The sequence below is a fragment of the Oncorhynchus clarkii genome, chromosome 14 (genome assembly GCF_045791955.1).
Source record: "Oncorhynchus clarkii lewisi isolate Uvic-CL-2024 chromosome 14, UVic_Ocla_1.0, whole genome shotgun sequence".
Lineage (NCBI taxonomy): Eukaryota > Metazoa > Chordata > Actinopteri > Salmoniformes > Salmonidae > Oncorhynchus > Oncorhynchus clarkii.
In genome coordinates, this window is record NC_092160.1 from 34,199,215 (window position 1) to 34,343,393 (window position 144,179).

The 144,179-nt window shown below is 43.2% G+C and overlaps 7 protein-coding genes across 15 annotated transcripts in view; 5 read left to right on the forward strand and 2 right to left on the reverse strand.

Annotated features, from left to right (window-relative positions):
* Nucleotides 1-12,241, forward strand: part of LOC139366553 (protocadherin Fat 2-like) — a 73,530-nt gene extending 61,289 nt beyond the window's left edge. The window contains exons 22-28 of the mRNA XM_071104173.1: nucleotides 1-326; nucleotides 1,054-1,211; nucleotides 7,487-7,991; nucleotides 8,558-8,711; nucleotides 9,166-9,265; nucleotides 9,414-9,849; nucleotides 10,419-12,241. The exon at nucleotides 1-326 is cut by the window's left edge and continues 515 nt beyond it. Of these exons, the coding sequence (XP_070960274.1) occupies nucleotides 1-326; nucleotides 1,054-1,211; nucleotides 7,487-7,991; nucleotides 8,558-8,711; nucleotides 9,166-9,265; nucleotides 9,414-9,849; nucleotides 10,419-10,939 (2,200 nt within the window). The 3' untranslated portion in view covers nucleotides 10,940-12,241. The remainder of the gene's footprint in view (nucleotides 327-1,053; nucleotides 1,212-7,486; nucleotides 7,992-8,557; nucleotides 8,712-9,165; nucleotides 9,266-9,413; nucleotides 9,850-10,418) is intronic.
* A 10,483-nt stretch (nucleotides 12,242-22,724) lies between these two features.
* LOC139366554 (solute carrier family 36 member 1) lies at nucleotides 22,725-60,008 on the reverse strand. 2 transcript variants are annotated; one of them, XM_071104175.1, is made up of 15 exons: nucleotides 59,792-59,970; nucleotides 50,373-50,461; nucleotides 47,853-47,949; nucleotides 46,769-46,895; nucleotides 46,394-46,484; nucleotides 44,399-44,487; nucleotides 43,176-43,265; nucleotides 42,719-42,803; nucleotides 41,927-42,145; nucleotides 38,833-38,931; nucleotides 38,496-38,662; nucleotides 29,264-29,433; nucleotides 26,060-27,802; nucleotides 24,577-25,780; nucleotides 22,725-23,250 (listed from the first exon to the last, which is right to left on the reverse strand). In XM_071104175.1, exons 3-13 carry the CDS (start codon nucleotides 47,881-47,883, stop codon nucleotides 27,528-27,530), a joined length of 1,443 nt encoding a protein of 480 aa, XP_070960276.1. In that variant the 5' UTR covers nucleotides 47,884-47,949; nucleotides 50,373-50,461; nucleotides 59,792-59,970; the 3' UTR covers nucleotides 22,725-23,250; nucleotides 24,577-25,780; nucleotides 26,060-27,527. The 2 variants fall into 2 exon arrangements, with proteins under 2 accessions (XP_070960276.1, XP_070960275.1); XM_071104174.1 differs by lacking the exon at nucleotides 50,373-50,461 and having other exon boundaries at nucleotides 22,791-23,250; nucleotides 59,792-60,008.
* On the forward strand, nucleotides 59,994-65,671 carry LOC139366555 (antioxidant 1 copper chaperone). The gene is made up of 4 exons (XM_071104176.1): nucleotides 59,994-60,751; nucleotides 64,406-64,478; nucleotides 64,792-64,948; nucleotides 65,080-65,671. The coding sequence occupies exons 1-3, from the start codon at nucleotides 60,743-60,745 to the stop codon at nucleotides 64,917-64,919; spliced, it is 210 nt and encodes a 69-aa protein (XP_070960277.1). The 5' UTR covers nucleotides 59,994-60,742; the 3' UTR covers nucleotides 64,920-64,948; nucleotides 65,080-65,671.
* Nucleotides 65,672-65,939: 268 nt separating this feature from the next.
* On the forward strand, nucleotides 65,940-69,010 carry LOC139365883 (clumping factor A-like). Its single transcript, XM_071102939.1, has 2 exons — nucleotides 65,940-65,956; nucleotides 67,768-69,010. Exons 1-2 carry the CDS (start codon nucleotides 65,940-65,942, stop codon nucleotides 69,008-69,010), a joined length of 1,260 nt encoding a protein of 419 aa, XP_070959040.1.
* A 17,345-nt stretch (nucleotides 69,011-86,355) lies between these two features.
* LOC139366556 (SPARC-like) lies at nucleotides 86,356-109,380 on the forward strand. Its single transcript, XM_071104177.1, has 10 exons — nucleotides 86,356-86,497; nucleotides 101,522-101,589; nucleotides 101,699-101,737; nucleotides 102,889-102,985; nucleotides 105,255-105,376; nucleotides 105,582-105,702; nucleotides 106,916-107,049; nucleotides 107,392-107,540; nucleotides 108,033-108,181; nucleotides 108,501-109,380. The coding sequence occupies exons 2-10, from the start codon at nucleotides 101,530-101,532 to the stop codon at nucleotides 108,527-108,529; spliced, it is 900 nt and encodes a 299-aa protein (XP_070960278.1). The 5' UTR covers nucleotides 86,356-86,497; nucleotides 101,522-101,529; the 3' UTR covers nucleotides 108,530-109,380.
* A 13,603-nt stretch (nucleotides 109,381-122,983) lies between these two features.
* Nucleotides 122,984-132,217, forward strand: LOC139366557 (GTPase activating protein (SH3 domain) binding protein 1). 2 transcript variants are annotated; one of them, XM_071104178.1, is made up of 12 exons: nucleotides 122,984-123,176; nucleotides 124,236-124,352; nucleotides 124,926-125,007; nucleotides 125,243-125,416; nucleotides 125,542-125,632; nucleotides 125,912-126,002; nucleotides 128,676-128,931; nucleotides 129,499-129,600; nucleotides 129,953-130,067; nucleotides 130,443-130,571; nucleotides 130,913-131,022; nucleotides 131,408-132,217. In XM_071104178.1, exons 2-12 carry the CDS (start codon nucleotides 124,258-124,260, stop codon nucleotides 131,648-131,650), a joined length of 1,488 nt encoding a protein of 495 aa, XP_070960279.1. In that variant the 5' UTR covers nucleotides 122,984-123,176; nucleotides 124,236-124,257; the 3' UTR covers nucleotides 131,651-132,217. The 2 variants fall into 2 exon arrangements, with proteins under 2 accessions (XP_070960279.1, XP_070960280.1); XM_071104179.1 differs by lacking the exons at nucleotides 122,984-123,176; nucleotides 124,236-124,352 and adding an exon at nucleotides 124,753-124,787.
* Nucleotides 132,218-140,279: 8,062 nt separating this feature from the next.
* LOC139366558 (glycine receptor, alpha 1) overlaps nucleotides 140,280-144,179 on the reverse strand; it is a 96,633-nt gene continuing 92,733 nt past the window's right edge. For 4 of the 7 annotated variants that reach the window (XM_071104183.1, XM_071104184.1, XM_071104180.1 and 1 more), the window contains one exon: nucleotides 140,372-144,179. This exon is cut by the window's right edge and continues 604 nt beyond it. The gene's annotated coding sequence lies outside the window, so the exon portion shown is untranslated. The other 3 variants (XM_071104186.1, XM_071104185.1, XM_071104182.1) reach the window with 1 other exon arrangement.

Below are 144,179 nucleotides of genomic sequence, written 5' to 3' on the forward strand. Positions count from 1 at the left end.
AACCAGGCAAGACCTCCACCTGGTGAGCCTACAGCAGCAACCCAACTCCCTGGTCCTGGAGGTTCTGCTGCTATGGAGGCCGCATGGTGGAAATGTAGAACCGTTACCAACCAACCGGCTGGCAGGGATCATCGCTGACATAGAAGACTCGTTGGGACTGAGTGTTCTCAAGGTGCATCATAATGGGTGTCTAGGGACAGAATGCCCTCGTAGAGGATGCAGGAACTCAGTCCAGATGAGAGGGGAGAGGCTGAGCCACTACGCCACAGCCAGGGCTGGCTTCATCACCCCACAACACACCTGGGAGAGTGTCTGCCCCTGCAACGGTAGGTGTAACTGAGGTGGTTTGGTAGCTAGACAAGGTTACTTATCAAGCTTGTATGAGATGTGCCTGAGACGTGAAGAATTGCAGAATTAGCTCACTAAGTCAATACCTAGGCTTTGGATTACTTGGCTAACACTTACTTTGAGCACACAGTAGACCTGGGATTGAACCCTATCAGTCAAATAGTCTCCTACCTTCTCTATGATCACAGTAGGAGCCTGAAGTCACCCCCTTCATGATCTAACTCACTTCACATTCAAATGGGGATTAGCTGGGTGCAGCTGGGAGCTAGGGGCCTCCAGGATAGTGCTAGTGATTATCTGCTTGTTGTGGGTCTTCTTAGTTACTGTTGTCCCCCTGGCAGACATATTTAGTGGAGGTATTCCGTTGAGGTTACCACCTCTTTAGTTAGACTGTTTTGGCTAAACCCAAAGCCTAAAAAAAAACAAATATCTCTAGGAAAGCGATGTGGAAGATCTGAGCCTGAAACAAAATACGTGAGGGGATTTTTTATTTGTATGATCTTTGAAAGATTCTCACATGAAAGTCTGTTTGATCAAGCAGATTTCATTATGAGAACACATTTGAGTGACTATTCCTAATTTGACGGACAGATAGTCATCCAAAATTAGTGTTTTTAAATATTAGTCACTACATGTTAATTAGACATGTTTTTGATGAAATAATACAAATTGCATTTAACATTTGCACCGTTTTTACAACTTCAGAGTCTGCTGTGAGTTTTGACGGGAAGGGCTATCTGAAATACCTGTATCAGACTGAGGCGGAGGAGAATCAGAACTTCCGTCTCTCTCTGCGCATCAAGACCTTCCAGCAACAAGGCGTTGTCATGAGTACCAATGCAACCAACTGGGGGAGCTTGAAGGTATTGTAAAGCTCACATGCATTCATTATTATCAGAGATGGAAAAAACACACGTCGTTATTTGCTTTTGCAGTATCTCGTAGCTCATTCAATCAGTTAAATTAGATTTACAGCCCATTTTACATCAGTGTTTTACAGTATCATGTATTGCACTACATTATTATCAGAGATCATAAAAGCATCATATTCCTTTTCCTTGGCAGTCCCTCCTGTACTGTAGCAGACATTCTAAATGCCTGATTGCATATCAGAGGGCTGTGATTATACGGAAGTGAACATTTCAGTGTGGATTCCTGGCTCAATCATACTGATCTCTTATCCTATTATTCCCTCTCTGCTGGCTTTGTCTGTGTCAGTTGATCAATGGGACTTTGAACTGATCCAACCACGTTGTGGTGAGGACTGTCTCTATCTTCATGTCCCCATTTCCATCAGTTCTTTCATAGCCTAGTCCCAGATCTGTGTGCTGCCTTGACAAACTCAATACTCTGAGTTGAAAAAAAAAAGGGCCATCACATCCTTCAGACACTTCTGGAATTGAAATTTAGTTCAAGACTGGGGGGGGGGGGGTGGGGGGGGGACTCCCCCTGGGCTGGCGGTTGAGCTAACATAGGCTAATGCGATTAGCATGAGGTTGTAAGTATCAAGAGCATTTCCCAGGACATAGACATATCTGATATTGGCAGAAAGCTTAAATTCTTGTTAATCTAACTGCACTGTCCAATTTACAGTAGCTATTACAGTGAAAGAATACCATGCTATTGTTTTAGGAGAGTACACAGTTATGAACTTGTATGTATTAATAAACCAATTAGGCACATTTGGGCTGCCTCGATACAAAATGTTGAACCATAATGGTTCATTGGATCAGTCTAAAACTTTGCACATACACTGCTGCCATCTAGTGGCCAAAATCTAAATTGCGCCTGGGCTGGACTAATACATTATGGCCATTCTCTTACATTTCAAAATTATGGTGCAAAAAAAAAAAAAAAAAAAAAAAACACATGATTTTTTTCACTTCACAGCGGCTTTGTCAGAAAATATTACACAATTGATGTGTTTCCCTTGAGAGTTAGGCTTCACCGCAACATATTCTTATCAATTCCCAAATCTCATCAATATTTTGACCCAAAATAAAAATGGGAGTAGTAGTCACATCCATCCTTTAGAAATTTCTGGAATGGAAATTCAGTTTAGGACCTACTCACCGATCACCGGCTAAAGGTTTTTCATGTATTCCTCACATTTTTTACACTAAATTGCTTTTTGAAGTGGAAATGATTTAGCCCATTTGAACAATAGCGCCCGTGACAAGCCTGTGGAGAAAGAGGAAAAGGTGACTTGTCGGTTAAAACCACTGTGAGTATAACAGAACTCATATGGCAGGCAAAAACCTGAGAAAAAATCCAACCAGGAAGTGGGAAATCTGAGGTTGGTCGATTTTCAACTCAGCCCCTATTGAAGTTACAGTGGGATATTGGTCATGTTGCACTTCCTAAGGCTTCCATGAGATGTCAACTGTCTTTAGAAACTTGTTTGAGGCTTCTACTATGAAGGGGGACTGAATGAGAGGGGAATGAGTCAGACATCTGCCAGCAGTCACACACTGGTCACGTGCATTTCACATGAGAGGTATCTTCCGTTCCTTTGCTTTTCTGAAGACAAAGGAATTCTCAAGTTGGAATATTATTGAAGACTTATGTTAAAACATCCTAAAGATTGATTCCATACATCGTTTGATATGTTTCTACGGACTGTAACAAAACTTTTTGACATTTCGTCTGCAACTTGTTTACCAAACACGCTAACAAAAGTAGCTATTTGGACATAAATGATGGACATTATCGAACAAATCAAACATTTATTTTGGAACTGGGATTCCTGGGACTGCATTCTGATGAAGATCATCAAAAGTAAGTGAATATTTATAATGTTATTTCTGACTTCTGTTGACTCCAACATGGCGGATATATGTATTTGTTTGTCTGAGCGCCGTACTCAGATTATTGCATGGTTTGCTTTTTCCGTAAAGCTTTTTAAAAACCGGACACAGCGGTTGCCTTAAGGAGAAGTGTATCTAAAGTTCCATGCATAATACTTGTATTTTCATCAACATTTATAATGAGTATTTCTGTAAATTGATGTGGCTCTCTGCAAAATCACTGGATGTTTTTGGATCTACTGAACATAACGCGCCAATGTATATTGAGATTTTTTTATATAAATATGAACTTTATCAAACAAAACATACATGTATTGTGTAACATGAAGTCCTATGAGTGTCATCTGATGAAGATCATCAAAGGTTAGTGATTCATTTTATCTCTATTTCTGCTTTTTGTGACTCCTCTCTTTGGCTGGAAAAATGGCTGTGTTTTTCTGTGGCTTGGCTCTGACCTAACATAATCGTTTGTGGTGCTTTCGCTGTAAAGCCTATTTGAAGTCGGACACTGTGGTGGGATTAACAACAAGATTACCTTTAAAATGGTATACGATACTTGTATGTTTGAGGAATTTTAATTATGAGATTTCTGTTGTTTTGAATTTGGCGCCCTGCACTTTCACTGGCTGTTGTCATATCGATCCCGTTAACGGGATTTCAGCCCTAAGAAGTTTTTAACAATAGTGACAGCTTGGATCTATTATTATCAAGGAGATGCATGCTAGAGAAGGAGAAGCATGCTAGAGAAGGAGAAGCATGCTAGAGAAGGAGAAGCATGCTAGAGAGACACTGTAAAGAAGCAGATAGTCTTAATGCTACTAGTCACAGTGGCTGTACAGGACACCCTCTGATCATAAACATCTCCCACGGGGAGCTAGTAGTGCACTACCCCATAGGGCTCTGGTAAAAAGTAGTGCACTACCCCATTAGGGGAGCTAGTAGTGCACTACCCCATTAGGGGAGCTAGTAGTGCACTAACCCATTAGGGCTCTGGTAAAAAGTAGTGCACTACCCCATTAGGGGAGCTAGTAGTGCACTACCCCATTAGGGAGCTGGCCCACCTCCAGGGTCCATAGAGCTCTGGGTCAACAGTAGTGCACTACCCCATTAGGGGAGCTAGCCCACCTCCAGGGCCCATAGAGCTCCGGTCAACAGTAGTGCACTACCCCATTAGGGGAGCTAGCCCACCTCCAGGTCCCATAGAGCTCCGGTCAACAGTAGTGCACTACCCCATTAGGGGAGCTAGCCCACCTCCAGGGCCCATAGAGCTCCGGTCAACAGTAGTGCACTACCCCATTAGGGGAGCTAGCCCACCTTCAGGGCCCATAGAGCTCCGGTCAACAGTAGTGCACTACCCCATTAGGGGAGCTAGCCCACCTCCAGGGCCCATAGAGCTCCGGTCAACAGTAGTGCACTACCCCATAGGGCCCTGGTAAAAAGTAGTGCACTAAATAGGGAATAGGGTTCCATTTGGGACGCAAGTGGTATACACACTGAACACAGTAATTCAATTTTCCCTGACTGGAGTTGGTCCATCTGGTAGCATCTGTATGTCAGGCAGTCTGAAGTATCGTAGCTCCTCTCACCAAAAACAAATTAGAGGGACGTGGATCCTTTTATTCCCACGTTAGCTCCATACTGAAGCATCAGCCGAATCAATTTTTTCACTTACGGCAGGTGCGATGTTTAACTTTCATGCCATGTAGATTTACATCATGGTAAACAAGTAGTTTAATTTGCTCCACTTGTATCGTTTAGAGCAAACTCGTGTGTTTATTTAAAGATATATATATATATATATATATATATTTATTTAACTAAGCAAGTCAGTTAAGCACACATTCTTAGATCAGAGAGTGAGAGGTATATTTAACATTATGATCTGTCCTGTGTGGCTTTGGTTTGGTACCAGAATTGGGTGGAATACATATGTGAAATTACTTTCAAATACTTTGCTGTGATTTTTTTACCCGGTAGGCCTACAACTGAACCAATGGAAAAGTCACAAAAGCAAAGCTAACTCTGAACTAAATCAAGCACTTCTCAAATACATGTACAGTATAACTGTTTGACATAGCTTATGTATTTGACTCCGGACAGGCCTGGTTGGTACAGGGTTAAGTTAGCGTGGTGAGTCAGTCAATACTGTAGCAGTATCAGCGGGGTGTGACATTTGACGGTGTTTGACACTACAATCGTACAATCCACTTCAACAAGTAGAGGACATTTCATTCCTGGGATAAGTTTCTTCTGGCGCACAGCTTCAGGATAGTCCTCTTTAACTAAGATGTACGTTCCTCTCAAATTCTTGTCTCTTTTCAGAACAGCTATCTTACATAACTGATGTCCTCTCTCAATGACTTACAGATTGTTCTCATCTTGCCGTTCTCCTGTTTAAACTCATCAAGCTGACCCTGGGAGAACTGCAAACTGTTCTTCAGGTCCTGGACCTCTCTGGTCAGACCGTCCATTCTTTTATTAGGTGACTCCACCAGTATTTGGACAAAACACTTGAAGCTATTTTCTTGTTGTTGTAACAACTGTTTGTAGAACTATTTTTGTTAGTTTGAAAGATCCTTCATCTGTGTTAAAGAGACACCACTGTCCTCAACGGTACTCCCACCGGCTTTGGTCTTTGTTATGGTAGCAACGTAGGCTTTGCTGTTGCTCCGCGCAGTTCCAGGCAGGGCAGGTCGCAGGCCAGATGGAAACAGCAACAAACACCAGGGATTCAAACAGTCACACTCCGGGAGACAATCTGTGGTACTAGCCTCAAGGGCTGTGGGCTATGTACAAGTTGCTAAGGAAACCTGGCTAGCTCGATAGCTAGCTAAAGTTAGTTAGAAGCTAGGCTAGCATCTGTGCCAACGAGGGAACAATGAGCTACTTCTCTGGAGCAAAATAGACTTGCTATTGTTCCTTGACATTGTACATTGATCTTCCCACACCTTAATGTGATGTTATATATTATCAATGTTTTTTGACAATGCATGCCACCGGAACTGTTGGAGATAATGTCGGGTTGTAAGAGCTGAGATGATGATAATGTCAGGTTGGAACAGCTTAGATGGTGATAATGTCGATTTGGACCAGTTGAGCTGGTGATAATGTCGGGTTGGAACAGCTGAGATGGTGATAATGTTGTGTTGCATAAGCTGAGATGGTGATAATGTTGTGTTGCATAAGCTGAGATGGTGATAATGTTGTGCTGGAACAGCTGAGATGGTGATAATGTTGGGTTGGAACAGCTGAGATGGTGATAATGTTGTGTTGGAACAGCTGCAATGGTGATAATGTTGTTTTGGATGATGCCGTGGATGGTCTTGATGTTTGAAATGACCTAACAAGCTGCCTGTCTTCATAAACTACAGGCCAATAAATAAAGCAACCGCTAAAATCAAATGTGGTGTTCAACAGGGATAGAGTCTTGGACCTCTATTATTTCCAGTTTATACTAATGATCTGACTAATGTATCAAACTACAATTTAAAAATTGGATGTAATAAATGTCTCACTAGTCACTTTAAGCAATGCCACTTTATATAATGTTTACATACCCTACATTACTCATCTCATATGTATATACTGTACTCTATACCATCTACTGCATCTTGCCTATGCCGTTCGGCCATCGCTCATCCATTTATTTTTATGAACATATTCTTATTAATTCCTTTACACTTGTGTGTATAAGGTAGTTGTTGTGAAATTGTTAGGTTATATTACTTGTTAGATATTACTGCACGGTCGGAACTAGAAGCACAAGCATTTCGCTACACTCACATTAACATCTGCTAACCAGGTGTATGTGACCAATAAAAATGTATTTGGTTTGATTTGATGGATGTGTTGTTCTCTTCCACTGTTTCTACTTCAGACTGGTGGGGACTCTGATGAATAAAAGTTTACCAACAGTGAACACTGTTATATTATCTTTCACAGCTGATGGACAGTTGTATCAGTGTGTATAGAAGCAGAGTTCTACAATCTTCCACAGCTGATGGACAGTTGTATCAGTGTGTATATAAGCAGAGTTCGACAATCTTCTGATGGGCAGGACGTTTGGTATTTTCCATTTTATAAGGATCCCCATTAGCTGTTGAAAAAGCAGTAGCTACTCTTCCTGGGGTCCCACACAAACCCTGAAACATGACATAATACAGAACATTAATAGACAAGAACAGATCAAGAACAACCTTTTTTAAAGATTCATGTAAAGTAAAGTTGATGTTCATGTAAAGTATATACTGTCTTAGGTGTGTCTACAGTGTTAGGATGAGCCGTGTTCTGTACGTTTGTGCTTATGTGTTCTCTTCTGCTGTCTTCCACAGCTGATAGGTGGAGAGTTGAGGTTCATGTACCTCTGTGGCAACACGCTCCCCGGTTCCCTGCGTGTCCACGCAGCCCCAGCGGTGTCGGACGGACGGTGGCACCACGTCCTTCTGGAGGTCAACAGCACCATCCTCAGACTCACCCTGGACCACGTTTACTCAGCCCAGGTTGTCCTCTCTGAACCCTGCCATCTGATGCAGCCCCATGGGACTCTGATCTTCGCTGGCTCCCCTAGTCCTGGTTCTTCTCCCACCACCACCACCACCACCTCTACAGAGACCCAGGCCAGGGCCCAGACACAGGCACATGGCTTGGTGGGCTGCCTGGAGGGTATGGAGCTGAATGGAGAGCCTATCAGGACAGAGGAGGATAAGGAGTGGAATGGGCCTGGGAGGAGGAGGGTGTTTGGGGTCTACCAGTGCTGTGTCAACCAGGTCAGGATGAACAGCTGTGACAGTAACCCCTGTCTGAATGGAGGAATCTGTGAGGAGGAATCAAGTGGAGGTCAGTTTCTTAACCTTGGCATACTGTATCACTCCCCAATAGTGTCAACCTCTACAAACAACACAAATAGCATACTGTACGCCTCTACCCACAATATTCAAGGTAGCAACAAAGCCTACAGGTTTAGAGAAAACATACCTGTTGTTTATGGATATTAATTCTGAGATGTAACTACACTTACGGCATATTGTCTAGTATCCCTTCAACAACATCTGATTAGTCCATCTGTGAGGGTGGACATTCAATCACCACTATGAAAATAGATTGTTGAACAAACTAGTGTTTGAACAGATTGGAGGAGTCATCTAGTTTATAAAATAGTATCATACTTGTTCTACAAGGAAGTTGAAACTAGAGTAGTGAGGTGCAAACTGAATAACCAGACCTCACGACAACTGGATGGAACCAAACTGTCTACCCTGTATTCCACTTTTTGAAAGAGTTGTTATCCTATCCTTCCTTAGAATCCCTCGGATGTTCCTGAGGGAGTAAGAGAACTGTCATGGTGTTCTAGAACTTCAGTAGGCTGATCTCTCTTCCTGTTTATATGTTGGTTTACCCTCAAGGCTTCCACTGCAGCTGTCCAGAGTCATCCCATGGCCCTCGCTGTGAGCTGGACAGCAACCCCTGTGCCTCCCAGCCCTGTGCCCACGGTGGGGTGTGTGTGCCAAAGAGTCAAGGTTACATCTGCAACTGCCAACTCAATATGGCTGGAAACAGGTATATCTATCTCTCACATAGCTATCCCTCCCATCCCTACAGCCTTGGTATAAACACAATGTTAGTTTTTCCCCCCCCACACTTTACTCTGATGACGTCAATAAATCAACTTCATTTACAATGGAATTAGTGTTCACATGTCAAGGACAAAAAGGCCCATACACTATTATGCTTCTAATACCACATTTTATTAAATGACAAATAGTGTTCACATTTCTCTCATCTTTAAGACCTTTCTACCTACCAAGTAGTACAGTTGTTCTGATTCTTTTTGGTTAGTCATGGAAAATGTTACCCATGGTATGCTCCCCTAGTTTCATTGGCTCGGGGGATGATTAAGCCTAATTCTGTGGTTTGTCCTCTTTCCTTCCTTGGAAAAGGAACTAAAAGCAAAATGCCTCATTTTTGTTCTCTGCAAGATAATGGACAATAAAGTATTCTTCTTCTTCTTTAGGTGTCAGAGCCTTATCGACAGATGCTCTCCCAACCCGTGTCAAGGAGGGTATGACTGTACCTTCTCTGGGGGCTCCATCCACTGCAACGCCCTGCCCCAGGTATTGTACCAAGCTAAACTACAGTATTTTAAACTACAGTGATTTTAGTAGGTGAAGTTAGGGTGAAGTAGGGTGAAGTTGCCCTAGACCAGTGGTCCGGCCCTGACTAAATCTAACCAAAAGGTGTCCCATCTTCTCATCAATACAGCTGTCTGCCGGGCTGGGCTACATCGAGATCGTGGAGATCTGCGCCAGCCTGACAGGGGTTTTCTTCCTGGTCGGTGTTTTTATCTGTGTCCGTAAACGCTACGTCCAACAGAAGAAGAAGAAGCCTCTCTGTGTTCAGGACTCCAACGGTTACTTCCAACCCAGTCTGGCCAAATCCATGATGGCCAACACTCCAGAGATAGAGATGAGCACGCTGATAGGTTCTGGTAACGACCTGGATAACAGTCCCTTCAGATCTCTGAAGCCTCGCAGCCAGATGGACCTGGGGCTGGGGTCCCAGGTAAGCCTAAGGGCCGGGAAGCAGAAGCCTCAGGGGCCCGTGGTGTGTAGTGTGGCCCCCAACCTCCCTCCTACACCTTCATCCATCTCTGACAATGAGTCCATCAGGAAACACCACTGGGATCAGGACTATGAAGGTGAGTTCAATTAATAATTAGAGTAGATAATAGCTGTCTGAGTTTTTAATTTATTGATGACTGTGGTAGTAGCTTACCCGACATGCCGTGCCGGTCATCACTTTATTCAAATAAATAAGTGACAGCATTTAATTGACTTGACAGATGAGCCACCCAAAAGGACAAGTGTCTGAAGGTGAATGATCTGGAGAGGAGGACATAACAAAGCATTATTCATATTATACTCCTTCTCACTTTGTCCTTCAGATCAAAACAATGGAGGTTACTCATCCATACATGAATGTAATCCACTATCAGTTTTGATACATACAGAGCTTGTGGCTGTGAGCAATAGTCTGGTCAGGCAGGCATTTCCTGCAGAGGATAAGTTACTAAGGTGTTGGATTTGAATAGGTTTTTCCATCACTCAGCGGTTAGAATACCTTACCTACTGTATAACGAGTTTAAGGACTTTTATAACGAAAAGGACACTTTTAACATTGGTGTGAAAATCATCTGAAAACAAAGACGTTTTTACTGAAGGACTATGGTGAATGATAATGTATTATTCTCTTCTCCCTGCCGTTCAGTCTACCCTGCTGATCCTGACTACTACGGTCGACCCAACCCTGCGGTCCAAGAGTACCCCCAGGTCCAGGAGTTTCCCCAGTTCGACATTGTGGAGGACACCTACGGCTCAGTGACCGCATCAAAAGACTCACGTAGAAACTCTCGCTACAGCGGATTCCCGTTTCCCCTGGAGCGCTCTGACCGCCGCGCTCCCTTACCCCCCTGTTATAGTAACCAGAACCTGGATGACTTCCTGGGGCCTGACGGTCTTCCCTTACCCAGCTCCCAGTGCCCCAACGAGTACACTGCCATCAGTTACTATCCGACGCAACATGCACAGAGCGTGGACAATGTGTCGTCAGGCTACCGGCGCCTCAGCATGCGCCTCAGCGTTGCCATGCCGTCCTACGCTGAGTGTAACTCTCCTCCTCCTCTCCCTGCAACACAACAGGCTGGGCATGCAGGACGGAACTCTCGCTGCTACAACGGGTCTGACGTGGTGGGGAGCGACTACGGAAGCTGTGAGGAGGTCATGTTTTAGAATGTTTTAGAGTGTTCTAGTCTAGAACCCAGTGGAACTAAGTGAGAGTTGCAGATACAGTGCTCTCTAACAGAGGTCTCTTTAAGGGAGAAACTGCAGCGTTCTATGAAAGATTTGAGTCTTGAACATTCTATGATGTGAATTAATTAAATTCTCTCCAGTCAATTCTTAGAATGTCTCCATAGAATGTGATTCTAAGTGGACTTGACATTCGGTAGAGTAAATGTAAGAGACCCTCACATTTTCTTCCTCAGGGTTAAACAGTATTACGGGATGTTTATCTGAAACTATCACAACAAGGTCTCGCAAAAAAAGATGTGCTGTACTAAACGCTGCAGCAATATCAAACGCTCACTCATCTAGACCCCTCTCTGAAGGAGAGAGACTGGTTTTGTATAAAACCCAATTCCTATCAAGAATGAATATGTCTACATGTCGTGCAGAAAATAGCTACATTTCGTACAATAATAACCATATAACCAAAACGATGTTGCATACGTATGTATGACCTCACCATTCAGTACAGTATGTATGTAGTCATATGGATTGCGTCTGAAATGGCACCCTGTTCCCTATAGGCCCTGGTCAAAAGGAGGGCACTACATAGGGAATAGGGTACGATTTGAGACGTAGACATAAGTGACAAAATAATGAAGGGGACTGGATCCTAACAGTAAGAAGAAATCCATCTTTAAATGAATAAATGGATCATAAATATACATAAATATGACGTGTGTTTGTCATCAAACAGATTGTCTGTTCAATATAACTTTTATCACTGATATGGCCAATTGTGTAAATAGTGCATAGTGTGGAAGTACCCCCCCCCCCCCCCAAAAAAAAAAATGTTTTTATCGGAGTTGTAAAGGTTGGTGGTATTCTTTTGTAATAAGTACTTTGATGCCCCCCCCCCCCCACCAGGTTGGTGGTATTCTTTTGTAATAAGTACTTTGATGCCCCCCCCCCCACCAGGTTGGTGGTATTCTTTTGTAATAAGTATTTTGAGTCCGAACACGTCAATGGTATCTAATCTGGAAAACCAGGGAATTATGGGAAAATTACTGAATTCAAAGTTATCATGATACCCCAATGTGTTTATACGTGCTGTGTATGTGTGTGCTAGTCCAATGAGTTCACATGAATGTGATTTTGTGTGTATTATTTTTGTATCAATGTGAGGTGTATGAACCCCATGTTTTGAAGTTGTTTCTCTGTGAGAGATTTTAAGTCGTATTGCCAATTTGTTTTCAGCACTGGAAAGACGCCATGAATAAAATATGATCTTATATTATTAACAAAGTATATGTTGTCAGTATTTATTGTAATACTTGTATGTGTAACGCACTGAGGCTGCTGGATTGACGTCTATAACGGCTATAACATGTACATGCAATACCAGCGGTGACCACAAGGAGACACAATTTGATCACATTGGTAGAATTAAACTCCCTTGCCATTTACACACGTCTCATTTTATAAAACAATTTCCCTTTGTGAAGACCAGATATTTTTCCAACATTAAGCCTACTCAGAGTAACAGCTCCATGGTGATGTCACTCTCTAGGAAAATGCATGACATCGTTTAGATAGTTGACTGATGATTGAGATGTCTCCCATGTTCTGTACAAGGGACAAGGGGGGGGGGGGGGGGGCTCATAAGTTAATACTTCTCATCAGACATGTCTGTGGATCCTGGCTACTAAACTAATGGATGTACATCATGAGAAAAGGGTCAGAGAGAGAAAGATGAACAAAGATTATTAAGAGAGAGATAGATGTGCACTACCCGGGGAGTGAATGAGTTGTGAGTCAGCTCCAACTGAAGCAGTAGAAATCAAATCAAATTTATTTATATAGCCCTTTGTACATCAGCTGATATCTCAAAGTGCTGTACAGAAACCCAGCCTAAAACCCCAAACAGCAAGCAATGCAGGTGTAGAAGCACGGTGGCTAGGAAAAACTCCCTAGAAAGGCCAAAACCTAGGAAGAAACCTAGAGAGGAACCAGGCTATGTGGGGTGGCCAGTCCCCTTCTGGCTGTGCCGGGTGGAGATTATAACAGAACATGGCCAAGATGTTCAAATGTTCATAAATGACCAGCATGGTCGAATAATAATAAGGTAGAACAGTTGAAACTGGAGCAGCAGCACGGCCAGGTGGACTGGGGACAGCAAGGAGTCATCATGTCAGGTAGTCCTGGGGCATGGTCCTAGGGCTCAGGTCCTCAGAGAGAGAGAAAGAAAGAAGGAGAGAATTAGAGAACGCACACTTAGATTCACACAGGACACCGATTAGGACAGGAGAAGTACTCCAGATATAACAAACTGACCCCAGCCCCCCGACACATAAACTACTGCAGCATAAATACTGGAGGCTGAGACAGGAGGGGTCAGGAGACACTGTGGCCCCATCCGAGGACACCCCCGGACAGGGCCAAACAGGAAGGATATAACCCCACCCACTTTGCCAAAGCACAGCCCCCACACCACTAGAGGGATATCTTCAACAACCAACTTACCATCCTGAGACAAGGCTGAGTATAGCCCACAAAGATCTCCGCCATGGCACAACCCAAGGGGGGGCGCCAACCCAGACAGGATGACCACATCAGTGAATCAACTCACTCAGGTGACGCACCGCATCCATCTCATCACCAGCCTTAGCCTTGTCAGTTGCACCAACCAGTCAGATGAATGCTCTTATGACATTCTGATGAGTATTCATTTCCTACCTAAGGGCTGTAGGATTTCCTTAGTGAGCATGCATAGATAAGGGTGTCCCCATGATTAAGGCTAGGTCATTCAGAATCAAGACATCACTCCACTTCACCTTCTCTCTACTGCAGACTGAAACACGCTGCATAGCCTGTGTTACAGATGGTATGTTCATTACGCATTACAGAATCAAACAACGCATACCAGCCTGGTCTCAAGAACGAGACGTAACATAGTAAAGTGACAACCAAATGAGTATGATGTGTTACATTTGGTATGGTTACATAAAATCAGAAGGTTACTTAAGGTATAAAATGAAAGTAGGGTGGTTGGAAAGGGGTGGGCATATATAACGTAAACGTCAGGCAACCCAAAGGTTTCGTGTTTGAATCTTATCACGGACAACTTGAGCATGGTAGCTAATTATCCACCTTGCAACTAATTACTACTTAGCATGCTAACTAACCATTCCCTTAACCCTTTAACCTAACTCCTAACCCTAACCCTTAGCCTAGCTAACGTTGGCTACAACAAATTGGAATTCATAATATATATGTTAAGCAAATTCATAACATATCGTACAAATTGTAATTAGTAACATATCATACGAAATAGATGGGCACCCACAAATGAATACATACCATATGAAACATAACATATCATACTAAATCAGGGCGGCAGGTAGCCCAGTGGTTAGAGCATTGGGCCAGTAACAGAAAGGTTGCTAGAGCGAATCCCCGAGCTAAAAAGGTACAACTCTGTCGTTCTGCCCCTGAACAAGGCAGTTAACCCACTGTTCCCCTGAACAAGGCAGTTAACCCACTGTTCCCCTAAACAAGGCCCACTGTTCCGAGGCCGTCATTGTAAATAAGAATTTGTTCTTAACTGACATGCCTAGTTAAAAACAAAAATGGAGTGTCCAGGATTGACATTTACTATGTTACGTCTACCCCTGAGTCTAGGTTGCGCATACAGAACTAAATAACCAACGGCCCTCTTTATCTCACACACACATGTAAGTGTGATAAATCCCAATTACCTACTGTCCAGTCTGTCCATAGTGATTACAGTGAGAGGTATCCCTACTGTCCAGTCTGTCCATAGTGATTACAGTGAGAGGTATCCCTACTGTCCAGTCTGTCCATAGTGATTACAGTGAGAGGTATCCCTACTGTCCAGTCTGTCCATAGTGATTACAGTGAGAGGTATCTCTACTGTCCAGTCTGTCTATAGTGATTACAGTGAGAGGTATCTCTACTGTCCAGTCTGTCCATAGTGATTACAGCGAGAGGTATCTCTACTGTCTGTCCATAGTGATTACAGCGAGAGGTATCTCTACTGTCTGTCCATAGTGATTACAGTGAGAGGTATCTCTACTGTCCAATCTGTCCATAGTGATTACAGCGAGAGGTATCCCTACTGTCCAGTCTGTCCATAGTGATTACAGTGAGAGGTATCCCTACTGTCCAGTCTGTCTATAGTGATTACAGTGAGAGGTATCCCTACTGTCCAGTCTGTCTATAGTGATTACAGCGAGAGGTATCCCTACTGTCCAGTCTGTCCATAGTGATTACAGTGAGAGGTATCCCTACTGTCCAGTCTGTCTATAGTGATTACAGCGAGAGGTATCTCTACTGTCCAGTCTGTCCATAGTGATTACAGTGAGAGGTATCCCTACTGTCCAGTCTGTCCATAGTGATTACAGTGAGAGGTATCCCTACTGTCCAGTCTGTCCATAGTGATTACAGTGAGAGGTATCCCTACTGTCCAGTCTGTCCATAGTGATTACAGTGAGAGGTATCCCTACTGTCCAGTCTGTCTATAGTGATTACAGCGAGAGGTATCCCTACTGTCCAGTCTGTCCATAGTGATTACAGTGACAGGTATCCCTACTGTCCAGTCTGTCCATAGTGATTACAGCGAGAGGTATCTCTACTGTCCAGTCTGTCCATAGTGATTACAGTGAGAGGTATCCCTACTGTCCAGTCTGTCTATAGTGATTACAGCGAGAGGTATCTCTACTGTCCAGTCTGTCCATAGTGATTACAGCGAGAGGTATTTTGGTTTGTGTCCTAGCACTATGTGTCCTCTCATCTAAGGCTACAGGGGGAAAGATCTCTGCACAGTGCCCTCAAGCTGGGCGTTTACCCGTTCACATACCACAACGTTGGCTTGATTGCTTTCCACCAGTCTACGCATGTGAAAGGACATGAAGCTGTCTCAGTGTGACAGGGACTACACTGGAATATTTATGACTCTAGCATGGACTGGGAACACAAATCGAGCCAAGCATTTCTAACACAACGGTCCATTTTGTTCCTCGAGGCCACCATTAATAGCTAAATAATTATCATTTTGCCCACATGTGCGTATCCTCAAGCCCAGAGCTACTGGGCTAAAGATGGACCACCAAACCATCTGGCATTCACCAGAATAGCCCTATGGCCATTCTGTCTCTGCTCTAGCATGTGGACCTGGATGCCATGACCTGTGAAAGGTGACAGTAGAGAGTGATGTATGTGTAAATACTAGCGGAAGGTCAAGGGTTATGGGTCAACAACTTACTTCATTATTAGGTCAAGTGGCATCACCAGATAAACAAAACACTCCAGGGATAGCTTAGGTCTGCAACCCAAATGGCACCCTATTCCCTACACAGTGAACTACTTTTGAGCAAAGGGTGCCATTTGGGATGCATGTTTGATTACACCAGGGGTTACACCAGGGCAGCATCATTTACAAGGACATACAGGGGATTTTCAAGTAATGCGTGAACAAAGTAAATTGTAAATGAGCTGGTGTGCACTGTAAAGAGAGGGATGTATACAGTATACACACCCTACCTACCTGCCTGCCTGCCTGGACACATCCAAGGATTCAGATGTATTGATGAATGCCTGCAGTAACTGCACTGGTTAAAGTGTCATAACTACACTGAACAAAAATATAAAATATACATTTCAAAGATTTTTACTGAGCTACAATTCATATAAGGAAATCAGTTAATTGAAACAAGTTCATTAGAACCCTAATGTATGGATTTTACATGACTGGGAATACAGATATGCATCTGTTTGTCACAGATACGTAAAAAAAAAAAGCAGAGATCAGAAAACCAGTCAGTATTTGGTGTGCACCATTTACCTCATTCAGCACGACACATCTCCTTCACATAGAGCTGACCAGGTTGTTGATTGTGGCCTGTGAAATGGTGTCCCACTCATCTTCAATGGCTGTGAAATGGTGTCCCACTCATCTTCAATGGCTGTGAAATGGTGTCCCACTCATCTTCAATGGCTGTGAAATGGTGTCCCACTCATCTTCAATGGCTGTGAAATGGTGTCCCACTCATCTTCAATGGCTGTGAAATGGTGTCCCACTCATCTTCAATGGCTGTGAAATGGTGTCCCACTCATCTTCAATGGCTGTGAAATGGTGTCCCACTCATCTTCAATGGCTGTGAAATGGTGTCCCACTCATCTTCAATGGCTGTGAAATGGTGTCCCACTCATCTTCAATGGCTGTGAAATGGTGTCCCACTCATCTTCAATGGCTGTGAAATGGTGTCCCACTCATCTTCAATGGCTGTGAAATGGTGTCCCACTCATCTTCAATGGCTGTGCGAAGTTTCTGGATTTTGGCGGGAACTGCAACACGTTGTCATACATGTGGATCCAGAGCATCAGGATCGTCAAGGTCTCTCTGTGCATTCACATTGCCATCGCTAAAATGCAATTGTGTTCGTTGTCTGTAGACTATACCTGGCCATACTATAACCCCACCGCCACCATGGGGCACAATGTTGACATCAGCAAACCGCTCACCCACACAACGTCATACACGTGGTCTGCGGTTGTGATGTCGTTGAGGCGTACTGCCAAATTCTCTAAAACGACATCGAGGCGGCCTATGGTAAAAAAAAAAAAAACTTTTCTTCAAGTGCAGTCGCAAAAACCATCAAGCGCTATGTTGAAACTGGCTGTCATGAGGACCGCCACAGGAAAGGAAGACCCAGAGTTCTCTGCTGCAGAGCATAAGTTAATTAGAGTTACCAGCCTCAGGAATTGCAGCCCAAATAGATTCTTCACAGAGTAACAGACAGGTCTCAACATCAGCTGTTCAGAGGAGACTGTTAATCAGGCCTTCATGGTTGAATTGCTGCAAAGAGACCACTACTAAAGGACACCAATAATAAGAAGAGACTTGCTAAAATAATACAAGGAGTACCAGTACCGAGTCAACGTGTGGGGGTACGAGGTGGTTGAGGTAATACCTAGACTTTATACAAGGAGTACCAGTACCGAGTCAACGTGTGGGGGTACGAGGTGGTTGAGGTAATACCTAGACTTTATACAAGGAGTACCAGTACCGAGTCAACGTGTGGGGGTACGAGGTGGTTGAGGTAATACCTAGACTTTATACAAGGAGTACCAGTACCGAGTCAACGTGTGGGGGTACGAGGTGGTTGAGGTAATACCTAGACTTTATACAAGGAGTACCAGTACCGAGTCAACGTGTGGGGGTACGAGGTGGTTGAGGTAATACCTAGACTTTATACAAGGAGTACCAGTACCGAGTCAACGTGTGGGGGTACGAGGTGGTTGAGGTAATACCTAGACTTTATACAAGGAGTACCAGTACCGAGTCAACGTGTGGGGGTACGAGGTGGTTGAGGTAACACCTAGACTTTATACAAGGAGTACCAGTACCGAGTCAACGTGTGGGGGTACGAGGTGGTTGAGGTAACACCTAGACTTTATACAAGGAGTACCAGTACCGAGTCAACGTGTCGGGGTACGAGGTGGTTGAGGTAATACCTAGACTTTATACAAGGAGTACCAGTACCGAGTCAACGTGTGGGGGTACGAGGTGGTTGAGGTAACACCTAGACTTTATACAAGGAGTACCAGTACCGAGTCAACGTGTGGGGGTACGAGGTGGTTGAGGTAATACCTAGACTTTATACAAGGAGTACCAGTACCGAGTCAACGTGTCGGGGTACGAGGTGGTTGAGGTAATACCTAGACTTTATACAAGGAGTACCAGTACCGAGTCAACGTGTCGGGGTACGAGGTAGTTGAGGTAACACCTAGACTTTATACAAGGAGTACCAGTACCGAGTCAACGTGTGGGGGTACGAGGTAGTTGAGGTAATACCTAGACTTTATACAAGGAGTACCAGTACCGAGTCAACGTGTCGGGGTACGAGGTAGTTGAGGTAATACCTAGACTTTATACAAGGAGTACCAGTACCGAGTCAACGTGTGGGGGTACGAGGTAGTTGAGGTAATACCTAGACTTTATACAAGGAGTACCAGTACCGAGTCAACGTGTGGGGGTACGAGGTGGTTGAGGTAATACCTAGACTTTATACAAGGAGTACCAGTACCGAGTCAACGTGTCGGGGTACGAGGTGGTTGAGGTAATACCTAGCCTTTATACAAGGAGTACCAGTACCGAGTCAACGTGTGGGGGTACGAGGTAGTTGAGGTAATACCTAGACTTTATACAAGGAGTACCAGTACCGAGTCAACGTGTGGGGGTACGAGGTGGTTGAGGTAATACCTAGACTTTATACAAGGAGTACCAGTACCGAGTCAACGTGTGGGGGTACGAGGTGGTTGAGGTAATACCTAGACTTTATACAAGGAGTACCAGTACCGAGTCAACGTGTGGGGGTACGAGGTAGTTGAGGTAATACCTAGACTTTATACAAGGAGTACCAGTACCGAGTCAACGTGTCGGGGTACGAGGTAGTTGAGGTAATACCTAGACTTTATACAAGGAGTACCAGTACCGAGTCAACGTGTGGGGGTACGAGGTGGTTGAGGTAATACCTAGACTTTATACAAGGAGTACCAGTACCGAGTCAACGTGTGGGGGTACGAGGTGGTTGAGGTAATACCTAGACTTTATACAAGGAGTACCAGTACCGAGTCAACGTGTGGGGGTACGAGGTGGTTGAGGTAACATGAGATAAAAGTGACTAGGCAGTCAGGATAGATAAAAACACAGTAGCAGCAGTGTATGTGAAGAGTGTAAAAGTGTGTCTGTGTGTCTGTGGGTTTAGTGTGTGAGCGTATGTAGTGTGTGTGTGCGTGTGTCGGTGTAGTATGTGCAAGTGTGTGGGTAGAGTTCAGTAAGAGTGCATGAGTGTCAATGTAAATAGTTTGGGTGACCATTTGATGAACTGTTCAGTAGTATTATGACTTGGGGGGGTAGAAGCTGTTCAGGAGCCTTTTGGTCCTCGACTTGGCGTTCTGGTATCGCTTGCCGTGCGGTAGCAGAGAGAACAGTTTATGACTTGGGTGGCCAGAGTCTTTCAAAAGTTTTAGGGCCTTCCTCTGACACCGCCTGGTATAGAGGTTCTTGATGGTAGAGAGCTCGGCCCCAGTGATGTACTGGGTCGTACGCACTACCCTCTGTGAAAAATATGATGATTATGACAAAATGCCAGTTTGCTGTCATGTGCTTTTTTTAAATGGAAAAAAACCTGATATATACTGTACAACGGCCGTGTTCGAGAGAATCAAATCTATGATGCATTGTGGGTAAATGGTGACTGATCTACAAAATAATAGGCCGTGTTCGAGACCATCAAAATCTTGATGTATCATGGTTCAATTGTAACTGACTGATTTACAAATAATTAACTGATCTGCAAATCACCTTGCATCATAAATAACTATTCTGTCTCGACACGCCTTTCAAGTTGGCTGCAATGTGAAACGTACCCATAATGAAGTAGCCAGTTGTATACGATGCAAAATGTGTCATTCCGTCTGTTTTTCTGCCTACTTGAACGGCTAATAGCTCAGATACACGTGAAAACATGAAATGACCCCGGGAATCGATAGAACATTGCTCAGACTTGCACAAATACAATATAACATTTTTTTTTTTAAATGGGTGAATGTTTTCTTTCAGTGTAGAGCAGGGATCATCAAAGGGGGCCAGGAACATACAGTTGAAAGTGAGAAGTTTACATACACTTAGGTTGGAGTCATTAAAACTTGTTTTTCAGCCACTCCCCAAATTTCTTGTTAACAAACTATAGTTTTGGCAAGTCGGTTAGGACATCTACTTTGTGCATGACAAGTAATTTTTCCAACAATTGTTTACAGACAGATTATTTCACTGTATCACAATTCCAGTGGGTCAGAAGTTTACATACACTAAGTTGACTGTGCCTTTAAACAGCTTGGAAAATTCCAGAAAATGTCATGGCTTTGGAAGCTTCTGATAGGCTAATTGACATCATTTGAGTCAGTTGGAGGTGTACCTGTGGATGTATTTCAAGGACCACCTTTGAACTCAGTGCCTCTTTGCTTGACATCATGGGAAAATCAAAAGAAATCAGCCAAGACCTCGGAAACAAAATTGTAGACCACCACAAGTCTGATTCATCCTTGGGAGCAATTTCCAAACGCCTGAAGGTACCACGTTCATCTGTACAAACAATAGTACACAAGTATAAACACCAAGGGACCACGCTCAGGAAGGAGACGCCTTCTGTCGCCTAGAGATGAACGTACTTTAGTGCGAAAAGTGCAAATCAATCCCAGAACAACAGCAAAGGACCTTGTGAAGATGCTGGAGGAAACAGGTACAAAAGTATCTATATCCACAGTAAAACAAGTCCTATATCGACATTTCCTGAAAGGCCCCTCAGCAAGGAAGAAGCCACTGCTCAAGCCAGACTAGTTTGCAACTGCACATTTTTTTGAAAAATGTCTTCTGGTCTGATGAAACAAAAATAGAAATGTTTGGCCATAATGACTATCGTTATGTTTGGAGGAAAAAGGGGGAGGCTTGCAAGCCAAAGTACACCATCCCAATCGTGAAGCACGAGGGTTGCAGCATCATGTTGTGGGGGTGCTTTGCTGCAGAAGGGACTGGTGCACTTCACAAAATAGATGGCAGCATGAGGATGGAAAATTATGTGGATATATTGAAGCAACATCTCAAGACATCAGTCAGGAAGTTAAGCTTGAACACAAATGGGTCTTCCAAATGGACAATGACCCAACTTTTGGAAGCATACTTCCAAAGTTGTGGCAAAATGGCTTAAAAACAGAGTCAAGGTACTGGAGTGGCCATCACAAAGCCCTGACCTCAATCCCACAGAGAAATTGTGGGCAGAACTGAAAAAGCATGTGCGAGTAAGGAGGCCTACAAACCTGACTCAGTTACACCAGCTCTGCCAGGAGGAATGGGTCAAAATTCACCCAACTTATTGTGGGTAGCGTGTGGAAGGCTACCAGAAACTTTTGACTCAAGTTAAACAATTTAAAGGCAATGCCACCAAATACTAATTGAGTGTATGTAAACTTCTGACCCACTGGGAATGTGATGAAATAAATAAAAGCTGAAATAAATCATTCTCTCTACTATTATTCTGACATTTCACATTCTTAAAATAAAGTGGTGATCCTAACTGACCTAAGACAATTTTTACTAGGATTAAATGTATTTGGCTAAGGTGTATGTAAACTTCCGACTTCAACTGTAATTACAAAATAATTTGTAGACTGCAAATTGACCGCAAGAAGCCCAAACACGTTTGACTAAAACAAAATAATTTCAAACTTACATTTGTATACAATCACGTATCGCTCTATTATGCATGGGAATACTTGAACACATTTCTTCAAAATAACGTGGAGACGATTTCCAACAAGGAAAAAGTAAAAAAATAAAAGTAACATTTTTGCTCCGAAAACTTTGGGGGCCAAATAAAACCACCTGCCAGTTGGGGAACCCTGGTGGGAACCCTGGTGGGAACACTGGGGGAACCCTGGGGGGGAACACTGGGTGGAACACTGGGTGAACCCTGGTGGGAACCCTGAGGGGAACACTAGGGGGAACCCTGGTGGGAACCCTGGTGTAGCTCCTATAGAGAAGTTAAAGACGTCACCCCAAACCACTCTCTCCATGGCACTCAACAGCTCAGTAAAAACAGGACAATTAAACAGAAAGCATACAAGGAAGTCCAAACAACTTAAGTGGAGAGCATTTCAGATAGTGGAGAGCATTTCAGATAGCGGAGAGCATTTCAGATAGCGGAGAGCATTTCAGATAGCGGAGAGCATTTCAGTTAGCGGAGAGCATTTCAGATAGTGAGGAAATATGCTCATCTTTTATTATATACGCACTCGTTTTTATTTTTGCTGAAATTACAGTACATTCAGTGACTCAAAATGTACAATATTACTCTGGCTTAACATACATCTGTAAAAACCCCAAGACAAGCTGTGATGATAGTTGAGGTATTCATGATATGCAAATATTTATTTCCATTAAAAGACATAAAAATAAAAAAAATGATAATAAACATGTACCTTTATTTAACTAGGCAAGTCACTTAAGAACAAATTCTTATTTACAATGACGGCCACCGGGGAACAGTTTGTTAACTGCGTTGTTCAGGGGCAGAATGACAGATTTTTACCTTGACAGTTCGGGGATTCAATCCAGCAACCTTTCGGTTACTATCCCAACGCCCTAACCACTAGGCTACCTGTTGGTTACTGGCCCAACACTCTAACCACTAGGCTACCTGCTGGTTACTGGCCCAACACTCTAACCACTAGGCTACCTGTTGGTTACTGGCCCAACGCTCTAACCACTAGGCTACCTGCGGGTTACTATCCCAACGCCCTAACCACTAGGCTACCTGTTGGTTACTGGCCCAACACTCTAACCACTAGGCTACCTGCTGGTTACTGGCCCAACACTCTAACCACTAGGCTACCTGTTGGTTACTGGCCCAACGCTCTAACCACTAGGCTACCTGCGGGTTACTGGCCCAACACTCTAACCACTAGGCTACCTGTTGGTTACTGGCCCAACACTCTAACCACTAGGCTACCTGCTGGTTACTGGCCCAACACTCTAACCACTAGGCTACCTGTTGGTTACTGGCCCAACGCTCTAACCACTAGGCTACCTGCTGGTTACTGGCCCAACACTCTAACCACTAGGCTACCTGTTGGTTACTGGCCCAACACTCTAACCACTAGGCTACCTGCTGGTTACTGGCCCAACACTCTAACCACTAGGCTACCTGTTGGTTACTGGCCCAACACTCTAACCACTAGGCTACCTGCTGGTTACTGGCCCAACACTCTAACCACTAGGCTACCTGTTGGTTACTGGCCCAACACTCTAACCACTAGGCTACCTGCTGGTTACTGGCCCAACACTCTAACCACTAGGCTACCTGTTGGTTACTGGCCCAACGCTCTAACCACTAGGCTACCTGCTGGTTACTGGCCCAACACTCTAACCACTAGGCTACCTGTTGGTTACTGGCCCAACACTCTAACCACTAGGCTACCTGTTGGTTACTGGCCCAACACTCTAACCACTAGGCTACCTGTTGGTTACTGGCCCAACACTCTAACCACTAGGCTACCTGCTGGTTACTGGCCCAACGCTCTAACCACTAGGCTACCTGCTGGTTACTGGCCCAACGCTCTAACCACTAGGCTACCTGTTGGTTACTGGCCCACCGCTCTAACCACTAGGCTACCTGCTGGTTACTGGCCCAACACTCTAACCACTAGGCTACCTGTTGGTTACTGGCCCAACACTCTAACCACTAGGCTACCTGCTGGTTACTGGCCCAACACTCTAACCACTAGGCTACCTGTTGGTTACTGGCCCAACACTCTAACCACTAGGCTACCTGCTGGTTACTGGCCCAACGCTCTAACCACTAGGCTACCTGTTGGTTACTAGTCCAACGCCCTAACCACTAGGCTACCTGTTGGTTACTAGTCCAACGCCCTAACCACTAGGCTACCTGTTGGTTACTAGTCCAACGCCCTAACCACTAGGCTACCTGTTGGTTACTAGTCCAACGCCCTAACCACTAGGCTACCTGTTGGTTACTAGTCCAACGCCCTAACCACTAGGCTACCTGCTGGTTACTGGCCCAACGCTCTAACCACTAGGCTACCTGCTGGTTACTGGCCCAACGCCCTAACCACTAGGCTACCTGCCCCCTCAACTACTGACATGCTCCGGTACTTTGGCAAATAGTACTTTACTCCCGCTTTGGGCTGGATGTGTCAATGTGTAGTTCATACATGCATCATCTATGAGCAGAAGTACTGTTTTATCTCTATTCAAAATAAAATCCGTAGCTTGAAAGCGGCTGTTTTCTGGAACCTATACAGCGCCCTTTTCCCTACATTTACCCCCACGTGGGCCAGCCCCCGTAGCAATTAAGAGCTTCAGCACCTCGCCATTTGAGTCACAACTATCAAGACACACACAGTAGAGTGAGGGAGCGAGAGCTATGATGTGGTGGGACATACGCCGTAGTACACCACTGTCGGAGGCCTACTTTTGTCCAGAACTTCTGGCTAACAAGTACGCAAAAGTACCTGGAGAGGATCTTTCAGTTCTATGATGGGTAACCTCCAAGTCATCCCCTTGTAGCTAATGTCCAGAGAGACATCAGACTAGTGAACGAGATTGCCTACATCCCAAATGCCACCCAATTCCCTATTATAGTGCACTACATTTGACAAGGGCCAATAGGACTCTGCTCAACAGTAGTGCACTATGAAGGGAATAGGCTGCAATTTGGGACGTTACCTATATGATGAGTAACAATTTTAAGGGGATGTAAACATCAGAATTCCCGTCAACACCACAACAAGCAACAAACATGCTTAAGTATAATTTCCAGAAGTGTGAACTTATTTCATTTAAGTTGTAATGAAATAAAATTTAAAAAATGATTAAAAAATAAAAAATGACATGTTCATGAATACTATATTTGATTTAAAATAAAGTGCAAAAAACCTGCCATTATTCAAAGCTAGTGTAATTTCCAGAATAGTGAACTTTTTCCCTTTTGGACTGTAATGAAATAAAAACCTATTTTCTTTTTACATGTTCAAGATCACGAAAAAAAGACCCCTTATAAAATGTTCAGCAGTATTCTCTCACGGGAAATTCAGAATACTATATTTCAGCAACAATAAAGTGCAAACTCAACAATAGTTCAAACCTGCCATTATTCAAGGCTAGTCGAAGAGACCAACTATCAGTTAAATTCTCCCAATGCCATGTGACATCACCATGATATCCAACCCAGTCTAATCTGGGCCCGCCTCGGTCCAACCCAGTCTAATCTGGGCCCGCCTCGGTCCAACCCAGTCTAATCTGGGCCCGCCTCGGTCCAACCCAGTCTAATCTGGGCCCGCCTCGGTCCAACCCAGTCTAATCTGGGCCCGCCTCGGTCCAACCCAGTCTAATCTGGGCCCGCCTCGGTCCAACCCAGTCTAATCTGGGCCCGCCTCGGTCCAACCCAGTCTAATCTGGGCCTGCCTCGGTCCAACCCAGTCTAATCTGGGCCCGCCTCGGTCCAACCCAGTCTAATCTGGGCCCACCTCGGTCCAACCCAGTCTAATCTGGGCCCGCCTCGGTCCAACCCAGTCTAATCTGGGCCCGCCTCGGTCCAACCCAGTCTAATCTGGGCCCACCTCAGTCTAAAAACTCAAACCGTTGGTACAAGTGATAAAACAAATGAAATAGCCGTAGTGATAACTGGAAGATTAGTAACATGAATAAATCCAGTGCCCAACCTGAGACAAATGTAAGAAATGAAAATGTCAACATAAATAACATCAACTGAGAAATAACACAAATGGTATTAGCTCTACAATAACACACATTGTTTTGTATTTTCTCTTTACAGTCCCTTCATCAGTATTACAGTAGGTGATCTAGTCAGCTTGCCTTAAATTTAAATGAAGCTTCACCTTTTAAAAACAAAACAAAAAAGTGAACTTTCAACTATTACATCTTGTCTCTAAATGTAGCCAATCAGTAAACGGTATTCAACGGTCATCGTCATAGCTACATGTACAGCAGTATTGACGATGGTGATCAACAGACTACAGGTTGTTGTGTTCTGATCATCTTATTAAACACGGTCAGTCATTTACCATTCTATTGGAAATAGTCTAGTCACGCTGTGGTTAAAAACATACAGCTTCCTCTTTGTAAGGTCTGTAGAATGAAGATATCATTCAAAATGGCACTTAACTTATTTAAATGATATTAACTCGGGCGGTTCGAGCTCTGAATGCTGATTGGTTGAAAGCCGTGGTATACCACGGGTATGACAAAACATGTATTTTTACTGCTCTAATTACATTGGTAACCCGTTTATAATAATTAATTTGATCACTTAAAACAACTTTAACCACTCCCAGGATGTTTTAACAATAATAATAAAATGTTACGAGAATGCGATTGCTCAATATTCAATGATTTGGTTAAATGATTCAATGTAAAATAATAAAACATGTAAGATAGAAGGTGCGCTTGCGGCACAGCAGAGTTTAAAATATAAAAGTATGTCATAAAAATTAAGAAGTTAAAAACATCGAAGGACATGAGGCACAGAGAGAATGACGCTCGTGTCAGAAGAACACGTTCTCTACTTGGCTATACAGCTAGTGTAGAAAATAGTAGATTTAACACTTATATTTCATTAAATAATTGTTCCACAGCGACCAATAACCACAACAGTAAGCAGACTCACAATATCAATACATGTGTAATCAAATGGACAATAACCACAACAGTAAGCAGACTCACAATATCAATAAATGTGTAATCAAATGGAGACAATGGAGCAAGTGAGAAAAACAAAAAAACATGGCTGTAGCCAGGGTGAGGACTTCTGGGTTTGATTGTTTAACAGCAGTGGAGGCTGGTGTCACCTTAAATCGGAGGAAGGTACCATCCATTCTAGAACGAACCTGTCCTCAGATTTTATCCACCCACCAGCCTCCACTGTTTGCCAGACCAACCACTGTCAAGATATCCTCCTCTTCCTCACTAAATCTCTCACTGGACCTGGAAGAAGGTCACATCCAGATTGTCATGTCTGCCGTTGCGTTTGATGATCTCTGTGATGGATATATAGGTGCCGGTGATGAAGCCGATGAAGCCGATGACAGAGATAAGGGTGTTCTTGACGATGACCCAGGGAGACAGACCTTCGTTGTGGTAGGTGAGGATCTGGAGGAGTGGAGGGAAGATGAGAGCCAGGAAACTGCTGCTGATGGACCCCACTAAAGAGATGACCAGGTCCAGCTGGGGGATCAATATGGCCAGGACACCTGGGGAGAGAGGTTGGAATAATAGTATGTGAAATGTATGTGAAAATATATGTATGTATGTGTATGTGAAATGTATGTGAAAATGATAATGCCCCTTTTAGTGTAAAAGCTGTTTGAAAAGACCACCTGAAATTTCAGTCTGTTTTGGTTGGATGGAGTTTTGGGCTTCCATGGTGACATCACCATTCAGTGAATTAGTTAGACGAATGAGAAAGAGTTCCAAATCGCTCTGCCAATAACAGCTCATTTTTAGTTTTCCCCTCCCTCTTTAAACCACTCCCAGACAGTCCTAGCAATATTCTTGCTTGAGAAATTGCTCTTTGCTAATAAGCTATTTTTGTTTATTTTCAACCATTTTAATTTAAACAAATCACAGTAAGGTACTTAATTATTTCCCACAAATGATTTGATGTTGAGATAAAACTGCTGCATTGGACCTTTAAAGTCTGTTGTATAAGAAGGGACTTGAGGGCTGCAGTACAGCGCCACCAGAGGCTCTGGGTTCGCGCCCAGGCTCTGTCGTAACCGGCCGCGTCCGTGGGGCGACGCACAATTGGCCTAGCGTCGTCCGGGTTAGGGAGGGTTTGGCCGGTAGGGATATCCTTGTCTCATTGCGCACCAGCGACTCCTGTGGCGGGCACTGCGCGCTAACAACCCCTTTCCGATTGTTTGGGGATTCCGGAAAAAAGCTTGTCCGGAGAAGACAAGGTGAGCGCTACCATCAGTCCTGTGTCATGCCAACAGTAACGCATCCTGAGACCATTCATATGTGGGGTTGCTTCTCAGCAAAGGGAGTGGGCTCACTCACAAGTTTGCCTAAGAACACAACCATGAATAAAGAATGGTACCAACACATCCTCTGAGAGCAACTTCTCCCATCCAGGAACAGTTTGGTGACGAACAATGCCTTTTCCAGCATGATGGAGCACCTTGCCATAAGGCAAAAGTGATAACTAAGTGGCTCGGGGAACAAAACATCTGTATTTTTGGTCCATGGCCAGGAAACTCCCCAGACCTTAATCCCATTGGGAATTTGTGGTCAATCCTCAAGAGGCGGGTGGACAAACAAAAACCCACAAATTCTGACAAACTCCAAGCATTGATTATGCAAGAATGGGCTGCCATCAGTCAGGATGTGGCCCTGAAGTTAATTGACAGCATGCCAGGGTGGATTGCAGAGGTCTTGAAAAATAAGGGTCAACACTGCAAATATTGACTCTTTGCATCAACTTCATGTAATTGTCAATAAAAGCCTTTGACACTTATGAAAGGCTTGTAATTATACTTCAGTATTCCATATTAACATCTGACAAAAATATCTAAAGACACTGAAGCAGCAAACGTTGTGGAAATTAATATGTGTCATTCACAAAACCTTTGGCCACGACTATACACACTGAGGTGTTGGGGATGGTAGACTGCCCTGGGGGCGTCAGACAGAAAGACAGACGTCATACTCACAGGTAAAAACAACGAGCGCAGCGCGGATCAGAAGATCTACCGTCAGTTTCCATCTCTCGGAGACACGGGACACCACCGGAGGAATCAGGATCTCAGCTGGCACGTAGAACTGAAGGGCAAAGGTGATGTAGATACCGAAACAGTAGAGCAGCTTTACAATCTGATACATCCTAGATAGAGAGAGAGAGACAGAGAGACCGAGAGAGAAAGAGAGCGCAAGAGAGAGAAAGAAAGAGATAGAAAGAAAGAGCAACAGAGAGCAACAGAGAGTGACAGAGAGAGAGAGACAGAGAGAGAGCGACAGAGAGAGAGCGACAGTGAGAGAGAGAGAGAGAGAAAAAGAAGAGACAGAAAAAGAGAGAGACAGACACAGAGGTTAATGTCAAAGGCAGACACAGCCACCATGGTTGTGAGCCATAATTTTTCCAATGTTATTTTTATTTTTTTTACAATACAAAAACATACACATACAAATGACAACATCACACCTTCTCAGACCCACCTGCTTACACCTCCATCTCTCTCCGGCCACATGGCCTCAAACTGCACCATTTTGTTTCTGTCCGTCGCCCCACACACTTTCAACATTTACATAATAAAGCATTTGACCTTTCCATTGTGTTAAAGATGGAGAATTGGTTGATATCCAGTTCAAGAATATGTTTTTCAAGATGACTGACAGGAAGAGTATCATCCAAACCATCGATTTCACCCTCATATGCCACGTCTTGAAATATGCAGACAGATTAAAATGACCTTTCCATTTTAATACTTCTGACAGCCAACTTCCTAACTCCGCCCATAAAATGTTGGACTTCATAACATTCCCAGAAGGCTATGGGTTACTACAAACAAATGAAAAATGGTCATTTAAATTTTCTACGGGCCTAAGAAGAATGTTTTTATATTTCTATATGATCAACCCATAAATAACCTAGACCAACAGGATCTCATAAATCAGGGCTGCCCAACCCTCTTCCTGGAGATCTACCGTCCTGTAGGTTCTCAGCCCAACCCTCTTCCTGGAGATCTACCATCCTGTAGGTTCTCAGCCCAACCCTCTTCCTGGAGATCTACCGTCCTGTGGGTTCTCAGTCCAACCCTCTTCCTGGAGATCTACCGTCCTGTGGGTTCTCAGCCCAACCCTCTTACTGGAGATCTACCGTCCTGTGGGTTCTCAGCCCAACCCTCTTCCTGGAGATCTACCGTCCTGTAGGTTCTCAGCCCAACCCTCTTCCTGGAGATCTACCGTCCTGTAGGTTCTCAGCCCAACCCTCTTCCTGGAGATCTACCGTCCTGTAGGTTCTCAGCCCAACCCTCTTCCTGGAGATCTACCGTCCTGTAGGTTCTCAGCCCAACCCTCTTCCTGGAGATCTACCGTCCTGTAGGTTCTCAGCCCAACCCTCTTCCTGGAGATCTACCGTCCTGTAGGTTCTCAGCCCAACCCTCTTCCTGGAGATCTACCGTCCTGTAGGTTCTCAGCCCAACCCTCTTCCTGGAGATCTACCATCCTGTAGGTTCTCAGCCCAACCCTCTTCCTGGAGATCTACCGTCCTGTAGGTTCTCAGCCCAACCCTCTTACTGGAGATCTACCGTCCTGTGGGTTCTCAGCCCAACCCTCTTCCTGGAGATCTACCTGGAGATCTACCGTCCTGTGGGTTTTCAGTCCAACCCTAAGTTAACCCATCTGATTCTACTAATTAGCTGCTCAACAAGAGCTTAACTAGCTGAATCAGATATGCTAAATTAGGGTTGGACTGAAAACCTACAGGACAGTAGATCTCCAGGAAGAGGGTTGGGCAGCCCCGTCTTAAAAAAATCTAGACCAACGGGATGTGATAAATAATCTAATCTAGACCAACGGGATGTGATAAATAATCTAATCTAGACCAACAGGATGTGATAAATAATCTAGACCAACAGGATGTGATAAATAATCTAGACCAATAGCTTTTGACAATGATTTTACATGAGGCCTAATTCACATGATATACCTAACATACTCCACATCCATACATACATACATATTCCATCCACTAGGCTAATAAATAAATCTCATGTTCCTTTTGATCATTTAACTAACCTCTATATCATGTTATTTCAAGTTACCCATTTGAAGGGCATGCAAAAGCAATTTAGGAGTTGTTGAACGAGAACGTTGCTATAACGGTCATATTAAATCAAAACTCCTCTTTCAACCAGCATAATACTGTATGATTCAGTGTAATGTCTACCAGCATAATACTGTATGATTCAGTGTAATGTCTACCACATAATACTGTATGACCACATAATACTGCATGATTCAGTGTAATGTCTACCACATAATACTGTATGACCACATACTACTGTATGATTCAGTGTAATGTCTACCACATAATACTGTATGATTCAGTGTAATGTCTACCACATAATACTGTATGATTCAGTGTAATGTCTACCACATAATACTGTATGACCACATAATACTGTATGATTCAGTGTAATGTCTACCACATAATACTGTATGACCACATAATACTGTATGATTCAGTGTAATGTCTACCACATAATACTGTATGATTCAGTGCAATGTCTACCACATAATACTGTATGACCACATAATACTGTATGACCACATAATACTGTATGATTCAGTGTAATGTCTACCACATAATACTGTATGATTCAGTGCAATGTCTACCACATAATACTGTATGATTCAGTGCAATGTCTACCACAGAATACTGTATGATTCAGTGTAATGTCTACCACATAATACTGTATGACCACATAATACTGTATGATTCAGTGTAATGTCTACCAGCATAATACTGTATGATTCAGTGTAATGTCTACCACATAATACTGTATGACCACATAATACTGTATGATTCAGTGCAATGTCTACCACATAATACTGTATGATTCAGTGTAATGTCTACCACATAATACTGTATGATTCAGTGTAATGTCTACCAGCATAATACTGTATGATTCAGTGCAATGTCTACCACATAATACTGTATGACCACATAATACTGTATGACCACATAATACTGTATGATTCAGTGCAATGTCTACCACATAATACTGTATGACCACATAATACTGCATGATTCAGTGTAATGTCTACCACATAATACTGTATGACCACATACTACTGTATGATTCAGTGTAATGTCTACCACATAATACTGTATGATTCAGTGTAATGTCTACCACATAATACTGTATGATTCAGTGTAATGTCTACCACATAATACTGTATGACCACATAATACTGTATGATTCAGTGTAATGTGTACCACATTATACTGTATGATTCAGTGCAATGTCTACCACATAATACTGTATGACCACATAATACTGTATGACCACATAATACTGTATGATTCAGTGTAATGTCTACCACATAATACTGTATGATTCAGTGCAATGTCTACCACATAATACTGTATGATTCAGTGCAATGTCTACCACAGAATACTGTATGATTCAGTGTAATGTCTACCACATAATACTGTATGACCACATAATACTGTATGATTCAGTGTAATGTCTACCAGCATAATACTGTATGATTCAGTGTAATGTCTACCACATAATACTGTATGACCACATAATACTGTATGATTCAGTGCAATGTCTACCACATAATACTGTATGATTCAGTGTAATGTCTACCACATAATACTGTATGATTCAGTGTAATGTCTACCACATAATACTGTATGATTCAGTGTAATGTCTACCACATAATACTGTATGATTCAGTGCAATGTCTACCACATAATACTGTATGATTCAGTGTAATGTCTACCACATAATACTGTATGATTCAGTGTAATATCTACCACATAATACTGTATGACCACATAATACTATATGATTCAGTGTAATGTCTACCACATAACTGTATGATTCAGTGTAATGTCTACCACATAATACTGTATGATTCAGTGTAATGTCTACCACATAATACTGTATGATTCAGTGTAATGTCTACCACATAATACTGTATGATTCAGTGTAATATCTACCACATAATACTGTATGACCACATAATACTATATGATTCAGTGTAATGTCTACCACATAACTGTATGATTCAGTGTAATGTCTACCACATAATACTGTATGATTCAGTGTAATGTCTCCCACATAATACTGTATGATTCAGTGCAATGTCTACCACATAATACTGTATGATTCAGTGTAATGTCTACCACATAATACTGTATGATTCAGTGTAATGTCTACCACATAATACTGTATGATTCAGTGCCATGTCTACCACATAATACTGTATGATTCAGTGTAATGTCTACCACATAACTGTATGATTCAGTGTAATGTCTACCACATAATACTGTATGATTCAGTGTAATGTCTACCACATAATACTGTATGATTCAGTGTAATGTCTACCACATAATACTGTATGATTCAGTGTAATGTCTACCACATAATACTGTATGATTCAGTGTAATGTCTACCACATAATACTGTATGATTCAGTGCAATGTCTACCACATAATACTGTATGATTCAGTGTAATGTCTACCACATAATACTGTATGATTCAGTGTAATGTCTACCACATAATACTGTATGATTCAGTGCCATGTCTACCACATAATACTGTATGATTCAGTGCAATGTCTACCACAATACTGTATGACCACATAATACTGTATGATTCAGTGTAATGTCTCACATAATACTGTATGATTCAGTGCAATGTCTACCACATAATACTGTATGATTCAGTGTAATGTCTACCACATAATACTGTATGACCACATAATACTGTATGATTCAGTGTAATGTCTATCACATAATACTGTATGATTCAGTGTAATGTCTACCACATAATACTGTATGATTCAGTGTAATGTCTACCACATAATACTGTATGATTCAGTGTAATGTCTACCACACCATTCAAAAACCCAGCATGTGTTAAATAAAGGCTATGCATGCCAACATATAAACGCAAGTATTAAATAGGAGGCTGAAGTTATCGTGTCAGGTGAAAATTATAGCCATCAAAATGTTTTACCGTAGCAACATTTGACGTACAGTCACATTCACCTGGGTTGTCTGAAACATGCTGTAGAGGTCACCGCTGGCGAGGCCTCATCTGCGGGCCAGGTGTAAATCATTCTGCAGCCTAACCCATTGTTGGAATACAAAGAGACGCCATCCACCCTTGATGGGCTATCAGCAGGACAATAGACTTGCTGAGTTGATTTATATTTTTGGGGGGGGGGGGGGGGGGGCTTGAAATGTATGTTTGAGGTGTAACCAGGTCTGGAATTTCAGGGCAAGGCCATTTGCCCTTCAAGAGGTGCCCAATCTGCCAGGGCATCAGGGCCAATTGTAGCCAAACTTTAATGACACTTAATTACAAACACACACACACACAATGATCCTACATTATATTTGACAAATATAATGTAGGATTATTTATTAATATCTAAAAAAGGCTTGATTCTGTTGACATATTGAGTCACTGTTCATTCCCATATTAACAACCCATATTAACAACCCATATTAACACATGATCGTTGTGGCATCTTTAGATCTTCCCTCCCTACATGTCTGAATGATATGTTCATCCCTGTCATATGTAAGGGCTCTCATTTGCACTTTAGAGAACGGTGTTTTCCCCCTCTAATTGCATTTAGAACCATTTGTGCTTAAAGCCTACTGCAGTGTGTGTATTGCTGCGCTTATAATGTTAAGAAATAGCCTCATGGTTTATTAACATTTTAAGCTAAACGTTGTGATCTGTTGCATCAGCCTGATTGCTTTCAAAACGTTTATTTTTATTTGGGATCTATCGCCTCCCACAACTGTCCCAGAGTCTGCTTGGAATATTTATTTCTGGCACAGAAGAACAAGTTGACCAATAGAATAGGTCAACTGTTGTACTATGGAGGGATAGTAGATTGACGTAGGCTAGTGCTTTTGCTGTTCATTAGGCCCCTACTCATCTTGTTGGCAGACTAAAAGTAAAACGTGGACAGTTCTTCCAACGTCTTCAATTATGCGCCTTGGAATAGGAACGTGCACCATTCCATCCGTCTGTCTTCACGTCTAGATCGGAGCTGCGATGCCTGAGAGAAGGACCCGATCACGTGACGGGAATTGGCGATTAAGAATTGGTAAAAAAAAAAAAGATTTAAAAAAAACGTCCGCATGCATTTGTGATTACAATTGCTTTAGCCAACATGTTGCTGTTAATTTATTGTTTAATTATTCAAGAATCCCGTAGTTACTTATTTTTATGTAACTAAAATGCTTGAACTGATTTTTAATTTAGACCACCAGATGACAACATTTCATCAGACAAGAATAAAGTTAGACATTTATAACTCAATATAACAACCCTGATTTGCCCTGACGAAAATGCATCAACCCTCAACAAATAAGTTAATTTATTATAATCCACATAATAATCAAAAACAACCTGACAAAGCCGCCCTCTAGTGTTTCAAAGGAGCATTAAAAACAGCAAGCTCTGTAAGCTCTCAGCAAGTATGACTGGGCTTTAAAATAAGGAACCACCTTTAGTAATAGTTAACACCCACAGCATTTTGTCAATGATACATCACGCAGACCGACAAACAGACAGTGGACCGCTGCAACTAAAGTTGGGAGTGAACCCGATTAACACTAATGTAGTCTGATAGGAATGAACCCCTGAATAACACTAATGTAGTCTGATATGAACCCCTGATTAACACTAATGTAGTCTGATATGGATGAACCCCTGAATAACACTAATGTAGTCTGATATGGATGAACCCCTGAATAACACTAATGTAGTCTGATATGAATGAACCCCTGATTAACACTAATGTAGTCTGATAGGAATGAACCCCTGAATAACACTAATGTAGTCTGATATGGATGAACCCCTGAATAACACTAATGTAGTCTGATATGAATGAACCCCTGAATAACACTAATGTAGTCTGATATGAATGAACCCCTGAATAACACTAATGTAGTCTGATATGAATGAACCCCTGAATAACACTAATGTAGTCTGATATGAATGAACCCCTGATTAACACTAATGTAGTCTGATATGAATGAACCCCTGAATAACACTAATGTAGTCTGATATGAATGAACCCCTGAATAACACTAATGTAGTCTGATATGAATGAACCCCTGAATAACACTAATGTAGTCTGATATGAATGAACCCCTGAATAACACTAATGTAGTCTGATATGAATGAACCCCTGATTAACACTAATGTAGTCTGATATGAATGAACCCCTGAATAACACTAATGTAGTCTGATATGAATGAACCCCTGAATAACACTAATGTAGTCTGATATGAATGGCCACAAGTCAGTGATTGAGGAAACAAATGCTGCAGCTATTTTCCTATCAAGTGTGGTTTGCATGAGGCTAAACAAACGGCTCATCATCGTCTGCCACTTTCCTACAGGCTCATAACCTGCTGACCTGGCTAGATCTATTTAACATCCAATCAATTCCACTGATCAGTCAGCTCACTGAAAAACAGGGGTCAGAAAAAGGTACCGAAACTCTCATTGTTTCTCTCTCTCGCATTGTTTTCCCAGAATATTGAGTCTTGCTTTACATCATGACAAGGTAAAGAGAGTCTCCCATCAGTCTATAGATGGTCAGAACAGAAGGTGTCCATCAACATCAGTCTATATATAGTCAGAACAGGTGGTGTCCAGGTCTATAGATGGTCAGAACAGAAGGTATCCAGGTCTATAGATGGTCAGAACAGAAGGTATCCAGGTCTATAGGTGTCCAGGTCTATAGATGGTCAGAACAGAAGGTGTCCAGGTCTATAGATGGTCAGAACAGAAGGTGTCCAGGTCTATAGATGGTCAGAACAGAAGGTATCCAGGTCTATAGATGGTCAGAACAGAAGGTATCCAGGTCTATAGATGGTCAGAACAGAAGGTATCCAGGTCTATAGATGGTCAGAACAGAAGGTATCCAGGTCTATAGATGGTCAGAACAGAAGGTGTCCAGGTCTATAGATGGTCAGAACAGAAGGTGTCCAGGTCTATAGATGGTCAGAACAGAAGGTGTCCAGGTCTATAGATGGTCAGAACAGAAGGTGTCCAGGTCTATAGATGGTCAGAACAGAAGGTGTCCAGGTCTATAGATGGTCAGAACAGAAGGTGTCCAGGTCTATAGATGGTCAGAACAGAAGGTGTCCAGGTCTATAGATGGTCAGAACAGAAGGTGTCCAGGTCTATAGATGGTCAGAACAGAAGGTGTCCAGGTCTATAGATGGTCAGAACAGAAGGTGTCCAGGTCTATAGATGGTCAGAACAGAAGGTGTCCAGGTCTATAGATGGTCAGAACAGAAGGTGTCCAGGTCTATAGATGGTCAGAACAGAAGGTGTCCAGGTCTATAGATGGTCAGAACAGAAGGTGTCCAGGTCTATAGATGGTCAGAACAGAAGGTGTCCAGGTCTATAGATGGTCAGAACAGAAGGTATCCAGGTCTAGATGTCCAGGTGGATGAAGCAGAGTGGTTGTTGGCATATCTTCCTGTCATTTGAGCCAGGCAGTCAGTGTGTTTGTGTGGGGAGTGTGTAGGTGTTTGGCCCCTATCCTATCCTGCAATGCTGGACCTATTGACAGCTGAGAGCAGCTCCGAGAGCACAGTGGACTTGGTCGTGAGCCACACCTCCTCACTGGTCTCTATCATGCTGCCTCCCTCTGACTTATTCAATCGGTTCCCCCCACCTCTACCCGACTGACTGTGACCGGTTCCCCCCGCCTCTACCCGACTGACTGTGACCTAGGGCCACAGCAGAGAGAGAGAGGGGATCCTATTTAGGGCCACAGCAGAGAGAGAGAGGGGATCCTATTTAGGGCCACAGCAGAGAGAGAGAGGGGATCCTATCTAGGGCCACAGCAGAGAGAGAGAGAGAGAGAGAGGATCCTATCTAGGGCCACAGCAGAGAGAGAGAGAGAGAGGATCCTATCTTGGTGAAATAAGTGTTATTTTCTCTCCTAAATAAGACACCATTCCTAAATCTGCGAGATAACACATTCTTCAGGCAATCTAAAAATGACCAAAACCTATCGATGAATACAATTATTACCAGTGGTACATAATGGTGCTTTGTGATTCTATACAGCACCATGTGATTCTATACAGCACCATCTCTTCAGTATCTATGTGATTCTATAGAGCACCATCTCTTCAGGACATTGTAAGAAGAACTCACCAGCAGTTGGGTAAGTTAAGGGTGATACTTCCCCCTATGGCCTCTCCAAAGGTGATGTACCCTATGGTCCCCAAGCTGATATAGAGGAAGGTGACGATGCCCATTCCCAGATATAGAACCATATTGAAACGCTGAGGCTTCTGCATCTTGTTCTCCAGGGGCAGGACCTGAGACATGGAGAGGAACAACGTTAGGTGACACCTCACCTTAAGTTGCCATTATACCTATGAAACTACACAGTTCTAACTGTAGTAGTATGTTGTAATAACATGTAATGTTAACATGTACACAGTAATATTTTTGCGGCATATGTTGAACATGAACAGTAATACGTTACCACTCCTATCCCCTCGAAAGCAAAGATGGCCGTTCCAAAGAAGAGAGGATAGTCTTTGGCATGACCCACCTTCGGCAGGCTGATACGATTTGGTATGTTCTGGAAATCACAGGGGAAAAAAAGGATACAAACAGTCAGGCAATCGAAAAAAAATGCATAACAGTTAACATAATTAGCAGTTCACATAATAGGGCTCTCCAGAAGAGCTTCAATGCGCCTTGGCGTAGATTCTACAAGTGTCTAGGACTCTGTTGGAGGGATGTGACACCATTATTTCACACAAAATTCCATCATTTGATGTTTTGTTGATGCGGTGGTAACCCTGGCAAAGCACACAGCCCCACGGCAGAGGGCCCCCTACTGCTGTAGTTTTTTTTGTTGTATATTTATTTCTTTTTATTATAGGAAATTAGCTATAAAACTGCAACGTTGTGTCTTTCAGCCAGAAACGCACCCGTGTGGAAGCGTCTGCTTTCAATATACTTTGCATCCCTCATTTACTCTAGTATTTTGTCAGTTACTCTCCATTTGCCCTCAGCATGCATTTTTCTTTCTCACCATTCTGAATGTCTTTTGCGTTAAAATAATGGGAACTTATCATGAAGTAGCTCACAGGTCTGCACCTACATCCATACCTCCCACATGTGGTCAGAGACAACCCTAGCCTTTTAGGGGCCCGAACCAACATTTTGTTGGGGCAATTCTACTAATTTTGCCATTGACAGAGAATTTTTTTGTGCAATTTTACAGCAAATTTCTTGCAATTCTACACATTTTGAGGTAGGGTGGAGACACATTTTTGCAGTTTTTAATATATTTGATGATCAATGAGGGCCCCCGGTCGGTAGACCTTGATAACTATAAGTTTAGATAGCTGGCTGCTAGACTAACTACAAAGTGTTAGGGCTAGCATTTGTTTATTAGGCTACTGTGCAGTCTGGCAAGTAAACATAGCCTACAATACACACTGTAGTAAACATGGGAAAGTGCCTAATTCCTCACATAAGAGAGAGCAGGCTATCTCCAGACTTTCTCCTTGACCTCAAGTACCTTCAATAATGGCTGTACTAGAAAATGCGGGAACGCGGGAGACCGGGGGTTCAATTCACCGACATGGAGGACGGAGTAGGCGGTCCTTGTCAATAAGAATTTGTGATTGATTCCATATGTGTTATTTCATAGTTGTGATGTCTTCGTTATTATTCTACAATGTAGGAAATAGTCAAAATAAAGAAAGATCCTGGAATGAATAGGTGTGTCAAAACTTTTGATTGGTACTTGCATAATTCATTTGATTAATATTATCATATTTCTATTCCATAAAAAAAAAAACTCTGGGTTTCCGTTAGGATAGAATGGAAAATATGGCGCTGTACAACCTGCCGGTCGGCAGCACAGTACTGTGCTGTGCTATTTAGCTAAAGAATCCCCTTGTGCGTGCAGGAGACCGGGATTCAATTCCCGGATGGGTAGGACAGAGTAGACTGTCCTTGTAAATAAGAATTTGTTCTGAACTGACTTGCCTAGTTGAATAAAGATTACATTAAGAGCGTAACATTTTTTTGATTCTAGTCTAACCAATACCCAAACAGAGATTAAGTGAAAATAAAATTCTAATTGATTTATCAAGACCAGTCCCCATTCTTGTCTCAGAGCAGCGCAAAACGATGCTAAAAGTTGTAGGCTTTTGCTTCGAACTTCAATATGCTCTTAAATAAATAAACACCTACACCACTTTTAACAGCACATTACTCAACATGAGTGAGACTCATGTCGCCTACGATAGGCCTACACTACATCGAAAAATATGACGACACTTCGCCAATAATTACATATAGAGGATTGAAGGATTCTAAATTAAAAACAAAAGCCTCCTTGTGGGTTTCCCGGTGGCGGCCGACACGGGTATCAAACCTGCATCTGTAGCAACACATTTTGCACTGTGGGAGCCCCCATCCACTCTGGAGTCCCATCCACAAAGTATCAAAATACAGAGAGGTGTTGGTAAAGGTTTATTGTCCTGCTAATAGCCCATAATGGGCTATTATAATACTGTACATGGTGTCCAGGTCAGGATAACCAAAACATTTCTTTATTAAAGACTATCAGAAAGAATGTTAGTACTTATTTATTTTGATCCAAAGTCATGAATGAGTGAGTCACTCAGCTTTGTGTAGGTGCCGCTATATGACGGTGTCATCAACTTGATAATATATAACGATATTTAAGGTTATTTTGTTTGAAGAAAAAAAAAACGAAAGAGCGATTGAAATCTGAATAAAGGCCAAAACATGTATTTCTGTTTGAGGGAGAGAAGCTCTGAGCCAATTGTGCGCCGCCCATGAAGGCCAATATATAGCCCTGCTAATAGCCATAATGACGCTGTACAACGTGACCATGTGTGTTTAAAAGCATATTTTCCAGTAAGCAACCATTTGTTTTACCTTCATTAGACTACTTTGTTCCAATATTTCTTTAATTCACTGACATTTATTCCAATAGTAATTCGTTATGGATTCATAACTAAATAAACATCAACATTTTGAAAGAATGTTTTTATTTTATTAACGAAAACAAAGATGTTGATGAAATTCTGTACTGCTGTTTTGAGTTAGAAATGTAACACTTCAGAGTACTTAAGCATCATGTTAGTCCCTCCCCAAGAAGACAGTATGTACCGTGAAGCAGAAGACAGTCCTGCAGTACGTACCGTGAAGCAGAAGACAGTCCTGCACTACGTACCGTGAAGCAGAAGACAGTCCTGCACTACGTACCGTGAAGCAGAAGACAGTCCTGCAGTACCTACCGTGAAGCAGAAGACAGTCCTGCAGTGCGTACCGTGAAGCAGAAGACAGTCCTGCAGTACCTACCGTGAAGCAGAAGACAGTCCTGCACTACGTACCGTGAAGCAGAAGACAGTCCTGCAGTACGTACCGTGAAGCAGAAGACAGTCCTGCAGTACGTACCGTGAAGCAGAAGACAGTCCTGCAGTACGTACCGTGAAGCAGAAGACAGTCCTGCAGTGCGTACCGTGAAGCAGAAGACAGTCCTGCAGTACGTACCGTGAAGCAGAAGACAGTCCTGCAGTACGTACCGTGAAGCAGAAGAAGTAGATGAGGACCAGGCTAGTACACATGGCCAGGTTGGCAACCAGAGAGAGGGGGGCCAGGTACTTCAGGTTGCGGGTGAACACCAAGAGTATAACAGCTGGCAGGAAACACAACATGTAGAGACGGGAGTCAAAGCTGGGGACGGTGATAGCCGTCTGGTTGTTGTGGCAGTTCATGGTTGTCCCGTTAGAAGCTTCCACCACCTTAAAGAAAGCCACAAAACAATGAACACCAGTTAGGGTATCCTTTTCACACTATCGTGGCAACCTAAATTGTATCTAGCATTTTCTTCACATTACCCTTCCCAGCAAAGCTCAAGCAACTGTGATGACAGGACCGGACAGAGGGCCGGACAGAGGGCATAGTATAGCTGAATAACAGCATGAGGAGAAGATCACTCCAAGCAGTGATGATAACATCCACATTGCTGGTACCTATATAGGAGTGATAATAACATCCAAACTGCTGGTATCGTGTCCTCTCCACACAGTGATGATAACATCCACACTGCTGGTACTGCTGGTATCTTGTCCACTCCAGTGATGATAACATCCAAACTGCTGGTATCGTGTCCTCTCCACACAGTGATGATAACATCTAAACTGCTGGTATCTTGTCCACTCCAGTGATGATAACATACACACTGCTGGTATCTTGTCCACTCCAGTGATGATAACATCTAAACTGCTGTTACTGCTCAGGAAGAAGTAAACACCACCACCTTTTGGCTAGTACTGTTTCTCACCACATATGAACATGACACCATGTCCCCCTACCTGTTTGATATTGTCACTGAGGAAGACGAAGTAGACACAGCAGAAACCCAGCTGGGTGATGATCAAAAACACGTTCACTATCCGCCTGAAGGAAAACAGGAAGAAAGGACCCAAATCAACCTCCGTTCTACACAGAGGGGACTGAAAACACAAGATATTAAAGGACCCAAATCAACCTCTGTTCTACACATTAGAAGGGACCCCCCACCCCAAACACTGAGGAGTGTTTATTGAATTGAACTCTTATTGAATAAAGGTCAAATCACAAGTCATAATATATAAGAATAAAGGGAGTTTGACTTGTTATTAAAGAATACATTTCATGATTATCACCTTCCTTTAGACACATGCTACTGTAGACGCATGCTACTGTAGACGCATGCTACTGTAGAGGCAATGCTACTGTAGACACATGCTACTGTAGACACATGCTACTGTAGACGCGTTCTATATTTACCTCCCCCATATTGAGTGCCTTCTCAGCCACGAGACATTCTCCATACCATACTGCACAGCATCGCCATAGTCCAGAAAGGGCTTGTTCAACCTAGAACAGAGGGACCATCACTCAGGGTAAAAGTGCTGACCTGGGATCAGGTCTACCCTGTCCATGGAACCTGAGCTGGGATCAGGTCTACCCTGTCCATGGAACCTGAGCTGGGATCAGGTCTACCCTGTCCATGGAACCTGAGCTGGGATCAGGTCTACCCTGTCCATGGAACCTGAGCTGGGATCAGGTCTACCCTGTCCATGGAACCTGAGCTGGGATCAGGTCTACCCTGTCCATGGAACCTGAGCTGGGATCAGGTCTACCCTGTCCATGGAACCTGAGCTGGGATCAGGTCTACCCTGTCCATGGAACCTGAGCTGGGATCAGGTCTACCCTGTCCATGGAACCTGATCTGGGATCAGGTCTACCCTGTCCATGGAACCTGAATCATTATGGTCTAAAAGGCTAAACTGAATAATGGGCCCAGAATTCAACGACCATCTAAACACAAAAACAAAAATGACCATACACAGTGTTGACCCCATGTTCACTAAACGTGACAGTGTTACTTCAGCTGGGGGCCTGGTACCTGGTCACTAGCGTGAGGAATCTGACAGTGGTATTAATATAGGTTAATCATGTGTGTAATCGTCTAATAGAGAACAGGGTTGTGAACAATGGATGTAGAATATTCTACAGAAATGAGAAGTACAGTGCATTCACACACCGTGCTCATTACGGTTTGGTTTGCTTGTATTACAAAATACAATGGTTTTCACTTCTCCTATAAAGGAAACTAACCGCACCAGATCAACAACATACCTTGCAGTCTGAACACACCCATAAGGGTGTGAACACAGTGGACCTATGACTGGCTTGGTTCGCTTCATTAAAAATCCTGCTTTATCCAATACTAGGCTTAAATGGCATAGATGCATTTAGGTGACTTTGACTTACGCTAATCTATGAACTGAACACATTTCACCATTCCAGTTTCCAGGACAACGTGAGAGATTTCCTCATAGACGTCAAACTCAAAAAAGAGGAAGTGCACAATGTGAAAGTACTGTACTTCTCTTCTTGATGCTCGACTCAAACTAGTTGCACAACAGTATCCACCACAATAGAATCCGTTTATTGAACAACTGAGGTGCACTGCAGGCAGAAGGTGTGAGAAAGGCTCCACTTACTTTACACTGAGGTGGTGGGAACAGATTACAAGCAGGTTCATACAGTGGACTGCTATTATCCCCATGGCAAACAGACTCAGAGGTCCTAACTGGAAAGGAAGAGAGAAGATAAGTGTCATTAGGTGTTGTCCCATTGGGATTCTGTCATTAGGTGTTGTCCCATTGGGATTCTGTCATTAGGTGTTGTCCCATTGGGATTCTGTCATTAGGTGTTGTCCCGTTGGGATTCTGTCATTAGGTGTTGTCCCATTGGGATTCTGTCATTAGCTGTTGTCCCGTTGGGATTCTGTCATTAGGTGTTGTCCCGTTGGGATTCTGTCATTAGGTGTTGTCCCGTTGGGATTCTGTCATTAGGTGTTGTCCCGTTGGGATTCTGTCATTAGGTGTTGTCCCGTTGGGATTCTGTCATTAGCTGTTGTCCCATTGGGATTCTGTCATTAGGTGTTGTCCCGTTGGGATTCTGTCATTAGGTGTTGTCCCGTTGGGATTCTGTCATTAGGTGTTGTCCCGTTGGGATTCTGTCATTAGGTGTTGTCCCATTGGGATTCTGTCATTAGGTGTTGTCCCATTGGGATTCTGTCATTCCCTCACACTGCACTTGCAGAATAAATGTATTAGCAATGGACATCTACTAAGGAGCTCTAGAATAGATCAAAGTAAGATTATCATTATTTAAACAAAGGTTTTGAACAAATAAAAGAGAACACAAATAAAGTCTGGTAGAACAGGCAGGGTGACCGTTCTAAGCCTGAGTCTGGTAGAACAGGCAGGGTGACCGTTCTAAGCCTGAGTCTGGTAGAACAGGCAGGGTGACCGTTCTAAGCCTGAGTCTGGTAGAACAGGCAGGGTGACCGTTCTAAGCCTGAGTCTGGTAGAACAGGCAGGGTGACCGTTCTAAGCCTGAGTCTGGTAGAACAGGCAGGGTGACCGTTCTAAGCCTGAGTCTGGTAGAACAGGCAGGGTGACCGTTCTAAGCCTGAGTCTGGTAGAACAGGCAGGGTGACCGTTCTAAGCCTGAGTCTGGTAGAACAGGCAGGGTGACCGTTCTAAGCCCGAGTCTGGTAGAACAGGCAGGGTGACCGTTCTAAGCCCGAGTCTGGTAGAACAGGCAGGGTGACCGTTCTACGCCCGAGTCTGGTAGAACAGGCAGGGTGACCGTTCTACGCCCGAGTCTGGTAGAACAGGCAGGGTGACCGTTCTACGCCCGAGTCTGGTAGAACAGGCAGGGTGACCGTTCTACGCTTGAGTCTGGTAGAACAGGCAGGGTGACCGTTCTACGCCCGAGTCTGGTAGAACAGGCAGGGTGACCGTTCTACGCCCGAGTCTGGTAGAACAGGCAGGGTGACCGTTCTACGCCCGAGTCTGGTAGAACAGGCAGGGTGACCGTTCTACGCCCGAGTCTGGTAGAACAGGCAGGGTGACCGTTCTACGCCCGAGTCTGGTAGAACAGGCAGGGTGACCGTTCTACGCCCGAGTCTGGTAGAACAGGCAGGGTGACCGTTCTAAGCTTGAGTCTGGTAGAACAGGCAGGGTGACCGTTCTAAGCTTGAGTCTGGTAGAACAGGCAGGGTGACCGTTCTACGCCCGAGTCTGGTAGAACAGGCAGGGTGACCGTTCTAAGCTTGAGTCTGGTAGAACAGGCAGGGTGACCGTTCTAAGCTTGAGTCTGGTAGAACAGGCAGGGTGACCGTTCTAAGCTTGAGTCTGGTAGAACAGGCAGGGTGACCGTTCTAAGCCTGAGTCTGGTAGAACAGGCAGGGTGACCGTTCTAAGCCTGAGTCTGGTAGAACAGGCAGGGTGACCGTTCTAAGCCTGAGTCTGGTAGAACAGGCAGGGTGACCGTTCTAAGCCTGAGTCTGGTAGAACAGGCAGGGTGACCGTTCTAAGCCTGAGTCTGGTAGAACAGGCAGGGTGACCGTTCTACGCCCGAGTCTGGTAGAACGGGTATTTGGTTATCAGGAATTATTATTACTTCATTGTTAACTGTTTGCTTACCACAAGGCCTGCGTTCCTGACAGCCAGAGGTAGACCTAGCAGCCCTGTACCAATGTTCCCCTTCAGGAGGTGGATCAGGGTCTGTAAAAACCTACAACATAACAAATAAAACATGATCAGTGTCAAATCACATCACACAACACAATAATGGAACCAAACAATTATGAATGCAGGCTCTCTCACACGCTCTCATATAAAATCAGCTCTTTGTATGGGGCCTGAGGAAGGTCTCAGGATGGAAACTGTGCTGCTAAGGACTTTTACTTTGGAAATAAAAAAAGTGACAGTTTCAATACAATCGAGTTGCGCTTTGTAACGACCAAGATCTGGAATTTAAAAAAATACATCTTTGCATGTAACATAACCATTACTTACGAAGCCCCTGTTTGGCCTCCGATTCTCTCATATTGAGAATCAGGTCCTGGGGGGAGAGGTGGAGTAGGACAGAGAACATCCTCCTCAGAGGTGCTCGCTGATATCCTGGAGAGAACTGGACCTGGGCCTGCAATACGGGGACACACAGTCCGTCTACATTAAGTTGCTATGTAGCTACAATGTTGTTACATATATGGGTAGAAGGGGAAACTTCAAATAAATACTTAATTCAACTCCCTCAGTCAGGAGAACGTCTTAATTCAACTCCCTCAGTCAGGAGAACGTCTTAATTCAACTCCCTCAGTCAGGAGAACGTCTTAATTCAAGTCCCTCAGTCAGGAGAACGTCTTAATTCAACTCCCTCAGTCAGGAGAACGTCTTAATTCAACTCCCTCAGTCAGGAGAACGTCTTAATTCTGTCGCTGAGATGACATGACTTCATACTGTCGATAGCAGGATTCTACTACACAGAATCCCCACAGAAGGACCAGAGTTCTAGCCATAAAATCGGTCCGCGAGACTAGGCCCTGGCTTGTTGACGCAAACAGCGGGTTATTGCTGTAAGCTAATGATCTCATGACGGGCCACTAACAAGACACTTTAGGCTACTTCTCATCTAAAAGAAGAATCACTGAATGGAAAGTATTGAAATCGAGATATATCCTGCGTGTGTGGAAAAATGTGTGTTCCTACTCAATCACAGGGTACATGAGTTCCCTGGATATGTTCACTAGGCAAACGCTGTAGGTAGAAATGTCATGAATAGACCGGATCTCATTCCTTCTTCCACGTGTCAGAGAATCATGTTTGTCCTATTGGGATTCTTTGTCCAGATTGCCATCTGCACATTCCACAAGGTTGTGCCCTGTTGAACGCAGCCCAGGGCTCATAATTCTAAAACTTCTCAGAGTAGGAGTACTAATTTAGCATCAGATCGCCTCCTGTCCATATAAACGTATTCCTTAGGATAAAAAAAAAAAAAAGGACTGGATCAGCACTCCTACTCATATAGAGACACTGATACCAGACGAGCAGTCCTACTTTTTATGAATACAGGCCCTGTTCTGGGTTTCAAAATAAATACCGTCTTGACGATTGTCAGTGTTGGAGGTCATGGTTGGTCCGCTGGCGCTGGGTGGATCCTCCTGCTGCCTTAGTCTCAGATTCCTCCTCCAGAGCCACTGTGGTAAGGACAATGTAACAGAAGTGAATTCCATGTTATACTAGCTTACCAGATCTCAAAGAATCAGCAGTGTTCTTATCTGGAGAAACATAGAACTGCTGGAGTTGAGGCTTGTTCTATGCTATTACCGCACAGTCAGAAATGCTGACAGCAACTAGTTAAGCGTTATTACTGCACAGTAGTGTCGTCACGATATCAAGATTTTATACTAAACTAAAATATAAAGTGTTGGTCCCATTGTTTCATGAGCTGAAATGAAAATATCCCAGAAATGTTCCATATGCACAAAAAACTTCTCGCTCAAATTGTGTGCACATCTTTGTTTACATCCCTAGTGAGCATTTCTCCTTTGCCAAGATAATCCATCCACCTGAGAGGTGTGGCATAACTAGAAGCTGATTAACCAGAATGATCATTACATAGGTGCATCTTGTGCTGGGGACAATAAAAGGCCACTCTAAAATAAGCAGTTTTGTCCCACAGCGCCACAGATGTCTCAAGTTGAGAGAGCATGCAATTGGCATGCTGACAACCGGAATGTCCAATAGAGCCCTTGGCAGATAATTTAATGTTAATTTCTCTACCATAAGCCGGCTCCAACGTCATTTTAGAGAATTTGGCAGTACGTCCAACCGCACCAGCTGCTGAAACTCGGGGTTTGTACAACCAAAGAATTTCTGCACAAACTGTCAGAAGCCGTCTCATGGAAGCTCATCTGCGTGCTCGTCACCCTCACCTGGGTCTTGACCTGACTGCAGTTCAGTGTCGTAACCGACGTCAGTGGGCAACTGCTCACCTGTGATGGCCACTGGCACGCTGGAGAAGTGTGGTCTTCACAAATGAATCCCAGGTTTCAACTGTACCGGGCAGATAGCAGACGTCGTGTGGGAGAGCGGTTTGCTGATGTCAACGTTGTTAACAGAGAATCCCATTGGTGGGGTTATGGTACGGGTCAGGCATAAGCTACGAACAATGAACACAAATGCATTTTATCTATGGTAATTTGAATGCACAGAGATACCGTGATGAGATCCTGAGGCCATTTTCAGGCCATTCATCTGCCGCCATCACCTCACGTTTCAGCATGATAATGCACGGCCCCAAGTCGCAAGATGCTGTACACAATTCCTGGAAGCTGAAATGTCTTCGTTCCTCCATGGCCTGCATACTCACGAGACATGGTCACCCATTGTGCATGTTTGGGATGCTCTGGATCGATGTGTACAACAGCGTGTTCCAGTTCCCCCCCCCAATATCCAGAAACTTCGCACAGCCATTGAAGAGGAGTGGGACACCATTTCACAGTCCACAATCAACAGCCTGATCAACTCTGTGAAGGAGATGTGTCACACTGCATGGGGCAAAATGGTGGTCACCCCAGATACTGACTGGCTTTCTGATCCCCGCCCATACTTTTTTTTTTTTTAAGGTATCTGTGACCAGGTGCATATCTGTATTCCCAGTGATGTGAAATCTGTACATTAGGGCCTAATGAATGTATTTAAATTGACTGATTTCCTTCTATGAACTGTAACTCAATAAAATCTCTGAAATTGTTGCATGTTGGGTTTTATATTTGTGTTCAGTGTACTAACGATACCAGGCCAAGTATCACGATACCAGGCCAAGTATCACGATACCAGGCCAAGTATCACGATACCGGTCAAGGAAATTCACACTTTTACTCAATGCAACACATTGAATTTAACTTCACACTGGTCAGTGGATAATAGAATCCTACATTGAATGGCTGATTGGCTCAGTCTACTCAGACTGGTCAGTGGATAATAGACTCCTACATAGAATGGCTGATTGGCTCAGTCTACTCAGACTGGTCTGTGCAATTGGTTATAACAGGCGATGATACAAATGTATCAACGTTGCTGAAATGAGACAAATGTATCAACGTTGCTGAAATGAGACAAATGTATCAACGTTGCTGAAATGAGACAAATGTATCAACGTTGCTGAAATGAGACAAATGTATCAACGTTGCTAAAATGAGACACATGTATCAACGTTGCTAAAATGAGACACATGTATCAACGTTGCTAAAATGAGACACATGTATCAACGTTGCTGAAATGATACACATGTATCAACGTTGCTGAAATGATACACATGTATCAACGTTGCTGAAATGATACACATGTATCAACGTTGCTCACTCTGAAAGCTGCTCCAATGTAACAAAACAGTTTAAAACAGAAGACTCATCAGGGTCTGCATCCCAGCTCCCACGTAAACACTGATGCACCTCACTCTTATATAATGAAAAGCAATTTAAAAAATGCAATAAATTACTATTATTATAATTATTCTGCCTAATGCGAGTGATATTTGATATTTCAATATTTAAAAAAAAACATGAAATATTTTTAAGTGTGCAGATTAGTACAAAAATAATTAAGAACTTCTTACCCTGGTCTTTGGGAGTTGAATGTGGATTAACCAAAATAAGTGGTGTGTCTCTCCAGTCAGATGATGATATTGATGTTATGATGAATATGCTATAAGAGATCAAAAAGAGATCTCCTTGTTACCCTGGAAACTTGTCTTTTAATAGTCCAGATACTAGGCTTCATCATCATCATCATCATCATCATCTCATTTCCTTATTTGGGTATGAAACTTTACCTGATATCCAAAAGTAGATCTGTTCACAGTCTAAGATGACCACCACCAACCACTGTCTCGGTTTACCTACAACTGTTTTCAAAAACCTCTCGTGTGTGCGTGTGTGTGTGTGTGTGTGTGTGCGAGAACCACCTTTACAGAAACCATCTCTCATAGGCCATATCTGATTTACTTTTTTTTTCTCCTCTCCAACCCCTGACAAAAGTATGCGATTGTAAACCAGATATGGCCTATGAGAGATGGTTTCTGGGGGTTTATGTTGTGTAGACTGGAGAGAGACACAGACACGTTCTTTTCGGCACAAGGGTCGTTCCACAAACAGATTGTTTTGCGTCCCTTTGCTATTTTAAGTAGAGGCAAGCAGTTCTCTTTGCTGTAAAGCTGCCTGAGTGAGGGCTGGTAGGGAATGTGGCTGCCTGAGTGAGGGCTGGTAGGGAATGTGGCTGCCTGAGTGAGGGCTGGTAGGGAATGTGGCTGCCTGAGTGAGGGCTGGTAGGGAATGTGGCTGCCTGCTGGATGAGTACAGCTGCCACACGTGATAGAAGCACGAAAGGGAATTGGTTATTATTGGACCGGCACATACAAGAGACTAGAGGCTGTTTCTGAAATCCAACTGAATGTATAAACCGAACTGACTTTAATAACATATTATACCAGGCGTCAGCAGGTTCTTTAGATCGGTGAGGCTGAAAAAGTTAGTAGTATCATACGAAACGGGACTACGGTATTCTAAAATGTTTGGTATCATGATATTACCATTGTAGTGGTATACCATGCAACACTACTACAAATTCAGATGCTGACAGCAACTAGATCAATGATATTACTGAACAGTCAGAGATGCTGAAAGCAACTAGTTCAATGATATTACTGAACAGTCAGATGCTGACTGATTCTGCTGAACAACCTTGAAATGACCATCGCTGTTCTAAAAAAAGGCAACGAGGCAGGCTACATTCTGTTCTCCTGTTCTGAAAAAGGCAACGAGGCAGGCTACATTCTGTTCTCCTGTTCTGAAAAAGGCAACGAGGCTGGCTACATTCTGTTCCCCTAAAAAAAGTGTGACTTCTGATATTTTGTTGTCTCTCGGTTTTCACTTCCAATTTCTTTGTCAACATATGTAGGCCTATGTACATACGTACCAATCCATCAGATCTCTCCCTCAGGGGAGTGATGGACAAATCAAATTTTATTTGTCACATACACATGGTTAGCAGATGTTAATGCGAGTGTAGCGAAATGCTTGTGTAGCGAAATGCTTGTAACAGTAAGTTATTAGCAGCACAACGTGCTACCATGTGTGATGAAGAATAACTTAGACAAGTAGTAAGTAGTCAAGTGAGTTTTTAAAAATGGCTATTAAACCTAATCAATATTTATTATTTTTAGACAATCAAGTACAGTTCTTTTTCTTTTTGTTCCTTGTCAGAGGAGGAACATAGAAAATGATCTTGCATTGAAGATACATAGCTAGGAGATGATACCCTTCTTAACTAGGAGACTATATTCATAGATCCAAACTTTTGACCTCTAACCTGTCGGCGTCATGAAGCAATACAATTTGCTGAATGTTGTCAGTATGTATTTACTTTGTTCCAGGTTATGATGAAATGCAAATAAGAAAATCCCTTCTGACATGGAAAATGCACAGTTCTACAGATGATGCAATATTAACACAGAACTGGACCTTATAGACTCAGTTATACAGACAGTTTAGAGGTTCAGCTCTGGGCTAGGCTCAACATATACACAAAAGTATGTGAACACCCCTTCAAATTAGTGGATTCGGCCATTTCAGCAACATCCTTTGCTGACGGGTGCATAAAATCGAGCACACCGCCATGCAATCTCAATAGACAAACATTGGCAGTAGAATGGCCTAACTGAAGAGCTCGGTAACGTTCAACGAGGCACTGTCATATGATGCCACCTTCCCAACGTCTAGGAGCAACAATGGCTCAGCCGCGAAGTGGCAGGCCACACAAGTTCACAGAACAGGACCGCCGAGTGCTGAAGTGTGTAGCTTGTATAAATCGTCTGTCCTCGGTTGCAACACTCACTCCCGAGTTCCAAGCTGCCTCTGGAAGTAATGTTAGCACAAGAACTGTTCGTCGGGAGCTTCATGAAATGGGTTTCCATGGCCGAGCAGCAGCACACAAGCCTAAGATCACCATGTGCAATGCCAAGCGTCGGCTGGACTGGTATAAAGCTCGCCGCCATTGGACTCTGGAGCAGTAGTAATGTGTTCTCTTGCGTGATGAATCACACTTCACCATCTGGCAGACGACGGACGAATCTGGGTTTGGTGGGTGCCAGGAGAACACTACCCGCACCAATGCATAGTAGTGCCAACCATAAAGTTTGGTGGAAGATAAATAATGGTCTGGTGCTGTTTTTCATGGTTTGGGCCCCTTATTTCAAGTGAAGGGAACGCTATAGTATAGAATGACATTCTGGACAATTCTGTGCTTCCAACTTTGTGGCAATAGTTTGAGGAAGGCCCTTTCCTGTTTCAGCATGACAATGCCACCGTGCACAAAGCGAGGCCCACACAGAAATGGTTTGTCGAGATCAGTGTGGAAGAACTTGACTGGCCTGCACAGAGCCCTGACTTCAACACCATCGAACACCTTTGGGATAAAATGGAATGCCAAATAACGCCCAACGTCAGCGCCTTACCTCACTAATGTGCTAGTGGTAGAATGGAAGCTGTGGTAGAATGGAAGTCCCCACAGCAATGTTCCAACATCTAGTGGAAATCCTTCACAGAAGAGTGGAGGCTGTTATAGCAGCAAAAGGGGGGGGGGGACCAACTCCATATTAATGCCCATCATTTTGGAATGAGATGTTCAACGAGCAGGTGTATTTTGGACAGATTTAGACGAGAGTAAAACCTCTTGCTTTGCCTCTTCTCTGATAATATGCATGCCTACAAGTAAGACATTTTTCATTAAGAGCTTAAAGGAAACATGCAACAATGACAAGCCTATTGTCTGACAGTTCAAAAGGCTATATCCTGTTATCAGTCAGCAAACCAAAAGGCATATCCTGTTATCAGCCAGCAAACCAAAAGGCATATCCTGTTATCAGCCAGCAAACCAAAAGGCATATCCTGTTATCAGCCAGCAAACCAAAAGGCATATCCTGTTATCAGCCAGCAAACCAAAAGGCATATCCTGTTATCAGCCAGCAAACCAAAAGGCATATCCTGTTATCAGCCAGCAAACCAAAAGGCATATCCTGTTATCAGCCAGCAAACCAAAAGGCATATCCTGTTATCAGCCAGCAAACCAAAAGGCATATCCTGTTATCAGCCAGCAAACCAAAAGGCATATCCTGTTATCAGCCAGCAAACCAAAAGGCATATCCTGTTATCAGCCAGCAAACCAAAAGGCATATCTTGTTATCAGCCAGCAAACCAAAAGGCATATCTTGTTATCAGCCAGCAAACCAAAAGGCATATCCTGTTATCAGTCAGCAAACCAAAAGGCATATCCTGTTATCAGTCAGCAAACCAAAAGGCTATATCCTGTTATTGAACATGCAACTCCTGTAATAAAGCCGCTAATAAAACTTCATTTTCATACATTTACCAAAATGTAATTCTCGGAAAAACACCCTTCTTAACCTAATGCGAGCAGTTGTGATAGAGATGAAAATCTCTGTTAGAATTTTAGAAAGAGGGGTAATATAATAGCAACAGCTAGCAGGGGTTGCTAATATGACTAGGATTGAGCCTTTGGCTTCTGGACAACGAAAGAACAGTATAAACCAGATAAGTAAAAAATAAAAGTGACAAATAATTAAAGAGCTTCAGTAAAATAACAACAGCGAGGCTATATACAGGGGGTACCGGTAGAGAGTCAATGTGGAGGCTATATACAGGGGGTACCGGTACAGAGTCAATGTGAGGGTGTACCGGTACAGAGTCAATGTGGAGGCTGTATACAGGGGGTACCGGTACAGAGTCAATGTGGAGGCTATATACAGGGGGTACCGGTACAGAGTCAATGTGGAGGCTATATACAGGGGGTACCGGTACAGAGTCAATGTGGAGGCTATATACAGGGGGTACCGGTACAGAGTGAATGTGGAGGCTATATACAGGGGGTACCGGTACAGAGTCAATGTGGAGGCTATATACAGGGGGTACCGGTACAGAGTCAATGTGGAGGCTATATACAGGGGGTACCGGTACAGAGTCAATGTGGAGGCTATATACAGGGGGTACTGGTACAGAGTCAATGTGCAGGGGCACCGGTTAGTCGAGGTAATATGTACAGTTGATGTCGGAAGTTAACATACACCTTAGCCAAATACATTTAAACTCAGTTTCATAATTCCTGACATTTAATCCTAGTAAAAAATCTCTGTCTTAGGTCAGTTAGGATCACCACTTTATTTTAAGAATGTGAAATGTCAGAATAATAGTAGAGTCAATGATTTATTTCAGCTTTTATTTATTTCATCACATTCCCAGTGGGTCAGAAGTTTACATACACTCAATTAGTATTTTGTAGCATTGCCTTTACAATGTTTAACTTGAGTCAAACGTATCGGGTAGCCTTCCACAAGCTACCCACAATAAGTTGGGTGAATTTTGGCCCATTCCTCCTGACAGAGCTGGTGTAACCGAGTCAGGTTTGTAGGCCTCCTTGATAGCACACGCTTTTTCAGTTCTGCCCACACATTTTCCATAGGATTGAGGTCAGGGCTTCGTGATGGCCACTCCAATACCTTGACTTTGTTGTACTTAAGCCATTTTGCCACAACTTTGGAAGTATGCTTGGGGTCATTGTCCATTTGGAAGACCCATTTGCGACCAAGCGTTAACTTCCTGACTGATGCTTTGAGATGTTGCTTCAATATATCCACATAATTTTCCATCCTCATGCTGCCATCTATTTTGTGAAGTGCACCAGTCCCTCCTGCAGCAAAGCAGCCCCACAACATGATGCTGCCACCCCCGTGCTTCACGGTTGGGATGGTGTTCTTCGGCTTGCAAGCCTCCCCCTTTTCCCTCCAAATATAACAATGGTCATTATAGCCAAACAGTTATTTTTTTGTTTCATCAGACCAGAGGACATTTCTCAAAAAATTACTATCTTTGTCCCCATGTGCAGTTGCAAACCATAGTCTGGCTTTTTTATGGCGGTTTTGGAGCAGTGGCTTCTTGCTGAGAGGCCTTTCAGGTTATGTCGATATCGGACTCGTTTTACTGTGGATATAGATACTTTTGTACCCGTTTCCTCCAGCATCTTCACAAGGTCTTTCCTGCTGTTCTGGGATTGATTTGCACTATTCACACCACTATTCACACTCTAGGAGACAACGTGTCTCCTTCCTGAGCGGTATGACGTCTGCCTGGTCCCATGGTGTTTATACTTGCGTACTATTGTTTGTACAGATGAGCGTGGTACCTTCGGGCGTTTGGAAATTGCTCCCAAGGATGAACCAGACTTGTGGTGGTCTACGATTTTCCCATGATGTCAAGCAAAGAGGCACTGAGTTTGAAGGTAGGCCTTGAAATACATCCAGAGGTACACCTCAAATTGACTCAAATTATGTCAATTAGCCTATCAGAAGCTTCTAAAGCCATGACATCATTTTCGAGAATTTTCCAAGCTGTTGAAAGGCACAGTCAAATTAGTGTATGTAAACTTTTGAGCCACTGGAATTGTGATACAGTGAAATAATCTGTCTGTAAATAATTGTTGGAACAATTACTTATGTCATGCACAAAGTAGATGTTCTAACTGACTTACCAAAACTATAGTTTGTTTTAACGAGAAATTTGTGGAGTGGTTTAAAAACGAGTTAATGACTCCAACCTAAGTGCATTTAAACTTCGGACTTCAACTGTAGGTAGAATTAAAGTGACAAACATAATAAACAGAGAGTAGAAGTTGCATAAAGAGGGGGGTGGAATGCAAATAGTCTGGGTAGATATTTGATTAGCTGTAATAGGAGTCTTATGGCTTGGGGGGTTGAAGCTGTTAAGAAGTCTTTTTGACCTAGACTTGGCACGCCGGTACTGTTGTTGTGCGGTAGCAGAGAGAACAGTTTATGACTACAAGTTTAACCAACTTGGATCTATTTGCTAGTTAACAATGCTGAACAGTTGAAGTATGGCCACCTTTCTGTCTATCTCTGACTGTTTGAACAGCATACTAGACTGTCCACTTTGTTCAGATGTTGAAATCAAGTGGCCTACCACATTTCTCACAATGAGAACGAGTTGCCATATCCTTATATAAAACTGTGTTTTATGCTTTTTGCACATTTATAAAAATAGACTAGACAGCTAGTATAACAGTCTTTGGCTAAAATGCTGCTAGCGGTATGTGTTACCTCAATGCTGTGCTCGACAAACTGAGGATTCATGTCCCAAAAATCAATGTTCATGGATACTCCCGTTGTAGTAGTGTTTACTCTGCACGTAATTTGAGGAGTTGAGACATAAAAAGGCTATCAGTAGAAAGGTCAACTTCTCCTCCATTACCGTAAAATTATTTCTCAAGGGTGGGACTAAAAATAAAATAAATAATAAAAGAACTCATGTAAAAATGTATACAGGTTCAGAACCTTTTTGAAACATCACAGTTGACAAATATAAATCAAAACTGGATGGTCTTCAGAGATAAGATGGGAGGGGTTGAGGGAGGCTGAAGGCTGGGACTGGATGGTCTTCAGAGATAAGATGGGAGGGGTTGAGGGAGGCTGAATGCTGGGACTGGATGGTCTTCAGAGATAAGATGGGAGGGGTTGAGGGAGGCTGAAGGCTGGGACTGGATGGTCTTCAGAGATAAGATGGGAGGGGTTGAGGGAGGCTGAAGGCTGGGACTGGATGGTCTTCAGAGATAAGATGGGAGGGGTTGAGGGAGGCTGAAGGCTGGGACTGGATGGTCTTCAGAGATAAGATGGGAGGGGTTGAGGGAGGCTGAAGGCTGGGACTGGATGGTCTTCAGAGATAAGATGGGAGGGGTTGAGGGAGGCTGAAGGCTGGGACTGGATGGTCTTCAGAGATAAGATGGGAGGGGTTGAGGGAGGCTGAAGGCTGGGACTGGATGGTCTTCAGAGATAAGATGGGAGGGGTTGAGGGAGGCTGAAGGCTGGGACTGGATGGTCTTCAGAGATAAGATGGGAGGGGTTGAGGGAGGCTGAAGGCTGGGACTGGATGGTCTTCAGAGATAAGATGGGAGGGGTTGAGGGAGGCTGAATGCTGGGACTGGATGGTCTTCAGAGATAAGACAGGAGGGGTTGAGGAAGGCTGAATGCTGGGACTGGATGGTCTTCAGAGATAAGATGGGAGGGGTTGAGGGAGGCTGAATGAATGGGCCTAAAAACAAACAAACGATAACTATTGGAAAATAGACTGTGTCCTTAAAATGTATATAGTATGTATAAGCTGGAACTAAAAGCCTAAAAGTTGTTGTCCATTAGTTTACTCCAATTAGGGGAGGGGTGGTTAGGGGAATATTATATATATATATATATCTTTAATCCGGGGGATTGGAAATGATGCAGACAATTACATTGATAGAAGCCACAATCTGCAATATTAAAGCTGATCTACCCCCTAAAAAGTTTTTTTTTTTTTAAAGGCTCAATGCAACACAGTCATGAAGAGGCCATGAAAATGCCTCTTCCCCCACAGGAGGCTGAAAAGATTCAGCATGGGCCTATAGATAATTATTAATAAATTAGTTAACCAATAGCTACTCGGACTATCTGTGTTGACCATTTTTGCAATACCTCTTGAAATCATCAACATACGCTACTGTTTATTATCTATCCTGTTGCCTAGTCACTTTATCCCTACCTATATGTACATATCTACCTCAATGACCTAGTACCCCTGCACATGGACTCGGTACTGGCACCCTGTGTATACGGCCAAGTTATTATGGACTCTGTACTGGTACCCTGTGTATACGGCCAAGTAATTATGGACTCGGTACTGGTACCCTGTGTATACGGCCAAGTAATTATGGACTCGGTACTGGTACCCTGTGTATATAGACAAGTTATCTTTACTCATTGTGGATTTATTCCTATTATTTTTTTTCCTGTGTTTACCTTTAACTCTGCACTGTTGGAAAAGGACCAGTATGTAAGAGTTTCACTGTTAGTCTACACACCTGTTGTTGACGAGGCATGTGGCCAATAAAATTTGATTTGATTTTGTGAGTGGCAGGGGGAGGGGCTTGATGAGTGCGTGTGTAAACAGAGAGAAAGAGGCCAAAAGCTCTCAAAAGAAGCATAATGCTTTTCTATGGGCTTGTCATCTACCCTCCCGCCTTCGGTACAATGACTCCCATTGTTAGGGTGCAGACGTGAACATCATTATATCCAGATCTCTGGTGTAAATGAGAAGGTGCACACAACACAGGAGTGAAGGAGACGAGACCAAAAACACAACATGAGAACAAGCGGACAAACACTCATTAAAAAAAACATCAAAAGAACTTGATTCTTGCGATACAGGCATTTGGAATATTGTACAAAACATTAATTTGAAATCGCCCAGCCCTAGCTGAGATCTGGTGACAGGAACACACCTATATTTTAGCACTTGCCAGTACATTGTTTGAAAACTGCATGGACATGCCATTAGCCCTTGCTTTACATCTGAATATAAACATGCCTGGATTAGCCTAAAATGCCCAGTATTTCGTCAGACGTCATTACTCATTTATCTGGACATAATGAGGACATTCATTGATCAGTTAATTAACAGAAGTACCTACGAAAGGGCTTTGGCACAGTAGCTGTCAGTTAGCTACTTACCCACAACGACCCACTTAATTTACTAGCTGACAACAACAAAAAGCTATAGGTATAACGTTAGCTAGGTACGGCACTTTAGATCCACTTACCCCCTAAAAATTACATTCTGCAATTACTGCGTCCAAAATACCACAGTCGACTGCAGTTATTACACTTTTACTGCAGTTTCAAAACAGAGATCATTTTTTTGCAATGTCTCAAAGCCATCATTAGAAACCGTTTGGTTTGGAGCTGTATTTGTTAGCCAAGCTAGTCTATATCAACATCATTGTTTGATCACATATTACAGCTACATCACCTCCAGCTGGTTAACGTTAGTAGACAAAACATCAATCAGTTTGTTTTGCATGCTCCAATCGTGTCTAAGTAACGTTAGTTAGCAAGTTATATACGATTCATTCACGATAACTCACCTGTAAAGCAGTGATTCCAGCCTCGGTAGTGTTACATCAAAGGAGTTCGCTAGAGGGGCATCTCTTGGCAGAGCAGTATTTTTTTCCTACTATGCACGTCGATATTGTACTTGATGTGAGAGGAAAAGGCGATCTCTGTAGAAATACAAGTGAACTGCTAATGCTAGCTTTTTGAAGACCACTACCGGTACAAAGGTCGTTTGGTCACATGGTTTGGAAGAGGGTGCATGTCAGCTGACCAAATGTTGGATACTTAATTTTGTAGCTTGCTAGCTGTCTTGTTACGCAAACTATCTATTTCCATCAAAACTAGCTAAGTCAATTATCGTTAGTCTGAAATGATGCCGATTGTTTGGTGTGAAACATCACCACAAACATTTAATTGGCCAAGTTGATACAAGCGTAAGCGCTGCGTGTTCGCCCATAGAGAAGACTGGGCTAGTCTTTATTTTTTTTTGTTTATCTGAAAAATTTAAATCCGCGCCAGAATCTATCGATATTGTGACACCATGTGTCACTTTTTCGCGAACTCGGCCATTGTTTCATATTTGGTTAAATTGTAGCTGATTCCTAAAAAAAGAATTCCAAAACGTTCCAGAATGATAAAACAACTTCCGCATTCCGGTGTGACATTTAAGGGATCTGGATAAGTTACCTGCAGCAATGTAGCTATGTGAAAAAAATGACTTCTCCCAAAATAATTTCATTGTAAAGTGTTCTGGAAAAAAAATGATATTAGTCAGTACATTTGTGCTCTCATCCCACTAACGTTATACATGTGAATTTTGCCTCAAAAATGCCAAGTTACTTTCACCAATATCTAGCAAAGTGTTGATGGTCCCTAACTTTGATGTCGCTAGCCCCGCAGCAACACATTCACTACCTAGTTAGTCGTGCAAGCTTTGAAAGAGGCGAACGTCAATTGATCTTGAACTCAACCACAACAGCAACATGACGACCGTAAGATGTGTTATTGTTACATTGTTAAGTAGCTAGCTGGTGCTGAGATTGCAGTGCTTTGGTACATATACAGCCTGAAACTAATGCCTGCAAAATCGTGTAAATGTTCCTTACAGGCCAGAACGTTTAATACAATTATATTTACACGTAGTCTACCGGTTGTCTGTGCGGTTTGTCCTGGAGACAAAATATCCACAGGAAACGAACTAGTTTACCTGTAGCGAAATGCTTGTGCTTATAGTTCCGACAGTGCAGCAATATCTAATAAGTAATCTAACAATTACACAACATATACCCAAACCACACAAATCTAAGTAAGGAATGGGTCTAAGGCACTGCATCTCAGTGTTTGAGGCGTCACTATAGACACACTGGTTCGATTCCAGGCTGTATCACAACCGGCCGTGATTGGGACCCCCTAGGGCAGCGGACAGCGTCATCCTGGGTTTGGCCGGTGTAGGCCGTAATTGTAAATAAGAATTTGTTCTTAATTGACTTGCCTAGTTAAATAAAGGTTAAAATAAATAAATAAAATATATATGTATATGTGGAGGAGCAATGTCAGAGCAGCATAGACTAAGATACAGTAGAATAGAATACAGTATATACATATGATATATGTCATTATTAATTAAACACTTTATTAATTATTAATTAAACATTATTAAAGTGACTAGTGTTCCATTTATTAAAGTGGCCAATGATTTCAAGTCTGTGTATGTAGGCTGCAGCCTCTGTGCTAGTGATGGCTATTTTAAATGTCTGATGGCCTTGAGATAGAAGCTGTTTTTCAGTCTCTCGGTCCCCGCTTTGATGCACCTGTACTGACCTCGCCTTCTGGAAGATAGCGCGGTGAACAGGCAGTGGCTCGGGTGGTGGTTGTCCTTGATGATTTTTTTGGCCTTCCTGCGACATTGGGTGCTGTAGGTGTCATGGAGGGCAGGTAATTTGCCCCCTGTGATGCGTTGTTGCGCCTCCTTCACCACACTGTCTGTGTCGGTGGACCATTTCAGTTTGTCAGTGATGTGTACACCGAGGAACTTAACTTTCTACCTTCTCCACCGCTGTCCCGTCGATGTGGATGGGGGGATGCTCCCTCTGCTGTTTCCTGAAGTCCATGATTGTCTTTGTTTTGTTGATGTTGAGTGAGAGGTTGTTTTCGCGGCACCACACTCCCGTAACCCTCATCTCCTCCCTGTAGGCTGTCTAGTTGTTGGTAATCAAGCCTACCACTGTAGTGTTGTCTGCAAACTTGATGATTGAATTGCAGGCGTGCGTGGCCACGCAGTCATGGGTGAACGGAATACAGAAGGGGCCTGAGCATGCACCCTTGTGGGGCCCCAGTGTTGAGGATCAGCGAAGTGGATGTGTTGTTTCCTACTTTCACCACCTGGGGGCGGTCCATCAGGAAGTCCAGGACCCAATTGCACAGGGTGGGGTTCAGACCCAGGGCCTCAAGCTTAATGATGAGCTTTGAGGGTACTATGGTGTTGAATGCTAAGCTATAGTCAATGAACAGCATTCTTACATAGGTATTCCTCTTGTCCACATGGGATAGGGCAGTGTGATGGCGATTGCATCGTCTGTGGACCTATTGGGGCAGTAAGCAAATTTAAGTGGGTGGCAGGGTGGCAGGTAAGATGGAGGTGAATTGATCCTTGACTAGTCTCTCAAAGCACTTCATGATGACAGAGTTGAGTGCTACAGGGCAATAGTCATTTAGTTAATTTAGTTCAGTTTTGCATTCTTGGGTACAGGAACAATTGTGGCCGTTTTGAAGCATGTAGGGACAGCAGACTGGAATTGGGAGAGATTGAATATGTCCGTAAACACACCAACCAGCTGGTCTTGGTCTGTGCATGCTCTGAGGACGTGGCTAGGGATGCCGTCTGGACCAGCAGCCTTGCGAGGGTTAACACATTTAAATGTCTTACTCACATCGGCCACAGAGAAGGAGAGCCCACAGTCCTTGGTAGCGGGCCGGCGTCGGTGGAGCTGTGTTATCCCCAAAGTGGGTGAAGAAGCTGTTTAGCTTGTCCAGGAGCAAGACGTTAGTGTCCGCGACATGGCTAATTTTCCTTTTGTAGTTCGTGATTGTCTTTAGACCCTGCCACATACATCTCGTGTCTGAGACGTTTTTCAGCGACAGGGTCTGGGAGACTAGTCAGGATCGAGGGAAAGATGAACGAAGCAAAGTACAGAGAGATCCTTGATGAAAACCTGCTCCATAGGTCTCAGGATCTCAGACTGGGGCGAAGGTTCACCTTCCAATAGGACAACGACCCTAAGCACACAACCAAGACAACACAAGAGTAGCTTCGGGACCAGTCTCTAAATGACCTTGAGTGGCCCAGCCAGTGACCGGACTTGAACCCGATCGAACACCTGAAAATAGCTGTGCAGCGACGTTCCCCATCCAACCTGACAGAGCTTGAGAAGATCTGCAGAGAAGAATGGGAGAAATTCCCCAAATACAGGTGTAACCAGCTTGTAGCGTCATACCCAAGAAGACTCGAGGCTGTTTATCACTGCCAAAGGTGCTTCAACAAAGTACTGAGGAAAGGCTCTGAATATTTCAGTCTTTTTATTTGTAATACATTTGCCAAAAAGTTATATAAACCTGTTTTTGCTTTGTCATTATGGGTTATTGTGTTTTAGATTGATGAGGGGGAAATAAATATTTAATCAATTTTAGAATAAGTCGGTAACGTAACAAAATATGGCAAAAGTCCAGGGGTCGGAATACCTTCCGAATGCACTGTATAAACTACAGAGTCAAAGCATTTATCCCAAGACCAATGCAGTGTGATCACTGTGAAGCATTTGGTTATGTAGCAAGTGTTTGCAGAAGGGAGAAGACAAGATGTCCAAGTTGTGGGAAAGATCATGTCATGTGTTATAAAAGTGATGAAAATGCAACTGTGGAGGGAACCATGAAGCCACGTCTCTGGAATGCCCCACAAGAAGGAAAGACAACGAGGTGCCCAAAGACAGGGCTGTCCAGAGCATTTCATATGCAACAGATGTTAAAAGGGTTGAGGGTTTGAATGGTGCTCCTGGAGAGTCCATGGTGGTGGACACTTTCACTGCAGAGCCGAATATATTGATCAAAGTCACCTTGTCCGAGAGAGATTTACATGGGTATCAAAATGTCACTCCAGGGTAAGCCTACACGAAACACAGCCCTTATTTAAGTGTTTCTAAAATCCCTTATGGGGAAAATTAATGTTGGAAAAAACGATTGGAACCATTTCCCTGTTTGACCGCTAGATTTTATGGGTATTATGACATCACCACTGTGGGGCTCTATAGGTTAACAATACTTTCCTGTGGATATTTTGTCTCAAATTTCAAGCAGCTGAAGAACAAATTAAACCGCACTGACAACCGATGTAGAGTACATTTAAATGTAATTTTATTCAACATTCTGGCTTGTAAGGAACATTTTACATGATTTTTCAGGCATTAGTTTAAGGCTGTATATGCCAATTAATTGTGTATTACAGCCTGATTTTATTCCAGCCTGATTTAATCAAACGAATACATAGCTAGCTTAGCTAGTCATTGCTTGCTAACTGGTTAGCTGTCCCATACTAGCATGAGAATGACACACAACCCCTGGAATATGAATCATTTTGTGAATTATTCCCACAGAAGCACGAATTCTTTGTGGACATGACATGTGAGGGATGCTCTGGGGCAGTCACCCGAGTCCTCAATAAACTGGGTGAGTAGCTAAATGTCACCCGAGTCCTCAATAAACTGGGTGAGTAGCTAAATGTCACCCGAGTCCTCAATAAACTGGGTGAGTCGCTAAATGTCACCCGAGTCCTCAATAAACTGGGTGAGTCGCTAAATGTCACAGCAAATCCAGCTTCCTGGAACATCTCTTAAACAACACACACACAGGCTCACACACTTTGTTGAGAATGGTGTGCTGTGGTTTAGCTAAATTCAGCAAATATAGATTACTTGTGTCATATTGACTGGCTTGCTAAAATTGTTTTATTTTTTCTTTCTGTCTTATTTGTTGGCGTAAGGTGGTGTCCAATTTGAGATCGACCTCCCCAACAAGAAGGTTTTCATTGAGTCTGACAAGGACACGGACGTGCTTCTGGAAACACTTAAGAAGACTGGAAAGGCGGCTAACTACATCGGCCCCAAGTGACGAATCATCCTCTTTTCTCTATAGAACAGGTGAACTCTAAATATATTAAGTGACAGTCAATTCAATATCGAACAAACTTCCCATCCATCCCTACAGCTCCTTCCTCTTCTCACCATCGCAACCTGTTTAGCCTTATCGTGTCCTTGTTTCTGTGTGTTAGCTGTTGGTTGGTGCTGATATGAAGGATGATCATGAGAAGAAAGAACCCTGGCTGACATGTCTTCGTGGACCACTGGAATGAGCTTGCACTGCCAAGCTGTCCACTTTCAGTAATTTAAGCACTATTATTGATGTGTCCCAAATGCCACTATAAAGGCCCAGGTCCAAAGTAGGGCACTGTATATGGAATAGAGTACCCTTTTGGGACGAATCCACTGTGAATATCCAGTGTGATTGATGCGCAGGATAAAATATATCATGTTATCTAAATGGGTTAACTTTACCGCAGGGAAATGAAAGGATGTAAAGATCGCTGTCTCTGCTTTGTCTTAATGAAAGCACCTATTGTAATTCGCATTGATTTGGGGGGAACGGCAACCATCCTGTATTACGTTTTCCTTTCTCTGTCTGAATATTGTTCATGTTTACCCACATGTCAAATAAAAAAGAACGGTGATTCTAGACACCTGTCCTCTTATTTTTTATTTTCACACATGGTCAAACCTTCTGCGGAAGTCCTAAAGAGCTGTTTGTTATCCCAAGAAAATACTGCTAATTTGCATAAGCAATAATAAAAACAAAATTGGTCCGCATACAAGTTCTGACGAGTAACATATTATTTTAGTTTGGAGATGTCTTGCCAGGTTGTATGATGTGACTGCCACTAGGTGGTAGTGTTGGTTCTTGGTTTAATTTGACAGGAGGATCCCGCCCCTTTTTCATCGATTGCGTGGAATTCGACTTCAGTTTCTTGCGCAATGTCATGTACCTTCAGCCGTGCAAATGCCAACATCAGCCGTTTTCGTCAAAGATATATGATTGAGCTGCAATTAGTAGATTTGTAAATCATATAGCTTTTTCATGCTTATTCTGAAGGGGTAAGAGCGTTATGTAGTTTATTAGAAAAAAGTACATTTTTAAGAAGACATGGTATGAGACACGATATACTATCTCTGAGACAATTTGCGATTGAGTCCACGGTGCTATGACAGGCGAACCATCCCTTACCCCTATGTTAGTTGGTACAATCCGAACAGGACCTTCCACAAGTCCCAGGACAACGGCCACTACCAATTCATAAAAGAGGGTGGCACAGCAGATGTAGAAAGACCACCCAAGATATCTGAACATCAGTGATGACTGCTCTTCGATGGACACCAGGAAGAGGATTACAGTACTGGTACACAGGACCACTTGGAGGGATAGAACAAAAAAACAATGAAAACTTTATAATATTTTGACAGAGAGGAAAATCAAAATAGAATTGCATTTGTCACGTGTGCCGAATACAAGTGTAGACCCTACAGTGAAATGCTTACTGACAGGCCTTTAACTAACAACGCGTTAAGACGTTTTAAGAAGAAAAACAGTTTTTTAGGTAAAAACAAAATAGAAAATAAAAGTAACAAATAATTAAACAGCAGCAGTAATACAATGCAGAATTATTATTTTATAACATGAAGATATAAACACCTTCCAAGTAACAAATACATTTGGCGTATAAAGTATAAAAGCTGATCTTGCATCCCGATCACATACAAATTCCCACCAAGCATGTATTGCAGCCAACAGAAATCAGCATGCATATAAACTAGCAAGTATTTTTTGACATCCTGGGCATTATGTAACCTGGAATACAAACTGATACTCCATTTAACCATACGGAGTATATCTGTTTGGATTCATATCAATCTGGATTCCACACCATGTCATAATGCTCTAATGTAGTGACAAATCCTTAAGCGTGCACAAACACCTACCTGAGACATGTTTCATAGCCTACCTGAGATAATATTTCATAGCCTACCTGAGATAATATTTCATAGCCTACCTGAGATAATATTTCATAGCCTACCTGAGATAATATTTCATTGCCTACCTGAGATAATATTTCATAGCCTACCTGAGATAATATTTCATTGCCTACCTGAGATAATATTTCATTGCCTACCTGAGATAATATTTCATTGCCTACCTGAGATAATATTTCATTGCCTACCTGAGATAATATTTCATTGCCTACCTGAGATAATATTTCATTGCCTACCTGAGATAATATTTCATAGCCTACCTGAGATAATATTTCATAGCCTACCTGAGATAATATTTCATTGCCTACCTGAGATAATATTTCATTGCCTACCTGAGATAATATTTCATTGCCTACCTGAGATAATATTTCATTGCCTACCTGAGATAATATTTCATAGCCTACCTGAGATAATATTTCATAGCCTACCTGAGATAATATTTCATTGCCTACCTGAGATAATATTTCATAGCCTACCTGAGATAATATTTCATTGCCTACCTGAGATAATATTTCATTGCCTACCTGAGATAATATTTCATTGCCTACCTGAGATAATATTTCATTGCCTACCTGAGATAATATTTCATTGCCTACCTGAGATAATATTTCATTGCCTACCTGAGATAATATTTCATAGCCTACCTGAGATAATATTTCATAGCCTACCTGAGATAATATTTCATTGCCTACCTGAGATAATATTTCATTGCCTACCTGAGATAATATTTCATTGCCTACCTGAGATAATATTTCATTGCCTACCTGAGATAATATTTCATAGCCTACCTGAGATAATATTTCATAGCCTACCTGAGATAATATCGAGGAGTAGTGCAGCACTGACTCTCCTACCACTGTCGAGAGCTGGTCTGATAGTGAAGAGAGCAGCAATGACTCTCCTACCACTGTCGAGAGCTGGTCTGATAGTGAAGAGAGCAGCAATGACTCTCCTACCACTGTCGAGAGCTGGTCTGATAGTGAAGAGAGCAGCAATGACTCTCCTACCACTGTCGAGAGCTGGTCTGATAGTGAAGAGAGCAGCAATGACTCTCCTACCACTGTCGAGAGCTGGTCTGATAGTGAAGAGAGCAGCAATGACTCTCCTACCACTGTCGAGAGCTGGTCTGATAGTGAAGAGAGCAGCAATGACTCTCCTTCCACTGTCGAGAGCTGGTCTGATAGTGAAGAGAGCAGCAATGACTCTCCTACCACTGTCGAGAGCTGGTCTGATAGTGAAGAGAGCAGCAATGACTCTCCTACCACTGTCGAGAGCTGGTCTGATAGTGAAGAGAGCAGCAATGACTCTCCTTCCACTGTCGAGAGCTGGTCTGATAGTGAAGAGAGCAGCAATGACTCTTCTACCACTGTCGAGAGCTGGTCTGATAGTGAAGAGAGCAGCAATGACTCTCCTACCACTGTCGAGAGCTGGTCTGATAGTGAAGAGAGCAGCAATGACTCTCCTACCACTGTCGAGAGCTGGTCTGATAGTGAAGAGAGCAGCAATGACTCTCCTACCACTGTCGAGAGCTGGTCTGATAGTGAAGAGAGCAGCAATGACTCTCCTACCACTGTCGAGAGCTGGTCTGATAGTGAAGAGAGCAGCAATGACTCTCCTACCACTGTCGAGAGCTGGTCTGATAGTGAAGAGAGCAGCAATGACTCTCCTTCCACTGTCGAGAGCTGGTCTGATAGTGAAGAGAGCAGCAATGACTCTCCTACCACTGTCGAGAGCTGGTCTGATAGTGAAGAGAGCAGCAATGACTCTCCTACCACTGTCGAGAGCTGGTCTGATAGTGAAGAGAGCAGCAATGACTCTCCTTCCACTGTCGAGAGCTGGTCTGATAGTGAAGAGAGCAGCAATGACTCTTCTACCACTGTCGAGAGCTGGTCTGATAGTGAAGAGAGCAGCAATGACTCTCCTACCACTGTCGAGAGCTGGTCTGATAGTGAAGAGAGCAGCAATGACTCTCCTACCACTGTCGAGAGCTGGTCTGATAGTGAAGAGAGCAGCAATGACTCTCCTTCCACTGTCGAGAGCTGGTCTGATAGTGAAGAGAGCAGCAAAGGAGAGAGCACTGGAGCCAGAGAGGAATATCCAAGACAAACTATATGTACCTGATAATGAATCAAATAGGTACTTATAAGGTATCTGACGTTCATGCCATCAACTTAGCCTATGTTGACAATTGTATACATAGTAGTAGGCAGACAGTCAGCCATTTCAGGTACATGTTTGTGTTATTTAGAGAGACCATTTTAAAAAGAGACTAGGCCTCAAGTTATAATATGCTGTAATTGTAGTTATATACTGCAATTGAAGTTATATACTTTAATTGTAGTGCTACATTGACCTGTTCTCGTTCTCTTGAATAAAACAAATGTGTACGTCAAGGTAGCCCAGTTTAATGAATAGCCCACATTCATCACATCTTGTGAGTGGGAGACTGCTGCCTGACAAAATGTGCTTACCCTGAAGAAAGAGCCTGATGTCATAACGCTTTGAGTTTGATGACAGTATGTCACACATACACTACTACCAACATACTGTCACAGTGGCCCAATTGTTCTCTTGTACAGTGGTTTGGAATAGCACTGCGTGCATCCCAAATGGCACCCTTATTCCCCCCCGATAGCGTAGCGCTCTATAGGCCTCCGGTCAAAAGTAGTGCACTATAATGGGAATATGGTGCGATTAGGGATGTAGTCGCTCTCCCTCCACAAAAGGACAACATGTAACGGCAACGCTGTTCACCCGTCCATGCTGGGAACACGGTGCAACTGGAGAAGCCTTCGTAGCTGTTGCAAAGCCTAAAACAAGGCATTGTCGTCGTCCCCCCTCCCCCCGCACATTGACTCTGTACCGGTACCCCCCCTGTATATAGTCTCACTATTGTTATTTTACTGCTGCTCTTTAATTACTTGTTCATTTTATTTCTTATTCTTGTTCATGTTCTTTATTCTTATTATTATTTTTGTATTCATGTTTGTATGGGTAGCCTAGTGGTTAGAGTGTTGGGCTAGTAACTGGAAGGTTGCAAGTTCAAATCCCCGAGCTGACAAGGTACATATCTGTCATTCTGCCCCTGAACAGGCAGTTAACCCACTGTTCCTAGGCAGTCATTGAAAATAATAATTTGTTCTTAACTGACTTGCCTGGTTAAATAAAGGTAAAAATATAAAAATGGCAAACAGGCACTCGCTGGTCTCCTCCGGTTGGACCAGCCACCGTGGGGGCACACAGGCACGTTGTGTACAGCCTAAACTCCACAGACACCATGGCTGTCATCACGGTTACTGGGCTCCTCATGCCACTCGTTATTGTCTTTCTCTGTTCCTCAGATGTTCTTGAAAATGTCCTCTTTCAAGCAGCTCAGTCAGATGAATTCATTACTGGAAGATCAGGGACAGCCTTTGAGTTTACACGTTATAGCCTGATCTGATTGAAATGGTTAGGCTTCTTTGGTTCAGAAATGGTTGTGTCCAATGACAGCCTTGGATCTTTGTGTTCCTGCATTCAGAATGTGATGTGTATTCTGTTCTATCAATGATATCACGTTTATTCTATCACAAATGATACTGGCTTAGCTAGACGGTCACAAATACAGTCTATTTGCTTTTGTGATTTTGCCAAACGTTGTCCATAAGGCAGGTATATCTGGGAACACATGCTTATTAAATACTTTGTTATTGTAAAATATAATCTGTATTGCTTTCATCCACAAAATAATGAAGGCTATCTAGTGACAATTATAGCGCTTCACTCAACTTATTCATTGCAGAAGGAGATCTATGGAAACAGGGAGACGTATTTTTGTAATTCATACAATTATTTTTTTTTATATTTCTAAATAAAAAAAATAAAAGTAATAATAATCATTTATAAATAAATACATTTGCGACTGAATGAATCAAACAGTAATTAAACACGATATTAGGTAATAGATAACTTACTGTAGGTGTTGTGAGAATGTACATTAAAATATGTGTCACTTTTTGGAATTCCTGCAACCCAAGACTGTTGCTTGTTTAATATAGAGACTGATTGATGAACTACGATTGAATAATTGGCTGTTCAATCAAGTGTCTCAACAGCTTAGATAGGAAATCCCAGGGAGGTACAGTAAATTCACCCTCCTCTCACTACCCTGTCTGACTCTTTCCTGAGTTGACCAGAGAGGCCGTCCTCCCGAGGGGAGGGAAACGCTCCTGTTAGATCCTGTGGTCCCTGCCAAAGGAAACAGAAATCTGACTTATCGAGAATTGAGTTAAATGTGCATATGGAGTGCTGAGAGTAAATATGCAACAGTGGGCATACAGACATGGTTGGATTGGCTGAAATAGTATTTATTTTCTGCACTGCCCACGTCATTAGATTTAATTCAAATCTAAATCAAATCACATGTTATTATTCACATGCGCGAATACAACTGGTGTCGACCTTACAGTGAAATGCTGAATACAACTGGTGTCGACCTTACAGTGAAATGCTGAATACAACAGGTGTAGTAGACCTTATAGTGAAATGCTGAATACAACAGGTGTAGTAGACCTTATAGTGAAATGCTGAATACAACTGGTGTCGACCTTACAGTGAAATGCTGAATACAACTGGTGTCGACCTTACAGTGAAATGCTGAATACAACTGGTGTCGACCTTACAGTGAAATGCTGAATACAACTGGTGTCGACCTTACAGTGAAATGCTGAATACAACTGGTGTCGACCTTACAGTGAAATGCTGAATACAACAGGTGTAGTAGACCTTACAGTGAAATGCTGAATACAACTGGTGTCGACCTTACAGTGAAATGCTGAATACAACAGGTGTAGTAGACCTTACAGTGAAATGCTGAATACAACTGGTGTAAACCTTACAGTGAAATGCTTACTTACGAGCCCCTAACCAACAATGCAGTTTAAAAAGAATACAAACATTAACACAAAAATAATAATAAGAATAAAGAATATGAACAAGAATAAGAAATAAAATGAACAAGTAATTAAAGAGCAGCAGTAAAATAACAATAGTGAGACTATATACAGGGGGGGTACCGGTACAGAGTCAATGTGCGGGGGCACCGGTTAGTCGAGGTAATTGAGGTAATATGTACATGTAGGTAGAGTTATTAAAATGACTATGCATAGATGATAACAACAGAGAGTAGCAGTGGTGTAAAAGAGGGGTCTAAACTCTGACTTTACACAGCCGACAATGGAACGCAATGAAGCCGGATATTAAAGCCACAATCTATAATTAGTTTACCAGCCAAACAGCAGCCTTGCCTCTTTAAATACCATTTCGTAGTATGATTGAAGGTGCACAAAATAAAGCAAATTAATACTTAGTGATACTTTTTAGACAACATAAATCCAGTCCCAGCTGCTGCTGATGGATACTGTGAGGCCTGTCTTTTCAAACAAATACCAAGAATCAAACAGCATTTATTGTGTAGCTGCTGCAATGATGGACATCAGAACACCTTGGGCTTGTTCTGACGAGCTCACAGCAGTGATTTTCATTGCATTCCAACGTTGAATGTCTCCTCTGGCCAGGAAGGCTGATAGTGCTGCTGATAACATGGAGCAGGTAGACTGATCTCAGATCAGTGGTTTGTTTAGACTTCCTCCTCTTCTAAAATCATGGCTCCATCTATAAAAATGGCAGCTGCAGACATGACACAGAGACATTTAGAGACATTTAGAGACACAGAGACATTTAGAGACACAGAGACATTTAGAGACATTTAGAGACACAGAGACATTTAGAGACATTTAGAGACACAGAGACATTTAGAGACATTTAGAGACACAGAGACATTTAGAGACATTTAGAGACACAGAGACATTTAGAGACACAGAGACATTTAGAGACATTTAGAGACACAGAGACATTTAGAGACACAGAGACATTTAGAGACACAGAGACATTTAGAGACACAGAGACATTTAGAGACACAGAGACATTTAGAGACACAGAGACATTTAGAGACAGAGACATTTAGAGACACAGAGACATTTAGAGACATTTAGAGACACAGAGACATTTAGAGACATTTAGAGACACAGAGACATTTAGAGACACAGAGACATTTAGAGACATTTAGAGACACAGAGACATTTAGAGACACAGAGACATTTAGAGACATTTAGAGACACAGAGACATTTAGAGACACAGAGACATTTAGAGACATTTAGAGACACAGAGACATTTAGACACATTTAGAGACACAGAGACATTTAGAGACATTTAGAGACACAGAGACATTTAGAGACATTTAGAGACACGGAGACATTTTGAGACACAGACATTCAGACACATTTCGAGACACAGAGACAATTACAGACAAAGAGACATTTAGAGACACAGAGACATTTAGAGACACAGAGACATTTAGAGACATTTAGAGACACAGAGACATTTTGAGACACAGACATTCAGACACATTTAGAGACACGGAGACATTTAGACACATTTAGAGACACAGAGACATTTAGAGACATTTAGAGACACAGAGACATTTTGAGACACAGACATTCAGACACATTTCGAGACACAGAGACAATTACAGACAAAGAGACATTTAGAGACAGAGAAAATTAGAGAAAGATACATTTAGAGACCCAGAGACATAGAGACATTTAGAGACATTTAGAGACACAGAGACATTTTGAGACACAGACATTCAGACACATTTAGAGACACGGAGACATTTAGACACATTTAGAGACACAGAGACATTTAGAGACAATTAGAGACACAGAGACATTTAGAGACACAGAGACATTTAGAGACATTTAGAGACACAGAGACATTTTGAGACACAGACATTCAGACACATTTAGAGACACGGAGACATTTAGACACATTTAGAGACACAGAGACATTTAGAGACAATTAGAGACACAGAGACATTTTGAGACACAGACATTCAGACACATTTCGAGACACAGAGACAATTACAGACAAAGAGACATTTAGAGACAGAGAAAATTAGAGAAAGATACATTTAGAGACCCAGAGACATAGAGACATTTAGAGACATGGACATTTAGAGACATAGAGACATTTATAGACAGAGACATTTAGAGACATTTAGAGACATAGAGACATTTATAGACAGAGACATTTAGAGACATAGAGACATTTGTAGACAGAGACATTTAGAGATACAGAGACATTTAGTGACAGAGACATTTAGCAACATATAGATGGAGACATTTAGAGACAGAGACATTTAGAGACAGAGACATTTATAGACAGAGACATTTAGAGACATAGAGACATTTATAGACAGAGACATTTAGAGACAGAGACATTTAGAGACATAGAGACATTTATAGACAGAGACATTTAGAGACATAGAGACATTTAGACACATAGAGGCATTTAGAGACATAGAGACATTTATAGACAGAGACATTTAGAGACATAGAGACATTTATAGACAGAGACATTTAGAGACAGAGACATAGAGACATTTAGAGACATAGAGACATTTAGACACATATTTTATTTATTTATATGGACATTTAGAGATACAGAGACATTTAGAGATACAGAGACATTTAGAGATACAGAGACATTTAGAGATACAGAGACATTTAGAGACACAGAGACATTTAGAGACATAGAGACATTTAGAGACAGAGACATTTAGAGATACAGAGACATTTAGAGACATAGAGACATTTAGAGACAGAGACATTTAGAGACATAGAGACATTTAGAGACAGAGCCATTTAGAGACATAGAGACATTTAGAGACAGAGACATTTTGAGACACAGAGATGTTTAGAGATACAGAGACATTTAGATACATAGAGACATTTAGACACACAGAGACATTTAGAGACATTTAGAGACACATAGATATTTAGAGACATTTAGAGACACAGTGATATTTAGAGACACAGAGACATTTAGAGACATTTAGAGACACAGAGATATTTAGAGACACAGAGTCATTTAGATACACAGAGATATTTGGAGACACAGAGACATTTAGAGACATTCTGAGACACAGAGATATTTGGAGACACAGAGACATTTAGAGACATAGAGACATTTTGAGACACAGAGACATTTAGAGACACAGAGACATTTAGAGACATAGAGACATTTAGACACACAGAGATATTTGGAGACATAGAGACATTCTGAGACACAGAGACATTTAGAGACATTTAGAGACAGAGACATTTAGAGACACAGAGACATTTAGAGACACAGAGACATTTAGAAACATAGAAACAGAGACATTTATAGACACAGACATTTGGAGACATAGAGACATTTAGAGACACAGAACACAGAGAAATTAGGAGACAGAGACATTTAGAGACATAGAGACACAGAGACAGACTGCTCTACTGCTCAAACAGAAGACAATAACAGACTCATCCTCTATCCGAGCCTCATAGAAAAAGACACCTTCAGACACAAGACAACTCCAGACACAGATTATCCTCTCATGCTCATGCAGACACTAACATAACACACACATAACCCCTATCAGAACTTCAAATAGAAAAAGACTAGCCTCTAGGAAGAACCCAAAATGGACGATATGTTTATTTGAGAGAGTTGAAGCCACATGTTCTGTGACTGAAAGACATTGGAGTCATCCTAAAAATGGAATTAAGAACACTGCACCCTTTAATTTGTTAACAATAAACAGACCGGTTTATGCTCAAATTTACAAAGTCATTTTTAAGATTTAGTGAAAGTTTCAGTAAAGTAACTTTTCTGTGGAATCTCAAATGAATGACCAATGTCCTTAATTCCTCTGTACGGCCTGAACACCCTGTTTTATCTCCTCTGTTCAGCTGGGCAGGACGTGAGCCAAAGTGCCTGGCCAGACCAGAACACCCTGTTTCATCTCCTCTGTCCAGCTGGGCAGGACGTGAGCCAAAGTGCCTGGCCAGACCAGAACACCCTGTTTTATCTCCTCTGTTCAGCTGGGCAGGACGTGAGCCAAAGTGCCTGGCCAGACCAGAACACCCTGTTTCATCTCCTCTGTCCAGCTGGGCAGGACGTGAGCCAAAGTGCTTGGCCAGACCAGAACACCAAGCACAGGCTGTGATTCAGTACTCTCATACACCACGTCATCAGAGTTTTAAACAGTGGGCTACATCTGCAGACATTTCACTACTCAGAGGGACTAGTCGGCTGCCATGCTGGCAGCTAATCCTCAGTTATAGCCTGTTGAAAGGTCTCTTCACCTGTTGGACTGTAGTAAAAGATACTGTCCTATTTCAAGAATGGATAATGACTACTATTAGCTATATTAATGTAGCTAGAAGATCTGTCAGACAGTCTATAGGGCTTCACTGTTCTGCACTGTTCTTCACTGTCCTTGATAGTCATTTTAAGTCATCAATTCATTCTAGCTATTATCCCAGTCAGTTAATGGGAGAATGAAATAACTGCAAAAATAGGTCTCCTTCTCTGCATCCTGCAAAAAATAGGTCTTCTTCTCTGCATCCTGTCAAAATAGGTCTTCTTCTCTGCATCCTGCAAAAATAGGTCTTCTTCTCTGCATCCTGCCAAAATAGGTCTTCTTCTCTGCATCCTGCCAAAATAGGTCTTCTTCTCTGCATCTTGCCAAAATAGGTCTTCTTCTCTGCATCCTGCCAAAATAGGTCTTATTCTCTGCATCCTGCCAAAATAGGTCCTTTTATTTCAAGATAATCAAATACACTTTCTCTCTCAATATTAACAATTTGACATCTGTAGGCTAGTGAAGCCTAAAACACATCATGGATAGGCCTAAAAACTGCTCCACACGATGACATCGCCGTCAGCGTCACCTGGTGTCCTCTGTGTGTCTCTGTGTAATTACAGAGAGTACAACTAACTGCCAATCAGTATAAGTCTCCAGGGTTACTATGTGGTCAGACAGACAGTTACGATAGCATGGCCTCAGAGTTGTTTGTGCGAGACATCACACACAGATATGGGACCAGGTTGGGGCAACAGAGCAAGAACAAAGAACATATTAGGGTGAGGGAAAAAACATTCTGCATAACAACATTCATGCATTTGATTGGATTAGTTTTGATATATTAGGATCCTCATTGGCCGATGCAAATAGCGACAGCTAGTCTTACTGGGGTCTGACACATAACACAAAATTACATTACCGACAAAAGAGTTTACAATTGACACATATTTAAAACATTGACATATAGTTTGTGTGTGTGTGTGTGTGTATGTGTGTGTGTGTGTGTGTGTGTGTGTGTGGTGTGTGTGTGTGTGTGTGTGTGTGTGTGTGTGTAGGTGTGTGTGTGTGTGTGTGTGTGTGTGTGTCTGTGTCACGTTCTGACCTTTATTCCTTTGTTTTGTATTTATTTAGTATGGTCAGGGCGTGAGTTGGGGTGGGCAGTCTATGTTAGTTTTTCTATATTTTCAGTCTTTGTGTGTCTGCACCAGATAGAACTGTTTCGGTTGTCACTTTGTTGTTTTGTAATTTTGAAGTGTTCAGTTGTTTATTAAAAAGATGAACACTTTGGTCCTCTCCTTCTTCCACCGACGACAACCCTTACAGAACCACCCACCAAAAAAGGACCAAGCAGCATGGTAACAGGCAGCATCAGCAAGAGAAGCGCTATAAGGAGGAATGGACTTGGGAGGAGATTCTGGACGGCAAGGGTTGCTACACATGGGAGGAGATCCTGGCTGGACGGATCGCCTCCCATGGGAACAGGTGGAGGCAGCCAGGAGAGCGGAGGCAGTAGGTAAAGGGAGCCAGCGCTTTGAGGGAACACGGCTGGCAAGGAAGCCCGAGAGGCAGCCCCAGAAACTTCTTGGGGGGGACACACGGGGAGTGTGGCGAGTTCAGGTAGGGGACCTGCGCCAACTTCCCGTGCTTACCGGAGAGCGAGAGGGACCGGGCAGGCACCGTGTTATGCGGTGGAGCGCACGGTGTCCCCGGTGCGTGTGCATGGCCCAGTGGGGTACATTCCAGCTCCTCGTATCGGCCGGGCTAGAGTGGGCATCGAGCCAGGTGCCATGAAGCCGGCTCTATGCATCTGGTCTCCAGTGCGTCTCCTCGGGCCGGCGTACATGGCACCAGCCTTACGCATGGTGTCCCCGGTTCGCCAGCATAGCCCAGTGCGGGCTATTCCACCTCGCCGCACTGGCCTGGCTAGGAAGAGCATTCAACCAGGTAAGGTTGGGCAGGCTCGGTGCTCAAGAGCTCCAGTGCGCCTGCACGGTCCAGTCTACCCAGTGCCACCTCCACGCACCAGCCCTCCGGTGGCAGCCCCCTGCACCATGCTGTCTCTCCGTCTTCTCCCTAGAGGTGCTCCCGCCTGTCCAGCGCTGCCAGATCCTTCCTCCTGCCCAGAGCCGCCAGAGTCTCCCGTCTGTCCTGAGCCGCCAGAGTCTCCCGTCTGTCCTGAGCCGCCAGAGTCGCCAGTCTGTTCTGAGCCGCCCGTCTGTCCTGAGCCGCCAGCCAGCCAGGAGCCGCCAGGAGCCACCAGCCAGGAGCCGCCAGCCAGCCAGGAGGCGCCAGAGCCGCCAGCCAGCCAGGAGCAAGATCTTATCTATTTTTTCTAACTTTCTATTAAAACGTATTGGAGTGAGATCAGTTATTTATTTTGGAATGTGTATACCGATTATATCCACATCACCATCAGCCATTTTATTGTTGAACTACACGATAATGTAAAAGTCATATTTTTCAGTGATCCAATACGTAATATGATCATCACTGATCATCAATTGGTTGTAATCCAGACAAGGTTAGAAAAATGATCTAGATCCTCTATGAGGCTGTGGATCCAAGTTGTGGATTGAAAGGAAAACATGAATCATCGGCGTACAATGACACCTTTTGTATTTAAGCAATGAATTTCTAATGCCTTGATTCTATTGTTGGATCTGATTTTATTAGCTAACAATGTGATAGCCATAATAAAAAGATATGCCGATAGTGGACAACCTTGTTTTACTCCTCTTGACAGTTTAAAACTTTATGAGAAGTAGCCATTATTTACTATTTTACACCTAGGGGTACTATACATGATTTTAACCCATTTTATGAAATTTTTCAAAATGTAAATGTTCCAGGCATTTATATATGAACTCAAGTCGTACTTTATCAAAAACCTTTTCAAGGTCAGCTATAAATAGCAGGCCTGGTTTCCCAGATTTGTCATAGTGTTTTGTTTACAATATTTGCAGTATCTCCAATGTATCGTCCATGGAAAAAAAAACTGTCTGATTAGAATGTATAATGTCCGACAATACCTTTTTAATTCTATGCACTATACATTTTGCTAGAATTTTTGCATCACAACACTGAAATGTAAGGGATCTCCATTTGTTTTAAATGGACTGGATCTTTATATATACCACATGGGATCCTGTTTCAGTAGTAATTAAATCAGACCTTCTTGTTGAGTGTCTGATAATCTACCATTTACATAGGAGTGGTTAAAACATGCTAATAACGGTCCTCTGAGTATATCTAAAAAAGGTTTGGTATACCTCCACTGGTATGCCATCCAGCCCTGGAGTTTTCCCCAACTTAAAGGTTTTAATTGCATCAAGAAGTTCCTCCTCTGTAATTTCACCTCCACCTGAGTCTTTCTGTAATTTTCTTAATTTTACATTATTCATAGAAAAAATAATCCATACAATTATCTTCGGTTAGAGGAGATGGAGAAGACTGCTTAAAGTCCTTTGTTTCCTCTTTCAAAATATAATTTGGTGAATCATGGGTGACTCCGTCATTTGTAACAAGATTCAGTCAATTATTTTTGGTAACATTTCTATGTTGGAGATAAAAAAATAATTTGGTGCATTTTTCCCCATATTCCATCCAGTTTGCTTTATTTAAAAAAATATATAGTACACTTGATCTTTCTTGAATAAGTTCCTCCATTTCTTTTAGTTTTTCCTCTATCTTCTTCCTGCCTGCAGGGCTTTCTGTGTGGAGTGTGGTGTCTCTTTATTACGGACAGACATCTCCCCATCCTTACAACCATTGAATCTATATGTTTTGACCATGACAGTGTACAGTCTTAAGGTAACAACAAGGGATTTAGCATAAGGCTGCATCAGCCTGCATTGTCATCATTGTGGGTGTTCAAACAGAAGTAAATCAAGAACCTATAATTTACACTTTAACTAAAGAGTAAAACCCTAAATGAACTCACTAGGCTTTCATTTATTCCAGTCCGTGTTTGTGCTGCTGTTGGAGTTGCATCCTGAATGGCAATGTTCACTATGTAGTGCACTACTTTTGACCAGGGCCCATAGGGTGCAGATTTGACCATTTGTAGCGGTTAGCATAAAGCCAAACATCTATCATATAAAGGGACCTATGTCCCTCCCAGTGCAGTAGTCATTGTTTTAGGACTCAGTGGGGCTTCATAGAGAAAATGAGGCTGAGGTGTTTGATCTTTCCAGCAGCATTTAATGTTCAATCCTCCCCTCTCCCCTTTTTGGATTTCCCAGCTTCCCCGTGGTATGCACTCATGCTGAAGAATTTACTTATATACTTTACTAATTCACTCATGCTGAAGGATTTACTTATATACTTTACTAATTCACTCATGCTGAAGGGTTTATTTAGTATTCTTCATTAATTCACATGCAGGTCTGCCAGAAGTGAAATATAAAACTGTAGAAAACTAAAAAAATCACACCACTAAGCAGGTTTCCATCCTTTTATGCCTGTAAAGTCAAATGTTTTTTTTATGACAGGCTTGATGTAAACAGAACATTTGTCAGTAAACTTTCCAAATGTTGAGAAAACAAAATATGCTAGACAAGATGGGATTTTTTTGTGTTGGTAAAAATTATTATGCGAGAAATGTCGGTGGAAATGCTTTTATTCACAAATATTGATATAATAACCAATAACCATCGTAACTTTGGAGTCACGTGATGACATGTTATGTGGTCCTCCCACTACGACTCAGGAAAGCATGCAGTTTATTAGGCTACAGATGAAATACATGATGATGAAATACATGACTTCACAGGGTGGTGAAAGTGCAAGGCGATGAGCTTGATGCTCTTTTCAATAAATATCGAGGGTCTTATTCTGGTGACATGATCATCAATGCTTGGCTGCCATTTGACAAATAAAAAAAAATATTGCTCTTTTGTCCATAATAATCTCATCGTGTATACTAGATAGTATTTTCAGAGTATACTAGATAGCATTTTCATAGTATACTAGATAGTATTTTCATGGTATCCTAGATAGTATTTTTACAGTATACTAGATAGTATTTTTGTAGTATACTAGATAGTATTTTTATAGTACACCTCATAGTATACTAGAAAGTATTTGCATAGTATACTAGATAGTATTTTTTATAGTATACTGGATAGTATTTTTTATAGTATACTAGATAGTATTTGTTATAGTATGCTAGATAGTATTTTTACAGTATACTAGATAGTATTTTTGTAGTATACTAGATAGTATTTTTTGCAGAGTATACGCGATGGTATTTTCATATTATACTAGAAGTATTTGCTTAGTATACTATATAGTATTTTTTATAGTATACTAGATGGTATTTTTTATAGTATACTAGATGGTATTTTTTATAGTATACTAGATAGTATGTTTTATAGTATACTAGATAGTATTTTTATAGTAGAAGTTAGTGTAATATCTTACAGTACGTTGTTCTTGTCTTTTACTGTTCTGTATTTTGTCATGTATTTGTATGTTTTATGTGGACCCCAGGAAGAGTTGCTGCTGCATGTGCAGTAGGAAATGGGGATGCTAATAAACTAAACTAGGCTAAACTAAACTAGACAACCCGCTCAGACTACCCGCACTGTATCTGTGAGCTGTTGGCTAGAGAGCAGGTGCCATGATCAGAGTAGATACAACACAACAGTTTTTTGTGACTAAACTATCAGGTAGAGTTGAAAATGCAATGGAAACAAATCGAACTTTAGATTTTGTTTCGGTACATGAAAATTTAAGCGAAGAAGTACAATGTATGTGTACTACCTCTTCACGCACAGATTTTATCCACCGTAAGTACATTTTTTGAAAACTACCACTGAATTATAGAATATTCGCATGAAAATCTGTCACCGATTGGATGGAAACCTAGCTATAGATGTCCGTCTAAAAGTGATTGCTGCCAACTTTATTCAACTAATTATTTCTTTCTCAGATAATCATTTTGAGAATGAAGGTGTATATAGTCATCTGAGGCTCACACACAGCTACTGCATGCAGGCAGCTGGGTTGCCTGTTTTGCATGTTATTTTGGCATTACAGTTTTTCTCAATTGCTAAAACACAATTTCTGAAACCTTGCTCCATTTCCTGAAAACATTAAACACAAAACCTCATCTTCAAGCAGTATTTACATAACCTCTGACTCCTCTCGCAAAAATGAAACATTTGCCTCAAAACAGTTTTACCTGTGTTCAAAATCAAACACTGCTCTCAAATCATAAACAAAGTGATCAAAATGATATACACTCTCAAGCAGTCAGTAAACAACACACCGAAAAATAGAAAACACATTGTTCAAAACATACAATTCTTAGGGAGAAGTAAATTTTTTATGTAAAAAAATATTCATATTTTTCCGTCATTGTCTTTTGATGAACGAAAACATGTTCTATCATAGTAGCTCAAAGTCGATCAGAAATTACTACTCTGCTTTCCTCTTTGCAATTTTGTTTTTTGTTCTTCCTCCTCCTTGTACACCTATTTTTACAGTACTGTACCCTGCATCTCACAAACTTGTCCTTTGTCTCTGTGATACTTGTTCTTTGTTGATATGAACCTGCCACCAGTCAAGATCTATTGAGCAGTCAGTACTGTTAATAAATGGAAAGCACAATGTTCAGGGCCATACAATTGTCCATTGTACAGTATACAGCCTACAATGCTCTGTACTACAGTTTACAATACTAAAAGGGACAAAAATCAAAGGAGTAAACATGTGATCAATGTGCTTCTTCTTGTCTTTGGGCTGGGTCAGGCCAGAGCGCTTCGTCGACATCCCAAGCAATATTATCCCCCACAAGAAGCCTCTTGTGTGTCGTGTCCAGCCCTGACATGATTCCTCACCTATATCACCACAGGCTAAATCCATGGCTTGCAGCAGGTTTACTCTGGTGTAGGGTTGTCTATCATACACTTTCCATCTCCAAGAGGAGAAAAACTCCTCAATCGGATTCAGGAAAGGCGAGTATGGAGGGAGGTACAAGTTCATAAACTGCCCATTGATGTTAAAACATTCCCTTACCTGAGCAGCTCGGTGGAAACTGACATTGTCCCACACTATCACATAGGTGGGAATGGGTTTCTCATTTAGCTCTTGAACCTGCTGCTCAAATAAAATATATCTTAGATTGGCAATACATCTTAGAAGGTGCTGGGTGTTATATGGCCAGAGTGTAACATGGTGATGTGGAACACCATGGTTGCTGATTGTGACATTGCCACCTCGTTGACCAGGGACTTCAACAATGGCCCGCTGTCCAATCATGTTTCGGCCTCTCCTTCTCCTCTTTGTTAGATTGAAGCCTGCTTCATCGACAAAGATGAACTCATGGGGTCTGTCCAAGGATTCCAAGTCAAATATTGTCTGTGTAGAAATACAATATACTGTATGTAGGATTTTGTAAGTCGTACAGAGACAGTGCTATACTGTAGAGTACAATTAGGCTTCTGATTCACATACATTGTATGTACTGAAGAGTAATGTCATTCACATGGTATGTGTTAGTACTGTAGACAATCTGGATTACAGTAAATGTTTCTGAATGTACACTTACTTGCACATACTGAGCTCGCAGTTCTTTCACCCTTGGTGAGTTGCGCTCAAAAGGTACTCTGTATACTTGTTTCATTCGCATCCTGTTACGATGGAGGACACGGTCAATTGTGGAAATGCTCACACTGTTGATTCCCTGGAAGTGTGTGTTGTCTTGTATCACTCGTTCCTGGATTTCTCTGAGTCGTATTGCATTATCTTGAAGGACCATGCCAGCTATAACAGCCTCTTGCTTCCGAGTGAATATAGCTGTCCTTCCACCTGCATGTGGCAGCCTTGTAATTCTACAAAAAGTAGTTGTGCAGTTACAAAACATATTCATGCAGTACAATACATACAGTGACTAACTTTACAAATGTCTATTGAAACAGCTGCATATAGTGTAGTACAGTAAATGTGCAATTACAAAAATACAGTAGTGTACTGTACCTGTTCTCTTCTCTGAATGTCCTTACTATGGTGGACACAGAACATCGGCTCAAATTGGGTTGCACTCTAAGTCCTGCTTCCCTCATTGTCAGTCCATGGACAAGAACATGGTCTATAACTGTTGCTGGAATTTCATCAGATATTTCCATTCTTTGTCTTCCTCTTCCTCTTCGTCCTCCTCTTCCTCTTTCTTGCCCTCCTCCTCCTCTTCCTCCTCGTCGCCCACCTCGCATACGCACTCGTCCTTGTCCTCTCAAATTGTTTCTTCTATCCATTCTCAGACTTTCTCAACAACCTGTTTGCTCTCTGAACTGGCTTATATTGGTTGTGTCGCATCATTTGAAACAGGTTAAATCCATTTTGAGTGGTTGTGTTCAATCAATGACATGTGTTCTCTATTTGTAATTGATTGTTGCCACTTGTGTTTACCAGTATGGATGACATGTGCATTAGAGTGCAGAATGTGTTTTGAGAATGAGAATGTGTTTAGAGTTTTGCTGAAAAGTCTAAGTGAGATCTGCAAATTGTGTTTTACCATGTGAAATGGTTTAAGGTATTGACAACAGACTGCATAATTAGCTAAATGAGTCCAGGCAACTGAGAACTTTGTTCAGCCAATGGGTTTTAGTGTTTTAGCAATTGAGAAAAACTGTAATACGTGTCACATATCAGTTTGCAAACAATGTAAAAAAAAATATATATATATATTTATGTTTTTGCCCCACCAAGATTTACATTCTAAAATCACCACTGTCTACACTAGATTCAATCTTCCAGCCCTTCTGTATGACTAAATCTGTGACGACTTGTTGGTTCAGATACAGCCTGTGTACTATATGGCCCCCTATTTTCTATAGTGCACTACTTTTGACCAGAACCCGCATAGGGAATAGGGGGCCAGTTCAGACACAGCAGCCTGTACAGACAGTACTGCTGCCACGTCTACAGGGAACCGTGAGACTCAGTTCAACTCTGTATAATTACACCTCCTCCTTCTTCGTGCATTGGGCCAGGGGTTTAAGAATCTGTTCCGGCCAGAATGGAAAATGCCACGTTGCATTGCAGCTATTTTCCCCTTGTCTGATCCAGATGTTGTTCTCCGTCCACACGGGTCTTGACTGGGAAACAGACATTAGTAATCCACCATAGAGAGGCACCATCCGATATATATATGTATCTCAACCCAGTGTTTCTCAACTCCAGTCCTCCAGTACACCCAACAGTACACGTTTCTATTGCAACCCCGGACACACCTGATTCACCTTGTCAACTAATCATCAAGCCCTCAATGAGTTCAATCAGGTGAGTTTGTCCAGGGCTACAACAAAAATGCGGGCTGTTGAGGGTACTGGAGGACTGGAGATGGGAAACACTCCTGTAACCCACTTCACAAAAATGTGATTTGAGATTGTTTATTTCTGTCTGATGGTTCAACGTTGCACCAGTCACTGACTCCCCCCAATGATAGAGAAATTGTTGCAGAAGGCCAATAAGACGACTGATCTCCACGTTGCCTCTCAATTTGTTCCCTTGATGTTCATGAGAAATATTTGAAACAACGTTTTAAACTTATAGAAACAATAGTGTGAATCAATATTTCATCTCATCTGACATTGAAATTGAGAGTGAAACACATGACAATTTGACAATGGGTGTGTTCTGTTTTCCAGTATCTTCTTTCAGTAGTTACAGTATATCGTTAGTCCCGTGGCGTCACTGTCAAATGTCATCTAGTGGTTGTGTATATCATACCGAGGATGGAAACCTGTCACTGTCAAATGTCATCTAGTGGTTGTGTATATCATACCGAGGATGGAAACCTGTCACTGTCAAAGGTCATCTAGTGGTTGTGTATATCATACCGGGGATGGAAACCTGTAGGCCTAATTAGTTAGGGTTGAACCACGATGACATGACCCCAGGACGGTTACATCACAGTAATAACAGTCATTAGATCTTCTCCTTAGTTTCCCAGACACTTCGTCAGACAACATAGAAGCTGAACATAGGAGTGGTTTCATGTTTTTCAAAACGTTATCACTGTCAAGTAAAATGCATACACAGTTAAATATCTGATATCTACTGTAAAATAGAAACATTGGAATAATCACTTCTGAAAATGCATATCCTCCCAGTCTCTAAATAATGTCAACAACAACAAAAAATAAAGTAAAAAAACAAACCTCAGAGTGCCTTCTGTCTAGAAGGCAGCATAGAGTTAAATTTAGGAGCGTCTGTCAGACCCTCCCACCCCCTGTTAGGGGGAGGGGATCAGGGGGGCTGCTTGGGCCAGCCCACTGTAAATGTCTTCTGTGTGAACTTGTGTAGCAGTTAGATTGACCCAGGAGCCTCTGCACAGCTGACTTCTCTTCTGTCTCTTCTGCTTGTTGGTGTTCTGAAGGTAAGACTGAGTATCCTCCAGAATGACTTGCTGTGATTTAGCCAGTAAGGACTTCTCAGCTAACGTGGCATTAGAAACATTGTGCAGTGTTTTGAGTTGCTGTGATACTTGAACTATGTCAGGGTTTTCACAGTGTTTATATGCACAACAGTGATTGGAGGCTTTCCAATTTCCTGTGGTTGTAAAAAACAGCAGTTATATTCAAGTTATGCATGAAAATCTTAGTTTATTTCTTGACCACACCTTGAAGGTTAAAGTATATTGTGTGAGAGAGTAATGACACGACAAAATATCTATTATATTTGAATGGTGCATAGGTTAAAAGGTTTTAGTGCAAAATTTGAAATGAGTAAATATTTATTTTGAAACTATTGTTAATAGAACATTTATTTCAACAGAATATAGAAAAGTTATAGTCAAACAATTGATGTCATTTTTCATTCATTCTCTTTTGGAACAGCACAATGTTCCAGAAGTATTGTGTGCCACATAGTCACTAGTAGGAGTGGTGGAGGGGGATGGGGCTCGACAAAGCCTGAGAGAGAGAGAGACAGAGAGAGAGAGACAGACAGAGAGACAGAGACACAGAGAGAGAGAGAGAGAGAGAGAGAGAGAGAGAGAGAGAGAGAGAGACAGAGAGAGAGACAGATAGAGAGAGAGAGAGAGAGAGAGAGAGACAGGGAGAGAGAGAGAGAGAGAGAAATAGACAGAGAGGAGCTATTTTCAACACAGATCCCTCCCTCCACTCCCAATTACTTCCATCAAAAGGAATGCATGTTACCATGGCAATCCCCACCAGCTGTTTAGGGGCTTTGTGAGACCTTGCAGATGTCTGTCTGATGGACTCTGAGTTTGACAAACTCTCTGTCCACTGTTCTGCCTGAGAAGAACTGCAACTTTTAATACAAATAAACACTTTTAAAACAAGAAAAGTGACAACCATCTATTCTCAATTGCCTTTTTGTACAATGATATAACTCTATTAGGACGTATTAGTCAATGTTTTTATATTTTTTCCTCATGTTTTGAATTTGTCAGCTTTTCAGGAAAAGCCCGTTTCACCCGTTGAGAAATCAAAGCTGGCTTATAGGATCTATTTTTTTTCTTCAGTCTAGCAGTGAACTAAATGTATTCAGGTTTGAGTTAAAGACTGAAGAATGGCTAACTGTTTACACAATGTAAAGTTTTTTTTCTTCACTTATCCTCTTGCCTTTTGGTGAATTTAAATACTTTATTTAACTGTCTAACTTAGTATGAGAGGAGGTCGCATTTCCCTCCTCTAGTTGTTTGGTTCTATGTGCTGAAGGGTAGCTACTGTTGTGCAGAGTTTAAAGTTTAAACCAATTCAAGAAAGAGAGAAAGGACTGTGGACATTTTGAATTGGCTGCATGGCAACCCTTAGAAAGCTCTAATCCTCGACAGGAAGGAAGTTATTGTCCTCATGCCATCTCTTCACCAACAGTCTGACGTGGACAGGGCGAAAATCTAAACTCGAGTCAGCATTAAAAAAAATACGATGGAATTAACCATAGAGTCCTTAGCTAGACCAGGAACCCCGGATCTGACTCCTTCACTTCTTTAACCACTGAGCAAATGTACAGAATCACAAGGGGATGGAAACACAGGGGGATGGGTGTGAGAGAGAGGGAGAGAGAGAGACTCAGAGGAGGAGAGAGGAGAGAGGTTTAGATTTACAGGAAGCAGGTACGTATTGTCTAGCGACACTCCTCTGGCTCCGTGCCAGTACAGCTAGAGCGATGAGGGTCTGTAGGCCTGTATCCAGTGTTGCAGGCTGACTAGCCCGCTGTAGATGACAAAAGAGCTTCTGTGTTACATAGTAAATGACTGACATACTCTATATAGCCACATCAGGCCAGAATTCAGAGGGAAAAGTGTTTATTAAAGAAACACATGTACAGCAAACTCCATACTCAGTACAAACTCAAACACCTGATTGGCACAGATTTTGTATTAGTTACAGCTTTCTGGAAAATTGTATTTTTTTTAATGTGAGACAGGCGTGTGTTTGAAGTTTGGGACCAGTAGACAAACTGAGAGGATTTAAGTTCAGAGAGAATGACAGAGAAAGGGTTTAACACAGATTTAAGTTATAGGACTCAGGAATTCCATTCAGATATGTATCTTAGGCACATGTTTCAACCCACTGCTTTAAGGTTAACCCTCTGAGACAGAGAGGAAGAAAGAGAGAGGTGATGGTGGGATAGGGATGATTTAAACAGGTCAGGTGACTAAGTCTTAACTTGGGTTACATGGACTCCATATATCAGTCCTTGACTTTTCTCCCGTTCTCTTTTGTGTAGCTTAGAGGTCCCATGTGTTATGAATGGCCCATGTGTTATGAATGGCCCATGTGTTATGAATGGCCCATGTGTGTCAATATAAAAACTCCTGAGACTTTTTCTCAGATGGAGCACTTTGATTTGTTGTGAAAAGGTGTCATTTAAAGCACGGTAAAATATGCTTGCTATTCAAATAGCTTGCTATTCAAAAAACGATAACATCAAGATTGGGATATACGTTGTGAACATACCTATTCCGAAGGTTCTGGAATAGGTTCTCAACATTTGACATGTTGTGAGATTTGCAGTAAAGGTTCAGGAATGGAATGGACAGGTGTGTCCTGTGACAGATGCCACCTGGTTCCTGTACGGCATCATGTATCTCATTGGACCTAGTTGTCCAGAGAAAAACAGATCATTCAGAAAATATTTTGTTAGTATATTTCTCAAGACACTAACAACCTATGACTAGATTAATTTATTCATTTTTTTTTTTAAAGATTTTATTTCTAAATAAGTGCATGAGTTCAAAAAATGCATTGAGTCTTTGAGAGGGACTTTACCAGTGTTTTTCAGAATGTACATTTACTGCCGGTAAATGTTTGTCTATTTACCATGCTGAGGTCCTCCTCTGACCGACATGCACAGAGACTGAGCCACTAGTCCCCCACTAGTCCCCCTGCACCAGGCTTCTTTTCCAAGACATTTAACCACCGGTTATATCACCCTGGATAAGCAGAAAGAATTCCCTAATCCTGCAGCCGTTTAAAGCCTCTTTGAAAAGCGTTTAGATCTGCCTGGGCTGTTTTCCCCTCATAGTCGAGTTTACACCCCAACCCAACAAACATCCAAATGAAATACCTGCTGAAAAAGGGCCTCTTTATGTCACAGTTTCCTCTACTTCTACCCTGTTTGATTATGAGCACTTCTTTCCAAATAAAATAATTTGTTTTGCTGTTACGTCCGTCATCCTCCCAATGAACTGATTGACTTACACATCATTTAAGAAAACAAGACTAAGTACGAATATGTTAAAATATCATTAAATAGGAAGTTTGGGAACACAGTAGCCCTCCAAGCTAAATATGGACATTTCTTGGAGATGATACCAGTATCTTTGTTTTCACATCTCTAGCTTCCTCTCAGACACTACCTAGCTATATGTTTGTTAGAGGTGGTAGTCCAAGTTCTCAGTGAATAAACACCTTTTTTTTTAATTTTTCAAAGCAGAGAGAACTTTCCTTGTGCACAGTATTTTGGGACGTCATCATCCCCAACTGCTGCCAGCTAGTCACTGTTTTTTTTCCACATGCAGAGTTCCAGACGCAGCAGAGGAACACATAGCTTGACACGGCTCATCTCTAGACCAGGGCCGTGATCCCTTCTCCTACTGGGTAGTTTTCCTCCCTGGCCAATCAAAAAAAATGTTGCAGGAACATGACCCAAACTGCATATGGTCCTCATCAGCAGTGGTCTGTTGACAGCTGATAAAACACAACCAAAGAAATTATTCACAAACTGTCAGAAACCGTCTCAGGGAAGCTCATTGTCTTCACCAGGGTCTTGACTTGACTGAAGTTCGGGGTAGTAATTGACTTCAGTGGATAAATGCGCACCTTCGATGGCCACTGGCACGCTGGAGAAGTGTGATCTTCATGGATGAATCCCGGTTTCAACTGTACCGGGGAGAAGCGGTTTGCTGATGTCAACGTTGTGAATAGTGCCCCATGGTGGCAGTGGGGTTATGGTATGGGCAGGCATAAGCTACAGACAATGAACAGAATTGCATTTTATTGATGGCAATTTGAATGCACAGAGATATCATAACGAGATCCTGAGGTCCATTGTCGTGCCATTCATCCACCGCCATCACGTCATGTTTCAGCTTGATAATGCACAGCCCCATGTCGGAAGGATCTGTACACAATTCCTGTAAGCTGAAAATGTCCCAGTTTTTCCATGGCCTGTATACTTACCAGACATATCACCCATTGAGCATGTTTGGGATGCTTTGGATCAACGTGTATGACAGCGTGTTCCAGTTCCCACCAATATCCAGTAACTTCGCACAGCATTTGAACAGAAGTGGGACAACATTCCACAGGCCACAATCAACAGCCTGATTAACTCTATGCAAAGGAGATGTGTGGCGCTCCATGAGTCAAATTATGGTCACAGCAGATACTGACGGGTTTTCTGATCCACGCCCTGGCCTTTTTTGGGGGGGGGGGGTATCTGTGACGTAAGTATCTGTCAGGGGTGAAAGTTAGGCGGTACAGTCCGGTACATCATCCGAGCAAAAGACATCGTGGCGGAACGCCGGCCGTACCGGTAAAACATGAGCCCATTGCCATAATTCAAACCAAATGTCCAGAAAACTTTAGGCCATTATTGTCATGTATTGTCATGTTGTGTGTTTCTGTCCTTTCCCTTCACCCTGTCTCCCTCTGCTGGTCGTTGTTAGGTTACCTTTTCTCCCCCTCTTTCCCCCAGCTGTGCCTTGTCTCCTCCTAACTACCCATTCACCCCGTTTCCCACCTGTTCCCTTTTTCCCTCTGATTAGGTCCCTATATCTCTCTCTGTTTTTGTTCCTGTCCTTGTCGGATTCTTGTTTGTTGTGTTTCATGCCTGAACCAGACTATCGTCCTGTTTGCTGTAACCTTGTCCTGTCCTGTCGGAATCTGCCGGTCTATCTGAGCCTACCTACGTTTGGTTATTAAAGAAGCTCTGTTTAAGTTAGTTCGCTTTTGGGTCCTCATTCACTCACCGTAACAGAAGAATCCGACCAAGAATGGACCCAGCGACTTCGGATCCTCTCCACTCAGCCGTCGAGATCCAGGGAGCGATGCTAGGCAGACACGAGCAGGAATTGTCTGCTGCTCGACATGCCGTTGAGACCCTGGCCACCCAAGTCTCCAACCTCACAGAACAGGTTCACCATCTCCGCCTCGATCCACCGGCCACTTCCAGGGCTTTCGAATCTCCGGAGCCCAGAATCAATAACCCGCCGTGTTACTCTGGGGAGCCCACTGAATGCCGCTCGTTCCTCACCCAGTGTGATATTGTGTTTTCTCTCCAGCCCAACACTTACGCCAGGAGCACTGCTCGTGTCGCCTACGTCATATCTCTCCTTACTGGACGGGCTCGTGAGTGGGGCACGGCAATCTGGGAGGCAAGGGCTGAGTGTACTAACCAGTATCAGGACTTTAAGGAGGAGATGATACGGGTTTTTGATCGATCTGTTTTTGGGGAGGAGGCTTCCAGGGCCCTGTCTTCCCTATGTCAAGGCAATCGATCCATAACTGACTACTCTATTGAGTTTCGCACTCTTGCTGCCTCCAGTGGCTGGAACGAGCCGGCTTTGCTCGCTCGTCTTCTGGAGGGTCTCCGCGCAGAGGTAAAGGATGAGATTCTCTCCCGGGAGGTTCCTTCCAGCGTGGATTCCTTGATTGAACTCGCTATTCGCATTGAGCGACGGGTTGATCTTCGTCACCGAGCTCGTGGAAAGGAGCTCGCGTTCTCCGTTGCCCCCCTCTCCGCATCACTACCATCTTCCTCTGCCGGCTCGGGAGCTGAGCCTATGCAGCTGGGAGGTATCCGCATCTCGACTAAGGAGAGGGAACAGAGAATCACCAACCGCCTCTGTCTCTATTGCGGTTCTGCTGGCCATTTTGTCACTTCATGTCCAGTAAAAGCCAGAGCTCATCAGTAAGCGGAGGGCTACTGGTGAGCGCTACTACTCCTGTCTCTCCTTCAAGATCCTGCACTACCTTGTCGGTCCATCTACGCTGGACCGGTTCGTCAGCTTCCTGCAGTGCCTTAATAGACTCTGGGGCCGAGGGCTGTTTTATGGACGAGACCTGGGCTCGGGAACATGACATTCCTCTCAGACAGTTAAGGGAGTCCACGGCCTTGTTCGCCCTGGATGGTAGTCCTCTCCCCAGGATTCAGCGTGAGACGCTACCTTTAACCCTCACTGTTTCTGGTAATCATAGCGAAACCATTTCTTTTTTGATTTTTCGTTCACCTTTTACACCTGTTGTTTTGGGCCATCCCTGGCTAGTTTGTCATAATCCTTCCATTAATTGGTCTAGTAATTCTATCCTCTCCTGGAACGTCTCTTGTCATGTGAAATGTTTAATGTCTGCTATCCCTCCTGTTTCCTCTGTCTCTTCTTCACAGGAGGAGCCTGGTGATTTGACAGGGGTGCCGGAGGAATATCACGATCTGCGCACGGTGTTCAGTCGGTCCAGGGCCACCTCTCTTCCTCCACACCGGTCGTATGATTGTAGTATTGATCTCCTTCCGGGAACCACTCCCCCCCGGGGTAGACTATACTCTCTGTCGGCTCCCGAACGTAAGGCTCTCGAGGATTATTTGTCTGTAGCTCTTGACGCCGGTACCATAGTCCCCTCCTCCTCTCCCGCCGGAGCGGGGTTTTTTTTGTCAAGAAGAAGGACGGGTCTCTGCGCCCCTGCATAGATTATCGAGGGCTGAATGACATAACAGTTAAGAATCGTTATCCGCTTCCTCTTATGTCCTCAGCCTTCGAGATCCTGCAGGGAGCCAGGTTTTTCACTAAGTTGGACCTTCGTAACGCTTACCATCTCGTGCGCATCAGGGAGGGGGACGAGTGGAAGACGGCGTTTAACACTCCGTTAGGGCACTTTGAATACCGGGTTCTTCCTTTCGGCCTCGCTAACGCTCCAGCTGTCTTTCAGGCATTAGTCAATGATGTCCTGAGAGACATGCTGAACATCTTTGTTTTCGTTTACCTTGACGATATCCTGATTTTTTCACCGTCACTCCAGATTCATCTTCAGCACGTTCGACGTGTCCTCCAGCGCCTTTTAGAGAATTGTCTTTTTGTGGAGGCTGAGAAGTGCACTTTTCATGCCTCCTCCGTCACATTTCTCGGTTCTGTTATTTCCGCTGAAGGCATTAAGATGGATCCCGCTAAGGTCCAAGCTGTCATTGATTGGCCCGCCCCTAAGTCACGCGTCGAGCTGCAGCGCTTTCTCGGCTTCGCGAACTTCTATCGTCGTTTCATCCGTAATTTCGGTCAGGTGGCAGCTCCTCTCACAGCCCTTACTTCTGTCAAGACGTGCTTTAAGTGGTCCGTTTCCGCCCAGGGAGCTTTTGATCTCCTCAAGAATCGTTTTACATCCGCTCCTATCCTTGTTACACCTGACGTCTCTAGACAGTTCGTTGTCGAGGTTGACGCGTCAGAGGTGGGCGTGGGAGCCATTCTTTCTCAGCGCTCCCTCTCTGACGACAAGGTCCACCCATGCGCGTATTTTTCTCATCGCCTGTCCCCGTCGGAACGTAACTATGATGTGGGAAACCGCGAACTGCTCGCCATCCGGTTAGCCCTAGGCGAATGGCGACAGTGGTTGGAGGGGGCGACCGTTCCTTTTGTCGTTTGGACTGACCATAGGAACCTTGAGTACATCCGTTCTGCCAAACGACTTAATGCGCGTCAGGCGCGTTGGGCGCTGTTTTTCGCTCGTTTCGAGTTCGTGATTTCTTATCGTCCGGGCTCTAAGAACACCAAGCCTGATGCTTTATCTCGTCTCTTCAGTTCTTCAGTAGCCTCCACTGACCCCGAGGGGATTCTCCCTGAGGGGCGTGTTGTCGGGTTGACTGTCTGGGGAATTGAGAGGCAGGTAAAGCAAGCGCTCACTCACACTCCGTCGCCGCGCGCTTGTCCTAGGAACCTTCTTTTCGTTCCCGTTCCTACTCGTCTGGCCGTTCTTCAGTGGGCTCACTCTGCCAAGTTAGCCGGCCACCCTGGCGTTCGGGGTACGCTTGCTTCCATTCGCCAGCGTTTTTGGTGGCCCACCCGGGAGCATGACACGCGTCGTTTCGTGGCTGCTTGTTCGGTCTGCGCGCAGACTAAGTCCGGTAACTCCCCTCCTGCCGGCCGTCTCAGGCCGCTTCCCATTCCCTCTCGACCGTGGTCTCACATCGCCTTAGATTTTGTCACCGGACTGCCTTCGTCAGCGGGGAAGACTGTTATTCTTACGGTTGTCGATAGGTTCTCTAAGGCGGCTCATTTCATTCCCCTTGCTAAGCTTCCTTCTGCTAAAGAGACGGCACAAATCATCATCGAGAATGTTTTCAGAATTCATGGCCTTCCGTCAGACGTCGTTTCGGACAGAGGTCCGCAATTCACGTCTCAATTTTGGAGGGAGTTTTGCCGTTTGATTGGGGCTTCCGTCAGTCTCTCTTCCGGCTTTCACCCCCAGTCTAACGGTCAAGCAGAACGGGCCAATCAGACTATTGGTCGCATCTTACGCAGTCTTTCTTTTCGCAACCCTGCGTCTTGGTCAGAACAGCTCCCCTGGGCAGAATACGCCCACAACTCGCTTCCTTCGTCTGCGACCGGGCTATCTCCTTTTTAGAGTAGCCTCGGGTACCAGCCTCCGCTGTTCTCATCTCAGTTCGCCGAGTCCAGCGTCCCCTCCGCTCAGGCTTTTGTCCAACGTTGCGAGCGCACCTGGAAGAGGGTCAGGTCTGCACTTTGCCGTTATAGGACGCAGACTGTGAGGGCTGCTAATAAGCGTAGAACTAAGAGTCCTAGATATTGTCGCGGTCAGAGAGTTTGGCTCTCCACTCAGAACCTTCCCCTTAAGACGGCTTCTCGCAAGTTGACCCCGCGGTTCATTGGTCCGTTCCGTATTTCTCGGGTCATTAATCCGGTCGCAGTTCGACTTCTTCTTCCGCGATACCTTCGTCGCGTCCACCCGGTCTTCCATGTCTCCTGTATTAAGCCAGTTCTTCGCGCCCCCGCTCGTCTTCCCCCCCCCCCCCCCCCATCCTTGTCGAGGGCGCACCCATCTACAGGGTCCGCAGGATTTTGGACATGCGTCCTCGGGGCCGTGGTCACCAGTACCTCGTTGATTGGGAGGGGTACGGTCCTGAGGAGAGGAGTTGGGTTCCCTCTCGGGACGTGCTGGACCGTGCGCTGATCGAGGATTTCCTCCGTTGCCGCCAGGTTTCCTCCTCGAGTGCGCCAGGAGGCGCTCGGTGAGTGGGGGGGTACTGTCATGTATTGTCATGTTGTGTGTTTCTGTCCTTTCCCTTCACCCTGTCTCCCTCTGCTGGTCGTTGTTAGGTTACCTTTTCTCCCCCTCTTTCCCCCAGCTGTGCCTTGTCTCCTCCTAACTACCCATTCACCCCGTTTCCCACCTGTTCCCTTTTTCCCTCTGATTAGGTCCCTATATCTCTCTCTGTTTTTGTTCCTGTCCTTGTCGGATTCTTGTTTGTTGTGTTTCATGCCTGAACCAGACTATCGTCCTGTTTGCTGTAACCTTGTCCTGTCCTGTCGGAATCTGCCGGTCTATCTGAGCCTACCTACGTTTGGTTATTAAAGAAGCTCTGTTTAAGTTAGTTCGCTTTTGGGTCCTCATTCACTCACCGTAACAATTATACTACTATTTATCATTACTAAACTCAGCAACAAAAAATAATCTTCCCTTTTACAGGACGCTGTCTTTCAAAGATCATTCGTAAAAATCTAAATAACTTCACAGATCTTCATTGTAAAGGGTTTAAACACTGTTTCCCATGCTTGTTCAATGAACCATAAACAATTAATGAACATGCACCTGTGGAACGGTCGTTAAGACACTAACTTTAGCTTACAGACGGTAGGCAATTAAGGTCACAGTTATGAAAACTTAGGACACCAAAGAGGCCTTTCGACTGACTCTGAAAAACACCAAAAGAAAGATGCCCAGGGTCCCTGCTCATCTTCGTGAACGTGCCTTAGGAATGCTGCAAGGATGCATGAGGACTGCAGATGTCCGTACTGTGAGATGCCTAAGACAGCGCTACAGGGAGACAGGACGGACAGCTGACTGTCCTCGCAGTGCGGAAACCTATTGTTAACTTAATATTTTGAAATAAATATATAAGAAGTATCCAGATAATATAGAGCATAGTAATATAATATAATCTATAACAATATTTAACTCTTAAAATGCCCGTGTGGGTATACATCGATTCATCTCTATGACAATCTGAAGCTGAGCTGCGACCTGTCTAATATTTCATTATTGGCTAATAGGAACCGTTTCGTTTCAAACCTATCGCCGACACTTGCTGTATCCTAGTTTAGTGAGGATAGGAGAGGTGAACAGGGCTGTTCTGACACCCAGATGTTTTTTTGGGGTCCACGTGCATGGAGAGAGAGAGAGAGAGAGAGAGAGAGAGAGAGAGAGAGAGAGAGAGAGAGAGAGAGAGAGAGAGAGAGAGAGAGAGAGAGAGAGAGAGAGAGAGAGAGAGAGAGAGAGAGAGAGAGAGAGAGAGAGAGAGAGAGAGAGAGAGAGAGAGAGAGAGAGAGAGAGAGAGAGAGAGAGAGAGAGAGAGAGAGAGAGAGAGAGAGAGAGAGAGAGAGAGAGAGAGAGAGAGAGAGAGAGAGAGAGAGAGAGAGAGAGAGAGAGAGAGAGAGAGAGAGAGAGAGAGAGAGAGCACCTGTGAGACAAAGGGCCCTTGTTTTGAAGCACAGATCAAACTCTTCAGGGCTCAGTCAGAGAGAGATGGAAGAGAGAGATGGAAGAGAGAGAGGGAAAACAGGGGTTTTGCTCTACAGGACAAATATATAGTCCCTTATATTCCTTCCTTTATCCATTATCTAGTGGCTCACTGTCTGGCTGGCCTCCTTCCATTGTAAATGTCCCTTTGATGTGTGTGTGTGTGTGTGTGTGTGTGTGTGTGTGTGTGTGTGTGTGTGTGTGTGTGTGTGTGTGTGTGTGTGTGTGTGTGTGTGTGTGGTCAATTAGAAATGTCCTTGTTTTTGAAAGAAAAGCCATTAAAATAACATCAAATTGATCAGAAATTCAGTGTAGACATTGTTAATGTTGTAAATGACTACTGTAGCTGGAAACGGCAGATTTTATAATAGAATATCTACATAGGCATACAGAGGCCCATTATCAGCAACCATCACTCCTGTGTTCCAATGGCACATTGTGTCAGCTAATCCAAGTTTAACATTTTAAAAGGCTAATTGATCATTAGAAAACCCTTTTGCAATTTTGTTAGCACAGCTGAAAACTGTAGCTCTGATTAAAGAAGCAATAAACTGGCCTTCTTTAGAATAGCTGAGTATCTGGAGCATCAGCATTTGTGGGTTTGATTACAGGCTAAAAATGTCCAGAAACAAAAACCTTTCTTCTGAATCTCGTCAGTCTATTCTTGTTCTGAGAAATGAAGGCTATTCCATGCGAGAAATTGCCAAGAAACTGAAGATCTCGTACAACGCTGTGTACTACTCCCTTCACAGAACAGCGCAAACTGGCTCTAACCAGAATAGAAAGAGGAGTGGGAGGCCCCGGTGCACAACTGAGCAAGAGGACAAGTACATTACAGTGTCTAGTTTGAGAAACAGACGCCTCACAAGTCCTCAACTGGTAGCTTCATTAAATAGTACCCACAAAACACCAGTCTCAACGTCAACAGTGAAGAGGTGCCTCCGGGATGCTGGGCAAAGAAATAGTCATATCTCAGACTGGCCAATAGAAAGAAAAGATTAAGATGGGCCAAAGAACACAGACACTGGACAGAGGAACTCTCCCTACCATAACACCATAGACAGCAGTAAAGAAGCCAGCGTGGAGAGGGAACATCCCACTGGGCACAAACTGGTTGAATCAACATTGTTTCAACGTAAATTGTCAACGTATTGACGGTGGAAAATAGGTTGACATTTCAACCACAGAATTGTGTCATTCATCATGGCAACCAATTTTCAACATAGACAAACTTATTTATAAAATATGTTTAATTTTTTACCTTTGAAACAACGTCAGATCTACAATGTTATATCAACTATCCCCCCCCCAAAAAAACTTTTAAAAAATTGACTGGGCAGCACCTCCTAGTGGAGAGCAGATCCATCTACAGCTGATCTTTGGTCTCCCATCCAGAGTTTTAACCAATCCCTGATTAGCTTTGATATGTGTCACTGACTACTACCAATGTGCTATGGTGAGAATGATTATTGAGCGATCTCTAAATAATTGAAATAGATTCACTGCTGCTATCCAAGTCATTCCAAAAAGGATAGGTTTAACAGAGCAAATGACATGTGACTCATACTTCATCACTCCTGTATCATCAAGGATGATGTTTAGGCCTGTGGAGCATTATTAAGGAAGTCATCACCAGATATTGTTTCCCAGAGGATTCAACTAAAAATAGACACTACATACAGAGACCATAGAGCTTCAAGTATGATCTGCCAAGTTGATCATTCGTGTGCGGGATTCACATCTCCATCTCATCCAAAAATAGGACTAAATCAAATCCAACTTGATTTAAAGTGCGTTTTAAAAAGTTCGATGTCGTCCTATTCTTTAACTTAGATTTTTTTTTTTTTGAGATGGAGATGTGAATCCAACATATCAATTATTAATTTGTAAACTGGATATTGAATTGTATTCGGTTGTCAACGCAACCAAATATCAACATTTAAAGGAGATGTATCTTCTGCTTGGATAGTTTCTATCTGTACCACTGACTTAGTCTGGCTTTAATTACAGATTGTCTGCAAATGAATCATTAATATGTTGGATTCACGACTCCATCTCAACCAAAACAATTAGTCTGTGTGATTAATGGGCGGGGGGGGGGGGGGGGGGTCTTTTTACAAAAACATCTATAGGGTTTGAATGGTTTGAGCTACAAACTATTAAAAGTTATCTATGAAAAGCTGAGAATCTCACAAACACACACGTAGTGTCTATAATACTGTAATAGGCGCACATAGTTGCTGTCACAAACTCGAAACTCCACACAGTTGTCACTGACTATTTGGACAATACTTTCCCACTGAGAAAAAAATATATATAAATTCATTTTTATCCGTTTTTTTTGCTTTGGCACAACTTGTTTTTTTTATTGACATTTGTCATTAAAACTCATGAAAGCAACTGTTTATGTCAAATTATTTTGTGTTCTACTTGTATCCCTGGTTATCGTGATAATAAAATGGTACATTTTGAGGCTAAATATAATGGCTGGACAAATGAAAGTCAGATAAATGAAAAGTCCATTTTTAGCTGGGATCTCAGTTTTTAAAAAATTATATGTTGGATTCAAGTCTCCAACTAAACCAAACAATACAAGTTAAAGAAAAGGATTTAAACTATTCAACATTACATAATACCTAGTTGATATTTGGTTGGGTTGTCAACCAAACACAATTCAAGATTACTTTAGTTAAGGCTATCTTACAAACAAATGTTTTTTATTTATTTTATTTATTTATCCGTTATTTTACCAGGTAAGTTGACTGAGAACACGTTCTCATTTACAGCAACGACCTGGGGAAAGGTTACAATAACCTTAAAATTAGGTTATTGTAACTATAAATGTAATCATGCTTAAGATAGCATGTGAAAGGTTTCAGGTCTGTGGAGATCTTCATAATTGCTATAGGAAGCTGTTCAGAATCTCGAACAGCATCGTTCATGTACTGTACTACTGATGTAATCTAGGTCATTTGATTGTTCTATTTATTTTACCTTTATTTAACTAGGCAAGTCAGTTAAGAACAAATTACTATTTTCAATGACGGCCTAGGAACAGTGGGTTAACTGGTCTAGGAACAGTGGGTTAACTGCCTTGTTCGGTCGGGGGGCAGAACAACAGATTTGTACCTTGTCAGCTTGGGGATTTGAACTTGCAACCTTCCGGTTACTAGTCCAACGCTCTAACCACTAGGCCACCCTGCCACCCCCTTCTATTAGATGAAGCACAGTGATAACACAATAAGTTGTTGTATAAAATAACAAAAAATATCTGACATTGATAGTGCAGTGAACACCCATTTAGATGACAACTAAACCCCAAAAATGTGAAATAGTTTTCCGTTGGATTGGTTGAAAGCATGGCGATAACACATTGGAAATTCAACACATTTCTGGTTGTCTTTTTGAGTGTGTGAAAATAGGTTGGAATCTCATTGATCAATATCAGTCTTTTTTGAGTGTGTGAAAATAGGTTGGAATCTCATTGATCAACATCAGTCTTTTTGAGTGGGTGAAAATAGGTTGGAATCTCATTGATCAATATCAGTCTTTTTGAGTGGGTGAAAATAGGTTGAAACGTCTCAACCAAATATGACACACATTTCCACAAATGACGTGGTGTGCCCAGTGAGATGCCTGTTCATAAAGAAGGTGTTATGTGATCCAAGTCTATACTAAAAGTCTATACAAGTTTACCTCAATGTAATACTGCAGGCCACTAGTACTAGACTACATTCAAAATGACACTTTTCTTATTATCTATTATCTAGATGTAAATACGAAAAGTAAATCAGGAGATTGAATTTAGCTCCGGTGATTGAATTGAAGAGAGTCATTTGAGCTATCCACAAAGAATGTGAACGTAGCTATCTCCCTATAATCAGACAGGACAGTGAACGGTTTGTCTGGAACCAAACACTACCCATGAGCCTTTTGTGATTCTTGAAGTAGCATCTTGTCTTGTCCCTGCATGACTTGTTTGACCACACCTGAGCAAATGTCTGGACTGTGTCCGGCCCATACACTTTACACACTGTGTATTATAAAGTACATAGCGCTGCAATCTAGACAGGTGGTAAACTGGAAAGGAGTATGGCCTCACCTGCACCTCGTTATGAAACCAAACGTCAGTTGAATTGAATGTGTGTAATGTGTACTAAAATGTTCATCTTTGTGTCTCTCTCTAGACTGAACGATGAGGGTGTGTATCGTCTTCCTCCTGTGCCTAGCTGGCCAGGTGTTCACCGCTTCCATTGTAAGTGTCCCTTTGATGTGTGTGTGTGTGTGTGTGTGTGTGTGTGTGTGTTCACTTGTTTTGTCACTGAAAAGCAATCATAATAACACCATCATCATAACCATTTCAGACGGAGGAGGAGCCCATCATTGATGATGTCGTTGAGGAGGTAAGGTCATTGACTTGTTTACAGAATTCTATGGACCGGTGTGCTAAATCAGGGGGGAAAACAACATTAAACAGCTTGCACATACCCACTGGGCACACACTGGTTTGTTTGAATCAACGTTGCTTCCACGTCATGGATTAGATGTTGAATTGATGTCTGTTCCCAGTGGGAGCGAATTAGGAATAGTGTACTGTAGGAATAAAAACAAAGCCAGATTAAAATAATTAGAAATATTGTAGTGTAGGATTAAAAACACAGCCAGATTAAAAGCAATGACTCTACATGTATGCTCTTTATTCTCTCTGTGTCTTTTGACAAATTAACAAACTAAAACAAAACAGTACAACTTTGACTAAAATAATTTATCTCCACCAAAGCGAGAGAGTTAGAGAGAGAGCGAGAGAGAGAGAGAGAGAGAGAGAGAGAGAGAGAGAGAGAGAGAGAGCGAGCGAGAGAGAGTGAGAGCGAGAGAGAGAGAGAGTGAGAGCGAGAGAGAGTGAGAGCGAGAGAGAGAGAGAGCGAGAGAGAGAGAGAGCGAGCGAGAGAGAGAGAGCGAGCGAGAGAGAGCGAGAGAGAGCGAGAGAGAGAGAGAGCGAGAGAGAGCGAGCGAGAGAGAGCGAGAGAGAGAGCGAGAGAGTGAGAGCGAGAGAGAGTGAGAGCGAGAGAGAGAGCGAGAAAGAGAGAGAGAGCGAGAGAGAGAGAGAGAGCGAGCGAGAGGAGCGAGAGCGAGAGAGAGAGCGAGAGAGAGCGAGCGAGAGAGAGCGAGAGAGAGAGAGCGAGAGCGAGAGAGTAGAATCCCACAGGTTATAAATACAGCGGACAGGAAACCATGACGTTTTAATGGCTTCACCACGTGTGGCTCAGACTCTATCCACCCCATCCAGCTGTAGGCTGCTACACCTCTCAAGACCTGTCTGAAGTACAGACTTTGGCTACACTTCCTTCTGCACCTTGATAACTAAAGACATTTAGCTACAGCTCAATTTTCTGGTACTGAAGTTGTGCTACCAAATCATGCCCATTGCCCATAGCTTATGTACAATACTGTCATCTTTGATATGGTATATAATTCACTTTAAATGTGATGAGTCAAAGTGTTGGAAGTACTATGTCCCTATTGGCGGCTCCATGTATTGACTGGTTTGTCTCAGGCACAGCCAGAAGTGGGAGCCAACCCAGTGCAGGTAGAGATTGGAGACTTTGACGAGGCCATTGATGTTGTGGAGGAGGAAGAGGACATCGCTGAGAGTGAGTAAATACACATTGTAGCTGGTTGAGAGAAGCTGGTTGAGAGAAGCTGTTTGAGAGAAGCTGGTTGAGACAATTCCAAGAGTGTGCAAAGTTTTCATCAAGGCAAAGGGTGGCTACTTTGAAGAATCTCAAATATAAAATATATTTAATTTTTGATTAACACTTTTTTGGCTACTATATGATTCCATATGTGTTATATCATAGTTTTGATGTCTTCACTATTATTCTACAATGTAGAAAATAGTAAAACATTTAAAAATGTAAGCAAGGTTTGAAATGATTATGTTTTAGTCAAATATTATATCCGTTTGGGCTTCTTGTGGTCAATTTGTAGTCTACAAATTATTTGTAATTATGTACCGGCCCCCTGACCATCCGTTCAAGAAAAGATTGTCCCGCAGCTGAATCTAGTTGAGGATCCCTGGGCTAGTATATATTTTAAGCTGCTTAGGAACCATTAGCTTTAGGAAAGGTGTGACAACATCAGTCAAATGAAGCTGCATGTTGGTGATCCTTTGCAGCAGCTGTGTTGTGAGATGAGAGAGGGGGGGGGGGGTACACGTTGGTAATGACAGAGTTCTTCTGTCTCAAAAGACAGACCTTTCATTATGTGTTCCATCCAATATTCTTGGAAACAAAAAATAAACTCTTCTCCCAATTGGCAGGGGCTCCGCCACACTCCTTCTTTGCTAACTACCGCCAGGAATATATATATATATACAATTCATTTGGAAAGTATTCAAACCCCTTATGTTACAGCCGTATTCTAAAATTGATTAAATCGTTTTTTCTCCTCATCAATCTACACACAATACCCCATAATGACAAAGCAAAAACATGTTTAATTTAATTTATAAAATAAAACATGTAAATATCACATTTACATAAGTATTCAGACCCTTTACTCAGTACTTTGTTGAAGCACCTTTGGTAGCGATTATAGCTTTGAGTCTTCTTGAGTATGACGCTACAAGCTTGGCAAACCTGTATTTGGGGAGTTTCTCCCATTCTCCTCTACAGATCCTCTCAAGCTCTGTCAGGTTGGATGGGGAGCATCACTGCACGGCTATTTTCAGGTCTCTCCAGAGATGTTTGATGGGGTTCAAGTCCGGGCTCTGGCTGGGCCACTCAAGGACATTCAGAGACTTGTCCCGAAGCCACTCCTGCATTGTCTTAGCTGCGCGCTTAGGGTCATTGTCCTGTTGGAAGGTGAACCTTCTCCACCAGTCTGAGGTCCTGAGCGCTCTGGAGCAGGTTTTCATCAAGGATCTCTTTGTACTTTGCTCCGTTCATCTTTGCCTTGATCCTGACTAGTCTCCCAGTCCCTGCCTCTGAAAAACATCCCAACTGCATGATGCTGTCACCACCATGCTTCACCGTAGGGATGGTGCCAGGTTTCCTCCAGACATGATGTTTGGCATTCAGCCAAAGAGTTCTATCTTGGTTTTATCAAACCAAAGAATCTTGTTTCTCATGGGCTGGGAGTCTTTAGGTGCATTTTGGCAAACTCCAAGCAAACACTTTTACTGAGGAGTGGCTTTCCTCTAGCCACTCTACAGTGGAATTGGAGCTCTGTCAGAGTGACCGTCGGGTTCTTGGTCACCTCCCTGACCAAGGCCCTTCTCCCCCGAATACTCAGTTTGGCCGGGCGGCCATCTCTAGGAAGAGTTTTGGTGGTTCCAAACTACTTCCATTTAAGAATGATGGAGACCACTGTGTTCTTAGGGACCTTAAATGCTGCAGAACATTTTTGGTACCCTTCCTCCTCTGAGCTCTTCAGACAATTCCTTCGACCTCATGGCTTGATTTTTGCTCTGACATGCACTGTCAATATAGACAGGTGTGTGCCTTTCCAAATCATGTCCAATCAATTACATTTACCATAGGTGGACTCCACTCAAGCTGTAGAAACATATTAAGGATGATCAATGGAAACAGGATTCACCTGAGCTCAATTTCGAGTCTCATAGCAAAGGGTCTGAATATTTATGTAAATAAGGTATTTCTGTTTTTATTTTTAATAAATTTGCATTTCTAAAAACCTGTTTTCGATTAGTCATTTTGGGGTATTGTGTGTAGATTGCTGAGATTTTAGAATAAGGCTGCAACGTAATAAAATATGGAAAAAGTCAAGGGGTTTGAATTCTTTCCAAATGCATTGTATCTGTTGAATAGCTGAGTAGGAAATTCAAGGGCAAAATAACACTTCCGATATGTTCCATTTTTAATGTTCCAGAATTGTTTTTAACACTTTCCTCCATGTTAGACCCCTGTTTGAACCACCACTGCAAGAAGGGAAAGGTGTGTGAGGTGGATGAGGAGAACACCCCCATGTGTGTCTGCCAGGACCCCACTACCTGCCCTGCTGCCATTGAAGAGTTTGAGCATGTGAGTTATCATCATAGAAATTATATTCTAATCTGTTCAGCATCAACATCAAGTAGTCCTAGACATTTCTCATACACAACACTGTTCCTAATACAGTGTAACCTTGCCCTGTACACTAATGCTACTACTTATATGCATCATTGGCTCATTCTTGATATAGATTCTGATTTATATCTGATTCATGAATGTAATCTGTGTATCCCAGGTTTGCGCCACAGACAATACAACCTACGACTCTTCCTGCCACTTCTTTGCCCAGAAGTGCAGTCTGGAGGGAACCAAGAAGGGCCACAAGCTGCACCTAGACTACATCGGGCCATGCAAATGTGAGCTATGCTTTATCGTTACAAATTGTATTTAATTAATATCAATTCAATGTAATAAGCCTCCCAGGGGCCATTGAGAATGTTTTAATCCAACCATTTAATTCAGTGAAATAATTTTCAGCTTTTTGAGAATCCCCCTTAGACACATTTTCCTCCGAGACTCCGTTCCCAGTGTGATTATGTAACAGTATAACTTTAGACCGTCCCCTCGCCCATACCCGGGAGCAAACCAGGGACCCTCTGCACACATCAACAACAGTCACCCACGAAGCATCGTTACCCATCGCTCCACAAAAGCCGCGGCCCTTGCAGAGCAAGGGGAACCACTACTTCAAGGTCTCAGAGCAAGTGACGTCACCGATTGAAACGCCACTTAGTGCGCACCACCGCTAACTAGCTAGCCGCTTCACATCCGTTACAATTGGTTATGCTGCTGAAAGCTTCTCCAGGGGAGTGATTAATGGGCTGAACTAGAGGGACCTTGCCTTAGGGACTCCAACACACAGAGTGGAGGACAGGCTGTAGCATGCTCACTGCATCGCCGCCCTTCTCAAACTACCGCTGAATCTGCAGCTAAATGTCTGTCATTAAATAACAGAACCAAGCCCATGCATCTCTCACTGTTGGTGATGAGTACCTTAGGACTGAAAGGCGCAGATGGAGATCATGTTGTTGCACGTTGTGGATCCAAAAACTTAAAAGAACACTTTTTTTTTTAACTATTGGCCTCTAAATGTCAGGTACAGTGTTCAACCAAGGAATAAAATAAAAGGTAGAGAATACTTGCCTTAGGGGCTGTGTGCATCAATCATACATTTCAGTGGACACAAATGTCACATTTTGTGTGAGTTGTGGGTTTTATGTTCTATGACAAAAGGCATTTTGAGAATGGATTTGGACTTAAATGTCATACTTGTAAAACAACTTTCTGACCATGACTTACTTGACTTAATTAAATGAAACCCTTTGGCTCCTTGCGGACCGTAAGTCATTGAACCTGCCTTCTCCAATTGTTCCTGGGTATTCCCCGTTTCCTTTTCTCTCTCTCTGACCGTACCTAATGTTTCTTCCCGTTTGTCTCTCCAGTCACTGAGCCCTGTGTGGACAGCTCTGACAAATAACTCATTCTCCTTCCTGTGTGTCTCTCCAGTCACTGAGCCCTGTGTGGACAGCTCTGACATATAACTCATTCTCCTTCCTGTTTATTCTCCAGTCATCGAGGCCTGCATGGATGCTGAGCTGAATGAGTTCCCCCTGCGTATGAGGGACTGGCTGAAGAACGTTCTGGTCAGCCTGTACGAGCGCGATGAGGAGAACAACCTGCTGACTGAGAAGCAGATGCTCAGAGTAAGTCCAATTATCAATTTCTATAAACACAGCACAGAAACCGTTTACTGTTTGCCTACTGAGGATCGGTCATAGTCCTTATTAAACACAGCACAGAACCAATTCCTTTTGCTTGCGTTCATTTACCGAACTCTGCAGATGGGTCAAAATATATATATATATTTAACCTTTATTTAACTAGGCAAGTCAAATATGATTATAGGATTTAATGTTCTGCTCTCACTATGAAGTTGACTCCTTTTGTGCATCCAACCCTACTGGGAATTATTTATCAGTTGGTTCAATTCAAAAGAATATTAGACAAACTAATGTTTGCAAAAAAAAATGTGAATTGCCTTGCAGGTGAAGAAGATCTACGAGAACGAGAAGAGACTGCAGGCTGGAGAGCACTCCCTGGACCTGCTGGCCCACGACTTTGAGAAGAACTACAACATGTACATTTTCCCCGTCCACTGGCAGTTCGGTCAGCTGGACCAGCACCCCGTCGATGGGTAGGTTGAGGAGAAGAAGAAGAGTTTCCTGTCTTCTGCTTCAGCTGGATTGTTTCAACATCACACAAATACAGGCTTGCTTGGGCTATAACTTTGATTTAACTCGGTACCAACATAAATAATGAAACATTTCTACAATGTTTCAGAAAGGATATTGGCAGCAAGCCTGAATCTATTGTTTTATGAGCAAAAAAGCAACTGACAATGCTACGTTCTTCATAATGCTGACTATTTAAAGGATCATATGGGTTTTCTATGGTCTAAAACTATGGCTTAGAAAGTCTTCATAAAGCTACCTATTTAAAGGATCATATGGGTTTTCTATGGTCTAAAACTATAGCTTAGAAAGTCTTCATAAAGCTACCTATTTAAAGGATCATATGGGTTTTCTATGGTCTAAAACTATAGCTTAGAAAGTCTTCATAAAGCCTTTATAAATCCTTTACAAGGCCTACATAGATGCTTCGTAACATGTTTTCTGTGGTGTTGTAGGTTCCTGTCCCACACAGAGCTGGCCCCCCTGCGCGCCCCTCTCATCCCCATGGAGCACTGCACCACTCGTTTCTTCGAGCAGTGCGACGCTGACAATGACAAGTACATCGCCCTGGAGGAGTGGGCCAACTGCTTCAGCATCAAGGAGCGTGAGTAGTTTTAAAAACACCTCGTTCATAGTTCTACACTCGTTATTTTACTGCCTCAAAAGAAACCAGGAGGACCAAGGCACACTTTGGGCTGTTAAAATGTCTTCCTTGTTTGCGTCTGAATTTGCACCCTATTCCCTATATAGTGCACTACTTTTGACCAGAGCCCTTTGGGCTATATAGGGCACATGGTGCCATTTCAAACGTAGCCATGTCTTCCCGTCCTTGTATTGTACTGGTTGGTTGTTGATTTTAAAATGGTTAATTTCATTACCGCTTGTTAATTCTGGGCGTGTTTTTTGTTGTTGTTTGTTTTCAGAGGATGTCAACAAGGACCTTGTCATCTAAACTCACCCCGCTGACCTCCAGTATGAAAACTAGTCTCTATTGGGACGAGGTGCTAAGCTGATCCCTAAGTTAAAGGAACACTGTAACGGTGCTAACTGTAACTAATTAACGACCTCCTATACCACTAACATTGATGAAGAAAAAAAAAGAGATGTGCACCGTCTGAACTAACAATCACAAAACGTCAGCATGATGCAACTTCAAATTTGTCTTGTTTTTGGGCAAATAAATAAGCTTTTTTTTTTTTTAAACAGATAGATTAGTAACAGAGAGACTTGTGACGAGAGGGAGATATAAATGGATGTTGAACAGGTTGTGATAATGGATGTGATAATGGATGTGATAATGGATGTTAATCACAACATTGATCTTTTTTTTTCTCTCACTTTAATCAGGGCTGTGATTTAATAACTTCAATTTGAAAATTATTTTGAAGGAGACAAATTTGTAAAAAAAATCAAATAAATTCTAAATAAATGCTCCTTTCGCTTTTTAAACATATTTAGTTGTTTTCACTCTTTTGGTGGTGGACTCTTTTTGTTATCTCTGTTCTTTTGTTTGTTAGTTCATTGACTTTGACTACTGCTTTAAATTAAGGCCTGACTATCCACAGGTGGGTTTTCTGACATAGATTCTGTCACACAGCAAGGGCATAAGTGTACTGAAAAATTATTGAGACAATAAAAAGGAAATATTGTTTAAACTCTACGAGGAAAGCATCTTGCAGGTTGAGCGTTTTTTTCCTCACACTATACCGTAGCATGTTTACTGACGTTCCTATACTCTTTTTTTTTGATACCGTGTGAACACAATAGAACTCTTTCCTCAAATAATAAATGATCTGAAATGTCCAACACTGTTGCATGCTTTCATATCTGCATTTCTTCAGAATCCTCACAACGTTGATACATTTCAACTGGAACAAATGGAAAACATCTTAACACGGATTTAGAGCACTTCATGGGAATTAGTTGTATTTACCTGGTAGGTTTTTGAAAAAAAAGACCTCTAAAGTGTCCATATCACAGATATGAAGTACATCATCATAAAGTATTCATTCATTCACATTTTTTTTAAGAATCACCTTTTCCTTAAAAACCAAAAACTAAATGCCACATGTACAGTTCCAGCACAAGGTGTCCTGTACTGCATGGTAGGCTACGCCTTAGACTTATGAGTACAGGCTCAGTACACGTCTCAACATCCTGTGATGACTCATCTGGCAACGACTAACGCCTTCAGATTTCAGAACCCCAGTGTGGTCCTGGTCCTTGAGTCCAGTATGTTTTTGTCAAAACATTGGTATGCCAGAATGCAAACGTTTTCTAACCCTATATTTAAGAGTCTATTTTGAAAAAGTTCAAACCGACACTTTGCATAACTAATAACTTCTTTATTAGACCAATAACCTCGTGCAGTTAATAAAATGTCCTGTCTGCTTCTGTTGTCATGAATGCAATAACTTATGAGAAAAAAATACTGTACAACCAGCTGGACACCCTGTCCCAGTGAACCCAGATGAATAGATTTGCCAGGACAAGGCTAGTTTAGCTTTCTATAATCGTTAGAGATATAATAACATTATAGTATCTATTATAATCAGAGAAGTTAATAAAATGTATTCTCTAAAGCAAGAGAAAGAAGATCAAATGGCCATACTTCCATAAACTCTGAACAAGCTCAGAGTTTCCTCTCGAGACAGTCTAAGAAAGGTCCCGTGAGAGAGAAGAAAGAAGACGCCTGTAGGGCATTATTACAGCACCCTGTTACCATCTCCACCCGTTCAGCCAGACAGTACAGGGAACAGCTGGAGAGCCTCATCCACAAAGGCTCAGCCAGAGGCACCGCCCCTTCCTCCACAAGGGGAAAATATCCTCCCTTCTCTCCAAGACAAACGGTGGAAATAAAAGCTGAATACAATGATATAATTGACAACAATCCCTCACAGGTTTTGCGGGTATTAATAAACAACGTGAATTAAACAAATGTTTGGGCATATTCTTCATTTTTCTGACTAGAAGAAAACGTGTTCACCTTTATTATGCTGTTCAATGTTGAATCGACCACAGATAATTTGTATCGTTCTGGTGAGATACTGATCGTTCACAGGATGCACTAACAAACCAGAAAGTGGTTTTGCAAATAGATTGTCTGCATCATTTCCAATCCCCCATATATATATTTTGCATATAATATATATATATATATATACACATACACATACATACACATACACACACATATATATATATAAATATACATACATATACAGTACCAGTCAAAAGTTTGGACACGCCTACTCATTCAAGGGTTTTATTTTATTTGTACTATTTTCCACATTGTAGAAAAGTGAAGACATCAAAACTATGAAATAACACATATGGAATCATGTAGTAACCAAAAAAGTGTTAAACAAAAAAACAAATATAATTTATATTTGAGATTCTTCGAAGTAGCCACCATTTGCCTTGATGACAGCTTTGCACACTCTTGGCATTCTCTCAACCAGCTTCATGAGGTTGTCACCTGGAATGCATTTCAATAAAACTGGTTTGCCTAGTTAAAAGTTCATTTGTGGAATTTCTTTCCTTCTTAATGCATTTCAGCCAATCAGTTGTGTTGTGACAAGGTAGGGATGGTATACAGATGATAGCCCTATTTGGTAAAAGACCAAGTTATTATGGCAAGAACAGCTCAAATAAGCAAAGAGAAATGACAGCCTCTCTTTACTTTAAGACATGAAGGTCAGCCAATCTGGCAAAAGTTTATTAAATTGCAGTCGTAAAAACCATCAAACGCTATGATGAAACTGGCTCTCATGAGGACCGCCACAAGAGTTTTTCTGCTGCAAAGAAGAAGTTCATTGGAGTTACCAGCCTCAGAAATTGCAGCCCAAAGAAATGCAAGCAACAGACACATCTCAACATCAACTGTTCAGAGACAGCGTGAATCAGGCCTTCATGGTCAAATTGCTGCGAAGAAACTACTGCTAAAGGACGCCAATAAGAAGAAGAGACTTGCTTGGGCCAAGAAACACAAGCAATGGACATTAGACCGATGGAAATCTGTCCTTTGGTCTGATGAGTCCAAATGTAAGATTTTTGGTTCCAACCGCCGTGTCTTTGTGGGACGCAGAGTAGGTGAACGGATGATCTCTGCATGTGTGGTTCCCACCGTGAAGTATAGAGGAGGAGGTGTGATGGTGTGGGGGTGCTTGGCTTGTGACACTGTCTGTGATTCTGCAGCGATACGCCATCACATCTGGTTTGCTCTATCATTTGTTTTTCAACAGGACAATGACCCAAAACACACTTCCGGCTGTGTAAGGGCTATTTGACCAAGGAAAGTGATGGAGTGCTGCATCAGATGACCTGACCTCCTCAATCACCTGATCTCAACCTAATTGAGACTGTTTGGGATGAGTTGGACCGCAGAGTGAAGGAAAAGCAGCCATCAGGTGCTCAGCATATGTGGGAACTCCTTCAAGATTATTGGAAAAGCATTCCTCATGAAGCTGGTTGAGAGAATGCCAAGAGTGTGCAAAGCTGTCATCAATGCAAATTGTGGCTACTTTTAAGAATCTAAAATCTAAAATACATTTTTATTTGTTTAACACTTCTTTGGTTACTGCATGATTCCATATGTGTTATTTCATAGTTTTGATGTCTTCACTATTATTCTACAATGTAGAAAATAGTTTTTTTTAAATAAAGAAAAACCCTTGAATGAGTAGGTGTGTCCAAAATGTTCACTAGTACGGTATAGATATCTTTTAAAAATATATTTTCCCTTTATTATTTTCCACTAACCACCACTCCCTTAATTGGAGTAAACACTAGTGGAGTAAACACTAGTGGAGTTAACACTAGTGGAGTAAACACTAGTGGAGTAAACACTAGTGGAGTAAACACTAGTGGAGTGAACACTAGTGGAGTTAACACTAGTGGAGTTAACACTAGTGGAGTAAACACTAGTGGAGTAAACACTAGTGGAGTTAACACTAGTGGAGTAAACACTAGTGGAGTTAACACTTCCAGTTTATACAGTGCCTTGCGAAAGTATTTGGCCCCCTTGAACTTTGCGACCTTTTGCAACATTTCAGGCTTCAAACATAAAGATATAAAACTGTATTTTTTGTGAAGAATCAACAACAAGTGGGACACAATCATGAAGTGGAACGACATTTATTGGATATTTCAAACTTTTTTAACAAATCAAAAACTGAAAAATTGGGCGTGCAAAATTATTCAGCCCCCTTAAGTTAATACTTTGTAGCGCCACCTTTTGCTGCGATTACAACTGTAAGTCGCTTGGGGTATGTCTCTATCAATTTTGCACATCGAGAGACTGTAATTTTTTCCCATTCCTCCTTGCAAAACAGCTCAAGCTCAGTGAGGTTGGATGGAGAGCATTTGTGAACAGCAGTTTTCAGTTCTATCCACAGATTCTCGATTGGATTCAGGTCTGGACTTTGACTTGGCCATTCTAACACCTGGATATGTTTATTTTTGAACCATTCCATTGTAGATTTTGCTTTATGTTTTGGATCATTGTCTTGTTGGAAGACAAATCTCCGTCCCAGTCTCAGGTCTTTTGCAGACTCCATCAGGTTTTCTTCCAGAATGGTCCTGTATTTGGCTCCATCCATCTTCCCATCAATTTTAACCATCTTCCCTGTCCCTGCTGAAGAAAAGCAGGCCCAAACCATGATGCTGCCACCACCATGTTTGACAGTGGGGATGGTGTGTTCAGCTGTGTTGCTTTTACGCCAAACATAACGTTTTGCATTGTTGCCAAAAAGTTCAATTTTGGTTTCATCTGACCAGAGCACCTTCTTCCACATGTTTGGTGTGTCTCCCAGGTGGCTTGTGGAAAACTTTAAACGACACTTTTTATGGATATCTTTAAGAAATGGCTTTCTTCTTGCCACTCTTCCATAAAGGCCAGATTTGTGCAATATACGACTGATTGTTGTCCTATGGACAGAGTCTCCCACCTCAGCTGTAGATCTCTGCAGTTCATCCAGAGTGATCATGGGCCTCTTGGCTGCATCTCTGATCAGTCTTCTCCTTGTATGAGCTGAAAGTTTAGAGGGACGGCCAGGTCTTGGTAGATTTGCAGTGGTCTGTTACTCCTTCCATTTCAATATTATCGCTTGCACAGTGCTCCTTGGGATGTTTAAAGCTTGGGAAATCTTTTTGTATCCAAATCCGGCTTTAAACTTCTTCACAACAGTATCTCGGACCTGTCTGGTGTGTTCCTTGTTCTTCATGATGCTCTCTGCGCTTTTAACGGACCTCTGAGACTATCACAGTGCAGGTGCATTTATACGGAGACTTGATTACACACAGGTGGATTGTATTTATCATCATTAGTCATTTAGGTCAACATTGGATCATTCAGAGATCCTCACTGAACTTCTGGAGAGAGTTTGCGGCACTGAAAGTAAAGGGTCTGAATAATTTTGCACGCCCAATTTTTCAGTTTTTGATTTGTTAAAAAAGTTTGAAATATCCAATAAATGTCGTTCCACTTCATGATTGTGTCCCACTTGTTGTTGATTCTTCACAAAAAAATACAGTTTTATATCTTTATGTTTGAAGCCTGAAATGTGGCAAAAGGTCGCAAAGTTCAAGGGGGCCGAATACTTTCGCAAGGCACTGTACATACTATATACATTTTACGGACACAGTCTATTTTACAATAGTTCTATATGTTTTGTTTTTAGTCCTGACCTTCATCTATTTCTGATGTCTATCCAGTTAGATTTTAATATGCCATATATTTTTAACTGTGCTGTTTCACAAAAGTTCTGAACCTATATACAGTTTACGGACAGAGTACATTTCTACATGAGTTATCTTGTTGTTATTAGTCCCACCCTTCAGGTCCATTCAACCCCTCCAGTCTATCTCTAAACATCATCCAGTCCCACCCTTCAGCTCCATTCAACCTCTCCCGTCTATCTCTTAACATCATCCAGTCCCACCCTTCAGGTCCATTCAACCTCTCCCGTCTATCTCTTAACATCATCCAGTCCCACCCATATAGTCTGTGTGTATTTGTGTCGCCCCCTAGTGGATGAATGCATAACCTCTCTAGAAAATATAGGTACGCTTGATTTAACTCGCCTGTCGCACCGGTTGGTCAGAAGTTTTAGTTGTGGGTTCATTCCATCGGTGCTGAAAGAGAACGCTGCCCACCAGGTGAAGCTGCCTCTCTATTGAAGCCATTGAACACTGTTTTATCTTAGCGCACTATGCTTTATTACCGGTGATGGGTTCAATCAATGAATGGATGGGTTCAGGACACATCAATGTATTCTGTATCAGAAAGTAAGCGGGACATCAATGAAGTCTCGTAGATTGTAGATCATTGCACTCTTTTTTTTGTTTATAAAGCCCTGCTGCATAAACTTCCGCTGTACCTTACTTCATCGTTACAGACGTACGAGAGTACGAGATAGCAGCCCTGGTCTCGGGGATAGCTGACTCTGGAGATCCCTACGATGTCCAATGAGAGGTAAATCTGCTTTTACTTTTGTTGCACCTTATATGTAGAATGATCTCCAAGACTCTCTATAGTTGGATAACTTGGTGCCTGTTGCACTATTCAAAAGACTGATTCAATACCTTTTTTTACTGAAGAATGTGTTTGTTTTCTATGATTGTGTTTCATTTATTGATGTGAATATTGTTGAGAACATTGATGAGAATATTGATGAGAATATTGATGTGAATATTGATTATTGATGTGAATATTGATGAGACTGCTCCTCCCAAGGTCACGGAGGCTCTTGGCACTGCCAAAGCAGACTCCTGTCTCCTCATCCTCCTTGATCTATCCGCTGTCTTCGACACCATGAACCATCAGATCCTCCTCTCCACCCTCTCAGGGCTGGCTGTCTCAGGCTCTATCAGATTTTCCTCTCCACCCTCTCAGGGCTGGGTATCTTAGACTCTATAAGATCCTCCTCTCCACCCTCTCAGGGCTGGGTATCTCAGACTCTATCAGATCCTCCTCTCCACCCTCTCAGGGCTGGGCGTCTCAGACTCTATCAGATCCTCCTCTCCACCCTCTCAGGGCTGGGCGTCTCAGACTCTATCAGATCCTCCTCTCCACCCTCTCAGGGCTGGGCGTCTCAGACTCTATCAGATCCTCCTCTCCACCCTCTCAAGGCTGGGCATCTCAGACTCTATCAGATCCTCCTCTCCACCCTCTCAGGGCTGGGCGTCTCAGACTCTATCAGATCCTCCTCTTTACCCTCTCAGGGCTGGGTCTCAGGCCCTATCAGATCCTCCTCTCCACCCTCTCAGGGCTGGGCGTCTCAGACTCTATCAGATCCTCCTCTCCACCCTCTCAGGGCTGGGCGTCTCAGACTCTATCAGATCCTCCTCTCCACCCTCTCAGGGCTGGGCGTCTCAGACTCTATCAGATCCTCCTCTCCACCCTCTCAGGGCTGGGCGTCTCAGACTCTATCAGATCCTCCTCTCTACCCTCTCAGGGCTGGGTCTCAGGCCCTATCAGATCCTCCTCTCCACCCTCTCAGGGCTGGGCGTCTCAGACTCTATCAGATCCTCCTCTCCACCCTCTCAGGGCTGGGCGTCTCAGACTCTATCAGATCCTCCTCTCCACCCTCTCAGGGCTGGGCGTCTCAGACTCTATCAGATCCTCCTCTCCACCCTCTCAGGGCTGGGCGTCTCAGACTCTATCAGATCCTCCTCTCCACCCTCTCAGGGCTGGGCGTCTCAGACTCTATCAGATCCTCCTCTCCACCCTCTCAGGGCTGGGCGTCTCAGACTCTATCAGATCCTCCTCTCTACCCTCTCAGGGCTGGGTCTCAGGCCCTATCAGATCCTCCTCTCCACCCTCTCAGGGCTGGGCGTCTCAGACTCTATCAGATCCTCCTCTCCACCCTCTCAGGGCTGGGCGTCTCAGACTCTATCAGATCCTCCTCTCCACCCTCTCAGGGCTGGGCGTCTCAGACTCTATCAGATCCTCCTCTCTACCCTCTCAGGGCTGGGTCTCAGGCCCTATCAGATCCTCCTCTCCACCCTCTCAGGGCTGGGCGTCTCAGACTCTATCAGATCCTCCTCTCCACCCTCTCAGGGCTGGGCGTCTCAGACTCTATCAGATCCTCCTCTCCACCCTCTCAGGGCTGGGCGTCTCAGACTCTATCAGATCCTCCTCTCCACCTTCTCAGGGCTGGGCGTCTCAGACTCTATCAGATCCTCCTCTCCACCCTCTCAGGGCTGGGCGTCTCAGACTCTATCAGATCCTCCTCTCCACCCTCTCAGGGCTGGGCGTCTCAGACTCTATCAGATCCTCCTCTCCACCCTCTCAGGGCTGGGCATCTCAGACTCTATCAGATCCTCCTCTCCACCCTCTCAGGGCTGGGCGTCTCAGACTCTATCAGATCCTCCTCTCCACCCTCTCAGGGCTGGGCGTCTCAGACTCTATCAGATCCTCCTCTCCACCCTCTCAGGGCTGGGCGTCTCAGACTCTATCAGATCCTCCTCTCTACCCTCTCAGGGCTGGGTCTCAGGCCCTATCAGATCCTCCTCTCCACCCTCTCAGGGCTGGGTATCTCAGACTCTATCAGATCCTCCTCTCCACCCTCTCAGGGCTGGGCGTCTCAGACTCTATCAGATCCTCCTCTCCACCCTCTCAGGGCTGGGCGTCTCAGACTCTATCAGATCCTCCTCTCCACCCTCTCAGGGCTGGGCGTCTCAGACTCTATCAGATCCTCCTCTCCACCCTCTCAAGGCTGGGCATCTCAGACTCTATCAGATCCTCCTCTCCACCCTCTCAGGGCTGGGCGTCTCAGACTCTATCAGATCCTCCTCTTTACCCTCTCAGGGCTGGGTCTCAGGCCCTATCAGATCCTCCTCTCCACCCTCTCAGGGCTGGGCGTCTCAGACTCTATCAGATCCTCCTCTCCACCCTCTCAGGGCTGGGCGTCTCAGACTCTATCAGATCCTCCTCTCCACCCTCTCAGGGCTGGGCGTCTCAGACTCTATCAGATCCTCCTCTCCACCCTCTCAGGGCTGGGCGTCTCAGACTCTATCAGATCCTCCTCTCTACCCTCTCAGGGCTGGGTCTCAGGCCCTATCAGATCCTCCTCTCCACCCTCTCAGGGCTGGGCGTCTCAGACTCTATCAGATCCTCCTCTCCACCCTCTCAGGGCTGGGCATCTCAGACTCTATCAGATCCTCCTCTCCACCCTCTCAGGGCTGGGCGTCTCAGACTCTATCAGATCCTCCTCTCCACCCTCTCAGGGCTGGGCGTCTCAGACTCTATCAGATCCTCCTCTCCACCCTCTCAGGGCTGGGCGTCTCAGACTCTATCAGATCCTCCTCTCCACCCTCTCAGGGCTGGGCGTCTCAGACTCTATCAGATCCTCCTCTCTACCCTCTCAGGGCTGGGTCTCAGGCCCTATCAGATCCTCCTCTCCACCCTCTCAGGGCTGGGCGTCTCAGACTCTATCAGATCCTCCTCTCCACCCTCTCAGGGCTGGGCGTCTCAGACTCTATCAGATCCTCCTCTCCACCCTCTCAGGGCTGGGCGTCTCAGACTCTATCAGATCCTCCTCTCTACCCTCTCAGGGCTGGGTCTCAGGCCCTATCAGATCCTCCTCTCCACCCTCTCAGGGCTGGGCGTCTCAGACTCTATCAGATCCTCCTCTCCACCCTCTCAGGGCTGGGCGTCTCAGACTCTATCAGATCCTCCTCTCCACCCTCTCAGGGCTGGGCGTCTCAGACTCTATCAGATCCTCCTCTCCACCTTCTCAGGGCTGGGCGTCTCAGACTCTATCAGATCCTCCTCTCCACCCTCTCAGGGCTGGGCGTCTCAGACTCTATCAGATCCTCCTCTCCACCCTCTCAGGGCTGGGCGTCTCAGACTCTATCAGATCCTCCTCTCCACCCTCTCAGGGCTGGGCGTCTCAGACTCTATCAGATCCTCCTCTCCACCCTCTCAGGGCTGGGCGTCTCAGACTCTATCAGATCCTCCTCTCCACCCTCTCAGGGCTGGGCGTCTCAGACTCTATCAGATCCTCCTCTCCACCCTCTCAGGGCTGGGCGTCTCAGACTCTATCAGATCCTCCTCTCTACCCTCTCAGGGCTGGGTCTCAGGCCCTATCAGATCCTCCTCTCCACCCTCTCAGGGCTGGGCGTCTCAGACTCTATCAGATCCTCCTCTCCACCCTCTCAGGGCTGGGCGTCTCAGACTCTATCAGATCCTCCTCTCCACCCTCTCAGGGCTGGGCGTCTCAGACTCTATCAGATCCTCCTCTCCACCCTCTCAGGGCTGGGCGTCTCAGACTCTATCAGATCCTCCTCTCCACCCTCTCAGGGCTGGGCGTCTCAGACTCTATCAGATCCTCCTCTCCACCCTCTCAGGGCTGGGCGTCTCAGACTCTATCAGATCCTCCTCTCTACCCTCTCAGGGCTGGGTCTCAGGCCCTATCAGATCCTCCTCTCCACCCTCTCAGGGCTGGGCGTCTCAGACTCTATCAGATCCTCCTCTCCACCCTCTCAGGGCTGGGCGTCTCAGACTCTATCAGATCCTCCTCTCCACCCTCTCAGGGCTGGGCGTCTCAGACTCTATCAGATCCTCCTCTCTACCCTCTCAGGGCTGGGTCTCAGGCCCTATCAGATCCTCCTCTCCACCCTCTCAGGGCTGGGCGTCTCAGACTCTATCAGATCCTCCTCTCCACCCTCTCAGGGCTGGGCGTCTCAGACTCTATCAGATCCTCCTCTCCACCCTCTCAGGGCTGGGCGTCTCAGACTCTATCAGATCCTCCTCTCCACCTTCTCAGGGCTGGGCGTCTCAGACTCTATCAGATCCTCCTCTCCACCCTCTCAGGGCTGGGCGTCTCAGACTCTATCAGATCCTCCTCTCCACCCTCTCAGGGCTGGGCGTCTCAGACTCTATCAGATCCTCCTCTCCACCCTCTCAGGGCTGGGCATCTCAGACTCTATCAGATCCTCCTCTCCACCCTCTCAGGGCTGGGTGTCTCAGACTCTATCAGATCCTCCTCTCCACCCTCTCAGGGCTGGGCGTCTCAGACTCTATCAGATCCTCCTCTCCACCCTCTCAGGGCTGGGCGTCTCAGACTCTATCAGATCCTCCTCTCCACCTTCTCAGGGCTGGGCGTCTCAGACTCTATCAGATCCTCCTCTCCACCCTCTCAGGGCTGGGCGTCTCAGACTCTATCAGATCCTCCTCTCCACCCTCTCAGGGCTGGGCGTCTCAGACTCTATCAGATCCTCCTCTCCACCCTCTCAGGGCTGGGCGTCTCAGGCTCCACCCTCTCAGGGCTGGACGTCTCAGACTCTATCAGATCCTCCTCTCCACCCTCTCAGGGCTGGGTATCTTAGACTCTATCAGATCCTCCTCTCCACCCTCTCAGGGCTGGGTATCTTAGACTGCACACTCCTGGATTGCATCCTACCTGGCAGGCCTCTCCTACCAGTGGACACATAGAGGATCTTTCTGCACCAAATACTCAGGGCTCGGTTCTAGGCCCTCTTCTCTCTATACACCAAATCACTCGGCTGTCATATCCTCACATGGTCTCTCCCATCAATGGTATGCGGACGACACTCAACTACTTTTCTCCTTTCCAAATTTTGTAAGAATATTTTCTAGGTCCACTAATATAGGACTATTAAAGGCCCAGCCCTGCAGACTGCTATATAGGTCCACTAATATAGGACTATTAAAGCCCAGTGACATTTAAAAAATAAAAAATAAATCATCATTTTATTTTTCAGTGGGTGCTGCAGCACCGTCAGCACCCCTACCTCACGCGGCTATGCCCAGGTGGCAACACGCATCTCTGCGTGCAGATATCTCAGATATCTCAGCTAGGATGTCAGCCCACCACCTCAAGCTCAACCTAAAAAAAACAGAGCTACTCTTCCTCCTGGGAAAGGCCTGCCAGCTCCAAGACCGTTCCATCATGATTGACTCCACGATGCCCCATTCCCAGAGTGCAACAAACTTTGGAGTGAACCTGTAAAAACACCATGTCGTTCTATGCAAACACTGAAGAAGTGACTCTCAGGTTCATGTTTAAAAATAAATGTAAAACATATTTCACCTTTATTTAACCAGGTAGGCTAGTTGAGAACACCTTTATTTAACCAGGTCGGCAAGTTGAGAACAAGTTCTCATTTACAACTGCGATCTGGCCAAGATAAAGCAAAGCAGTTTGACACCTACAACAACACAGAGTTACACATGGAGTAAAACAAACATACAGTCAATAATACAGTAGAAGAACAAGTCTATATACAAAGTGTGCAAATGAGGTGAGATAAGGGAGGTAAAGGCAATAAAAAGGCCATGGTGGCGAAGTAAATACAATATAGCAAGTAAAACACTGGAATGGTAGATGTGCAGTAGATGAATGTGCAAAGTAGAAATACTGGGGTGCAAAGGAGCAAGATAAATAAATAAATACAGTAGGGGATGAGGTAGTTGTTTGGACTATTTACAGATGGGCTGTGTACAGGTGCAGTGATCTGTGAGCTGCTCTGACAGCTGGTGCTTAAAGCTAGTCAGGGAGATAAGTATCTCCAGTTTCAGTGGTTTTTGTAGTTAATTCCAGTCATTGGCAGCAGAGAACTGGAAGGAGAGGCGGCCAATGGAAGAATTGTCTTTGGGGGTGACCAGTGAGATATACCTGCTGGAGCGCGTGCTACGGGTGGGTGCTGCTATGGTGACCAGCGAGCTGAGATAAGGCGGGGCTTTACCTAGCAGGGTCTTGTAGATGGCCAAAAGCCAGTGGGTTTGGCGACGAGTATGAAGCGAGGGCCAGCCAACGAGAGCGTACAAGTCGCAGTGGTGGGTAGTATACGGGGCTTTGGTGACAAAACGGATGGCACTGTGATAGACTGCATCCAATTTGTTGAGTAGAGTTTTGGAGGCTATTTTGTAAATGACATCGCCGAAGTTGAGGATCGGTAGGATGGTCAGTTTTACGAGGGTATGTTTGGCAGCATGAGTGAAGGATGCTTTGTTGCAAAATAGGAAGCCAATTCTAGATTTAGGATTGGAGATGTTTGATGTGAGTCTGGAATCAGAGTTTGCAGTCTAACCAGACACCTAGGTATTTGTAGTTGTCCACATATTCTAAGTCCGTCCAGAGTAGTGATGCTGGACGGGTGGGCAGGTGCGGGCAGCGATCGGTTGAAGAGCATGCATTTCGTTTTACTTGTATTTAAGAGCATTTGGAGGACACATAAGGAGAGTTGTATGGCATTGAAGCTCATCTGGAGGGTAGTTAACACTGTGTCCAAAGAAGGGCCAGAAGTATACAGAATGGTGTCGTCTGCGTAGAGGTGGATCAGAGACTCACCAGCAGCAAGAGCGAGATCATTGATGTATACAAAGAAGAGAGTCGGCCCAAGAATTGAACCCTGTGGCACCCCCATAGAGACTGCCAGAGGTCCGGACAACAAGCCCTCCGATTTGACACACTGAACTCTATCGGAGAAGTAGTTGGTGAACCAGGCGAGGCAATCATTTGAAATACCAAGGCTGTTGAGTCTGCCGATAAGGATGTGGTGATTGATAGAGTCGAAAGCCTTAGCCAGGTCGATGAATACGGCTGCACAGTATTGTTTCTTATCGATGGCGGTTATGATATCATTTAGGACCTTGAGTATGGCTGAAGTGCACCCATGACCAGCTCTGAAACGCCACAGGATGTTTTTGTGCTGGTCAAGGGCAGTCAGGTCTGGAGAGAACCAAGGGCTATATCTGTTCCTGGTTCTAAATTTCTTGAAAGGGGCAATTTCATGAAATGCCCTTCATGCATTATCATGCTCCTTGCCCATCCTCTGAAAACAGCTGAAACCCTACCTCTTAAAAAAAACACAGTACACCCCCAAAACAAAAATATTATTGTGATCTACAACTTGCACTTGACTTTTTTCCCCCCTTTACTAGCTCAGACTTTGCAGATAGTTACTTTACTGAGGAAAGATGTACTTACTATGACTGTGAAATGCAGTTGTCCCACCTAGCAATCTTAAAACGACTAAAATGTTAAATGTGTATATACAGAATGTATAGCCAGCCTATTGATGTGTTTGGTGTGTATTGGTGTGTATACAGGGCTCATCTCAGCACGACTTCCTGTTAATAAAATCAAGGTTCAATAAATAAATAAAAAATGTGTGGTGGGAGTGTTAAATCAATGCAGCGAAAAACGCCCCCATTAATTTCGATCGGGGCATGATCCAAGCGTGTGCCGCTCCGTAAAATGTTTAACCAATCATACCCATAATCGGAATCCACCACACTCGTTTCCTATTGGCTACATTTAGACTGACAGGGCTACACATACTCCACGACGATTGGTTGTACACTAAACTGCTCAGAGTACATACATTTGATTGGCGACATATTTCCTCTCGCAGTAAATTCATTGGTTCGTGCATCTAAGACTGTAAATTCTGGGTAGGTTGTCCACGTTCCACGTTTGAGACCGGTAAAAGAGCAGCCGAACACGTTTTGAGTTGCCCTGCTAGAACAATCTTTCTAGTTACCGCCTGGCAGAGCGGAGGTGATTCAGTGAAATCACACATATATATATATTTTTTTTTAATAAACCATTTTTAACAATTGCCTCCTGGTAAGTAAACCCTGTTTGAAATTATTGAATAAATATCCGCTGCAGTAATATTTGTAATCTTATTAAGGCGCTGTTTGATGCTAACTAGTAAGCTTATTAACGCTAGTTAGCATGATAAAAGCTAAGTCATTTTTAGTTGTGCTAACTAGCCAGTTAACTAACGTCACCTAGCTAGTACATACTTGTCTTAAATTATTTGATTGTGCCACGAAATGAGACTTACATCGGGTGACGTGGGTTAAATCAGTCAGTCGAGTGGACCGTCGAAATGGTCAACTAATCCGACTGGGGTGGTTGAAAGACTGGCCTTTCCCCTAGCGAGCCATGGCTGCCCAGTTAGCGATGTTTGTCTGTTCAAATGTTTATGATATCAGTTTTGACGTCGAAGATTATCAGTCGGCTGCTGTTTTAGTCTGCTACGTTTCGGTAACTAAATATTTTGCTCGTTTTAAATAAACTGAGCGAAAAGGAGCCGTGGCTAACCTTGGCTAATTAGCTAGCTAGTTAGCATTGTATTTACCACACGTGTTGGGGATACAATATATCGTAGTTCGCTATTTCCAACTGTCCGAGTTAATTTGGGTAATAAGATATAGTTGTCTGGCCATCGACATAACCGGCCAAAATCGTTACATTTCGATACCATTGTTTTTCTGTCGATGACGTGACCGGTGTTGCAGTCCGGCCTTTCTGGGCATAAAACCCTTGAAGCACAGCTTAGCTAAATAACGTTAGACAGTTTAACTGGGTGGGTCTGGGCGACTCATTTGTCTCCTATAATTAATTTCATACTACTATAAACTGAAACCTATTATTGGTTGAATTGACTAGATGTCTGGCGAGCTAGTCATCCAATAGATTAGATTGAATGCAAATTATGCTCTTGCACAGCCTCCTGTAACGTTTGTGCTAATGTTAACGTTTCTTGTCGCCACGATTGGCTAAATAAATAGCTGGGTGATATGGCTTGCCGGGTTTGTCAGACAGAACAGACACGGATGGTGACTGGTACAGATCAGACTCCATTATCCACACCATGACAACCACACCTTGTTTCAGTTCTCTTCAGCTGACCAAAGAAATGGTGATGGAGAAACCAAGTGCCCAGCTCGTGGGGCGGGAGTTTGTCCGACAGTACTACACACTACTCAACCAGGCACCCGACTACCTGCACAGGTAAAGCCAATACAGTACTACTCAACCAGGCACCCGACTACCTGCACAGGTAAAGCCAATACAGTACTACTCAACCAGGCACCCGACTACCTGCACAGGTAAAGCCAATACAGTACTACACACTACTCAACCAGGCACCCGACTACCTGCACAGGTAAAGCCAATACAGTACTACACACTACTCAACCAGGCACCCGACTACCTGCACAGGTAAAGCCAATACAGTACTACACACTACTCAACCAGGCACCGACTACCTGCACAGGTAAAGCCAATACAGTACTACACACTACTCAACCAGGCACCCGACTACCTGCACAGGTAAAGCCAATACAGTACTACACACTACTCAACCAGGCACCGACTACCTGCACAGGTAAAGCCAATACAGTACTACTACACACTACTCAACCAGGCACCCGACTACCTGCACAGGTAAAGCCAGTACAGTACTAGAAAATTGTTCCCAAACAGTATCTGTTCCATTGTGATCTGCTTTAATATATTAATGGGTTATCTATCCCTCTACTACAAAGATGAGAAATAACTGATTTTAAATGTTTTTTGTTTTAGGTTTTATGGGAAAAATTCCTCCTATGTACATGGAGGTCTGGACAACAATGGCAAACCGGTTGAATCAGTCTATGGACAGTCGGTGAGTACTGCAATACAATATCCCCAAATTATATTTGCATCACTTCGTGAAGCAGCATTATATGTTTCCTTTGCAATATATCCAACGCGACACATCCACACATGATTTTATGGCAAAGATCTCTCAGTATGTTCATATTAAAGATGGGTAATATATTGTCAGTTAGGTTTTCTGATACAAGTCTAACACATTTTAAGTTTGAGATTCTCATCAAGGTCTTTATTTCCGTATAAAGGAGATCCATAAAAAAGTGTTGGCGCTGAACTTTCGTGACTGCCACACCAAGATTAGGCATGTGGACGCCCATGCGACCTTGAACGAGGGCGTCGTGGTGCAAGTGATGGGGGAGCTGTCCAACGACATGCAGCCCATGCGCAAATTCATGCAGACATTCGTGCTGGCCCCTGAGGTAGGTCCTTCAACTGTATAGAGGAACATTGGAAATTTGTCCTTGAAACGTTTTTCATTTATGTATTAGTGTCCAGTTCAGTTAAAGGGTTAATTGTTTTAAACTCAATGACCTTGGTGTTTCAGGGCACTGTAACAAACAAGTTCTACGTTCACAACGATGTATTCCGTTACCAAGACGAAGTGTTTGGGGATTCTGACTCAGAACCCCCTGAAGGTGAGCCAGTTAAAGATTAGGAAGCTTCTTTACATTTGGCTTGTTTGGTTTCTTATGTAATTTATGTCTCATGACTAATACATAATGGTTAGAGGTGTTGCTCTTATTGAACTCCATTGCGGTGCTTTGTACCTCTGGGTCAACGCTACTATTATGAATAATATGCCTTCACCATTTAGGTATATAGAAGCATCTGCTAAATGACTAAAATGTAACAGGTATTTAATTTCGCTCTAAAACTTCTGTAATTGGCACTCGGTCGTGTTCTTGGTGTTTCAGAGTCTGATGAGGATGTGGAGGAGATGGAGAGAGTACCATCACCTGAGGTGGCCCAGGAAGAGGCTGCAGCCTTCTACAAACAGACACCGTGGTAAGGAAACGTATCTATCTTAGTCTTGACTACATCAGCAATCCTATTCCACTTTTCATCCTCAATGTTAAGTCTGTAATACTATAACATGAATGGTGGCAAACATGCCTTTCATCAGAGAGAGGTGTCCACCCATGGTGCTCAAAATATATATATATATATATATATATATATATAATTTTTTTTTTAAATTTATTTTAGATGATCTTAATTAATCTTAACAGAATGTAAAGGGTAGAACTATGTTCTTATACCATCATGACAGGTTTTATTGAAAAGCAAAACATTGACCGCTGTGTCTTCTTCCCAGCTATATATCATAAACAAACATTTAACCTAGAAGGAACAAGTCACCTAGACAGTACTAAAACATAACTCCAAATATATTAATTGTCCTGTAGGCTATTTGTATAAACATTTTAAATTAATAAATAACAAAACTGCGTGGGTTTTCAAGTACACTCTAGGTATAATTTAATTTAGCCTTGACATTTCATTTTTTAAATAAATAACCACACCTGGCTGTCTGCGAACGCTAGAGCAGGCTGGTCATGGCTAGAATGGATCCAGCTTGTCGAATTAACATCAGATTTGACTTTTCGTATCAGGTTAGGAGTATTTACAGAGCATGTTTGGAGAATTAGAAATAGGGTTAGCTAAAATGAATTTTTTTTTTTTTTTGTAACGTTCATTTGACAATCTATATCCCTTCTAGCTATGACCCGGGCTGGTCCGCCCCATTCCCGTTGCGATTCAGCACCACAGCAAATGAAAGGGAACACTAGGCAGCCACAAAACTTAAGAAGTTCTTACACTGATGTTGTCCAATCAAATTTGGACAACCGTGTTATAGGTTTACATTTCTACTGGAGGATGTTAATAAATGTTATGCTTATTGTAATTTGAACTATTGTGAGGTCATGTGATTACTCGTGACCTATTGACGACAGTTTCGTACTATGGGCAGTTGGCTGCTGAATACGCTCAACTGAAATGCACCGATTGCGCATCATCTTGTCTATCAATCCATTCCAAATCTTTATAGACTACTATACATGAAACGGGCAGCACATGTTGATCTTGCCTAGGGGAGCAGAACTTCTACAACTGTCCTGACCAACACAATTTGTCTCTAATTTGCGACTGTCCTTGGCCTGCTCAGTGAGCCGCTGCTGTTGGGAAATCAAAACTGTCCCACTCCTTTTTAAAGCAGCATACGATATCCATCAGCCTCGTTACTTTGTTCTCAGGAAGGCGCAATCTAGGGGCCTCCTGAGTGGCGCGGTGGTCTAAGGTAGTGCTAGCTGTGTCACTAGATATTCTGGGTTTGAGTCCAGGTTCTGTTGCATTCGGCCTCAACCGGAAGACCCGTGGCCCAGCGTCGTCCGGGTTAGGGGAGGGTTTGGCCCAGCGTCGTCCGGGTTAGGGGAGGGTTTGGCCCAGCGTCGTCCGGGTTAGGGGAGGGTTTGGCCCAGCGTCGTCCGGGTTGGGGGAGGGTTTGGCCCAGCGTCGTCCGGGTTGGGGGAGGGTTTGGCCCAGCGTCGTCCGGGTTAGGGGAGGGTTTGGCCAAGCGTCGTCCGGGTTAGGGTAGGGTTTGGCCAAGCGTCGTCCGGGTTAGGGGAGGGTTTGGCCCAGCGTCGTCCGGGTTAGGGGAGGGTTTGGCCCAGCGTCGTCCGGGTTAGGGGAGGGTTTGGCCCAGCGTCGTCCGGGTTAGGGGAGGGTTTGGCCCAGCGTCGTCCGGGTTAGGGGAGGGTTTGGCCCAGCGTCGTCCGGGTTAGGGGAGGGTTTGGCCCAGCGTCGTCCGGGTTAGGGGAGGGTTTGGCCCAGCGTCGTCCGGGTTAGGGGAGGGTTTGGCCCAGCGTCGTCCGGGTTAGGGGAGGGTTTGGCCCAGCGTCGTCCGGGTTAGGGGAGGGTTTGGCCCAGCGTCGTCCGGGTTAGGGGAGGGTTTGGCCCAGCGTCGTCCGGGTTAGGGGAGGGTTTGGCCCAGCGTCGTCCGGGTTAGGGGAGGGTTTGGCCCAGCGTCGTCCGGGTTAGGGGAGGGTTTGGCCCAGCGTCGTCCGGGTTAGGGGAGGGTTTGGCCCAGCGTCGTCCGGGTTAGGGGAGGGTTTGGCCCAGCGTCGTCCGGGTTAGGGGAGGGTTTGGCCCAGCGTCGTCCGGGTTAGGGGAGGGTTTGGCCCAGCGTCGTCCGGGTTAGGGGAGGGTTTGGCCCAGCGTCGTCCGGGTTAGGGGAGGGTTAGGCTTGAAGTCACAAACCCTCCCCTATCACCTCCGGAGATTAGCGTGGCAATACTCTAGTGCCTATAAGAACATCCAATAGTCAAGGGTATATGAAATACAAATAGTATAGAGGTATAGTCCTATAATAACTATAACCTGAAACCTCTTAGCTGGAGGACTCATGTTAAAAGGAACCACCAGCTTTCATATGTTCTGAGCAAGGAACTGAAATGTTAGCTTTTTTACATGATACATATTGCACTTTTACTGGAAACATTATTTTGCACTGCGCCCCCCCCCCAGACAATTTAGATGTCACATTTCATTTATTGCCTTTTCTGTGATGCGAAATATTGGTGGTTTACCCAATAAATTACTTGCAACTTATTTAGTGCCACTTCATTCTAGTCTATGCTTGGGTTAATATTAGATATGTGTGTGTCTGGGTTATATCAGCACCGAGGCCAAGAGACCAGAGGAAGAGGTGGCTTTAACCCCAGAGCCTGAGGCAGAACCTGAGGCGGAGGCAGAGCCAGAGGCGGAGCCAGACGTGGTGGATGGAAAACGGGACCTGGAGCCAGGGGACCTGGAGCCAGAGACCCTGCAGCAGCAGGAACACGCCACAGAGGAGCAGGGAGAGCAGTGTCCAGTCTCCTCACCCCTGCCCTCTGCCACTGCTGACCCTGCCCCCGCACCCGCTGAAGATAACCGGGTAGGTCTCAACCCTTCTGTTGGCTACGCTGTGGTCATGTCAACATGGTGGTTGTGATTCCTTCTTTGTGTGACCTGGCTGTCTATTCCTCTCTGGATGCTGTGTTTTGGCTGGTTATCCACTGTAGAGGTCACTAGGCAATATGTGACTTGTCTACACCTCTGATTATTCCAGTTTGGTTTAAGAACCATTTTGGTTGCATCAGCTTTGATTAGCTAATTTTCTAGATTAACTACTATTGCTGAGATATTCCTTCCTTTGACCCTTGATGTTTTTCATTAGGTTCATTCGGTGGCAGGTTAGCCTAGTCACATGTAAATGCGCTAGTAACCGGAAGGTTGCAAGTTCAGCTCGGGGGTTTGAAAAGGTACAAATCTGTCGTTCTGCCCCTGAACAGGCAGTTAACCCACTGTTCCTAGGCTGTCATTGAAAATAAGAATTTGTTCTTAACTGACTTGCCTAGTAAAATAAAGGTCAAATAAAAAGGTAGCTTCTAGTGGTTTCCCTGTACAGCTACCAGACCTCATTCAGCTTGATTTAATAACGTCTGTTTGGTCTCTCCTCCAGCCTTTCTCCTGGGCGTCTGTCACCAGTAAGAACCTTCCCCCTAGCGGCGTTGTCCCCGTCTCTGGCATCCCCCCCCACGTCGTCAAAGTTCCCTCGGCACCGGTACGTTAACATACAATGTTACTTTTCTCTGTGTAAAAAAAAAAAAAAACAGTCCTCCTGTAGCCGACATGATGTGTTAAATACCAGCAGAAGAAACAACTACACATTCTATATTGATTACTAAGGCGATTAAAAAATCACCTATTACACATCTTGTATGTATCCTACCAGTTGAAAGACCACATGCATTATATTTATGATTAGGTATAATTAACATTTACATGTGACTGTTTGTTTTAAATCAACGTTCCTCTTAAAGGACAACAAACACAATCAACTAGCGATTTAGCTTGGAGCCTTGTTGTCTTGGTCTTCTAGCCTGGTTTCTCAGGGTCTTGTCTTGGTGCTTTAGCCCAGGGTGGAGGTGAAAACAGAAGCCGCAGCACAGAGAACACAACCGAGAGGAGACCAGAGACCACGGGACGCAAGGCCTGGCCCCCCACCAGTCAGAGGACCCCGACCAGGAGGTATGATCCACCAGATAACATCTCGCCCCCAACACACGGTACCATCCACCAGGAAGCTGGATCATGTTCAGGATGTAGAAAATGTATCGAAATGAAGTGCAACTGTGATGTACTACCTTACCTCTCGTCCAATAAGAACACAGATTTGTTTTCCGTTGTAAAAAAAAAAAAAAATGTTTTGCTACAGTATGCGGTCCACGTTGGACGTAAACCTGTCTGTTAGTCTGAATGGGAATCTGTCTGTCTGTCTGTTAGTGTGTGTGTGTGTGTGTGTGTAGTGCTTATTCTTTGAAGAAACATCAGACGTGTATGCGTGACCGTTAATAAAGTGATCTCCTCTCATGCCTCTGTCGGGTCTCTGCTCTTGGTCTGCAGTGCGGGAAGGAGAGCAGGGAGAGTCGTCGGAGGTTGGCCGTGTGGTGCGGTATCCAGACGCTCACCAGCTCTTTGTAGGAAACGTTCCCCATGATGTGGACAAGGCAGAGCTCAAGGAGTTTTTCCAACGTATGTCCCTCTATTTATTTTTTATGGTCTGCAAAAAGGCTTTTGAATTAATGGCTTTGTATGCTTTCAACTGGCAAATAATTGATTAAATAGGGACAGCACATGGTAATCAGTCCTGGGGTGTAGTAGTACCACATTTTAGATGGTTAGTCTTAATTGATCACAGTCCCCAAATGACCTGTAAAACAGTTAGACATAATTTATTAGAATCATTCATCTTTCTAATTTTAAATGATCTGCGTCTCTGCAACAGAACACAGAATGCTTTGCAGCAACTGATGGAGGTAATTGATTGGTTGAAAGAGTTGTGTCATTTGAATATGATCTGGTTCCCCCTACAGAGTATGGTACTGTGCTTGAGCTACGGATCAACAGCGGAGGAAAGCTTCCTAACTTTGGGTTTGTGGTGTTTGACGATTCGGAACCTGTACAGAAAATCCTAAGCAACCGGGTACTAATTCTTTTTAAACATATGTTAAGCCTGAGTGTTTTAATTACCAACATGCTGTTTTGATGAACTCTGCTCCATTTTGTCAAGCCTTCGGCTCCATTTTGTCAAGCCTTCGGCTCCATTTTGTCAAGCCTTCGGCTCCATTTTGTCAAGCCTTCGGCTCCATTTTGTCAAGCCTTCGGCTCCATTTTGTCAAGCCTTCGGCTCCATTTCAATAATGATTGAAAGGTGCTTCACATTCCCATGTCTGTTTTGGAAGCAGTACATGTCATTCAAAAATTCTTAATGCATGTACAGACGATCCTTTCTAAAAGCCCACTCTGATCTTTACAGTTTTTGATCATTTAAATGAGTTAATATACTAACAGTCCTCTTTCATTTGTAGCCCATTAAGTTCAGAGGCGATGTCCGACTGAACGTGGAGGAAAAGAAGACGCGCTCCGCCCGGGAAGGGGATCGGCGAGACATCCGCCCCAGAGGTCCTGGTGGCCCCGGAGGGCCCCGAGAGAGGATAGGAGGGCCTAGGGGCCCCCCCACCAGGGGTGGCATGGCACAGAAACCCAGCTTTGGCTCTGGACGAGGTACTGGACCCAGTGAAGGAGGTCGCTACATGGGACCTCGTCAGTGAATGTCACTCTGAAGTTGGTCTGATGTCCTACCATGCCAGTTACTACTACTACTGCTGATGTCAGTTGCCCCGACTCTTTGAGTATTATAAAACAAAGATGGCTTCTACATCCCTCCCTCCCTTCGCGTTTTGTTTTGTTCCTTGGGATTCTGGAATGTGATCCATCTCTCCTTTTCTCCTGACTTTGACATGATCTGGGCTTTTCTCCTCATCTTTTACATCATCCTGAACTTGAATTTGTTTTGAAAGTTGAAAAAAAAAGAATAATTAAAAAGGGTCTTAAACTAACTAGTTGAATTGGAACAGCCCAGTTTGGTTTTGGCGTTCTCTCCCTGTTTCTTAAAGGAACGTGTATGTACTGCTTGGGCAGTCCTGTGTATTGCTACCATTGTCTTTTCAGGTCAAATGCAAGTAATGGTTTTATTTTAAATTGTGAAGTTGAATCATGGTTGTAAATGGTTATTATCGAGCATGTAACAAATCCGGTCTGCCTTTCACTACTGATGCACTTCATCATGACAAATCAGCTGATGAGAGAACTGAATAAACATGTTTTACTGTTTTAAACCTGACTTCTGTAGTCTATACATCGAGGTCATCTCTATGGGCTGGTTTCCTGGACACACATTAGTCCTACTTCTGGACTATAAAGCACGTCTGGAGATGTCCAATGAGCTTGCTTTTTAGTGCAAGATGAGGCTTAATTTGTGTCCAGGAAATCAGCCCTTGTTCATTATGAGGAAAGGAACTGTGGCCGCCCTAAGGAAACATGGCAACGAACCGTGAAAGAGATGCCACCCCCCCCCCAAAAAGGCAGAAGATCAGAAGCAGTGGCACTCCTGTAGTCGATGCCTTATGTTCCGCACAGGAACCAAGAGGATTAAGGAAGTCATTATTTTATCACCGAGCAAATGTATTGCCAAGATGTACGTCCGTCTTCCGTATCATTTACAATAAGTAGTTTTCCTTCTCTTGTAGGGTCAACACAGTGTTTCCTACATCGGATGGAAATCAATGCTAACCATTGCATAACCAGCATGTTCATGTAAACTAGAGATCACGTGGACTAGTTTAAGAGCGGCACCAAACGGAAGAGGAAATTGCCGACTGCAATGGACGACAGGCGGCTCTGGAGGACTTCATCAAAACATGCTTTGGTACAGTACACAATAGCCATGGCATGGGTCAAATCAGTATTGTAACATATTCTAGTGCTATTCAGGAGCATCGGTATCTATCATAGGGTTTCAAAGGGCACACCATTGTCAGGCCAACACCTTTGGGATTACCTTGACTGTAATTGAATAGGTCAACCTACACTATATATACAGTGCCTTGCGAAAGTATTCGGCCCCCTTGAACTTTGCGACCTTTTGCCACATTTCAGGCTTCAAACATAAAGATGTAGAACTGTATTTTTTTGTGAAGAATCAACAAGTGGGACACAATCATGAAGTGGAACGACATTTATTGGATATTTCAAACTTTTTTTAACAAATCAAAAACTGAAAAATTGGGCGTGCAAAATTATTCAGCCCCTTTACTTTCAGTGTGGTACTACCTGAACTTAGGTTGAAACAGGGTGGTACTACCTGAACTTAGGTTGAAACAGGGTGGTACTACCTGAACGTAGGTTGAAACAGGGTGGTACTACCTGAACTTAGGTTCAGGGTGGCTACAGTGTGCTCTAATGAATACACCCCCAGCAAAGGGTCCTGAAGATTTCCTCACTAACAAGGACAAGGTCTTCCAGCAGGTGGCCAGATACTGTGTTCATTAGTATTCATGATGTGGAGGAGGATGCAACGTAACCTCTCAGGGTGTATCGGTCGTATCCTATTTGGCACCCCCACCCTGTGACCCACATGGGCTGAGAATATCCTGCTACAGCTGGCAACAACCCTCTGAGCATAAGGCCCTCCAGCTGGACAAACCCTTCCCAAAATGGCATCTTATTCCCTACATAGTGCACTACTTTTTGACCAGGGTCTATGGGAATAGGACGCCATTTGAGACACACACACACACACACACAGGAATGCAGTCAAGCAAACACAAACACAAACACGTTGGAGGCAATCAAGACTCTCATTAAGACTGTTTGAATCTATTAGCATTCACATCCTGGCGTGGGAAGAAGTGTAAAAGGCTTCATTATCATGGGGCGAAATCACAAAGGGTTAGTCATCACCATCAACACAACAAAAACAGATTACTTATTTTAGGGAGCATTTGCAGGGTCACAAAAAAAATGCTAATGCTCTGATTTCAAACACTGTGAAACAAATGTCTGTCAAAGCCTTCATGTTTCACTGGCTTCAGGCCCCGGGGTGGTTTTCAGTGTCAGCTGTAATGTCATTCCAACGAGTCCCCCTGTAGTATACTGCTTCTGCAGCGAGGTGGTCTGGGAGAGGGGGTGGGGGATGGGCAGTGAGTTGTTACCCACTCACATGAACAAGGGCAGAGGAGTCAGAGCTATGACAATGTCCCAAAAGACACCTTATTCCCTATATAGTGCACTACTATTTCCCATAGCCCTATGGGGTAAGTAGTGCACTTGAATAGGAAATAGGCTGCCATTTAGGGCGTATGATTGAGCCCAGTCCTTTAATGGGTCATCATCATCCAACAGCTAAAAATATCACATTACAGTGGAGGAAGTTCAGGCATTTAGAATCAAATGTGAAGTGGAGCGTTATCGTGAAGTGACGACATGACGTGCCCATGTACCTTCAAAATTATTCGGCAATAATAATTTATTGAAAAATATTGTTTCCATCATGTCGCAATAAAGAAGGCTCGACCAAAAGAAAAATCCACCCCTGTCGAACAGATAAAAATGCATCCTATATCTGACGTTTCCATTACACATATCGCAAGATTTTTTTTGTTGCGACATCGCTTTTGTAAAAAAAAAAAAAAACCTTGGTTAATGGAAACCTGCGCTTGTGTGTTTAGGAGAAGGAAGTTCAGTCAGTCACTGTGTGTGGTGAGATTTTGTTTTACATCATAACTTAATATGTTTATTGGAGGTAGGTAGATTAGAGAGAGCTCGTTTATGAGCTGTGCGTGATGACGCATAAACAATAATTTTGCGGTTAAATTACATTTTACTGATTTAAATATACCATTTAATGGCTTTTTCAATTCTACTGATGGTTTTGTCACAAAAACGGTTGTGTTATTTAGAAAACGTGCCCACTCTGGTATTGCTATGTGCGCTCTAACCAACAGCTCGCAGACACAGTGCGGGTTGACTACCTGCATTATGGCATTATGACATTATTATGGGTAAGAGCGATATGTGTTTTATTTGTCAAATGGCAGCCAAGCGTCATCATGTCACCAGAATATGATATTTAAGCATCATCATGTCACCAGAAAAAAATATATATATTTTTGATGAGCATCAAGCTCATAGTGTGCACATTCACCACCCTGTGAAGTTCATAATCATTTATTTAATCTGTAGCATAATAAACAGCATGTTTTCCCGATTAATATTGGGAGGACCACACAACACATCATTGCGTGACTCCAAGTTTACTTCAATATGATGTTTATTATATAAATATCTGGAGATAAAGGCGTTTCCAACGCATTTTTTTCGCACAATTAATTTTATCTACACAAAAATATGTGAAAAAATGATGAACAAATTGACTGTCGGCAGTTATAAAATTGTACTGGCATATCCTGTTTCCATTAGCCATGTCGTGACGTTTTTCATGCATCAGATAATTCACCCACATGAAATGGTTGGATGGAAACATGTTTATAGAGGCCATATTAAGACAGACAGCCCATTTATGATATTTTTTCCTCACATGGGTCTTTTGACCTATCACATCAAATCTTTTCACACCAGATCTTCATCAGGGCTGATCTGATTAGTCAAAAATACCAATTAGTGAAAAGGGCTGTCTAAATGCATCCAGAGTGCTTCTTATTGGATTGCTAGGCACATCACCATCAGACCCTTTGCATTCATTGGGCTATCAGAGAGAAACTGACATCCTTCACATTGTATTTTGGTATTTCATTTGGATCCCATTTTTGGTATGTGGTATTTTATTAGGATTCCCATTAGCTGTTGTAAAAGCAGAAGCTACTCTTCCTGGGGTCCACTCAAAACATGAAACATAATACAGAATCATGCGTGTAATATAGATAGATGCTGTTCACTTGAAACCTATAGGGAGGCTTTGCACTAATGAGCTTTGTGTTTACATGATTTTCAATTACGATGTATAATATTTAATTTCACAGAAATATCTACTCTCTAAACCTGTAAAAAAAAAAAGTACTAAACAGATCAGTGTTTAATCAATGCATTTTGAATAATGTCTGTGGTCGTATAGCATACTGTCTGTGTTCAGAATGCATACTGTCTGTGTTCAGAATGCATACTGTCTGTGTTCAGAATGTATACTCTGTGTTTCCTATAGCATACTGTCTGTGTTCAGAATGCATACTGTCTGTGTTCAGAATGCATACTGTCTGTGTTCAGAATGCATACTGTCTGTGTTCAGAATGCATACTGTCTGTGTTCAGAATGCATACTGTCTGTGTTCAGAATGCATACTGTCTGTGTTCATATAGCATACTGTCTGTGTTCATATAGCATACTGTCTGTGTTCAGAATGCATACTGTCTGTGTTCAGAATGCATATTGTCTGTGTTCATATAGCATATTGTCTGTGTTCATATAGCATATTGTCTGTGTTCATATAGCATACCCTCTGTGTTCAGTATACATTCTGATCTCTATTTCTAGAGTTTCATTATCTCTAGGGTCTCCCTCCCTAGGGTCCCTCTCTCTAGGGTCTCCCTCCCTAGGGTCCCTCTCTTTAGGGTCTTCCTCTCTAGGGTTCCCCTCTCTAGGGTGTCCCTCTCTAGGTTCCCTCTTTCTAAGGTCTCCCTCTCTAGGTTCTCTTTCTCTAGGGTCTCCCACTCTACGGTCTTCCTCTCTAGGATTTCCCTCTGTAGGATCCCCTCTCAAGTGTCCCCCTCGTTAGGGTCTCCCTCTCTAGGTTCCCTTTCTCTAGGGTCTCGCTCTCTAGGTTCCCTCGCTTGGGTCTCCCTCTCTAGGTTCTCTCACTCTAGGGTCTCCCTCTCTAGGGTCTCCCTCTCTAGGTTCCCTTTCTCTAGGGTCTCCCTCTCTAGGTTCCCTCTCTTGGGTCTCCCTCTCTAGGGTCTCTCACTCTATGGCCTCCCTCCCTAGGTTCCCCTCTCTAGGGTCTCTCACTCTACGGTCTCCCTTTCTAGGGTCTCCCTGTCTAGGGTTTCCCTCTCTAGGGTCTATCTCTTTAGGGACTCTCTCTCTAGGTTTCCCCTCTCTAGGGTCTCCTTCTCTAGGGTTTCCCTCTCTAGGTTCCCTCTCTCTAGGGTATACCTCTTTAGGATCTCCCTCTCTAGGTTTCCCCTCTCTAGGGTCTCCCAATCTACGATCTCCCTCTCTTGGGTCTCCCTCTCTAGGTTCCCTATCTCTAGGGTCTCCCTCTCTAGCGTCCCCCTCTCTAGGTTCCCTCTCTCTAGGTTCCCTCTCTTGGGTCTCCCTCTCCAGGGTTTCCCACTTTACGGTCTCCCTCTCTAGGGTTTCCCTCTGTAGTGTCTCTCTCTCTAGGGTCTCTCTCTCTAGGGTTTCCCTCTGTAGTGTCTCCCTCTCAAGGGTCCCCCTCTCTATGGTCTCCCTCTCTAGGTTCCCTCTCTCTGGGGTTTCCCTCTAAAGGGTCTCCCTCTTTAGGGTCTCCCTCTCTAGGGTCTCTCTCTCTAGGGTCTCCCTCTCTAGGGTCTCCCACTCTAGGGTATCCCACTCTACGGTCTCCCCTCTGGGGTCTCCCTCTCTAGGGTATCTCTCTCTAGGGTCTCTCTCTCTCTAGGGTCTCTCTCTCTAGGTTCCCTCTCTTGGGTCTCCCTCTCCAGGGTCTCCCACTTTACGGTCTCCCTCTCTAGGGTTTCCCTCTATAGTGTCTCCCTCTCTCAAGGGTCCCCTCTCTATGATCTCCCTCTCTAGGTTCCCTCTCTCTGGGGTTTCCCTCTCAAGGGTCTCCCTCTCTAGGGTCTCCCTCTCTAGGGTCTCCCACTCTAGGGTCTCCCACTCTAGGGTCTCCCTCTCTGGGGTCTCCCTCTCTAGGGTCTCTCTCTCTAGGGTCTCCCTCTCTAGGGTCTCACACTCTACGGTCTCCCTCTCTAGGGTCTCTCTCTCTAGGGTCTCTCTCTCTCTAGGGTCTCTCTCTCTCTAGGGTCTCTCTCTCTAGGGTCTCCCTCTCTAGGGTCTCCGTCTCTCTAGGTTTCCCCTCTCTTGGGTCTCCCACTCCAAGGTCTCCTTCACTAGGTTCTCCCTCTCTATGGTCTCCCTCTCTAGATTCCCTCTCTCTAGGTTCTCCCTCTCTATGGTCTCCCTCTCTAGATTCCCTCTCTCTAGGTTCTCCCTCTCTATGGTCTCCCTCTCTCTAGGTTCTCCCTCTCTATGGTCTCCCTCTCTCTAGGTTCTCCCTCTCTATGGTCTCCCTCTCTAGATTCTCTCTCTCTAGGTTCTCCCTCTCTATGGTCTCCCTCTCTAGATTCTCTCTCTCTAGGTTCTCCCTCTCTATGGTCTCCCTCTATAGTGTCTCCCTCTCTATGGTCTCCCTCTCTCTAGGTTCTCCCTCTCTATGGTCTCCCTCTCTAGATTCTCTCTCTCTAGGTTCTCCCTCTCTATGGTCTCCCTCTATAGTGTCTCCCTCTCTATGGTCTCCCTCTCTATGGTCTCCCTCTATAAGTCAGAAAACACTATGTCTTACATTCCATATACATCTGTAGGTCTACAGTATATTGGGCTCCTTGACTGAGGAATTCATTAATACATTTCTGCACCTGGTGAACCACCCACAGCCAATCAACCAACTGTCATCTGACACAATTAACAGCTGTGTGTGTGTGGTGTGTGTTTGTGAGCTTGTCATCTAACACAATTAACAGCTCAGTCAACTGCAGGTGGATGTAAGTATCGAGGCCCTAAGCAGAAACATGGCTGAAACATGGCAGGAACGTGGCAGGAACATGGCAGGCACCTGGCAGGAACGTGGCAGGAATGTGACAGGAACGTGGCAGGAACATGGCAGGAACGTGGCAGGAACGTGACAGGAACGTGGAAGGAACGTGGCAGGAACATGATGTGCGTACGCATGGGGGAGGAATTTTTTTTTTTTGGAGCATCGGGGCACATTGTGGTCACATGATATTCTCACTGGTCCCACTCCCATTCACAAGGAGGCTAGAGCAAAGTGTATTCTAAGTTTTGTCATTTCATTTCGTGAAAGCAACGAAGAGTCACATTACCTCGCTAGTCATCATGTTTTGGTCACATGATAACAAAAAAGTTCATGTCTAGCTAGTTGGCTACAGCATTTGGCTACCATTTCACAACAGCCTGGAGTCACTATAGACCAAAAAGCAGGAAGTAGGGGTGCTGAGGGTACTGCAGCACCCCCTGATAAATCAGAATTTTAAAATATATATATAAGTATATAGATATACACTACTGTTCAATAGTTTAGGATCACTTAGAAATGTCCTTGTTTTTGAAAGAAAAGCACGAAAAGCATGCTCCAGATACTCAACTAGTCTAAAGAAGGCCAGTTTTATTGCTTATTTAATCAGAACAACAGTTTTCAGCTGTGCTAACATAATTGCAAAAAGGTTTTTGGAACACAGGAGTGATGGTTGCTGATAATGGGCCTCTGTAGCCTATTTTGATATTCCATTAAAAAACAGTAGTGTATATATATATATTTTTTTTAAATAAAATTAGTGCACTGTGCCTTTATTACTCCTGTATGAGCGGACCAAAATTGTCGTTAGCAGCGCTGGGAGAAAAAAATCTCTCAGCTTCTTGTCATTTTTGCTAGATATCTGGCCTTCCAGAATCACAACAGCACACGGACCTTTGCCCCATTGAAGCGTGTGCATAATTTTCGTGATGTTGTCAGCTAATCCGTCTATACTTGTAAACAAAATACCGTTTTGGGTGGATTCTTGATGTTTGGTTTACTGTTTGAACAGTTGCTGAGATTACATTTGGTTATCAATGAAAAATAGACCGCTTTGATGAATAGCCTATATAGCCTATAGATCAAATCAAGGAACGCAGTGACAACACTGCCCCCACGGATGCGGAAGGAACGCCGGAGGAGCCGTTCCTTTTGTGGCGAAAGACGACATTGAAACACTGCTACTGTACCTTCCATCTCCGTTGTGTGCAAATTTACCTTTAGGCCACTGAATCTTAGGAATATGATCTTACAAATGGTAATAATGACAATTTGTATTTTTTTATATTTTTTTAAATGAGTAGCATTTATATAACATGTTTTTAAAAGTCAATTATAGCAAGCCTAATCCAATCATAAAGGAAGAGAGAAATAATTGTCTCCTCAAGGGCTTTTTGCTAGTTAACGATAGAATGAATACAACAACCTACGGACATAATTTTTGGTTGACATTTCAAAAAATATTTTTTTATGATTATACACAGATACTTGAGCTGTGGAACAGATCCTTGAGCTGTGGAACAGATCCTTGAGCTGTGTAAACAGAAAGCAATAGTCCAACTCTTGACAATTAAAAAAAAAAGAGGTCAAAGAGATTTTTTGTTCAGAAAACCTTTAATTGTAATTAGAATTACTTATAATGACATATTTCAATAAATATTTAGTTATATACAGTTACAGCAGAAATTGTACATTCCTTTTTTTTCTTCAAATTGCTAACATTTTTGTACAAGCCAAAAATATCTGCCATCGTGTTTATATTCATGCAAAATATTCAGTGTTTTCACATTTTAATCAAATAAAAAAAAAAGGATTTGCTGAACTTTTTTCCTTCTTCTGAAGTGCACTCTTGGATTATTATCATAACTGTAATTAGCAAATTAAGATGTGCACTTTGTGCCAATACACAATATTTAAGCAAGTAAAACTAAATTAAGGCCATTCCAACTTGTGTGCTAAAAATGAATAAAAATACATAAATAGAAACGTTTCCATTTTTGTGTACAGTTCAGTTCATGACTGGTTATTTGTGTCCATCTCTATCACTGGGTGGTGAGTGCATCACCACAACCAGGGCATCTGATATATTAAAAAGACAATAAACAGAATCAAACAGCTGTTGTTATCAGCAATTACTAACAAATCATAACATGCTAGTTGAATTTCATACTTTTAAAATGTTCATATTGCACTGTCCTATATGCCAAATATTATATGAACTTCCTTCATTGTCAATAATATTTGACATTATTATAGGTCAGGTTGATATGAAGGGGAGGAAGTCCTATTTGTTCAATGAAAGGTTTCCCCATCAGTGAACATTCCTACCACTTCCATACTTTGAACATTGATCTGCTGAGCAATTAAGTTAAACATACAATTCTTGTTGTAGAATGTGTCAGTGTTCTAGAATACATTAGACCTTGTTGAAGTTGTCTATTCAGAGCATTAAGTGTCATTTCCATCTTGAATAACATAATAAACAAAGTAAGCCTTGTCCGAGCCCCTGCCCCTTGTCCCGTAGGGCAGGAGCCTATCAGGGTCAGGGTAAATTCCAGAAATTCAATTCCAATTCAATTCTTTCTGCCTATTCATTTCCCATGTATTCAATTCTAATTCCAGCTCGATTCTGAATTGAATTAAAATTCAATTTAAATTGGAATTGACCCCAACCCTGGAGCCTATCTCCTGTTTCTGTAGCATGAGGCAGCTTGATGTACAAGTACACGCCCTGGACAGGTCGCTAGTAATAATGCACCTTAATAAGCAATTGGTTACAGTAAATCCATATAGCATTGTCCCAAGTGCAGTGATCCTTCGCATGGTCAGGGCATAGAGTTCAATCCATAACTATTGAATGGATGAGTGAATATCATGGTGGTTGAGTGGAGGTACATGATATGACTAGTTCCTAGTTTGTTGCATATTCAACACTGGATAGCATTTTATTTAATGGGTAGTTTTGTCTGAGGAAGTCAAAACTGAGGAAAGATTAATGGTCAAATTCTGTACTGAAGTATTACAGCCAACAAATAAATACTGTATCTATCAACAAATCATTCAGCGCTTTCAAAACATATTGATTACTGTGCTGATATTTTAAAAGGCCCTTTATGTTTTAACCCTATTCTAACAATGAACTTTTATAAATGCATAGTTTTGGGTAAAGCATAACATTATAAATTACATAAGTATGCCCATGTAGAAAAGTTAATTTTCTGGGATAAAATAACACTAATGCAAAAACATAGACCTTCAAATCAATTTACCCACATGGACTGTGTCTGTTAAAAACACACATATCTTTTGACAAATACTGCCTCAACCGGAAGGTAAATATGAATTTAAGAAATAATTGACCGAAATGTAAAATATTGTTATAATCTCTTGTGCAAGTCCATCAAGCCTCAAACATCAAACTACCTCAAACTATCATTAACACATTCGAAAAAATCTATGACCTGTTAAAGTAATGGATTACACTTTTCACGAAGAAGAAGAAAACAGGGATGAAGAAGCAGAGAAAACGTTTCATATCAAAATATATATAATATTGTTAATTGAATAGCATCATATTCCCACAAAAAGAAATGGAAGCACTTTATCCACACACTGGGAAGTCAATGGAAAGAACTGAATCAATCTAAGTTACGACAACAAAACCTAAACAATATCCTGAACCAGTGCATAATATGGTGTGCAAAGGTGTTCTGGCATCTTTCCCCTTATGTCGTCATATTCAAAACCGAACCAGGAAGGCAATGATCATAGGTTAACAAAACACTTATTTGGTTTGGAATAAAAACCAAGTAGAGGAAAATAACATTTGGCATTAAAGTTAAATGCAAAAAAACTCACTCGACCAGTGTTTATTTCCACTGTGTCCGAGTCTCCCATCCATGACAATGTGTCGCAGGCCATACTTCCTGCGGTAGCAGTAGTGTAGTCTTTATTTCTGGGGCTTGGTGACAGCACTTTAGGCTAGCTAAACAATGTCCCAGAGGTGGGGCTACAGAGAGCAGAGAGTCTTAAATATGCAATATGAAAAGCCACTGTAGCTTGGCCCGTTTGTAGTTGAATGTAAATGCGTGGAGAATGATGGGCCTAGGAGGAGGGTGAATAGTTTACATTATGCTTAAGGGTGTAGATCTGAAGGCCTCGTGTGTGTTGGTATGTATGTCCACCTTTGGAAAGATGAGCACTGTGATCTGTGATGTCTTAAATTAAAAAAACTTGATGGCTCACAAGTTCAAAAAGATTCATGATAATGTTTTTGTAAATGGTAAAGCTAATTTAAAAAAATAATTGCATATATTAATTATTGCATAGAAAAGCCTGGTGAGAAGTAATGGATTTCAGTATCTTAAATCAAGACTAGTTGAATGAATGCATTAATCAATCAGTTTCACAGTATACTGTAGTATTGTGAACTATAACATGTACTGCATTACACACCAATGAGAACATTGTGCCGATCGTTGTTGTTAAAGTATCACACTATTTTCCATGATTTTGAGTGAATATCTTTTAGGCCTATTTAGTAAATGATGATAATAATGCATATGTTTTTTTTTTAGCTACATTATTAATGTGTGTAAATATATTAATGGTAATAATTGTTAAGGTACAGTAGGTGTTTTCTTGTTTTAATCTTAACTCACTACATTTTTCTCCATTGCCTGCTGGGTATCTTACCGAAACTGGGTAATAAACTATGAAAAATAACGAAACAAATGTTAACAGTACAGCTTCAATGAAATGAGTAGGAAGAATTAGGATTAAATTATTATTTTTTTTTCCAGTGTAGATTCACTTTTAATGAATCCTATTTTGATTTAAGTACCAAATCCTTTAAAAAAAAAGCACATGGATAAATGAATGAATGAATGCAACAATGAGGATATGTGAATGATGGCAAATGTCCCTTTAGAATTTAGAGTTCCCAAGAAGAGCTTGAGCTGATTACAGCAACATGATATATACTTGGCACTAAAATTAAAAACGATATGCAATTGAGAAATAAAGTTAAGGGCAGACAGAGGAACACGTTGACCACAGCGGTTAGAAACAATAGAATATTATTTTGACTCATCAAGTTTCCTTCATATAGTTGACAGCAGCATCAACCACATGAAATGTCAGTTTTTCGTTGAGGGCTCAGGGAGCGTTGATAAGTGCTTGCAACACACATTGAAGCTAATTGAGATATATAGGACACACGATCCTTGCGACACTTTATTAACGGAAACACTAAAATCGTCTTAGTATCCTTTTAAAAATCCATCCCTTGTGTTCCATCCAGACATCTGCCTTTCGAGAGAAATAACAGTTTTTAAATATATGATAGATATATACTATATTACAGTGCTGTATGTTTCCCAACTTCTTCTTCTTCTTCTTCTTCTTTAGAATGCAGTGTCTGTCTTCTTTGAGTTGCGAAAATAAAACGAACACTTCTTAGAAGAACACCTCTTTCTTTCTAAATTCTCAGTTAT

Bases quoted from the DNA above. Each gene is read 5' to 3' on its own strand.
- LOC139366554 (XM_071104175.1), bottom strand. From the start codon at position 47,883: ATGACCTCCAACACTGACAATCGTCAAGACG. The intron at 44,488-46,393 runs GTAAGCAAACAG...CTTCCTTTCCAG, and splicing joins TCAGGAACGCAGGCCTTGTG to TTAGGACCTCTGAGTCTGTT. The intron at 42,146-42,718 runs GTAGGGGGACAT...GCTTTCTTTAAG, and splicing joins TCAGTGACAATATCAAACAG to GTGGTGGAAGCTTCTAACGG.
- LOC139366555 (XM_071104176.1), top strand. The intron at 64,479-64,791 runs GTGAGTAGCTAA...TGTTGGCGTAAG, and splicing joins CCGAGTCCTCAATAAACTGG to GTGGTGTCCAATTTGAGATC.
- LOC139366556 (XM_071104177.1), top strand. From the start codon at position 101,530: ATGAGGGTGTGTATCGTCTTCCTCCTGTGCCTAGCTGGCCAGGTGTTC. The intron at 101,590-101,698 runs GTAAGTGTCCCT...TAACCATTTCAG, and splicing joins AGGTGTTCACCGCTTCCATT to ACGGAGGAGGAGCCCATCAT. The intron at 102,986-105,254 runs GTGAGTAAATAC...CCTCCATGTTAG, and splicing joins GGAAGAGGACATCGCTGAGA to ACCCCTGTTTGAACCACCAC.
- LOC139366557 (XM_071104178.1), top strand. From the start codon at position 124,258: ATGGTGATGGAGAAACCAAGTGCCCAGCTCGTGGGGCGGGAGTTTGTC. The intron at 130,068-130,442 runs GTATGATCCACC...CTTGGTCTGCAG, and splicing joins CAGAGGACCCCGACCAGGAG to TGCGGGAAGGAGAGCAGGGA. The intron at 130,572-130,912 runs GTATGTCCCTCT...TTCCCCCTACAG, and splicing joins GCTCAAGGAGTTTTTCCAAC to AGTATGGTACTGTGCTTGAG.